Source organism: Melanaphis sacchari, unplaced genomic scaffold, assembly GCF_002803265.2.
Source record: "Melanaphis sacchari strain LSU unplaced genomic scaffold, SCAv2.0 Contig10_pilon_pilon, whole genome shotgun sequence".
NCBI lineage: Eukaryota > Metazoa > Arthropoda > Insecta > Hemiptera > Aphididae > Melanaphis > Melanaphis sacchari.
In genome coordinates, this window is record NW_020270420.1 from 5,361,793 (window position 1) to 5,505,971 (window position 144,179).

The 144,179-nt window shown below is 24.5% G+C and overlaps 7 protein-coding genes across 12 annotated transcripts; 4 read left to right on the forward strand and 3 right to left on the reverse strand.

Annotated features, from left to right (window-relative positions):
• Positions 1-16,082: 16,082 nt before the first annotated feature.
• Positions 16,083-28,888, forward strand: LOC112603709 (ras-related protein Rab-38-like). 2 transcript variants are annotated; one of them, XM_025352413.1, is made up of 5 exons: positions 16,083-16,528; positions 21,563-21,770; positions 22,842-23,023; positions 25,710-25,853; positions 28,332-28,888. In XM_025352413.1, exons 1-5 carry the CDS (start codon positions 16,526-16,528, stop codon positions 28,434-28,436), a joined length of 642 nt encoding a protein of 213 aa, XP_025208198.1. In that variant the 5' UTR covers positions 16,083-16,525; the 3' UTR covers positions 28,437-28,888. The 2 variants fall into 2 exon arrangements, with proteins under 2 accessions (XP_025208198.1, XP_025208197.1); XM_025352412.1 differs by lacking the exon at positions 16,083-16,528 and adding an exon at positions 17,527-17,850 and having other exon boundaries at positions 28,332-28,887.
• A 1,800-nt stretch (positions 28,889-30,688) lies between these two features.
• LOC112603708 (DNA fragmentation factor subunit beta) lies at positions 30,689-37,528 on the reverse strand. Of its 3 annotated transcripts, XM_025352408.1 has the most exons (8): positions 37,446-37,528; positions 37,255-37,378; positions 37,022-37,153; positions 36,370-36,496; positions 34,016-34,213; positions 32,252-32,624; positions 31,908-32,112; positions 30,689-30,910 (listed from the first exon to the last, which is right to left on the reverse strand). In XM_025352408.1, the coding sequence occupies exons 3-8, from the start codon at positions 37,121-37,123 to the stop codon at positions 30,839-30,841; spliced, it is 1,077 nt and encodes a 358-aa protein (XP_025208193.1). In that variant the 5' UTR covers positions 37,124-37,153; positions 37,255-37,378; positions 37,446-37,528; the 3' UTR covers positions 30,689-30,838. The 3 variants fall into 3 exon arrangements, with proteins under 3 accessions (XP_025208193.1, XP_025208194.1, XP_025208196.1); XM_025352409.1 differs by having other exon boundaries at positions 37,259-37,510; XM_025352411.1 differs by lacking the exons at positions 36,370-36,496; positions 37,255-37,378; positions 37,446-37,528 and having other exon boundaries at positions 37,022-37,125.
• LOC112603706 (protein yellow-like) lies at positions 35,005-36,361 on the forward strand. The gene is made up of 3 exons (XM_025352405.1): positions 35,005-35,257; positions 35,334-36,057; positions 36,126-36,361. The coding sequence occupies exons 1-3, from the start codon at positions 35,005-35,007 to the stop codon at positions 36,349-36,351; spliced, it is 1,203 nt and encodes a 400-aa protein (XP_025208190.1). The 3' UTR covers positions 36,352-36,361.
• Positions 37,529-37,767: 239 nt separating the features above from the next.
• LOC112603707 (WD repeat-containing protein 73-like) lies at positions 37,768-39,850 on the forward strand. Of its 2 annotated transcripts, XM_025352407.1 has the most exons (6): positions 37,768-37,801; positions 37,911-38,016; positions 38,099-38,330; positions 38,438-38,528; positions 38,632-38,925; positions 39,314-39,850. In XM_025352407.1, the coding sequence occupies exons 2-6, from the start codon at positions 37,964-37,966 to the stop codon at positions 39,751-39,753; spliced, it is 1,110 nt and encodes a 369-aa protein (XP_025208192.1). In that variant the 5' UTR covers positions 37,768-37,801; positions 37,911-37,963; the 3' UTR covers positions 39,754-39,850. The 2 variants fall into 2 exon arrangements, with proteins under 2 accessions (XP_025208192.1, XP_025208191.1); XM_025352406.1 differs by lacking the exon at positions 37,768-37,801 and having other exon boundaries at positions 37,834-38,016.
• On the reverse strand, positions 39,851-45,505 carry LOC112603681 (dynein assembly factor with WDR repeat domains 1). The gene is made up of 9 exons (XM_025352370.1): positions 45,466-45,505; positions 45,323-45,395; positions 44,970-45,188; positions 42,542-42,664; positions 41,955-42,136; positions 41,305-41,434; positions 40,351-40,513; positions 40,151-40,285; positions 39,851-40,080 (listed from the first exon to the last, which is right to left on the reverse strand). Exons 1-9 carry the CDS (start codon positions 45,503-45,505, stop codon positions 39,862-39,864), a joined length of 1,284 nt encoding a protein of 427 aa, XP_025208155.1. The 3' UTR covers positions 39,851-39,861.
• An 831-nt stretch (positions 45,506-46,336) lies between these two features.
• Positions 46,337-49,385, reverse strand: LOC112603570 (translocating chain-associated membrane protein 1). Its single transcript, XM_025352199.1, has 7 exons — positions 49,015-49,385; positions 48,763-48,936; positions 47,555-47,670; positions 47,206-47,421; positions 47,002-47,117; positions 46,631-46,936; positions 46,337-46,567 (listed from the first exon to the last, which is right to left on the reverse strand). Exons 1-7 carry the CDS (start codon positions 49,147-49,149, stop codon positions 46,464-46,466), a joined length of 1,167 nt encoding a protein of 388 aa, XP_025207984.1. The 5' UTR covers positions 49,150-49,385; the 3' UTR covers positions 46,337-46,463.
• Positions 49,386-59,660: 10,275 nt separating this feature from the next.
• LOC112603521 (potassium/sodium hyperpolarization-activated cyclic nucleotide-gated channel 1) lies at positions 59,661-95,674 on the forward strand. 2 transcript variants are annotated; one of them, XM_025352126.1, is made up of 10 exons: positions 59,661-59,920; positions 75,932-76,095; positions 78,878-79,014; positions 79,134-79,271; positions 82,581-82,649; positions 86,867-87,016; positions 88,988-89,206; positions 89,276-89,422; positions 89,496-89,613; positions 95,040-95,674. In XM_025352126.1, the coding sequence occupies exons 1-10, from the start codon at positions 59,811-59,813 to the stop codon at positions 95,378-95,380; spliced, it is 1,593 nt and encodes a 530-aa protein (XP_025207911.1). In that variant the 5' UTR covers positions 59,661-59,810; the 3' UTR covers positions 95,381-95,674. The 2 variants fall into 2 exon arrangements, with proteins under 2 accessions (XP_025207911.1, XP_025207912.1); XM_025352127.1 differs by lacking the exon at positions 82,581-82,649 and having other exon boundaries at positions 95,040-95,673.
• The last annotated feature ends 48,505 nt before the right edge of the window (positions 95,675-144,179 follow it).

A 144,179-nucleotide genomic window follows, 5' to 3' on the forward strand; every position in this document is an offset into this window, starting at 1 on the left:
TCGACGTACGGTTGTAGCAGCCATCGCGAAACCTGTGCAACATGTTTCCGACATGAGTTGTGTTCGTTTGTACCCCACGTATTAAGTACTTCCGTCACAGAACTTAACGTATTTTACAAACCAATAATGTCTATTTATTATGTCGATTATGACTATAAGACACAAGCTCTAACTTTGTTCCTCGAAAATTATAACATACCTAAATATTACCTGTACATTAAACATATATGTATATTGTATTTATATTATCACAGATGTTCAGGCAAAATTCTGACCTCAAATAGGATTTAGTTCTGGCGTGGGCTCAGATCGAACCCAACAACTTCATTCTTATTTATCCACCCATATAAGACAACATTGTAATATGTTCTCTGAGTTATCTTCGTCATAGCAATGTAAATACATTTATGTCTATTTTTGGTATAAAAATAATACGCAATAAGAAAAGTAATGTATCTCCATATATTTTCCTTGATGATGAATTAATCAGATATTTAGAAGTCTAATTTAGAGAGGTTCTGAACCAGAATATTTTTACAATTTTATTAATATACGAAAATATAAATTGTATCAATTATTTGGTTATATCTATTTATTTATTTATTTATTTATTTGAAATTTATACAATACATAGCTTATTACAATTTTCTTCTAACATTTTAGATAATATTAACCATAGAATAATGATAATTAACAATCCATTCTTATAGAACTATTGGCAAGCTTCTTCCATTACAGGACTTAAGCAACACGTAGATAAAAAATTGAATTATTATAATTTGTCAAATTGAAGCATTTGAATATTATTTTGAACTTGACAATATTTGCCTATAATTTAATATTAAATAAACTTTATTAAACATAATATAGAGTTACTTCACTAATATTGTTTGGTTAAATTATATTAAAATTGAATGATATCTAAAACCATGTATATAAATGCAAATAAAATTGTATTAAGCTTAGCACAACTATCAATTCAATAGCATTACCATTAAAATCTCTATAAAACAGCCATATTGTATAAAAAATTTCAGTGTCTAGATACTATAATATGTGTATCTAATAAAAAATTAATTTTTCCCAATGTATTATATATTATAAATAGAATAAAATGAGTTATATCGATATACCAACCATCTAAGAACTTATACCTAAGCTCTGCAATCATTGAGACAGGTTAAATTTATATACAAATAAATTCACATACCAAGACGTCTAACGGAATGTTATTTGAAAAGTGGCCAAAATGCAAATTATATGCAACATACTATATTGATGCCGAGGACGTATAATATTTCTAAAAAACTACTTTTATGCAAAATTTGGTTCATAGCTATTTTTGTAATAAAACACATATTTTTTAGTTATTATTATTTTATATCATGTATTAATTAAAACGATTCTAATTGGAAAGATCAAATAATTATATTATATATTTTTAACTGTAAAATAGTATGTTTCTTAATTTATGATATTTATTATCGATTTATTTCAGCAAAAGAATATAACCATGAGAGTTTTATTAAAATGCCACTTGATTAGATTTCTTCACTATACTTTATTGAATATAGTAATATGCAATTTTAACTTACAATTCAAAATTCAAAATCTAATTATCACCTTTTTAATGAACCATAATAGGCTAGAAAAATGTCAAACTATAAAGGTAAGCAAACTAACACATGATGCTTTTGTAAACTTTTAATTAAACAAAAATATTCATAGAAAAAAAAACTACACATCTCTTGTTTTGATTAAAATTTATGCAAATAAAACTATTAATGTATTTCAATTAAGCAATGCATCATTTTATAAACAAAACCTTGACTATTTTTTTTTAGTAAACCAAACCACGCTCTAAATCGTTTACGAATTATTTATTTATTAATTAATCGCGTTCAATCTTAAAATAAAAATACGCATCCTATCCTCCTTATCGTATATGCCATGTACGCTGCATATCATTTATATAATATTTACTTTTTTGAAAAACAAATGTATTCTTTTTGTATTATATAAACCTACATAATAATATTATAACCATTTACTATTGTATTATAATATATTTTATACTAATTCGTTACAGTAGAATCTCTTATGCTGTGTTTTAAATCAGATTTTGTAGCTGACTTATACTGATTTAAAACTTATGAAAATATGGTTACATAGAATGTGTTAAGCCTTCGATGTAACATATTATTTTTAAATGGTCAAAAATTTATAATCCATGACGGGTATAATATAAATTATAATATATGATCGGTTTTAAATTGCGTTTAATTATTTATTTCTACGAGGAGATAATGAATACCACTACAAAACGTGTGGGGGCCAAATAATGTTTAACAATTAGATATAGGTCGAGATTCAACTTACCGTAAATAGAATAATCAATTTTATAATTGCAGATATATTTATTGACAATTGATTTACTTAGTGTAATATAAAAGTTAAGTAATATAAAACAGCGAAAAAAGGTAAATAATTTAAAATTTTATGTTTTCTGAATAATTTATATATCTACTTAATAATATATTATTAACAAACAATTTTAAGCACTTACTTGAACAAATTACTAACGCGTTTACAAAACACACCTGTTTTGATGGTTATAAAAAAAATGTATTTATTTTATTTATTAAAAAACTTAAACTTTAAATTTTTTAGTTCGTCATTTTAATCAATTACTAAAGCTCAAATTTGGTAGTTATATTTAGTTTTTATTTACGAATTTTAATATTATATGATTTTTGGTTAATTTTTATCAAATTTTCCATTTTATACCTATATACATTTTTATAAATATAATATAAAGTATGCAAGTTTCTTTGAAATTAAAAAAAAAAATTAAATTAATATTTAAAATGTATTAAATTTAAATTTTGTTTACATTGTGAAAAATTTAAGTTACTTTCATATTTATGATTATTACTATTATTATAGAAAATAAACATTTAATTTATTTTATTCACAATATTTTATCTACATCATTTTTCCTCATAAAATTATTGAATATCAATTGTTTTAAATGCTGAAGTACCCATAGACATTTATTTTATCAAGTTTCAATTATGAATTTTTATAGATTTTAAGTTTATTTGGTTGATATTTTAGTTATACTATATTAAACTTGTTTTATGTACATTATTTTCATAAATCCAACTACTAAAACATAATTAAAAAAATAATATCATAATGTTCATTATTATAAATGAGCTTACATAATAATGATACACACCATTTTATTAAAATGATTAATGGTGTAATATGAGTGTAAATTTGTTTTATAATATCATAGAATAGTAACGGTGAAAAAAGTAATAAAATAAATTTCATATTATAAATATAAATACTTCGTATTAAAAAGGTAGGTACATTTCATAAAAAGTTAAAAAGTCATGTTCAGTAGTTCTCAATAATGTCTACAATAGTATACACGTGCTTATTATAATATTATATTAATTTATTATAATAATATATTACTATCATAAACGTGTTCTATGAAAAAAAAAATATATATATATACGATTTCACTATTGACTAGGAGCCACACCATTACTTGATTCCACTTTCACATTATTATATTACATTAAATTCAATGTACTTAAACGGATAACAATATATAATATATATAATATATACGCCTGTAGAGCGCCGATAATGTGTAATTTTGGAATACTTATTGGCTTGTAAAATTCTCCACGTTAGCAGATGTATTATATAAAAATACATCGGATCTGAACTATATAACACAAGAAATCACGACTGTTTGGCGATAATCAACTATAATATCTATTAATAATATTTACCTATAAATAATTATAATAACATATTATTATTTCGATCGTTCCCTGCTCACATCGAACCGGATATGTTGGAAACACGCAGGAAACAGGTGCCCTGGTTAAGTGCATCATATGTCTCTCTTTTTTTTCATTTTCAAAAGACACCAATATTAAATTTAATCATTATGTAGTTGAATATTAATTTCAAAAAATATTGTATAAAAACAATATACTTACATTATAATTTATAACCATACATTTAAACAAAAAGCAGCTGCGCAGAGCGCAAGTCAAATACAGATGTATGTACAAGTAATCGCACACTGTGCGGTGGCGCCACCACCTCCACTCGCCGCTTGCCACTTGTTATTGGTGTTTCTACGTAATGGTGTTTTGAACAACGGTATACTGTCAAAGCCAACACTAAACATTACATGCATGCGACACTTTTGTTAATTTGTTTATGTACGTTTATGAAATTCAAAAACAGTAATCGATATATTATGATATTGGCTTCCTACGGTTATTGACTTCAAAATCGATAGTTGCAGTGGATATAAATGATAATATTATACAAAATAAGATAACACAATTTTTAGTCAACGTCGAAATCAAAAATATTATATTAATTAAAAACTAAAATTTATGCCATATTAAATTCACTTTTTTAACACACTAGACTAAATTGTTATAGTTTTTAAAATATTGTTAAAATACATACTTTATAATAAAATAGCTATTTAATTTAAATTTAAGGTTCCCCTTTTAATTTAAACCATAATTCTTAAAATAAATTCACTTTTTAATTGAAAACCATATTAATACATTTTTATTCATCAAAAATTTAACAAAACAAGATTTTTTTAATGGACATGACCTTAAAGTAACTAGGAGATAAAAAGATTTGTTTATATATTAATATGTAATAAAAATTTTAAAAAAACCTATAGAATCTCTTTGCTGTACAGTAAGTGTTAAATGCACTTCATACTTGTGTAGGATAATATGTTGAATTTAGATTAATTGATAAAAAAGTATATACGGTGAAAAATAAATCTTAATGAAGAAGTTCCGCCATCTAAATTTCTAAAAATATTTTATTCTATATTTATATTTTTATAACGTATTGAATATTTATTTTTTAATAATGATACAATAGATTGAAGTATTTTTGCAAAAAATAAATGCACATATAGTAATTATTACGAGTATAATACTATTTAGTATAGTATTACTAACTTTTATTGACTAAATTGTTATGATATAAAAAGCTTAAAATAATTAATACAACATTTTTATGAATGCCATCATGTTTAGCTAATAATAATTAATGTTATTCAAAAAAAGTTTTAAAGCCCTAGTTATAACTTTTATTTAATCACAATTTACAACAAAATAACTTAAAATTACCTTTTTTTGTAAATACCAAATTCGAAAAAAATTTGAACATGAAAATGTTGTGCATATTTAATAAAAAATCTTTTAATTTTCTACAGAAAAAATTTTAAAATTTCATAATTCTCACGAATGTTATCAACATTTTATTTTCAGACACTTATTAAAAAAATTTGTGCTTTTGTGTTAAAGCTCTACTTTTTAAAAAACATTGCACACCATTTACAAGTTTTAGGTATTTAAGTTAAAATATTAACCTAAAAATATTCGTAGTTTTGAAGAATTCCTCTACATTTAATTACAAAATGCTTTTATAAATATTAATTTCATTGTGTAATTCAATATTTTTTAATTTCTATTAGAAGAATACATATATAGGAAAAAGTTATGTAAAATATTTAAAATGTGTTATTCATAAGCAAAAATCTTATTATACATAAATCAAGAAAAATCAAAAATAATTGTCTTTGTGTACCTCAAAAAATTTAATTAAAAATATTTGTTGACAATTTCAAGTTCAGTGACTTATGTACTAATATTTTTATGTTTTTAATATGTAAATATTAAAAATTAAGTTCCAAACATAATCAATACTACATCACAAAACACACTTTATAATAACTCACATTTAAACATAAAAGAGAATAATAATTTACATTTAGCTATATGAATTGATTCAAGTATATGATAAGAAACTGGGAGGAGTTATATAATATAATTAATATATTCGCTCTTATCATTATTTGATATTTTTTCGGATATATTCATCTATAAATATCGATACCTTAAATAACTTATTCTTTAATACTTAAGTTACAATTATTAAAAATAAAAATGAGTATTGAGCGAAATGATAAAATAAAAATAAATATTTTGGCTGTAAAATAATTAGTACAGATGTTATGTGATGCTCATAAAACTATACTCATATATGTTTTTTTTTTTTTTTAATCAAAAATATTACCTATGTTATAGTGTTATAGCTTAGTTAATTACATTTTTTTTATATATATAAATTAAATAATATAAGAACTGAATTATAAAATAAATTATTTTGTCAGTATTACATATTATTTATTACATTTATCTGCATTAACACATACTGTATAATTTGTTTTTAGTTTTTTTACATAGTTTATTAGAAAAATTAAATACAAATGCCATTTTAAAACTGTTAATTACATCAAGAAATAGTAAAATAATTTTTATGTTGTTTTTATATTTTCATATCATTATTATTTATTTATAAATAAACATAATATTATACTCCTAAATATATTTATTTTATTTTAATAAAAACTATCTTATTTTTTTTTTTTATTATTATCATAATATAGTATTTTGCGTAAATAATAATATGTATATGTAACAAAACATCATAAATCAAGATCGTTATATACCTACGTTTTGTATAAATTTATTACACTATAAAAATAAAAATACGTATAATATGTATTTTATGTATATTTCTCTAAAACCCCTCCCCTAAACTTTCAAAGTATTTCCGTTATTTTATGCAAATAATTAGTAAGTAATTGGCATATATTTGGATAGAGAGAGGGTTAGACTAACTTTTTTTTAACCCATTTAAATATAAATATGTTCATAGCAGATTTAATTCTTGTACTAATATTAAGCAGATATTTAGTATAAATTCGCAAGACCAAATCCGAAATTCGTACATTGCTCCTCTCCACCATAATCATATAAATACACATTTATTTTTTATTATTTTTTTTTTTTTTTTGTATTTCCTCAGTCCTTTCGAGAAAGTGAGATGCAAATATTAGATTTGATTGCACAAATTCGTGCTAAGCACTTGCTAAATATCGGCACTAGAATAAAATCTGATATAAACATATTATTTATGTTTAATGAGACTAAAAAAACTCTAGTCCAGCCCTCGCAGTATTTTTTTATTTTTCTGCAAAATTTAAAAATATGGAAATTACAAAAAATAGTTGCGCAAATTTGTTCTAATTATTCGTATAAAACAATTATAATATTTTTAAAACGTGAAGAGGTAAGAAAATGTACGTATTTATTTGCTTAATCATAAAAAACTTTTTTCGTAAATTTTACATTAAATGGAATAAATAAAATGTAATAAGTAAAATCGTATTTTATAGACATAATCAATCATCATTTACGAATAAATTATAATCAAACAATATCAACTGTTTAATTAATTTTATAAATATAAACCATGATTTTAAATCTATAATATTTCAATAAAATGTATAAAATATGATATTTTTCTAGTTGGAAATTTATTGATTTAAAATAAAACAAAATCATACGTTTTACCAAATTATTCAAGTTATAAGTAACCTCATATATAATAAATTATAATAAATATAAATACAAATATTAAGATCAGCAATAGGTTTTATGTCATTAAGATTAAATAAATTAAATAATAATACAGAATAACAAAAATGTAAGATAGAAATTTGTTTTCGACTGCCCACGTACAAATAATGCTAATATTTGTAGGCGTTTTGTGTAGGCAACGTATATAAACAATAGAAATATAATTTGTCGTTCTCCAAACTTAAAACGATTGATAATAAATTCATATTCATGTCGTAAAAGATTTTTTTTTTATTTTTTAAATGAATATTTAATTATTAACCAAAACTTAAGTAATAAACATATTCATCATTTTATTTAATGAATTAATAAACTAATAGGACACGGTATTTGTTCTATTAAACTATTAATCATAAAAAAGTTGCATTTAACCCTCATCAAAATATTACCACAAATAGTAGTTATTACGTATTATTTGTTTGATATGAAAGTTAATGTCTTTATTAATAATATTAATAAGTAATTAATTATTTTAAAGTTATAACCGAAAAAATGAAATTTAATTAAAGGAATATTACTAGATTTAATGATAAAACTATTTTACGAGCACTTTGAGGAAAAACGAAATAAATTATATGAACTTATTATTTTCAATACCATGTCATTTTTTGTTTCAAAATATATTTTTAATATAATCGTTAGTATAAAATCTAATAGTTAAAACATTTTTATACTTTAAAATCAAACAATTATCATTTTTTCGAAATAGGTTTAGACTTATAAATTATTAACACTTAAAGTATAAATTCACTTAATAACCATAAATTGGTTTAAAAACATTGTATTTGAATTACTCAATAGTAATAATTGAAAATATTAGTTAAATGCTCATTACTTTATGATTTTAATATTATATAGTACATTGCTTGACATTTACCTTGTTGTACCGATAACAGAGTATAAATGATAGTGTATAAATAAATAAGAAATAATAAGAAATAAACTATTAAAAAATCATTGCCATTATTTTTATGATACAATACAAAAAATCGTTAGAGTATATATTAAAAATTCAAATCAGTAGAAAATAAAAATGCACATTCACGTGACCACGAACTGACATTTCAAAATGATGTAGTATTTAATAATATTATAATGAATAAAAGGACGGCGCATTATTAACATCAATTTCTGTGGTCAAATTTTATTACAGCGTCACACAACATCAAAATCGCATTAATCATTTTATAGTGTATTTTCGTATTAAGTATTATTTTTATGATTCTTACAATTTTTTATATTCTTTCATAAACGGGATTCCAATAATAGCTTACAAAAATATTGTACTAATTAAAAAGCATATTCATCTATTATCATATTTTGTGAAAATATTATAATATGCTAAACTAATATCATTTATTTTTTTTCGTATTTTTTACTGCCAAAATGAAATAAAACAAGATGAAATATAAAAGAGAAATAGTACTTTAATACAATTAAAGTATTGATTTTATAGTATAAAATGCATTGGTATAGCCAGAAGCTCAAGGAGCTGTAGCTCCTCCTCCTCCCCCCCCCCAATAAAAAGATATTATTGGGCTAAGATTTTTTTATTTGATGACCTTTTTTTTAAAGTCAACCATCGATGTGTAAAAATTGTCCAGCCCCTCCCCCCCCCCCCCCCCCAAAAAAATCCTGGCTACGCCACTGATAAAATTATAAAATGATTTGATCAACGTACCATTTGTTAATACTAAAAAAATTTTAACGCGAAATGAATTTAAAGTTAAGAAAACAATTTTGGAGAATAAAGAGTATAATATCTTCGTGGTGTTCTTAGGGTAACGGCGTTACCGTAACGCTAAATGATACTCAAATATAATGTACAACAATACTTGACTGAACCATTGTCAACTTAATTTTAAATTGGTCTAAACGAGTTTGGTCGAATTTTGGGTACGGTCATTTTTGGGTGAAACGAGTCCAGCCCATAAAATGTATTTATTGTCAATGGCCAAATGCAATAACACAATCAACAAAAAATAAGACCTTATATTCTTATACTAGAAAAAATTTAAATTACAATGGCATTGACCAATTTACATTACAATTATATAGGTAAATTTAATAAAACTTATTTTATTTTATGATAGTAAAAATACATATATCATTTTTATGAGATACTTTTAGTAAATGATCTTTATTTTATTTGTTACGTGTACATTGTACTACATAATTATATCTCATTTTTTAGTGCTACTTATTGCTTATATTTTAAAAATTGTAATTTATTAGTATAAAAAATATGCATTTAATCTAATTATAATTGAGAATTATATTATAATTTATGTCTTATATATTCTAATAAAATTTTACACAAATTGGTTGACTATAACTAAAACTAACCTACAAATGGTTAAATACTTAAAAACTCTAAATTATATACGTATATATATACAACTTATGGTTAAAATCTCTGTAAAAATTATTTTAGTAAAAAAAAGTTCAATATACGAATGAATGTTTTTTTCATATGTAAATTTTACCATCCACGAAGAATTAAACATGGATATAATATGAAGAATTTATTTTTATTTTATTTTTATTGATACGATAAATGGTATGTTACAACATTTCTTAATTAGGTTCCCTTTATTTGAAGATTCGATGTTTGTAAACTTAATTAATTAATTTTCATTTAGTGATGTTCAAGTATTTTTAATTTTAGTTATAAAATATTTGATGATCACAGATTCTATTTCAATATTAGATCTATTTAGTAATATACTTTTGTCCTTTGTGATAACTATAGGTTTTACTAATCGGACCTTTTAACAGTTTTAACTTTCACATTAATATAATATTTATCTAATTTGTAATAATAAATGGGAACTAAATCGAAAACTACAGTAAAAAGATATTTATACAAGTGGTCGTGGGTAAGACAGGATACTTGCCCTCCCCCTAGAATTTTAAATTTGTAACCTAATTGTAATAGTTTAATATAATGATGACGAAACATAATAATGTACTACAAATAAAATGTATAAAAAAATCTTCATTTATCTATCAAATTAATTTTGCCCCCTCCTAGAAAAATTTCTGGAGACATTCATATAAGTGATTAATAATTACAAAAATACCCATGTTTTTTTGATAGATTAGATAACACCATATAATTAATACTATTAATTGAAGAAAACTTAAAAATAGGAAGTTATATGGAATCTTTTATACAATATAAAAACGAATAGACTGAACACAAAAATAATAACTTAAAGTGTTTTAATTGGTAATATAATGTTATACAAATGCTCAGTAAATAATTTAATATTTTCTTAATATTAAATTATTTTATTATTAGCATGGTTTTAAAATGAAAACCTCTATATTTAATAGTAATATATTATTTGTCTCAATTTTTATTAAAAATATGATGTTGTGTGTGCATTTAATCCTATAATAAGTATTGTATTTAGTATTTCTTAAAAATATTTTGAATTATTAAGTCTTGTAGATTTAACTTTATAGTACAGCTAACACTCTTAAAATTATGTATTATAATATTATAGAAATTGTAATTACTTAAAATCAATTAACACAATAGAATCACATTAAAAAATAATATTTGCACTCTTCCCTAACAAGAACTTGTAATGGGAAAGTAGCCAACATACATTATTACATCATAATGTATTCATTGAATTTCGATTTCACCACCTTAGAGTTTCCTTCTACATAAATACTATAAATTATATATGAGATTATAACATTATATTATTAGATTTAATGCTGTACTTACTGTTCTATTCATTATTCTTATTTTATTTTATGTAAAAACTTCTATTTTTAAAGTAGTTTCTTCTAACAATAAAAATTATAATATGACTTCATAATTTTCAATACATAAATAATTTTTAAAAAATTTAACTTAATTACTTAAAAATTGAGGACATGACTTGATTACATATAAATAAATATGTTATTTAAATCTCTTCAAAAACTATACATATATATCACCATAAAATTAATTAATGTATTTTACTCACTTACTATAATTTATTAATTACATATTATTAATTTTTTATTTACTAGATGCATACAATATAGAGTTAAATTCATAAAATTGGTTACGAGTACTAAATTACAAAGTATAACTTTAAAATTTTTCGTGAAATTATAAATGACATGATTTGAAATAGATAAGGTACTTAAGCAATTGTTCCCCTAAAAATGTATCGACAATATTTACAACACAGTAACCATCTTGTCTGGTATTTTAATGTTAAGTATATTGTATAATACGGCGTAACATATAGGCAATAGAGGTGCATTCCTGTATTGAAACACGACATATAAAAATACATTTTAAAGCATTCAATTTATTTATTAGTTATTAGTTATTACGATATTATTTGTACTCATTAACCATATATAATGAGCTATAGATTCCTCGTCTCAATATTCTACTTTGGAGTTAAATTAAATCTAATTTTGATAAGGAAAAGTATAATCTAAATAACCTAAACATTCAAATATTCAATAAGTACAACGTTAAATCCATTTGTTCAAAAAATTATAAACTAACAGTAATCTCAAAGAATGTCTAAACAATACTTCTGTATTATCATGTAGGTTTCAGTATTTTTTATAACTCAAAAAACAAATTCGTCCTATCGTGAATTTTGGTAAAGAGTTGAGTACAATTTTCAGTTAATTAGACAAAGGCAAACATTTATTAAGTTTTTATTTCTCTCGCATTAAACTTTTATGAGAGGAAAAATTTTCAGAAGCAAAACAATAAGCATCAAAATTACTGACTGATTTGTCAAAAACGATATACTCTTTACCAAGAAAGTTTAATGAAATTTGAGCCACATTATTAAAAATGTTTTAAAAAAATAATGATTTTATGTACAAGTACATCCTACTATAAGTAATTAATATTTTTTTTCAAATTTTGTGTACTTTTTATTTTTCCTGGCATAGGAAAATTTGTTTTTATGATATCGAATCACGGAAGGTATAAATAAATTTGCTAGACTTTTAATGATCAAAGTTGTTAAAATAATGAAACAAAAAATTGTACTACCTATTTGTTTTAACCACCAATAGTCTAAAAAAATTAATAGTATTTTTAATGGAATAGAAAAATTACAAAATTTAAATTACTCTTTAAACAATAAGCATTATATTATAATTCTCAAAAATAAACTTTAAATTAGGTTACCTTTCTTTATTTTATTGTCAATTTTATGTTGAAGCTTTAAAATTGGTAAATTACAATTCGTTTATAAATAGCTACAAAATGTAATATAAAAAAACAATACTTTATTATAAGTTTTAACATTAAACATATATATTAGTCATTTAGTATATGATAATATAACAATAAAATAATTTAAACTATGACTATACGTGATTAAAAATTGTGTTTATTCTACAAATATCAACTATGTAAAATAATACTATAATAGTTATGTAGCAAATAGAATTTTGTTTGTACGTCTATTTATTTTTGTATACACTATTAGATACTTATCTAATATGTTTAATTTATGTCACATTCGCTTTTATCCTCCTTATAATTTTTTTTTAATTAAATTAATATTTAAAATGTAGATTATTGGTTAAATTATAATTATGATTTTATAATATTATATAAAAAGTTTAATTTTAACCTCTATTAATCACACAGACAATAAATCATTAGCTTACCAAATTTTAAATTTATAAACATAACACCTATAAAATTATATGAAATTGTGTTATCGTACTTATTTTTGCAGTATTTATTTATTTTATGAACACAACAAGTGACGACAGCCAATATTATGATATAAAAGAACAGCCATCTATGAAACGCCCGTAATTTATTTTAATGCTACATTGCATATATAATATAACTACTGCATAATATATATATATATTAGGAAATAAGAATCTGTGCATATATTTTGATATAGGTACTTAATACGTATTGAGTATTGTAAATATAACATTCAGCAAAACATCGATACGGTAGACGGTAGTACATAAGACTTGAACTGTAATATTTTTTCTTTTCGACCAAAACAAAATATGATATTTGTTTTTAATGTATAATTTTTCAGCTGACCTATTACTATATTATCTATATATTATTAAATTATAAATTATACATAATTTATAGTTACAAATTTTAATAACGATTTAAAAATGAACGCAATATCTTGTAAACCGGATTAATAGTACGAGTATATCATATATGCATCGTTATAAAATATTTCATCTGAAATAATTTTTATATACCTACCTTTAATTTATTATTTTAACATTCGTATTGTAATTAAAAAACTCTCATTTTATATTAGTACTAAGAATTTTGTGATGGGATAATATACAATGTTTGAAAGAGCGACTCTTCGAGTTCATGCCCCGTGTTTATCCTTAAATATCAAGTTATTTATGAAAAGAGCTCCTATACAACACATCATTTATTAGTCGTTTTAGTTATAATAAAATAATGATTTTCGAAGATTAAATTATTTAACATTCATTACCTATACTAGTGTGTATTATAATTTAATAATTCAATGTTATTCTATCTAAATTCAACATAATCTATTTAACTTTTAGCATTACATGATTATAAGAAAAATATAAATATTTTTTAATCATTTGTAGAACACCTAAGTACATAATATACTGAAACATAATCTAATTCATTAAAATAAATTAAATCATTATAATCTAATAAATTCTAGTTATCTGGTACGGCTAGTAACAACCTTCTTGTTGGCTATTCCTGCAACTACAATTATGTACCTATGTGATAAATAATATTAAATCTTATTACTAATATTTTATATAAATTATCTGGTCACTAGCATGCATAACTATTATAAAACTCATTGGTAGGTATCTTGGTATCTTCCAAGATCACCCACTTATTTGCCTGCTTACAACTTACCCACTATATACTAGATTTACTGTTAAATTAAATTACTAAATTATTTGCTTGATTTTAAATAATATGAAAAGCTATACGATGACTTCATATAACTATATAAGTTACATAATATTATGTCATGTCCAATTTAATACTGTATTTTGTACATGATATGTATTATTATGTATAGAAATTATATCGCAGCGTAGAATATATTATATTGACCTCTACAAAAATGTTTGAAAACCAATAGATCAATATTATCAATATACTATAGCATAGCTTGAACTGGTGCGGTACAATAGTAGCAATTGACGATGACTTAACGCCGCCACCTTCTGAAGTCTAAAATCAATAATCTTATCTCCTTATCTCTGCAGACGGACGCGCATCTTATCGGTATAGTTCCGATGATATTATACAACATTAATCATACAACACACAACCTATAAAACTAATAGCAATATTAACACGAACAAAAACACCATAATTGGTGGACAAACAACCGATGAAACCCGTCGAGAACGAAAAGGTTATCACGTCCACCAACCGAAAACGAGATGACGGTCTGAGAGCCGGTTTTCATATAATTACGTTTTACCAAAATAACACGCCGCGGTTCTGATCCCACACAATATAAAATAATTGTATAATTCTGTCATGTTCAAACACGATATTCTTATTATAATAAAATCGAACTACTGCTGCAGGTATACGATTTTGACGGTTTTCACTTCGGTATCGTAATCCGAGATCGATAATAAATGTCTGATGGGCGATGTTTTTTATACGACGGGATATCGACGTTTGTTTGGGGAACAAACAAAATAACATTCAATCGCGTGAGTGTAGTACACTGGTACATATCAACTTTCCTGAAAAACTATTCTCCGTCGACTATACGACACTCTGTGCTCACGCCTAAATTCATTAGGCACAGTAATATTCTGGCGGTCCGGTAAAATATATTCATAAGTCATTGATTACTATAATAGTAATATTATACTTCACGGCTCACGCGTACATTTTATACGAGCTACACCGCTCGGGCATAATATTATAAATTTATAACTTGAGATATCTTGAAAAACTTCTCACCGGCGCCGGTTCACGGTAACGCAGCATAATATTGACATAACCGGTTTTCTGGTATGTCGTACATCGTCACCAACGTTTTGCAACGACTCGCAACGCGACTATAATACGACCACGGTCTTGTTTTTCCATTCGGTTTTTATCCTTCACCGACTTATGATAATGACGACGACAAGCATCACATCGCTTCATATCACATAATAATCATAATATATTGTATATAATATAATACTCAACGTATAGCCCACAACGGTCTGTACCGACTAAACCGAATTGACGGTTTGAATGGTTTGTTCGACTCGGACTTACACGACGTGCACCGGAAAGGCCCGTCCATCGCGACCGTCATCCCTACAGGACGTTTTTACGACGGCCCGCCGCGGCAGACAGCGTCGTCGGACCGAGTGGCACCGGCTGGCTGCGATGGCGGCTGCCTTACACCATGCGCCACCACCCGAGTGTAGCGCTGCCACCCGAACGTTACGCGACCGACGGGCCGAGAGCCCACGCCACCGCGCGGAAGTGAAGAGTGAAGGTCTGAGCGACCGAATTTCAATGTTAGCCAGCCGCACAGTGACCGCCGCCGACGTCGAACGGTCGACAGTCCGTTTTTCGTGCCGACGAGTGTTCGTGCTCCGCCGGACGCATTCGGAGCCCGAAGACGGTGTTTTGGAGTGAACGAAACGATCGACGACAGTCCGCCGACGATAATAATTACTCAAATATCGTTGCCGGTCTCACGCGTGGTATTATTATCATTCATTTAGTGTGTTGATGTTGAGGCGTTGAGCTCGTACCGTGTTATACCTGGTCACGACAGATAAAAAATAACCGGCGAAATTACAATTCGTACGATTCGCGTGAGCTAGCATTGTAGTAATTATTATTATTATCGGAAATAATAATAATAATAATAACATTAACAACAATAATAAAAACAATAACAATATTGTATGATATACTTACGTGAAAAAAATAAACCTACTACAACGACACAGTAATCATGGTAAATATTTTTAACTACCTATCTATACCTATCTTTATTTGTTTTTACGCTTTATCGTAACCATGCGTAATATTTATAGGTATCTATCTATTGTAGGTTATTACTTATTATATTATTATAGATTAACCGGGTTAAATCAATGCTATAATATTTTCGCGTTGTTATACCATTACTATTTCCCACGTTATTATGTTTTATTATGTTTATACAGTAAATCGTAATATTATAAACAACACGATAATAATACGTAATATCAACTTATGCCTATTTGTGGGTATTCTTAATGATTTACTATTAGTGTATTGTGTAAATACACTCAGTATACACTATTCGTATTATTTAATTATATGTAAGTCTAGTGTGTACGTATAATATTATATTATTAGTAACAGTTTTACTGAGAATAATTATATAGATCCTTTGAAAAAGCATTAAAAATACCTCTCGAATAAATATTAATAGCGTTCAAAAACATTTTTCAAAAAAAAAAAAAACCCCGTATTTATAATAGGTATTAAAATTGTATTATTTTATCTTTTTTTTTTTTAATTAAGTCATTACTATTTTTTAATGTTATTTATTCGTCGTGTGTTATGTAACATTGCCATTGTAAAAATTTCGGAAATTTAAATAACACATTGACACAATCGTGTTCAATAATTTTAAAGTATTAAAATACTTTTACTCAAATAAGTATTTGTAAAAAATAGTAATGAGCACGTGTGCGTGTGTGTGTATCTATAGTAAGTAATGTGTATACACACTTACTATTATTATTATTATTATTATTATTATTATTATTATTATTATTATTATTGCTATAAGTATATTAGTAATAAACTAGTAATAGTAGTATCATCGTATATTAAAGTGATGTAACTGCTGAACAGACGTAATCGAATGGAGAGGAAAAATATTAATAACTACAGAAGTGATATTATCATAAATGTTAAAAGTTGCGCAATAATTTTCAAGAGAATATTAAAGTAATCGTGTACTATGTAAATGTGCGATCAGTACATGTTGTGTTGGTGTTTCGTGTATAACGATGTCGTATATTATATTAATGTACCTTGCCAGTATATTAGTTTAGACTGTTTAGAGTTACTTTTTCATTTCATTTGTCGATTTTCAAGCGAACACTCAAGTGACCATTTTTTAGAATACCTACATACAATATACGTATTATATATTATTATATCGCAGCAGTCATTACTGCGTTTTCATTCATTTCTCCGATTCTGTGATTTATGGCATTTAAGTCGCGCACGTACAAGCACAGAGTGCTTTTGGAAAATTCGGCCGACGACATAGACTTTTCGGTGAGTACCCATTTCCTCTTAATAACGGACCTTCGTGTTATCTTTATAAATGCATATAGCTATACAATTGGTATTGTATAATGTATAATCGAGTGTATAATATGCTGTGTATTTCCGTTTAATACTTGTGGCCAGGCAAAAATTTTGATTTTATTATTTTAGTATGAAGTATAATAATTACTAAAATGTATATTACGTGCCCCGTGTACAATACATTCCAATTTATAAGGGGTAACAAACCCACATTTCCATAAATATACGCAATTCGTTACATAGATAATTATAATATTTACATATATCCATTTGTAAATATGCATAATATATTATATAATATTAAAATACTGTCTGACGGTTTTCATTAATTAATTATAATTTCTATAGTAAAACTTGTCCCCTCGCCCTTTATTTTATTAGCTCACAACAGTTTTTTACGGTGTTCATTACGAAAGATTATAGGTTAATATATTATGTTATATGTATTTTTTGTCTATATATTGATTGAAGCCTTATATTTCGATAGCTATGAACCGTAATACTATAAATGGTTATAATCTTAAGCTAAAGTTCCAAAACTTTCAAATTAATATCATTTTACTATCATAAATATAATTTATAATTACCAACTTCCCATGTTTAAAAATATTATACTCTTGTAGTTTTGTAAATATACATATTTTAATCATTACATTTTTACATTTATAATTTATTATATAATATTTTATTAATCAAAATCAATTAATGTTTATTTGTTACATTAGTCAAATATATAAAATAATATTTAGATGATTCATCTAAAATCTAAATCTTTTCAATCACTTCCTCTACACACCCTGATAACAAATTGTGTTAATATTATTATTTATTACATACCTATTAGTATTGTATATTCTAGCTATAAATTATAATTCATGTAAAATATTTATAATTTTAAATATAAAATATGTAAACAATTATTTAAGACCTAGTTATCAGAATAATAATTGCATAATGATAAATAATATTTATTGAAATTAAATAAGACATTTATAAATACGAAATGATATATTTTTATTATTATGGAAACGTATGATTAACTATACCATATAAATCAATTACCAATACTTTTTTTCTCGTATATTATTTGTATAATTGGTATACTTAATAGAAAAACAAATTGAAAATATACGCACTGGTACATTTATTAAATTATAAAAGGCACAGGAAGAAAAAAATCGATAGATATTTTACGAGATGTAATATAATAGACATAAAGCAGGAAAACTCATTTCTTAAGTGGTGAAGCTATATAAAATTAAAAACAAAATTTAATATTGTAATATAAATATATAAGAATTCAAATTCTGGTTTTGCAAATATTATATTACAGTATTATATAATAACCACCACTGTATGTTACACGTGTAAAGAATTATACCAACTATTTTACATAAAACATTCACTCAATATATATTCATAGAATATAAATATTTTATACTTTTGACATTTACTGTTAAAATTTCCAAATACTTATTTATATTTTTATATATATATTTATGAATAATATACATATTTTATGTATATTGAAGAACCATAATTTTATTAAAATAGGTAATTGAACAACTGCCAACTGCAAACATAATCGTATTACAATTTATTATTACTGGTACTATATTACTATAACTTGGATGTGCATAAATAAATAAGTTTCAATTGTTTTCTTATTTTACAAAACAAAATACTTAGTATGAATCTTAATAACAAATTAATGATTAAGTATCTAATGGAATCTATTTGTGAAATAATGAATTTCGTACATATTTTGTCTTAAGACACTTGGAGTTTTTACAGCCTTGGACATTTTTTATTCTTATGAAATTATTTCTCAATAACTATATATATTTCCGTGTTATTTTCCAACATGAATAAAATATAAATTCAGTTAATTTAATTTTTTAAATTATTAAATACATATATTAATATATACATACATAACAAATTCACACGTTGTATTTGTAAATGTTTAATGGCTTATGTGTATTATTATAAATTATAATTGTTAAGATTCATATATAATTGAAAAAAAGCACCATGATTCATTATTATTGGACTTTTTTACTGTTATACAGTTTCTTTGTATTATATTTTATAACATTTTTAGGTTATCATTTTTGCGGTCCCAGAATTAGATATGTAGGTATCTATACCGAAAGTAAACTACTTACCTATAAGTATGTTATTAATAATCGTTAGATAACAATGACATTATGATAAATGAAATTTATTTATATATATACATCAAGTGATCAAACACTATATCTTTCACTATCATAAATCATTGGGTATCAACGGTATCGCAATAATTTTAATTCTAATTCATAATCTATAAAATGCTGAAATGTTAAATAGCAATAATAATTTATTAATTTATCATAATATTCATATTCAAATTCAAAGCGATAAATGATGATCCCATATCAAGTTTAAATAATCATGATAAATAATTTTTAACGATTTACAATTTTATCATCTTTAAAATATTTGTAGAACAACCGCCCATCGTCATAAAGACCTATCTATATTTTAATAATATTAAAGGTTAATTGTTTTCATTTCAATATCGTAAAATATAAATTACAAGTGGGACCTTGATAAATAAAAATTTAAAGGAAATACAATTTTTTTGATTTATTAAGGTTTTCAACATACCGAGGTTTTCAAGTTATCAAAATTTCAGAAAAAAAAAATTGACTTAAACAATTTTAGTTTACAATGTAAATGTGGATACTCACATAAATAATATCTTTAAAAATGTAAAGAAGAAAATATATTAGATTTATAATATTTTGTATAAAAATAAAGATATTCAAAATTATTACTTACAAAATGATTTACTCCTATTTTCATATGCTCAACCCCATTTTTCCTTTAATAATCATTTTATTCAAATTTTTGTTTTTACATTTTTAAAATTACTAACCATATAAGTTTTTAATTTTTTTTTTTTTTTTTTATTACCTACTTAAGTATTATACTGTAGTGATGCCAACTTATGTTTTTCAAATGAAAGTCCCCTCCCCTTTTTAATGTAAATTATTTAGTTGATAACTTTGATGATCCTAATTCAAATTCGGTCAAGTAATTTCTCAGTTATTAAAATATTTATATGTAGCATAATATTCCTTAAAAATGGTTTTAAAAAAGTAAAAATTAAATGTTATATTGAATATAGTATATTTATTATACTTGTATCATTTTTACAAATTAGTGATTATTATTATTAATAAATTAATATTAACCATCACAATTTTTAAATCACCAATAGTGTCCATATCTTCCAAACCCATTATCGCGGGCCTATTACTCGTAACCTAACCTAGCAAAATTAAATTACTAATAAACTTACTACTTGTATGAATTTTAAATCTGGTACGTCAAAATTTTCACAATAATTATACGCTAAATTTACAGTAGAAAAGGATGGTTGTCAATTTAAAAACAGAAGTTTGTATATCTAAAAGACATTTTTTTAAGTAGTATAAAAAATCATAAAAATTTAAAAATATGTTCTTTAAGTACCTACTTTTAAAAATTTCAAAAATCAAATTTTAAATAATTGCAATATTGAAAAAGAAAGGGGATTAAGTATACTTAGTGAATCATTTTGTAAAGTAGATAATATGTTAAGCATAAACCATTTTTAATCAATTAAATTTTGTTATGTTTTGACGAGCAGTCAAGAAATTCATCAACTCCTACAGAATACTTGTTCAAGATTTTAGTCATCGGTGAGCTTGGTACCGGTAAAACTTCCATAATCAAACGTTACGTGCACAAGTTCTTCTCGCAACACTATCGTGCTACAATCGGTGTAGATTTCGCGTTGAAATCGCTTGAATGGGATTCCAATACCGTCGTCCGGCTACAACTATGGGATATAGCCGGTGAGCATATCTTTACATTATAAAAATGATTGTACTTTAATATTGTGTTGGGCAAACCACGATGTTTTCTATAAGATTAAAAAGTTGAAACGCGAAAACACGTGCAGTTGCCTCGTATTATATATTATTATACGCTTATTTGTTATATATTTAAAAAATTTACCTTATCATTCAAATTGAACTATTTAACTTATTCTTATGTTCTTCGTGCAACCACCAATTATTTATCTAATGAGCCAATCTAAAACGATTAATGTCAAACGCCAATATATGAAGACCTAAATTTTAAATTTATATTTTTAACCTAAATATTTATTTTTTTGTTTTTTCACCTTTCTCTTTATTTTAAATTTAAGTTATGATCGTTTAAATAAGTTCAGTTTTCACATAATATTTGTTATTTTTAGTTACAACATATTTATATTGTTAATTTAACTACATTAAATACCTAAGCATGGTCATATTTACACGAAATATGTAATTACAAATTATACATATCTATGTTAAAGAAGCTCCCAGTCTTTAAAAAATAAATAAATAAATATTAGGAAGACAACTGTCCTATACTCGACTGACTGTTGCCTGAATAGTGGAATAGTGAATTGGTAACAAACAAAATTTTAAATATTATATTTGTTGATGTTTTTATCTGTAACTAGCTATACATTCCTAGGAAATGTAATTTTGACAAGTTTAGCTAAGTTAATAGTAAACACCTATTATATTCCTAATATTCTTGCATTTTTTTAAAAATAATTGTCATAATGATGTTTAACTATAGCATTATAATTACTAAATTGAGTCAATAAGACAATAAAATATATTTAAATTTGTTGTGATATTTTGAAAATTAAATAATTTATAAATTTGACAACATTGAAGCCTATTAAGTACATAATTGTATCATGTTATTCCTTTGTTATTTAACAAATAGGTACCTACTTAAACGAAATTGTGTTCCTAAAAAAGAAAATAAAACGAAATTGAGTTACAAATTTTAAATTTATTTTTTAATCATTTATACCCAATCAATACCAATAATTAACCATGTGTTTAATGTACTTACTATAGGTCAGGAAAGATTCGGGAACATGACCCGAGTATATTATAAAGACGCACTTGGAGCATTCGTAGTTTTTGACGTCACGCGACCAGCCACATTTGACGCAGTCGCCAAGTGGAAACAAGACTTGGATGCAAAAGTTTCGTTGGAAGACGGAAGTCCAATACCATGCGTTTTACTTGCGAATAAAGTAAATACCTATATACAATTGGACAATAATAAAATAATTGATTCGTGTAAAAAACCGCTAGCTAATTTTTTGAAACAAGAAACGTAAAATAATGTAAAATATAAATAAGTATAATATTCAGAGTTTCAAATAAGTACCTACTTACTTTTAAAGTTTAAATATTTTACATTCTGAACTAAGCAATAAATTCATTGATTTTACAGCGTTGTGTGTTTTTTAGTTTATTTGTTGTGTCTAAAAACTCTTTTTATAGTAAAAAAAATGCTTTAATTTTCTTCAACTTCAATATCGTTATTGGCAGGAAAGAGAATATACTTGCTGCTTTACAATGTCAAAAGTAAAAAGTTTCCTGTTCTTTTCTAAATAATCGAGAAAATGAGCATTAGAATTAAAAACAAGATTTTGGCAAAGTAAATTTTTTATTTTATTATAATTTTATTCAAAAATAATCGTAGATACTTGACATTTTTTCCAAATATTTATATTAAAAAAATTTTGTACGTCATAGTAAAATTTATCAAAGATTTTGACTTTTTTAGCTACATAAATAGGTAGACATTCATTTTTAAATTTTCAATTTTTTAAGTTTTTTTCTATAAATATTGATACAAAAATCATTGATATTTTAAAATCTTGAAAATTTAATACAATGTTTCTCCTTAATTTTTAATACCGAAATAAATAAAAAAATTTAGCGTAACTGTAAAAATATTTTTTCATGGGCGTCTGAAATTAAAATTTTGACGACATCGGATATGCATGCGTAAAATAGCGATTTTTGATCAAACAGTTTTAGTTTATTTTATAACCAATAAATATCAATCATAGAAACATAAAACATTCTATAATTAGTATTCAAATTATTATTTTCTATACTCAATGAAATTACCAAAATATTTAGACTCAATTTAAATTATTTTTAGGCGTTTAATGGGTTTAAATTTGTTTAGTTTTTTTTATGGTATTAATAAAAATACTTAAGTTCGGTTAAAATACTTGATACGAAATTCCTCATAAATCGTTCATACTGAAACCAAAAAATCAAAAAAAAATATATAAATACAGTTTTTTTCATAGACATTTTAAGATTAAATTTTGTTGAAATGAAGAATAACAAAAATAATTTTAGTTTTTTCGTTGTAATTCAAAAATATTATGATTCGTAGGTACTTGAAATTCTTACGTTTATTATTATAATTTATATGCACTATAATATTTTCAGAATATTTAGATTAATTTTATGTTATTGTCTCTTTATACCACGTGCCTATTAACACCATTAACGATAAGTCGATATTGACTCAAAAATTAACAAGAATATATGTAGGTACATATATTATTTTTATCTTCAAAAAGATAATGGGTCCCATTGAATATATTTGTGTGAGAGTCCATAAGTTAACATTTTAAAATATAAATTCAAAAAATAGATAGTACAATGAATAATTAAAATACATTTGTCTTGTATAACTAAAGCATTAATATAACTAAATAAGTACATATTTATTAATCATACATAATGGAGTAACATAAATAGAATTTCACAGTTAAAAAATACAATATAAAACCTAACCTAACCTAAGCTATACAACTATTAATAATTACTGAAATCATAATTTGTCATAGTAATTCAGTAATGCTGTAAATTTATTGTATAACTTATTTTGTTTTAGTAATAACCAAAGTGTAATTTTTTTGAAAGAGAATTTTAAAATAATTGATATTTTTAACGTCTAATTAAAGTTTACTTAGGATATAAATATATATTCTGTTATAATTTCGATGTTTTCAACAAAAATCTCAATAGGTACCATATTACTGATAGTAAACTATATTACTGTACAGCAGAACGGTTACCTACTTCCCTCTTTTTTAAACTTGATTTACATTCCAATTATGACGTATAATGTGTAATTCAACAGTTTTTGTGTTAATGTTTTTAATTCTTTTAATTTTTTTTATCATTTTAGATAAGCATTTTGTGTCATGACCTGTAGGCTTATATGTTAGTTATATACTTGGTAGTTTATCTATACACTTATGATAAGTTGCATTAAAATATTGATTAATTTAATGTTACACTAAAATATAGTGGAACAGTCGTGGGCTATTAAATTATGTTTAACAGACCATTAGCTAACAACTTCTTAATTTTATTAATTTTAAACATCTATTTAATAATTGTCTGTTAGACCCGTCATTTAAGTTTTTTTTGTAAAAAAAAATATCATATGCTGGTATGCTTATATAATGTATTTTACCCTAAAGAGCTATGGAAGTTAGAAAAATATAGCAACCTTAATATTATTGACATACTCATTATATTTTTGTGACTTACATTATTTATTTTGATTTTTCACACAAGTATAATAATATACAATCAAATTAGGTGGGTACCTCTAATGAGTACCTAATGACTTAATATTTTAAAATGTATTTATTTTTAGTCTAAATAAGGATAAAAGTTAGAAACATATAGTAAACATGCAACTAATTATAACTAATGCAAATTACAGTAACACCAAACTTATATACTCCTTAGATTAGGAGGTATAAATTATGAAATATCGATAATTCGAAAGTATAAAGTGCTACTAAAGTGTTCACAATAAATTAAACTAGACGTGTTACCACACTATACCTATTTAATACTTAATTATTTTTAATTGATTTCATTGTTTTGTAGTGTGATGAAACTAAAGAAGGTATGGTGAATAGTGTGGCTAAGATGGACGAATTTTGCAAAGAAAATATGTTCACCGCATGGTACGAGACGTCAGCTAAAGAAAATGTTCACATTGATGACGCGGCCAAGACACTCGTGTCTCAGGTAAATATATTTATTAACTGTTCTAATACTTCTAAATGCTAGTATACAAAAATAGGTAGTAGATAAGTATATTATATTAAATTTGTTACATATGTACATATCACTGTTTCATAACAGCAATATGATATAATAACCTACCGATCTTTATAATATTTTGTTATTCATCAAAAACATATAAACATACAATTTAATAATTATTATTAATCTTTAATGGACTTATTAGTATTTATGTGTTTATTATTAATGTAATAACATCACTTTACCTATAGCCAAATGAATTCTAAAAAAATATATTTTTTCATGTATAAACCTACTTACTTTGTTAATTATCCTAATGACATTTTTTTTTTTTTTTTCAAGACATCGTAGAATATTTATTTTACTACCTCCTGGGGCATAACACAAGCTAACTTTAGTGCTTACTATAACAGAATAATCCTATGTTTAAATTATGTCTACCCGGCTATCCTTATTTGGTAGTTTCGTAAATTACAAAATTATTAAATATAATTTGACAAACAATGAACCATCAATATTCAGGATGAAATACTCTAATAATATACTTATATGCCTATGGTAAATTTATAATTACAAGTATTTTTAATGTTTTAACGGTATACTTGTATAAGATTAAGATGATATATATTATTCATACTTAGTATATTAAATTTATGATTTATATATAATTATATGTATACATATTACATACGTATTATGTATATTGTATATATACAATTAAGTAAATACTCATAACAATTCAATATTTGTTGTATTAATTGAATTTACATTAAACGTTTTCTGAGCGCGCTAGGTATGTGAATAATGAATTGATACCAACCGGCTATAGCCTTTAAATATTTTATTATCGTAGGTCGTTCTGTATAGTTTTACATTGTAATTGACAGATTTTTTTTTAACATATTTTTATCAATTATACATCAACCACAAATCACAATACAATCCATAATAATATTATATTCATATTGTGTACCATTACCTATGCTTTTAAACATCATAATAAATAACTTGTATCAATTACTTTAACAACTGGAAATGACTGTTATCGTTCACACATTTTTACTATTGTAGGTACCTATATCCTTACCAGCAATTCTCAAAGTGGGTGATCATAACCTCCTTGGAGATTGCCAACAATTTTTTTTAAGGTTACTAATATATGAAATAATTAATTGACTATTGAATTAAATTCTATAATTATTATTAAAAAAAAAAAAAAAAAAAAGAATTAAATACCTAACCACTGAAGTTTGGAACAGATTTTTTATAGTAACAAAAACATGTCAATTTTGGGTCAAAATTCAGAATGAGTATCCTGCATTAACTAATGAGGCTTTAAAAAAATTGATTCCTTTTTCAACTACATACTTTTGTGGAATTGGATTTTTTTGATGATAACTACAATTAAAAATAAACTAAGAAATCGACTTGATATATCATCAACCATAAAGATGAGTTAAATCAAATCTATAGAACCAAGGATGAAGGATTGATAAAATAGTTTCAAATCAATAACAGCAAATAAGTCATTAAATTTAAAAAATATTTACGTACTTACCTACATATAATGTTCACTTAAAAAAAAAAAAAATGTATTTCAACTAAAATTATTATTATTTGAAATGTCAGTTCCGTAAATAAACATATTAATTTATCGCTATTTTTAATGTTATCATAATAAAAGAGTGGCTCAAAATCTTGGTGACATTATAGGAGGTCGCGGCCTCAAAAATATAGAGAACCGCTATCCTTTATAGTTTATATACTATTAATTGATTAACCTGAACTTGCGCAAACATTATCAACAGGATAGTTTTAAATGAGTATTTACATTTCAATTTACGATAATTACGTTTTCTTTAACGTTAGATACGAGAGCTAAGGACTGAAGGGATAACATTTTTTTAACCACTAACGATAACATATTAATCATATTTGATAACCACATGATCACTGCCATACTCGTATGTTGTGATATGAAAATAAAATAAGTTTTAATATTATTTACAAATATACAATTAAAAGTAAATATAGAAAAAGAGACACCTATAATATGTCTATGCACATGTAACTAATGCTTACAATAATAATAGGCAAATCTACTATATTCAATGGTTTGTCTCCTATAACTAATATACACAATAGAAGATCATAATTATTTCTAATTTATTTCTTATACAACTTACCCATAATGCTTTAAATATTATTTTGCAAAAGTATTAACACCTTTTACTTTCCCATATATTATTGTCTATCAATAATCAACTATGTAACATAAAAAAAAAAAAAAAATGATAATAATGCAAAGTAAATAGTCAATAACTAACTCTGAATATTTCGTGCATGCCCACGTTTATGCCTATATATTACTGTATTGTTTTATTTATTGAGTAAATAAATTTATTATTTCTAATATTTTATGTTTAGTAATACATTTTTAAAATTATTTATTTATTTCAGATTTTGAAATACACTGCTCAAAATAAACCAACATACTTAAAAACAAAGGGTCAAATAATATTAAACAATGCCCAAAATGATACGCAAAAGAGTTGCTCCTGTTGATTGAAATTGGATGAACTTAGTTAATCATCGTTTATTTGTTTAAATTATTATACACTATAGTACAAATCGTTTTTTTCTCAGTGTATTATGTCAATTATTATGAATATTAGTGCCTCAATAATATATTAAACTAAAGGCACCTATTTTAATATTATTTTATAAGTAAGAAGCAAATGAAACACCATAGATATTAGTGCATTACATAATAGAACAAAATGCAATAATTGCTGATAAAGCCAACATTTTGTTTCTAACTAACAAAAACTATATCATAATCCACAAATGTTTACATAATATTTTGGCCTAATATATTTTGATGTAATATTAGGCATGTACTTATTTATAATGTATACATATACCTATTACTTGTAAATATGGTAAAGTTATCTCTAACTTTGCTGTTTTTGTTCAATATGTAAAATATGTGCCTTATTTAACCAAATTTATCATTTAAATGTGTAATCTTATGCATTTATAAAAGTATTCAATTTATTTTATGTTTGTTATTATATACTTTTATAGTTTTATGATCTAGGTATCTACCCTACATAATATATTATATTATATATATAAATTAGATGTACACTGTTATCTGTTGGATAACTAGATAATATTTATTATTCAATATTGTTGACGTATGAAAAAGATTTTTATAAAGTTTTCTTTAAACAATAGATTGTGTTTTGTATGTAGATACAATTATAATAAAAAATTTTAAACTTATTTTCAAATTGAATAAAGATAACATATACAATTTATATGAAATCCACGACATAGCTACTAAAAAGGAAACATAAAGGTAGAAATATGATCAGCCTTAATATTAGGGGTATATTTACATATTTACTGATGTAAGCTTATGGAAAATTGACGTTCAAAATAATTAAAGTATAATATACTGATTTATCACAAAAATTGTGTCTTTTAATTACTATAAAATATAAATTAATTATGTAGTTAAATTAGACTTTATTTAAATACCAAACATAATTCTTACTTAAATATATATATTAATAAGTAATAACAAAATGTTGATATATCTTTTTGAGCGTAATAATATTATTAATTAGGTAATTGGTTTATGTCAACGTTTGGTTTGTGCAAATGTATCATTTAAATCTTCGTAATTCAATTTATTTAACATTTCATTATCTATGGTAAACAATGCTAAATTGTTCAACTTTTCATCAGTTTGGGTAAATTTTAGATATTTTTTTTATATGTTTGAACTGTTTGAAGCATGAAAAATAAATCTCTACAGTATCACCGAATCAATAGTCAATACTACTATCAATAAAAAAAAGTTGCTACTGCAAACATCTGAGAGTTTACAAATAAATATAGGTACCATTATCAACAGTGAAATAATTTTTGTCACTTATCGATGTACAAAGAAATACAAATAAATATTGCATGAGTAAATAGGAAACAAAATTACTAAGATTTCAAAAATAACATTAAGAGAAATAAATAGTCCATTGAACCTTAAATTCAAATACATACATTTAAACAGAAAAAAAAAGAGGAAGTTCTCAAACAACTTAAAATTAGTTAGGTATACTAAATTTTCAGATGAACATTATAAAGAACAGACAAAACCACACTAATGCTCAACATACAATAAAAATAACTCTAGCAAGCACATTATTGTACACTGTCCAAATTTCACTAAAACCATAAATCAATTCATAATTCTGGACAACTTATATGAAGCAATCAGTTACTAAATACATCATTTTCTAATTAAAAAAAATCAAAATTTTAACTCAATATAATTGAAATATTAATCTTAAGCTAATAACCTTTGTAGTTAAGATATAAACAATGCATAAAAAAAAAAAATTAAAATTATTTTGTATATAAAAATATATAAATAATAACCGTACCATTTAATATTGAACTAAAATGTATCAAAACCCTAAATATTATATAATAATCAATTATAATGATTTATTCAAATAAATTATAAAGATAATCTTTGGGTTCATAGTAGGTAATTAATGAGTAATGACAAATGAACAATTTAAATTAATCATCTACAACTATTGAAAAATATACTATTTAGCGTTTTAGTGAGGATGTAACTTATGGAATATTATTGATGAAAGATTATAGAATTTAATAAGTTAACAAGTAAATTTAAAATATAATATATTAAGACTAAAGATAGTAAAAGATGGTATAAAAAAATAAATAAGAGAATATTATGTATTAACTATATATAACAAATTACATATTAAAAAATTAATACTATCATAGGATGAAAAAATTATAATTAATCATATCCTTCAGAAAAGCCAATTTGATTTTTCAATAGCTGAATTCCCAGATTAAAGTTTGATCTTAGATGTTTGCTGAAAATCCATTATTCTACATTTCGTACAACACATAATTATTAGTTATTAATGGATTTTTGAAATTTTTTTGTTTTGATAATCATTTTTTAAATGATTATTGACATAGTCATTAACAGTCTGTGAAAAAAAATCTTATATTAATATTATAATATTACATAAACATGATACAATATACAAAAATAATAAATTTGGAATATAGAGTACCTACATTTATAATATTATCCAATATCCATACTATCCATACACCAAAAACCTTAATAATATTGATTTCAAGAAATTAAATAATATAATGTAATTATTCTTTTATAGATAAACAAATTTTTAAAATGTATTTAAGTTTTTATACATATAATTTAAACATATAAGTGTTTGCCTATAAATAATAATATTGTATCTTCACTATAAATCATTGTTTTTAAAAAAAATAATACTTTCTGAAGTTGTTTAACATTTTAAATAAAAAACATACATATAACACATTTTTAACAATAAATTTTGAAACATAATATTTTTCTAAATAAAAACATGTTTTTAAACAAGAAGTGAATTATCAATGCTTGGTAATTTATGTATTTGCATAAACCTTAGAAAATATTCAAAATCTGATTCAACACAAATTTGTTTCAAAATACACATAACTCAAATCTAAAAATGGATGTTATTTATTTTTCCATACTTTACTAAAATTAATTTATTTTGCAAATCTAAAAGTTGCATAAATATACTGTGCTTACTCTGTTAGGTAATAAATCAATCAAAACATTAACAGTCATAAAAATATAATTTGAAAAAACAATAGCATTCACAAATCCGTGTGATCACCTATTTTTGAATACTTATTAGTGATAATAAAAGTTAAGGCAAGTTAAGAGGTAGTAGAAGATATCTAATATAAAAAGTAGAAAGTATCTGAAAGACTTAAATTTAATTTGTAATTCGAAATCCATAATATGCATTGTGGTAGTGGCACAAACTTTTTATTGTTATGTGCTTAGACTTAAAATAACATATTTAATAATTAATTTATAATAATTATTTTATGTAATATAATATTTAAATTTTTCATATAACTAAAATCTATATATTATTTTAAATATTTATTTAAAAATTTTACCTTTTGATCTTTTAAATACAAGCTTGGATCACATTTAGCGCCGTTGTGTTGACCTTTATCATGACATACAATATGTACGAGTTTAAGATTAACTGTTGTGAAAAGCAAATCATAGAAATAGTTCATATTAATTGAACAGCCAACTTTAGATGCCATTACACTAGCTTCAAACAGTGCTGGTATTACAGATCTAGATCTCTCCACCCTAATAATAAAAATAAAAATCAATAATAAACTATGAGTCTATAATTAAATATAAATTTAGTATTTTAAAGTATTAAAACTTATTTTCAAGAATTTTAACTTAGAATAAAATGTATTTTACATTAATGTATATACTCTACCAATGGTCTAAATTCCAAGTAGAAAATATAATTCTACTCTCTCTGTTTTGGTATGGATTGATTTTGTGACCAGTACCACGTTCATAAGAACAAACAGACTGATTCCATGCTCCCTCACAAATAAATGTCCCAGTCATGTCACATAAACAGTTTGAATTTGATCTATCAAAATAATATCCATGATATTTGTTTTTTGTTAAAAGTTCACTGAATTGTTTATATACTTCATCCAAATACTGCCTGCAATTTTTATGTTGCAAATAAAAATCTGACTTCATCATATCGGTTTTTGTTTTGTACATGTAACTCCGAATTCGTTCTTGGCAACGTTTGAACATGAATTCTTCTTTTGTTTTTGCCCTAGTGTCCAAATCTTAAAAATATGTATATACATTTATAAATAATATACTTAAAATTATATTATATAGTTGATCATTATTCATTAGTAACTTAAAGTTGAAAATTTATGAAAAAACAGTTAAATTATTAAGAGCTTTACCTTTCCTCCCTCCCCTCCAAAAAAAAAAAAGGCACCCATGAATATAATATTAATATGCTACTTGTTTAAATACAAAGATATATTCCATTTTAATATTTTAATTTTTTTCTAATAGAAATTTACCATTAAGTATATTGAAAAGAGACTGTTACTCTTTTAATACATGTATTTAAAATAATAAGTATAACTAATTTTTTAATGGTTTTGATGTATTTAAGATATATTTTATTTCATTGATTATTATTACATTTAATTAAATCATTGTATTAAAAAATTAAGGAATATTATAATTTCTATTTAATTTTTTTGTGTATAATTGTTTAATTAAATAAAATAAATTAATGGGTAGTACCACAGATTTAGCCAACAATAATACAGAAGTGCTTCTATTAAGTACCAACATAGATTAAATAATGCTATTGATATGCAATACCAATTAAATCATTCATCACTCATTATTTAAATTTGCATTTTACTCACAAATGGCACATATAGCCATTATGCGCCCACTAACTTAAATCCAAGTTAAAATAATGAACAATAAATGATTGTATTGGGGTTGCATATCTATAAATTATTATTTAATATATATTACCAATAATACTTGTTATCTATCTATCAGGACATAAGTGCCAAATAAACAATTAAAATTTTGAGACCAAAATATTCATTTTTCCTGATATAATACATTATTTATAATTTAAAATTTTTAGAAAGCATGATAATGATACTAGTAGGTTTTACTTTCTAATCCTTCACTCACCAACCACTCTGAGAGCTTTTCCCCCTGTACCATATGGTCCCCCTTTATCCCTTAAAATATCTGTCATTTAAAAAATTGGCAAAGCATAATTTATATTAAAAAAAATTATTTGTAAGAGGGGTTCATAAAAACGTAGACAAATTCGTAATGCTTTCCTTTATTAATTTTTATTGATAGAGAAACGGTCATCGCGACACGTATCTCAAGACTGACAAATAATAGCTGTACGCAGGTCGTCTGGCCGATCGGCATACACACACACACACAATACAATTAATTAATAAAAATAAATATCGCTCGACCGGTCTAGATACGGACGGTCGATTCACATTGATCGATAACGCCGATCACTAGAAAACCCGCAATTAACACACAGAAATATAGTAATAATAGATTAATATAAAATATAAATCCTACATATTATTATTTATAATATGTAGAAGACATAAATATATAAAACTTTTTTTATGTAATATAGAAACCTAATAACCATTATAATTACCTTGAAACCATTCTGGATCTTTTGATCTTAGACTGCATGATAATAAATTGTTTTGTTTATTATGATCTACATCCAGAACTGAAGATAATATTCTTATTTTTTCTTTAATGTTTTCATTCATAAATGATTTTATTTTAATGGAAGTTTTTAATGTGTCATTATTTATAGCTGCAAGCACATTATATACTAAATCTGCCCCTGAAAAAATTAAAATAATTAAATTAAATACATATAACTAAAGTAATGATTACATTACATATTCAATATTATGCCAATATTGTAACAGAGTAAAAAATTTCTTTTTTGATAATATGCAATAAAATTATTATTTTAGGAAAATAGAAAAAAACAATTTTTGGTGATGATGAAAAAATAATAAAGAATATTATATATTTATTGTTTATAATTTTATAAATGTTAAATCTTCACAATGGTATTACAATTTTAACAAAAATTACATTTAAAATAATATTTACTTTTATTTTATAATAATATATATATAATACACATAAGTATATTACATAGAAATTGAAATTAAAATGTTCTGAAAAAATATATGAATTATTTTCATGAACTTAGTGATCAAATAATTTTTTAAGATTTATATATATATATATATATATTTATTTATTGTAAATAGTCATGATTAAACAAGATAAAATATTGTAGTAACTTTAATAAATTCAGTCAACAAATAATTAAAAATAATAAGTAATTAAATAATAATCTGTTATGATTATTATAAAATATTACTACAATACAGGATGTTAGTATATCACCTTATTGTTTAGTACTAAAAACATTACTCTTCATTAGATATGGTTGACAGGTTAATTTAATTAAAACATTCAGTAATTATTTCTTGACGATTTACATTTTTTGTTCTATAATAATACATTTAAAGGAAATGATTGTGCAAAAATTATAGTTATATATTCACAAAAACATTATAAAACTAATATAACTTGGTTTGTAGATTTCTAGTCATAATGTGTAAATTTATTTTTATATTATTCGCTATTTACTTTTCGTCAACACAGAGTACCAGAATCAAAGAAATATTTAATTTAAAACAAATTTATTTTTCACCCACTGATGTGACAACACTTAAAAACAACACTAAACATGAACCAACTAATGTAATGCCACTAGCTTTGGAACGATGGCAGAATAAATTATTTTTAGTTACACCTAGATTCAAGCTTGATATACCAGTAACGCTGTCATACATCAATATAACAAGTAAGATTAATATATTCATACAATACCAAAAATATTAGGTATAAACATATAAAACAAATGTTTGATCATTATTTAGATCTGGATTATTATAAAAATAATACACCTATCTTAATTCCCTATCCTCATCTGAAAATGCATGAAATATCTGAACATAATTTTACATCAGTAGTCAAAGTAAGAGCTGACGTTTGTGATCGCTTATGGATATTAGACAATGGAAAAATAAACAACAAGCAAGAAAATAATCCTGTTTTACATGTATACGACTTAACAACTGATTTGCACCTGAGGACATTTGATCTTGGACATTTATCAATGATGAATTCAGACATCACTAATATAGAAGTAGATGTAACATCTACAACCTGTGAAGATGCATATGCATACATACCAGATAGTAAAACTTATCGATTATTGGTCTACAGTTGGAAGACTAATAACTCATATGCAATAACACACAATTTTTTTCATTTCGATCCTCTTTGTGGCGATATAAACTTAGGTGAAGTTCACTATCAGTCTCAAAAAGGTTTATATGGAATAGCTCTATCACCAACAGCAAGAGATGGTTTTAGAACCATTTTCTTTCATAGTGTTGCCAGTACAATGGGTTTTGCAGTTAATTCAAGAATAATACGCAGTGGGAATTATGATATCAATCAAAATGTATATGATTTTAAAGTGATGGGAAATAAAGGTACTAATAAACAAGCTACATCATCATCATTTGACATGGAAACTGGCGTTTTATTTTACGGGCTCCTTTTAAAAAATGTTCTTGGTTGTTGGAATGCTTATAGGTGATTTAATGAATATATTAATTATATGTATATTGTTTATAATTAAGTAATATTATAATTGATTACAGTGGAGAAGAATATACTGAATTAACTCAAGGTGTAATAAGCTTAGATAATAGTGTTGATATATATCCAGCTGATGTCAGAGTTGATCGAACAGGTAATCTTTGGGTGTTATCAAATTCATTTCAAATATACAATAAAAAGGATTATGATCAGAACCTTATAAATGTCAAAATATATATGACTCCAGTTCGACAAGTGATCAAAGGATCAATTTGTGACGAAATGTAATTAACTGTAAATAAATACCTGTTTCAAAAGTTTCCCCATCTAACCGAAATATTAATAATGTCTGTGCTGGTAACGATTGAAAATAGTCTTCATCGTCTATCACTGTACCGTCAAGTGTCATCATAGTCACATTTACACCATCTAACTATGAAATAATGAAATAAAATAAAACATAAATATTTGTATAATTGATTTTAAATTAATATAAAATTCATATATTAAACAAATTTCACAACTTAGTGAGTAATTTATAAAAATTTAAATTATACATTACTTTAAGAAAACATAATCCAAGTCTCGTGTATAATATTTTATAAGAAATTATTGATTTATCTGTATTTAACTGTCTTAAACAATCTACGTTATATACACTTTTAGAATGAAAAAAATTTAACTAAAAAAAAAAATACCTCACTAGAGATAAAACTATGTATTTTATTATGAATTGATCAATGTTTGATTATATATGAAAATATTAATATATCTATTATTTCATAAAACACTGAAGTGCCTACCTGAATATTATTATAATATTTTTTAAATAATAAAAGCGTCAATTGATATTTGATAGGTAAATCAAGTCAAGTAAAACATAATGATAAATGCACATACAATTTAAAAATACATAAATATTAATCTATAAATTAATATGTTTTAGTTATTAATTTACCTTTAATTTCTGACATCCTTTAGTAAAAACTTCTTTCAATGAATTACCAACAACACCAATTCTTTTATCTTGTGCACAATTAGTTATCTTATAGCCTTTCATATTTATATGTACTCAAAATTAAGTAATTACCTATTGAAAAAAAAAAAAACTATAGTTATTATAAGTTAGAAAAATGATATAAATATATAAATTATATTTAATAAGTATATTTATAACTGAACTGTTCTCACCTACATTTAAAACTCAAGTCAATTTTAATACTTGATAATATTTTACTATGAATTCATAAACATCAGAAAAACAACTTTATTTAAAGTGAACTGCCCGTCTACCAGGTTGCCTATATGACACAGTCTAAGAATCAAACATAAAACTGTTAATAATTATTAAATAAATTAAATGTTCTACTCTGTGTAATTACAATTTATTATTGTAATAAAAATTTTAAATTCATCAACCACCAGTAGAGTCAGCACCAGGCACTCATCACTCATCAGAATTCAAAATACCTTTGATACTAGAACAGTATTTCATCCGCGGTCTTAGAAGTCGGAATGTCTGATAAGTGATAACTATTAATTGATAAACTGATACTAAACTAATTACTTGAAAGATCTTCTAAGTTCTATGGTCGTGTAGGTTTTCGGTTATTTTAATTGAAATAACTATAATAATAAGATACCTAGGTTTAAGATAGTATATATCGACAATATATATTGTAAGAACTTTTTTACAGAAAATTGGATTTGAAAGTGTCGCATAATGTTTGTTAACTATGTAATAACTATAATTTATAAATTAAATTATTATCACGTATCGATTTATTAAATCTCCAAGATTATTGATAATTATTAATATTCTAAATACTATTATTATTTTTATTCAGTAAAACAAAGTTATTAATCATCTCACTTCTTCAATTATTTAAAAAAGTGTAAAATGTTGGAAACAGAAGACGTTTTTGATGAATGGTTTTTTAATTCTTTCAAGAGGTAAGAATATTCTTGATATACTTCATTTTCAGACAACTATAAATATTATATTTTAACTGATAAATATAACTTTTTAAATAAGGTATCATAAGTTGCAAATGTTTGGTGTGGATAAACCGGTATTTTCAATGGAACTGAGTTGCAATTCCTCAATATGTTTGGCATGTGAAAAGCCTGAAGAAAATGGTTTTGAAATATTAAACTTAGAACTTCCAACCAAGCTTTACCAAATTGAAAACGAACATGATTCAATAAGCACTAGTAGAGATTTGAAAATCAAATGTGGCACTTTAACTGATAATCGATTAATAGATGTAAACAAAAATTATAAGTATTATGGTATAGTACTTATAAGTTATATGATTATTGAAAGTAGATGTTAAAATAAAAATAATTATTTTTTATTTTTTTATTCGAATAGATGAAAACTCTCTTTGGAAAATCTAAAACTATTTTATCTGAAGAAGGAGTTGGTAAAGTTTCAATTTATGAAATGAATCCTCATAAATCAGGCAAGTAAATTAAATTAAAGTAATCTGTTATTACTTAAAAATATCAAGTCATTCAGTTGTCTAATATAGTAAGTATTATATGACAAATATTATATATTTTTAGATCAAATGATTCCATTGGTGAATATTGATAGCAAATTGGAGAATGGACAATTAGCCGTTGATTGTACAACGGATACCTTAATAATTTGGGGAAAAGAAAATACAGGTTGTGTTTTTAACATTGAAAACAATACAAAAACACTCATGATCAGAGATGTGCCCAACGACCCAGTATGCATTTATACACCACATTTCATGTCTAAAAACGAACTAGTTGTTCAAAATTCAGAAAATGGATCATTTGATCTGTATGATTTAACTAGTGGTCAGCATGTGAAAAACGTTAATTTACCTGGTAAGTATTTGGTTGTACTTAGATGACTGATTAGAATTTAAATCAAACTATTAGTAATTTAGGTACATTTATCTAAAAAATGTATATTATTTTTACTTTTAGGTATTTCTTATTCTAATATTTGTATTTGAGAATACTAAATTCTTTTTCTGAAATTTTGAGTCTTAAAGTATGTCATATGGAACCTGACTCACTTTTTAATCTTTTTTACTAGTATTAAATCAGTAGGTAAATAACTAATTTATATGATTAAAACCTATTAAATTATTTAAAACAAAAATAAAATTGTATACATTTTTGTAAAAAATTGTTAAAAAAAAATCTAACTAATGTGCTCTTCTATTTAAGCTACTTTAAATAAATTGTAATAAAAATATTTTTGTTTCAGAGGTTGATAGTTATGCAAAATGGTTTTTAAATACTGCATACACAAGTTCTAAAGAAATAACCACATTCAATTTAACATTAATTTCTAATTCTGGAACTGTACTTACATATGATTTAAGAAACTGTAAAACTCCATCAATTTATCAAAAAGAATTGTTTTTGAAGTGTAATAACAATATAAACATTAGTTTTGATCCTTGTAATTTACAAAATTATGCTGTTAGTGGATTTGACAGTAATGTGTATATAATAGGAGAATCAAATAGTAATAGAAACATTATGCACAAGTTTAAACACGAAGGACATATGTTCACTGAAGATGAAGATTTATGTCAAAATACAGTTACAAGTAGTGCATTATGGTTACCAATGTGTGGACATAATACACTATTATCAGCTGCAAATAATGGATCAATTCAAGGATGGCAATATATTTCGTGAAAAAAAAAATAATAATTACATTTTGATGTTATACAAAAAGTCTGGTATATTCAAGTATTTAATCAACAATTACTTAATTAAAAATGGTATTAAATTATATTATGTATTTTAATTATTCTTTGAATTAAATTGTTTCCAAACACAACAAGTATTATCCTTAGAAGCTGTCAATATTGTATCACCTAAGTAACTCATTACAACTGAGAATACGTGATCAGTATGCCCTTTTAATTCTTGTAAGCATTCTCCAGTTTCTGTGTCCCAAAACATAGAACTATGATCTTGTGATGCGGTGAGCAGATAATGCCCTGCTGGTTCCCAAAAAACCTAAAATCACAATAAAATAATTATTTTTTTTTTATTAAATTTATTTTTGACAGTTAAATTTAATAGATACTTTTGTAACTTCTCTTGTATGTTCAATCATTGCGGTAATCAAGTCACCACTGCTTACATCCCAGATGCAGGCACTACAGTCGCTGCTCGCTGTAGCCACTCGACGACCAACTGAATCAAAGCAAACGTCTAGTACCTAAACAACAATGAAACTCAAAGGTTATCTGAAACTAGCGAAAATAGTGTTGAATATCAAACTACCTCATCTGTATGGCCCGAAATTGTATGACGACAGCAGTCAGTCCTCCTCACATCCCACAACTTGGCTGTGCCATCCAATGAACTACTAGCAATCGCTATACAACCAAAGTCGTAGTGACAAGCTGTCAATTCAGCTGTGTGGCCGTATAACGTTGCAGTACATCTATGAGTAATTAGATAAAATGTTAACATTGCAAAGGCTTTGGATCCAAATAAACAAAAACCCATGAGATATAATTCGATTATAATTTATAGGAAAAAAAATTAATTGAAATTTATACCAACACAAATAAAAACAAAGCTTTTCAATCAACTTTGTTTCGTATAATCACGTCCGCTCTATGGAATGTCACTAACATCACCCTACACAAAAATTTAAATATTGAACCAGTTGGGTACTAATTTAGTTAAAACCCATCATAAAAAATTCTACTCCAAATCACTCCAACACCCAAACTCTCTAATAGAAAACCAGCACACTCTCAATTTCACGTAACCCTCCTTGTCGTCTCAAAAGACGTTGGTGTCGTGATTTGTTATACATCACTGTCTGTTCGCCTACCGAAACTCACCAAAAACGTTTTATCACTGGATAGCTTTCCTGGCTCAATATCCCAAAGTAAAATTTATCTATTTTTTTTTAACATTCTTTCGTATGTTAGACGACAAACAATTGTAAATCACGAAAATTAATAAACATTAGAAAAAACACTTTTAACTATACATTTAAACTGTAATAACTAAGTAGATATTATTACAGAAAGTCTTAAATCTATAAAAATGGGAAGGAAAATGTTATTTTTCTTGGGCCCAATTGGTACAATAAGCTTTTTAACGGGGAATCCAATTAAGACGGCAGGTTTTTTACAGGAGGGTAAGTGCTCAAATGGTATACCTACAATGAGAACCTGAGATCTAGCTAGTATACACCACATTAAAATTACGTTAACTTACTGGGCAGTACGGATGTCCCAAATCTTGATGGTGTTATCGAATGAGCCTGTCATCACCATCGACCCACCACTGTCAAATTGATTGACCACCACTTCGCCAGTGTGTCCTCTCAGCGTGACAACATTTTGGCCTATGAACAATGTAACTATGAGTCTATGAATATAGATACCCAAGTATAATTATTTGTAATTTGTAATAATATAATATGGATGCAATATGAACTTTGCTATTCAAAGCCGGATTTTAGATTATCTATAGTATAAGGAACTATATTATTAGTAGTATTGTAGTAATAAGTAATAACTATTAATTACTATAAGTCTATAACTATTGACTTAGATAATAATATAATTACTTAATTACTTTAGTAGTATAGTTTATGTGATAAAACGTAACAGTTAAAAATTATACGATATTATGATCGATATTATGATCGATATTATGATATTATGATATTATGAATGCTAGAAACATTTTGGCTATAGGTATGTAAACTGTAAACTACGTCTTTAAATACAACTCAGGCCACGTCGTGGCTTTTTCTCTCTTTTTATATATAGGTATATATATATATATATCATATATGTATGTATTTGTTTATAAATAGGTAATTTCTCAGTGAAAATTATAGATTCCACAACAACACCAACCTGTGACGGCGCTGAACAATTTGGTCGTTTGGTCCATCGACGAGGTGGCGACTGTCTGCGTAGGCTGGTTAAAGGCCACTGCAACTACCTCGGCCGAATGACCTTGCATGGTGCACAGGCATTCGCCACCATCGTCCAACGACCACATTCGCGCAGTTTTGTCAAACGATCCGGTCAGCACCCTGGAAAATTACGTTAGGTTCAAATTTTCACATATATACCTTCATGGGTGAGTGTGTGTGTGTGTCTGGGAGTGTTCGCGCCTGTACAGATGATTTTAAAAGTATAGTGTCCGGGATATCTCTGTACAAGGTGATTCTTTTACTACAGGCCACTGTAGGTCCCGAACTACAGTTATAATACACGAGTTAAACTTTGAGAGTATTTTGAGTATTCTGCAATAAAAGAACGACCCTGTATAAGGATAGATATAATGTAAATGTAAAATATGATAATATGGATGCAGATTTAATGGGTTTGGACTTAGTTTGGTCGTCGATTACCGCTCCCCTTCCTTGGTTTCGCTTGGGAATGGTGTCTAGATGAGCATCGATGCTCGCCACTTGCACATATTGTATGAAACTAACCTTCCTGTGATGACTAACGACACGACGTACACCGCGTTCTCATGTCCGACAAGTGTCGACGTCTCCATACCCGTTCGGGTATTCCAAATCTTGCACGTCCGGTCATAGCTTCCGGTGGCGCAACTGCAGTATTATATGCAATAATAATCCAGTTATTCATATCTATATTCCATATATTTAAGCTAAAGACCAAAATCTGTCATTGTGCAAGTAGGTAGGTATACTAAGAACTAAGGAGAAAGATTAATTTAACCCATAAATAGGTAGTCAATAATATTTTATGATTTGCTATGCGAGCCCAAATATTGATTAGGTATAGGAAATATTAGGTGCTTAAAAATATGTTAGCGCGCAAAGCAATACATTAGTTAGGTTTTTAAATAGGAAATTGTAGTAGTCTAGGTATAAATTTTAAATAACAGTTGTAAGACAAATCTTGTTGTACGGATGTTATCGGAATTTAGAATATTGGATAGTGGCCATTAAAAAAATTCAGAGAGTGAATGTATGATATGAGAATGCTAATTTGCTAAAAATTAATGTGTAGAATGACACTAGCGGGGATATAATAAAAAAATTCATTCATTAGGTTTTAGATGTAATATTGGAGTGGCGCCAACTATAGACAAAATGAGAGACAATAGGTTGAAGCGATACGGTTATGTTATAAGGAGAAATGACTCAGGAACAGCGACAGCGATGGCTATGGTAATAAATTTAAAAGAAAAGAGTGAGAAAGGAATACTAAAGGGCAAAGATAGACGGAATAAAATAAAGCATAATACGGAAATAGCTATTTGAATAAAGGTGTGGTAAAGGGCAGAGCCCTATTTATTTGTAGCGGAGAGTGCCCGACTCCATATCCTAGATGGGAATAAAAAATAATAAGTCTCTGTGTGTGTGATGATTTAATAATGTATTATGACAATAAATATCAATAAATTATACATTATTTAAGAAATAGAGTATGAAGCTTACATATTTTCATTCATTTTATTATTTTAGACTAAAATAATTTGAACCGTATTAAAATTGATTCCTGCAATAATTACATCTATATAATAGTTAAGTACTACTTACTACGACTTCATACTATTGAAATTTGACTTTATAAATAGCCATAGTACTATATTAATATTTTTTATCATAATTATTGCTTATTATGGCCTATATTTATTATAAGCTTGAGATTTTTTTTATGAATAAAATGTGCACGTGACTTTTTTACAGTTTATGTAATAGGTATTCATGTATTCTATACAAATTTGAAATTAATTAGGTAGGTACCTATTTAACATTACCATGTGGTAATACAAGGTAAAGTTTTTGATAATAAGTTATAAAGTGATTTTGTAAGATGGGTAAGTACCTACCTACTATTCTTAGGATATCTATAGTAGATAGGTACCTACATAGATACTACTTATTAGTTTGTAATTTAAATCAATTAACTAAATTTGAAATTGTATTACATTTATTTACAATTTATATTTATAAATAAGGTATATTTAAAGGTAAAATTATTAATAAGGTATATTTTAAAATTAATTAAATAAGGGATAGGTACTTAAATAAATTAAAAGGCCTAAATTAAAATTTATAAATGCGATAACCGTAAATACTAAATACCACATTTTGATTTGATAATAGTTGGTTGCTATAATAATTATTATACAAGAAATGTTTAGTTTTGACATGTAGAGAATAATTATTATGTAAAAAATGTATGAATATCAGAATATACTTAGACATAGATTATAGGTATTTCACTTATTATAGCACAAAAGAATATAGGCGCGTTTTGAAATAAAATAAGATAGGTAGGTACCAAAGCTGCAACATTGACAATATTGTTTGTGTAGGAAATAACACGTTTTGAAGGAAATTGGTAATGGAACAAATTGAAAAAGAATGAGGTTGTAAAATAATACATTTTGAAAAACATTAACAGTGCCAATCGATTTTTATTTATTTTTCAATGCGAATCGGTGCTTAACTCGATTTTATCAAAATAAGCAATGTCTCTAATTCAATTTGAAATTTGCATTAAACCACTTAAGTTCATTTTGACGGTGAATATGTTTTGATGTTTTGTTTCTGCAATATTTTAAAATGAAGAAACAGTAGGTACAATAGAATTTCATCTTTTTTGGAAATTTAAAATCATATTTTTGAACACATTTTTTATATAGGTAGTAATTTTTACTTACTTACCGAAATTATTACTGATTTTTATCGAATAAATATATAAATTAAGTCAATATAACCTACTCGTAGATATATAGTATAATTTTTTTTTAAAAATTCCTTCCCATAATTTTGCGCGCTCAAGCATTACCTATTAAGTAACCTGTACCTATCTATATCCTATTATTGTTATTGTTTTAGATATCTTATATCTACCTTGTCTTAAAATATGTATACTCACATATCTCCGAATTTGTCAATGGATACATTTGTTATTGGTAACAAATGACCACTTTTCAGAGTTTTGTCAACATGGAAAAAATTAAGGGCGCTGTCCCAGTTTTTGAAAAATGTTTTATCTTTAAGTTTTTGCAAAATCGTTTCAAGTTGAGGCAATATTTTAGGAGTAATTAATGGTTCGTCGCTCGCAATCCGAGCGGCTAGTGCTTTTACATTTGATCTATTTTAAAAATGTAATACTTAATAAATTTAAAAACACTCAATATAGATACCTATAATTAGAATATCCAGTAATGTTGTAATAATTTGTTTGTATTAAAATAATTAAATTTGATATATTAAATGTAAACTTACTCTTGTTCAATATCAAACAAATTCAAAATCTTTTGCTTTATTTTCCTTTGATTCTGGTATTCAAAAATAATACCTATTAATCACAGTTGACAAACATTGATAAATATATACTATTATTACTTGTATTAGTAAAATAATCTTACCTGGTGGATAATATCTTACATAAAATTTATTTAATTTCATATATGTTTCATTATAATAAGTACATTGCTTAAATTGTTCAATCGAACATGCTGCATAAAGCTTTTTCAATGTTGCCATAGTTACATAAGGTGTTGGATCTAAATATTATTGATCCTGAATATTTTTTCAAAAACATACCATTATAAGCAGTAACAATTGTTATAATTTAACATTTGTTAGTACTTGTTACATATTAATATAATGTTTATCAATAATCTCATAAAGCGATAAACTTATAATATTCATATTTATCACTATAATAATGAAAAACAAAGAATAATGATTATAAAATATATTACGCCGACAATAGACTATAATATATATAAATACTTTTTATTCAAAACAAAAATAAAATTTTACAATAATAATAAATGATCATAGTGATAAAATATATATACATTTAAATAATTAATTTAATTTACATACTTTAAATTTGTATAAGAATTTCTCATGGAAGGGGATAAATGGAGTTTTATTTAATTACAATATTATATTACTTAATGAGTTGATGTAACTTAATCATAAAATATATACAATTTTCTTTATAATAATAAAAAAAAAATGTACTACATTTTCATTAAAAAATTAAATTAAATGTAGCACTTTAATTGCTTTATATGATTGAAATAAAAATAACAATTACAGTATTAAACACTGAATATAAATATTGAATACAGAACAAAATATAATAATTCACAGGAATTAAAAATTAATAAGTTTATAATATAACATACATAACATAAAAATAGACATTAATTAGTAATTATCATAATAATATGCAATACAATTTTAAATACAAACTAATTTTACATAATATCTATAATATGTATAGGAAGAAAACATTATACAATTATCATTATATTTATGTAAAAATATCTTATACATAATTCCATCATAATGCAATGGATCATAAACAAAATATTGCACCTAAGTTAACAAGCAACATGTTGATCAAAAATTATTTAACACTCTTTACAATCTTGGCTGCTTTTTTTGCTTCATGTTTTAATGTTTTTTTAATGTTCTGATCAGCTTCTGTTAATTCATTGAACTTCCGGGTAGCTAAAAAGTATTAAATATAATAAAATGTTTTAATAATATTAGTTATTTTTTTAAATAAAATACCGGCATTCTTGCGTTTTTTATTGGCAACATCAGTACGTGTTGTTTTTGGTTTGGGTTTGATTAATTTAAATGAGGCAGATAAATTAAAACCATTGGAGTTCTGGTTGTTTAAAAATTCATGAACCATCCAAGCTTGTATAGCTATTGCACCAATTGAACATATTAATTTAAATGTAGGAGTATTGAAGTCACGCAATTCTCCACTGTACTGCACATTTTTAAGACCGATCCATAGCATTGTCTGAGAGAGAATAAATGTCAGTATTTGTACAGTATAGAAAAACCAGTTGTACACATTTTGGGCCACTAATAAAAACATATATTTTAATAAAACAATTGTTTGTTACTCATAGATCACTAAAATAACTCACATTGAACTTTTTTACTATCTTCTTCTTTTTCAGTGATGTCAATCAATTTAACAGCATGTTTAATAAATCCACAAATATAATGTAACAATAGTAATACAACACCAATACGATGGAAGCTGTAACATAAAACCCAAATGGAATTAATAATATATTTATTTATTTTGTTGTTTCGATTGTTTTCATAAGAATATTCTTTAAAATTACTTAGTTATATATATAGCAGATACAAATGTCAAGTACAATACTGAATATTTTACTCTGCTAAACATATCCTCTTTTTTAATTTTTTGGAAATACAGTTCCGGTATAATATGTGCCCAGTAAGCAAATTGGATTATATAAAAGAATTTTGTTGAAAATGATAGAGTGTTGAATGGATATCCAATCCATATTAATGAAAGATCGGCCAACCAATTTCCTCTGGAAAATATATAGAGTATAATTATAAAATATTTAAATAAGTTTAAATACTAAATAAAATTCTGTATTAAAAAAAAAATTATTATTGAACTTTCCATTTTATATTATATTATAATTTTTATAAAATGCTTACTTTACAACAATGTCTAATGCCCAGATCATAGAAATTGCATTAAATACAATTAGTTGTCCAGATTCATTAAATTGTGAATTCTTTGATTTTGATAAATGCAATTTACGGCAAATTTTCTATAAGTAAAATTGATTAGATAATTAATTATTCAGTAATTGTAAAAAACAGAGTTAATTATAGACAGTGGTGGATTTTAAAAAGGAAAGAGTTAGAAATCGTTCACATCCTAGGTTAATTTTTAAACTGTTACTTGAGCTAGATCAGAACATTGAATAATAATAACTTGATTTATTAAGTATAGTAGTTTGATAATTATTGTTTTTTTGTTGTAAAATGTTTAATGATTAAGAGTGCAGGCTAATGGGCAATTTCTTTAAACGGAAACTATTTTAAAAGCTAAACAAGAAAAAATTCACAAGTGCTGTACTACACAAAACTTATGAAATATGAATCCTATTAAAAATTGTTTTTTAGTTATTGTTTTGTAAGTATATATTATGATAGTAGTTTACAAGTTCTATAAATTAGTTTTATATCTACCACTGATTGTAAATATATATTTCTAAGTTTTATATGGAATCTTTAATGCAATGTTTCTCAATCTGGGGGGTCTCCATCTTATTATTTAAGGTCGCTAATGTAGGTTAGGCTATACTTATAATATTGATCATTAATAATAATCTATGCAAGTATAAAAATATATATATATGTATGGGGTCGCTAAAAAATTAAAATTCAAAAAGAAGGTCACAGTAAAAAAGAAGAAATGCTGTTTTAATGATTAGTAGATCAACACACTTAAAATTTAATTAATTAACTACTAAGAGCAATTAATAATTACATAAATACAATTTTAATTTTGAATATTACTTATTTCTCAATAATTAAACTTTAACAAATTAAATTCTAGTATTTTATATATAGGTATGAAATTATTTAGCAAATCAAATTGATGTACCTAATACGTTTAAAACATTTTAGTGTCATAGTTTATGATAAACTGTTAGCTCAAATGTTATTTTAGAAATAATATCAAACTATAGACGTATTATTTTACAAAAGATTGATGCTTATGAACGAACATTTAATGATGCTCATACTTTATTTCTTTTAGCAATGAATAAGATAAGCAGTTTTTATGTTTTAAAACTTTTACATATTATGTTTAATACTTTATAAATTACATTAACTATCTATCTTATACTTACATCCAAAACATATTCTTGAATGATGGCATGGAATATGATGCAAATGAGAAAATAGAAGAATATAGCAAACAAATCCTTTAGACCGGTACCATATGTTTGCACAGCGTTAGTATTTTCTCCAGAGGTCTGAACATATTGCAGGGCTACAAACAACGAAGACACTGGTGCGGTTACCTGCGATGTAAAATAAAAATAATATAACATAAGAAAAATAACAAAACATAAAAAATTAGCTGTGGAGTCTAGACTAACATGGACCATGAGACCGATTACAATAACCATGGCCACACAGGACATTATGTCTGCATGGTTTTGGATGATGAACTCGTGGCTGAGTATGGGTAGATTCTTGTTGGCGGCAGCCTTTCTGCCTTTGATAGGGGCCATTTTCGAAACGGCACAGTTCCTCAACAGCTGCACAAATATCGAGGTTTAGTCACGTATTAATACAAGACGTGACAATTGATGGAAACGGCACAGGCGGAAGAGACTTAAAGTACGACTGTTAGTGGGTTAAGAGTGACTGTGAAATACATTGAAGATCGGAAAGCGACTGTACTCGTTGGCACCCGGACCTGAGTGTGTGGCAGTTGCGTTGGCCGCTTACAGGTTGCTGATGTGTCAATATAATACACCTGTCGGCGTGTGTTTACATTTTCGGTTTATTTTTTTATTGATAATGTCGGCGGCTAGTGATAACCACATATCGGTCAAATACGTAATGCGTCGATCTGCCGCTAGATGTCACGCGCCGTTACCGTTGAACCGTCAACCGTTATTATTTAGTATTATTAGGTATTTATTTGTGAGTTGAGGATTTATGTGTTATAAAAAAGTCAAAATGTGTAAATATTTTTGTTGCAATTTTCATCTAAATATGTAATGAAATACATGAAACATTTATTTTAAAATTTTTAAAATTTGTTTAATCAAAAGTATAAAAGTACCAAGTTGAAACTGAAAAATATAAAAATATTATTAATATCAACTGATGTAGGTACCTCCAAGACATTACGACATGTCATATTGTCATGGATATTAAATTCAAGATGTGTTAAATAGTCTATACATGTAAACGACGTTTGTGGTTGTAGCTTTATAAGAAGTTGTAGGAACTCGATACTTTAATACCTATTCAAAAAATTGCATGAGCGTTAGGTAAACTAGATTTTTGTTATTATTTTTACAGTTAAATGTTACTATACTCAGTATCTACTGTCTAAGTTAAATATTCATTAGTTAAATAACTATTTTCCCACAGTAGGTTTTGATATTTTTTTGTAATTTAGAAATGAATAATACCGTAGATAATTGACATTTTCACTAAATATGATCATTTCTGTACATAATTTGAATTTAAAAATATTTTGATTATTTTCGAACTCTTTATAAACATTTGAAATTGTTCATTTGTTTTATTTTTTTTTTTTAAAATATCGTTAAAAATGTTTACTTTAAATTTAAAAAGTTTGAAAATTTAATTTAAGCAGGTTTCTCATAAGTAGGTAGTAGCTCATACAGCAACCAAAAAATCTAAATGAAGTATACAAACTTGATTTTTTTTTTATAGATATTTAAAATACGAAATTGAATAAAATTATATGTTTAAACGAAAAATAACGATTTTAGTAATTTTTTGTAATCCCAAAATACTTGACGTGGAGATTTGAAACTTGCGTATATTATTAACCATTTTATTTTATATAAACAATGTCATTTTCAAAATATTTGAATTAATATTTTATGCTATTTCTGATGGATTTTTATCAGACATGAAAGATATTTTTATGATATAAATTTTATAAACTACAATTTAACAATTTTTTTAATCGTAATATTAATGACTAGCTATAATAACTAAAAAGTTTTATAATCAAAATAGCAATATAGGTCAATAGCTATGTGTACATATGGATTAGTGCTTAGCCCTTAGCCTATTCATAGTTTATACCATATTATTATAAATAGTTAAATAAATTACCATAAATAATTAATAGTAATATAATTATATAATAATATTCTGATAAATCGTTTCTACTCAAAATCGTTTTTCGTTTGCAATAATTTATCATTGAATTCATATTTAACAAATCTATTAGGTACCATGACAAGGTACACTCGACTCATACTATACAACAGAGTGGTTTTCTATTTTCTTTTTTTTTATATTTAATTTTTTTTAATCAATTCTTATGGCTATTAAAATTTAACAGTTAAAACTACTTACAAAGTATTGAAGAGAGATTATTTTTAAAACTTATCATTTCTCGCCCGGCAATCGACATCCTTTAGCCTACAGCTATTTGTGTTCCTGATTTATGCTTTAAATTTTTAGTTTTTTTTTTCATTTTATTTTTGCATGGCCAATGACGCATGACGTATGTTTTTAGTTGTTTATATTTTTACAGTAAGAATGTACAGGGTTTAATATTTTACAATTTAAGAAATATAAGTAAATAGTTAACTCTAAAATATATTACATTTAACAATTTTCTGGAAACACTATTTTTTTTTTTTTTAATATTTTGATGTGAGAATAATAAATCTATACCTAGTTTAAAATGTAGGAATAGGTATTAATTAGTCACTTAAAACATTTAACACTAGATATGTAGGTATATTTTTAATAGACTAGATAGGTACCTACATGGTTTGTTCATAATTAATTGAATGAACAAATTACCTACTTTTCATTGGTATTTAATAAACTGAACATCATTATGTTCTGTATCAAACAAGGTATGTAAAAACATTTTGATGTCTTTTCATTTGCTTTATTCCAACTTCCTTTTATAGCTATATTAAATATACTCAAAGCTTTTCTTGTTTTTCTATCTATGTAAGAAACTAGAAATCTTTTATATTAGTTTATTATAAATAATATACATAGTAAAAACATTTGATAGTGGGAAAAACTGACAGATGTTTATTCATGTAGGTATTTATATTTGTGATCTTAAAATATAGGCACGCATCATTTCATCATATTTGAATATGTTCAACATTGTTGAATTACTATAAATATGCAAAATTAAAATAAACTGGAAGTTTTTTTGTTGTTGGTATAGTTACCTACCTCGTCATTGATTATTAATGCAAGTAGTTACTTCAGTAATATGTGTGTTAATTTATTTTTTTGAATAACTTTTGCTAGTTAAATGATAGGTATATAATATGTTATATTTTAAATAACTAACTTAATTAAAATATTTTAACTTATACTTAATGATTGATCCATTAAAAAAAATAAAAATAATTTTACTTCTATTATTGCTGGCAAAAGTTTCTTACACGCATACACTTTACAGAACTATAAGATTGAAAATTAAGTAAGTATAATAAGTTAGGAAATATTCGTTGGTTTATGGCAATATATATACTGTTAGGGTGCAATAAAGGTGTGGTGGACAACGCGTATTGCTATATTAATTATTAGGTATTATATTAGTTATAATTAGATTGAGATGCAAATTTTTTCTGTTTCATCCGAATACCTATTTACTTCTACTACTTTTTAATTCAAGTTAAACACTTGATATTCAAATTATCTCAATTATACATTTGTGGGTCAACAATTGGTATTTAAATAAAGTGATTTCTGTAATATTTGGTGAAGCGAATATTTGAATTATGTACTTGTCAATTTATCATTATGGGTTGTTAAGTGTTTAAAGTTTTGAACCCTACCGTGTATTTTTCGATTAGATAGGTATTATAAATAATATTTAATACAATTATATTCTGTTCAATTTTAACTATTAAACAAAAACCTACAAATTAAAGAATTAAAGATCATATTATAAGAGCCTTGAATTTAAATTTCATAGTTTATTATAATATAGAAGATTAACTGGATCAAATGTTCACTTTAATTTAAATATACATCTACCACCTTAAATATGCTGTAAACGCGATAATATACATAATATCATTAATTAATTATCATCTTTTGAGTCAAACGTTATTATTTTAAATCATAATTAAATTATATTTCTCTACACTGTTAGTTACTAATTATATAATGTTTAACCAACTTTATATTTAGGAATTATTACAATTATCGTTATTCTAAATTATTACATTATTATCATGTTGAATTTACTTATTCGTATTTATCCTTAACCTTTTATCTTATAACCTTTATAAGCTAGAAATGTTTTATTTTATTAAAAAAAAAAAAAAAAAAAAAAAAAAAAAAATGAATCTTTGTGAGACTTTAATATTGAGTCTCAAAAAATTTATTTCGCATTGTTACTGAACTTGATGTGGGCGGATAACAATAACGCTGTGATCTATTGACATAGACGGTTATTATTTATTTGTTCACCATTCAAAACAATTAAGCATTGATTTATTATAAAAAAATGTAAAGGTAATATAAACGATAACCTACTTACTAATCGCGTAGTTTTTATTTTGTAATATTTTATTTTACTTTTTGTATTTTTAACTTAACATTTTGTTTGTATTTCGCAATCTCTTGCTGTATTTATTTATTTATTTATTTTTTTTTTGACATTAATGGAAATGAAGCATTATATAATATAATGTTGAGAAAAACAGCACTGAAGATTCGTCTTATTGAATAAACTTGGAGATTATGAGTATGAATTCGATTTTGCTATTTGTATTAAGAGTAAAATTTTTGTATAATTTAATAAATGAATAAAATTATTAATTTAATAAGTTATAAATAATGTTTTTTTTTTTTCATGAATTCCGTCAAACAAATTTGTGTTTATATTTTTGTTTAAAATATAAAGTTATTATATTGTTTCCATTTTATTAAAACATTTCAACTTTTAAACGAAAATCAGTAAAAATATTTACTAGTTCGGATATTGAGTTAAGAATATAGTTTAATATTATGAATGGAGATTTCCATCCAAATATTCAATATTTTCTCTCTAATATAAAATTTATTACCTCGGACATACATAAAACCATAAAATTATGTATCTATCATCAATTCTACTGAAGCATTTGAAGCCTACAATGTCCGCTGCAGTAATGAAGTAGGTATTTTGTATACGATTAAATTGGAATAATGTTAAACATAAAATATAAGTGAATTATAGAACAATAATTAGTTTAAGAATTGTATTTATGATTATTGACAAGTTATCATGATATTCTAATTTATTATGGGTTTTCATTGAAAATCTGGGCCTAATTAATAATTATAAATATAATAATATAAAGTCAATGCTATTTTTTTTAAATAGAGGTTTTGAATTTAAAAAAATGTTTTACAAAACCGTCAATATATATTTTAATTATCAATGATAATACTACGTAAATGAGTGAATTTCCAGTTTATTATTAATTAAACTTTCTAGTCATGCAAAATATATAGGTATATGAAAATCAATAGAAGTTCCTATATTAAAGTTCTGGTTTTCAATAAACTTATAAGTAAGATTATTATTTTTTTGAACTATTCAATACTGGTATATTCCTCAGTACAGGTATTACACGATTTTACTTATTATTTTTTTTTTTGAAATACTAGCTAAGTTATTTTTTTATTAGAATATTTGTACTTTTTAAAGTTGAATATGATTTTCATATATTTATATAAGTTATAAATAGATTTACGATGAAAATATTTGTATACAATTATAAACATACTTTAAAAGTTTGATACTATAACAATAATTGGGTAACATCAAACCGACTTATTTAATCAACAAACTATTGGCTGAGATCCGTTAATCAATATATTTCAAGCCTTTCAAAATAATAATTTAAACAGTTGATATTTTTATTTTTATCATTCGTTTATGTATAAATATGTAAATATTGTATGAATATAGGATTATTTATAAATTTAATTATGGGAATGGTATGCATACATAGTACACACACATACATACATATATATATGTACAAAATGTATATAGCAGCTGCCCTTGATAAATGAAAAATCAGTGATCGGGATGCTAACATGTATTAACAGCAGCAGCAGAAAGTTTCAAGGTATAAAATTCTAAATTTGTGATAAATAGGATAAATAATATAAAACAAGCTCGAGAAAATATTCGTAAACGAACAACCGAAATTATTAAGACTAATTTCTTAAATCTCGACCTAAATTTTGCAGTTTTACACTGGGATTCTAAATTACTTCCTGATTTATTGATTAAAGAAAATGTGGACAGAATCCCTATAATTATTATGGCTCCCAACATAGAAAAACTTTTAAGAGTACCTGCATTGTCCTCAGGTACTAGAAAAGAAATTTGTTCTGCTGTGCACAACGCATTACAAGAATGGTGTCTATTAGATAAAGCCCAGGCTTTTGTATTTGATACCACTGCGTTTAACAGTGGTCGGGTAAATGGAGCATGTGTTCTTTTAGAACAATTATTAAATCGTAATATATTGTTTTTTGCATGTCGTTACCATATTTTCGAAATTATACTGCAAGAAATTTTCTTTCACACAAAAATTACCGTCATGTCTGGTCCAGATATACTTCTATTTAAGCGTTTAAAAATAATTGGAAAAATTTGGATCGAAATAATTTTAGCATATTTGTAACATTTCCTAGCTCGTACAAAAATTTAAAAGCCGTTGATGATGAAGTTAATTTATTTTGTGTAGACAAACTCAAAGTACAATATTCAAGAGACGATTACAAAAAATTCATAGAGCTAGTTTTGATATTTTTAGGTAGAATACGATTTCATCAACCACGTCCTTACTACTTATTGCGATGAATAGCGAAGCTATTTATTGTCTTAAAATACTCATGTTTTGTGATTAATTTATAATATCAGCAAAATAAATTAATTCACTTGAAGACATATGTTGTTTTGTAGTAGAATGTTATATTCAAGCATGGATTTTTGCTCCAAATATAATTACAGCTCCTGTAAACGATTTAATGTTTTAAAAAATTATTTAACTACAACAATAATAAGATAGGAGAAATGGTCTTAAAAATTTTTTTGTAAACTACTTTTGGTATTTAATCAAATAATGTAATGTGTTTTCATTATGTGATGATGAAGTTGACAACAGTACTAAATATTGAATAGCAATCAAAATTTTACAAGGATACAAACAAAATATAAACGAAGAACAAGAAGAAAATGAAGGATAAATTAAAAAATTGAACTTAAAATATGATGATATATAACATTTTCTCAAAAAAGATCTTTAATTTTTACTTCTTAATAGTAATTCTTGGAAAATATATCAACGATTTCGAATATCAATACATTTTTTACGAGAAGATCAAGCACATGGCAAGTTATAGATGATTACATTAATGCAAAAGAAATATTATCTTCGCTGAAAGTTGTAAATTATACAGCTGAACGTGGGGTAAAACTGATGGAAGAATACAACAAAATTTTTTTTTTAAATGAAGATCAAAAACAATTTACATTACAAGCATGAAATAATCAAATGATTCTGTGATATTTATCTGTTTAAATAATAGAATAAATAATAACTTTTTTAGGTTGTTCAAGAATATCGCCAACAGTATTCAGGGTTTACTCGAGAGATTTTAAAGAAAACTTATATCAATTTAACATTAATTACCTTACATTATAACGCTAAATTACCAAAATATTCTTTTTGAAATAACATTTTTCAAAAATGAATATTTTTCATGTGTATTTAAAGAATATATATTTTATAAAAAACTATATTACTATTTTTTTTCACAAATAGGTTAGTATAACTAATAAAACTTATAAAACCTTAATAATAGATAATTTTATGTTTTATAATAGTACTTTTATACAATTTTAATGCAACTTAAATATTTAAGATAATACAGTTAAAAAACTAAAAACCTAGTCATTTTCTTCTAACATTAACTTCGACCGTTTTTATTTTTTATTTTTTTCGAAAAACTATTAATTTTATAAACAAAACACAAGAAAACTTTTTTGTTTTAAATATTTATTAATATAATAATAGTCCTATACATTTTTTCCGTAACTATAAAATTAAAGAAATTACATGCAAAATAAGAAAATCTAACCATTTTTTATAGAACTTCTACCCCTTTGAGGCACGTGAATGTGTTGACTTTGTCACATTAAAATTTTACTGAAATTACTTTAATAGCATACTAAACAAAATTTCGAATCCCTGATTATAATTAAAAAAAAAAAATTTTTTACCTCTATAGCTAAGGATCACCCTAATATACATTCACAAATTGGTTATTTTATCATGAACCACTCATTATTTCAAATGCTATTAGAATTTTAGAAAATATTCCTTTATATAATTTGTAGTTGAAATAAAATAATTCATTTAAAAAAAAATGATATTTTTTATCGCTTTATTATTTTTAAGTATTTCATTTTTTTTAAGTATACCTACCATATATATTATATTAATTTTATGTATGCTAAATTTCATGATAAAAAAAAGCCACCATGTATAGTTTTTTCTGTTTGCAATTTCGTAGTTCAATGTAAATTTCCTAGAAGTATATTCAATATGCCAAATTGCCAAATAAATATAAATAAATAACGTAACATTTTTCTTTGTAGAACACTACATATATTTGATAAAAATTTTTATTCAAAATATTGGCTCCAAAATCCCAAGTATTATTCATATTTGTTAATTTTTTTTTTGTATTGTTGTATTTATTTGTTTGTACATTTACTATATTCCTACAATGTGTTGGTAGAAATATAAGATACATTAGCTAGGGTTAACATAATAAACATTTTAATCAGACCATTATTACCAGTGACTTCTGTTATTTAATTAATATTTAATTATTTATTTATCTATAGAAATTTCGTATATTATAATATTAATACAAAATATAATTTTTTATACTTTAATACATACATACGTTATAATACAGTATTTAATAACTATAATTCAATTAAAATTTGAGGTCTATATATTTTCCCTGTCTTACATATTTGTATACTATTTGTCTGGACACTAGCTGGTTCTTCTCGTCTCGCATTTATAAAAATATATGACTAAGATGTGCAGTAGGTAGATAACGCATTACATTATTAGGGGATTTGAGTAAATCTTGTAGGATATCAGTAATTAATACAACAAAATTCTTGAAAAATTATTTTAGATTAAGTAATTCAAATTGCGTATACTTGATTTATAAAAGTGATGGATAGATGTCGAACACTAGCATCGCACGGAAACAATACTTATGAAGTTATTACGTACGGTTCGTCGGATAAAGGTTATAGAGCAAATGACATACCTACCTACCTATAGTTGAAAACTCTTAATTATTCTTTGTCGCGCGTAAAGAAGTCATCCTTGTACTGCGACGGCAATCCAATCATACCAAATGTTAATAATAATATCTTTATTTATTATGCTTAAAGCGGGAACCGAAATTGTATAACATATTTTTATGGATTATTTTAATAATAATTGTTATTTGCTTAAGCTAAACATTTAAATCCGAGCCCATAATAATGATTTCACGGCAAAATGTTATTTTGCATTTTTTTAATTACTATTTGGATCATTTCTAATTATGATACCCACACATATTTAAACATTTTTCGATATCAAAAACACAGACATTAAAAATATTTATTTTCCTGAACACATAGATAATATACCTAGTGTCATTATGACTTGTTAATTTTTAAAATATGTATCGACGTATCGTCCGGTGAAACCCAAAAGCGCAAATTTTTTATTTTTTTTTAATAGATCATATAGTGGAATAAAAGCGCAAAAATAAATATTGTACTAATTACACTCATAAGTGGAATAAAAGCGCAAAAATAAATATTGTACTAATTACACTATAAGTTTAATTTTAAAATTATTTATTATTAAATTAAATTGTTCGTTTTAATTTAATTTAATTTATAGTATTTTTATAATTCAAAAATACATCAACAGTGATCGAGTTTAGTTGAAGTTTAGTATTATCGTATCGTAGTTTATCGTAACGAATTACGGCGAAGGTTGATAAACATTTTAGATAATATTTATTTAATACAATACACAGTAAACATTATTCCTGACTTAAAAAATACACTTTATTTTCATAAAATGTATTTACACTCATGGCTTGTTAAAAAGGTATATCATTTTTTTTTTTGTTGTCGCGCTTATGGGTTGCGTTTGGGTCATATTTTACGCTTATGGGCTACGGCCGTATCGTTACGCTCGCACGCGACTTGTGACCGGTCGATAATCACTTTTTAATAATCTCTATCATCTCCACACCGATACGGGTTCGCGTTAAAGGCAAACTCGTGCGGGCCACGAGTGACGGCTTAAACGCCTTTTTACGCAGCGGCGGCTCGCAAATTCGAGTTTAATTAATTAAATCGACTTTTTTTTTTTTTCTATTCAGCGCGTAACACACAATATAAACAATTCAATACTATTATCGTTTTAGTCACAACGATGAGCACTGTCCTGCGCCGTCGTCGAGCGTGGGCGACGGTTTTATCGCTGACGCGCTAATAAAAACAATATCGTTGTGACAATAAAATATTATTATGTCGTTACACAACACGCACGACAACAATTTATTATTATCGTAGAGCGTGTTAAGGGTCGGTGGGCGACAGCGGCGGCGGCAACCGGTTCGTCGTTGGTGGGGACGGCGGCGGCGCGCGGTCAACGCGATTCGGACGAACGGCCGAACCGGTGGTCGCGCCCGGACGGTCCGCAGTGCATCGCGAACGCGTGTCCCTGTAACGTGGTCCCGACTGTCTCGAGTCGCGCACGCTCGTCGTCGTAACCGTCGCGTGTCGTATTCGTGTAACGTGTTCTAACGCGCGCGCGGCCGGTCGTCGTTCGTAACGCGTCCACCGCCGCTCCGTCACCGTCACAGTGCAGGCCACCACCGCTCTCGCCGGCGGCATGGACGCGGACTATCCGGGCTTCTCGTAGCGCGGGTTCTACCGACGACGCGTTCGCGCGCCGCCGTCGCCGCCGCCGCCGCTGCCGATGAGTCGGTCGCGGCGGCGGACGGCGGTCTGGCCGACGATGGGAAACACTTGCGCCAGTGGCCCCGGACCACCGTCTTGGGCCGGCTGAGAACCGTCTTCGAACCGTCCATGAACCGGTTGTCCATGAAGATTTACGGCAGCGAAAAGGCCGTGCTCAAGGAACGGCTCAGGCAACGGTCCCTGGGCGCCTGGGTCATCCACCCTTGTTCCAAGTTCAGGTAACACGCGCGCGCGGCTGGCGCGTTAACCGCGAAACCCGTTACTACGGATTAGAATGACTAACGGTTGTCGCGCATTGTGAATGATCTACCGAAGTTTTATCAGGCCAACCGAATCGACGGGGTTGTTTAATGTTTACCGTGTCTCGTCGTCAGGGGTACTTGGACGCTGAACGAGACGTACTAGACTTTCACACATCGTACCAGGGATGTATTTAGAGGGGGGGGGGACAATCGCCCCAGATGCCGAATTGTAAAGGGAGTGTTGCGCTAGAAAAAATATTACTGAGAAAAAAAAATAAGATATTATTGGGCTAAGCTTTTTTTATCTGATGACATTTTTTTATTTTTTAGGTACCTAGTTAAAAATTGATCAGCCCCCTCCCTTCCGATGATATTTTTTTTTAAGGGAAAAAAAGGGTTCCAAAATCTTACGCCTCTGCCTTTTACACACATTTCGATCCGAATAACAAACATTATTATGTCCCATAGTATTATACTATTATGTATTATAATATAACTATATGAGATTCCTATCATTTAATAAAATGTGTACATAATTGGTTTCACACTAATCGTCGTCAAATAACTATTTTTTTGATTTGTATTACGGTGTTTGTTCCGTCATGTTTTTCCATGGTCAATAGTTGAGATACGTAACGTTGTAGAAAAAATGACTGCAGGTTTGCGCGCCCCTATTTCGAATTCTATAGGTATCGTTGATGGCAGACACTCTTGACAACGTTTTTCCAGTTATTTGACGACAACCTTTTTTTAAAAAATATCACTTGTTTCATTGTCTGGTAACCGGTTTTGATCTGTACATAAAAGGTTGTTTCAACAAAGTCAGTTGGCCACCTGCAGTTCGGTAGTCCTTAAATATGTAAGAAATTCGAAATCCGACTAGGTATACTTTAAAATGATAAATTGTTTTCTTTATATTTTATGGTTTTTACAAATACACTGACCACATAATTTCGTTTAAAATTTAATCTGTGTGTGATTTTTAATCTAGAAAGTTGCTTCTCGAAATTGAATTTTTTTATGACCTCATAAGTGTTATGTATAATAATATATTTTAACGTGAAAATCTCGAAAATAAATACACATTATTGAAGAACTAATCATCTTGCATGTCAGGTTAGAATTATAAAAAAAAAAACAGGAAAATGTAAACCAGTTATTTTTTTTTAAAAGGCGTAATGGAAAATAATGATGTCAGTTTGATAATTGTTCATAATTAGTCATTACTTAGTTTTTATAATACAGTTTATGTTTTGGAAAAATAAGTGTACCTTCTTATATTATGTCCATATTAATTTTGTTAAAATGTATATTATTATACAGATATTAATAATTAATATTATTATACCATTTATTGATATAGGTATGTACTTGTATACTTAATTTGTATTGATCAACTTAATAATAGCTTATTTTAGTAGTGAACAAAATATGTCAAATAAACTTAGCATAAAATATTATAAAAAATATTATGTATTTATTTTATTTTATATTTTCCTTAATTTATTCAGTAGCTTACCTGAGTACTCAGTATTACCTAATATGAATAATTTGGTATGAAATGCAATGTTATATTTTTCTATTTGGTAAATAACTCCATTGAATAAATAATTTAATATAAATAAGACATCTTCAAATAAAAAATCGTAAACATTTTAAGGAGGTGTACGGTCAGTCACTGATTAATATATTTAGTTATTAGTGGTTAAAATATTTAGTTAATAAAAAAAAAAAAAAAAATATCATCAAATAATATATTCTTGGTTTCGGAGCTAACATTTTTGAATAAATAATTTTTAAAACAAATGCATTTTATTGTAATATTATCTAGGTTCTCAGATATTTTCATAATACCAGTGTCAACCACTATTATGGTAGTCTACAGTAGCCAGTAGATATTGACTATTATGGACAGTTTGACAGTTAGGACACATTGGAATAGACATTTCGCTATGTGAAATGTATTTTTGAATTGAAACATCGAAATAGCATTAATAATATTTATCGATTTATACGTATTGTACTGCTAGACTTGCAGTGCACACTAAAATTTTCAATGATGTTACTACGAAATATTGATTTTGAAATATGCAGTTAAATGTATCATTAAGTTATATTATGATCAGAATGTTTTTATAACAATTGTAATCTGTAGTTATGGTTACAATTATAGTAATTAACGAAATATGAATACATAATTTATATTTATAATATACATATTTTATAGTGTCTTCCTAGTTATTTTTATTATCAATTAGGAGCGTCACGGTCCATTTCGTATAATATTGTTGTTAAGGCATACCCACCAAAGATGTGCATCCACATTTTTTTGTCGTTCGTCCAAGTGTTTTTATATTTTTATACTAGGCTGACAAAGAAATATTTGCTAATTTTAAATGCTTTTAATATATTGTACATAATAATTTTTTTATTGCATTATCTGTAATAATATAGCAAATTTAAACATGATTTATCTTTTGATAATTATTTTAATTATTAGTTAGGTCGTAGGTATACTATGTTATTAATTATTATAATTGTCTAGTATAGCTGTGGTAGCCATTTTGTACTGTGCAAACATTAAAATGTATACACTTTATGATTTAATATAAATTATAATAGATAACATAAACAACTTTTTTCTTCTAAATCTTAAAAAAATATCACAATATTAAAGTTGACGAAATGTTTAGGAAAAAGGTACAGATATATAAGGTAAAAGGCTTAAAAAATATGTTAGCGTTGTATACCAAAATAAATGTGGTTTTCAAGTCATCGATATGTTGTGTTTAAAAAACCAATTGTTCAGATACTAGTTCATTTCTGAACAACCGTTTTATTTATTTAAACTAGACTAAACAAAAATAAATTCTAAATTGTTTTCATCTAAATCTTTACACATATATTAATTATTATACCTATGATATTATGTTTTGTGTTATGTTAATTTTTTTCTGTGTACGATTGGGAAAAATATTACTCTTAGTTGTATTATAGTCCAAAAGTCTCTTATTATAAAGATTTATTACTTAAGATTTTTTATTTTGTTACTGGCTTTCTTGTTTTATTTAATGTTTTATATGTCTATGAAAGGGAGGGGATCGAGCAGTATACCGGTTCATTTAATGCGTAATTCACCCCCTCCCTCCATTGAAACCAACGCGCTTAATCTCGTTAAGTTAACTTCCAAATACATCTCACAATATACATTATTAATATATGTACGAGTACTACGCATTAGGTGTCGTCATTTTGTGAATTTGTTATAAACATTAAATTTATTCATCTGACTGCATAATATTTTATCACTGGAGAGGCGGTGTATAAATATGTGCGTGGTATTTTAGAATATATGTTGATCAGACGTATTATATGACTGCAATAGGACAATAATATACCTACATAATTATTCAATACAGGTACATATTACACATTTTAGAGTTCACCGATGCGGTGTTTCGTGGCAAATATCACGTTGGTGGATAATAATTCATAAGTCATAACCAAAGTTTAAAGGATCAAAAATTGTTTATTATATCTTTAAGTATTTTCCTCGTTGATATAAGTTTCCGGACTAAATTACATATTATGTTAGTACACTAGTTAGTTGTTCGAGATTCATAACTCATAAAGCACGTAAATAATTGTTTTAACTGTGTCGAATGTAATACGAGTATATAAACAGTTTTGTAGTTGAAAATTGAAATTGGTATAAAGAATAATACACATCATGCAGCTACAAGTATTAAATTTGCAACATCAGTTTTCAAATTCATTCATGAAAATATTTTTTTTTTAAAGGTGAGAGGGTGGAGCATAATGATAATAAATTGACAATTTAATTTAATATATTATTGTATTAATGTGAAAACAAATATTTTAGTGTTATTGATTATATTAAATGTTTAAATACATTGATATTTAAATATCTTAGTCGTAATTTTAAGTAGGTAATTTAATTTTGATATGTCTTTTATTTCAATTTATTGCAATAAATAAAATGTTTTTGTTTCTTATAAATAATTAATTTTATTCATAATAATTCTTTGCTACTAACTCGTCGTTGTACGTTTAGGTTTGCGAATAAGTAATATGCATTTGTTTTTTACGTGCTTTTTGCTCTTAAACAAATAAATACCATATTGTTCTTTTGTATATTTATGCTTGTAAACTATTTACATATTATATTTTTGTTCTTTTTACGTTTATCCCCACGAATGAATAATACATAAACGTATTAAACTTATTTGTTCAGTTCTTTAAAGTTCGGAAACAAAATGCAGTTTATGTTTAAAAAATAAGTTGTTGTTTTTCTCTCAACCCTCGTTTTACATAAAAGTGTCACAATGTGTAATTAGTATCGATTAGCTTTGAATTTTGATACCTACGGATTGATGTATTATTTAATTTCGTACCTGTTTTTTGACATAATACTAGTGCAATATTTGTTATACAGAATACGCATGGGGGACTTTGGGCGATTTTAAACACTTGTATGGCTTATTTATAATTAATATTTCACTTAAATATTTTTGATGCCATACGATTATCTAATTAAATGTAAACATAATGTTCTCTACACGTCACTGAGTCTTGTTTAATATACAATAACGCACACTTCCAGCCGATGCATATGACATTGCAAATTTAATATAATTACATTATGTAATATAGATAATTATAGCGATTATTGTATGGTGATACTTACACCTATTCTCCATCTACAATGTTAACGTTTTGATTTATAGAAATATCACGGTAATTGATCGTATAATTAAAAATTAATATAGAATGAAATCGAATGTTTAGTGAATATTAAATTTTGTTGAAAAACGATTTTATTATACACATTATTACATATACGTTATACACTTTATGGGTTAAGTGTATATAAATTCATGTTGAACCCATATCATATGAATATCATATATTTTAAATATTTTCTTTTTAACAATAATTGAATATTTTTAGTTTTTATGAATAGTTTAATAATATTGTGATGTTGACGTTTTTTCCATAGTACATAATTAAACGTTTGTTCAAATATTTCTTCCCTCTCAAGTATTAAGTTTCTGTTTTATAATAATAACGTTAATTATTGTTTTTAGGTAGGTCTAGATTTTTTGAATAAATACATTTTCTTTGAAGTACGGAAAAAATGGAGTCAACGGGTAATATTGATAATTCATATTTGTTATTAAATTTTTAGTTAATATTTGTTGAATTATACCGTAGTATACTTAATTGTTGTTATTTAGTTTCTCTCCCTTTATATATATATATATATATATATATATATTTATTGATCTATGTACACAATACAATATAATAAACTGAATTTTATTATTTTAGTGTACATAATTAATATTATAATTACTAATTAGTAATTAGGTACCTATTATAGATAATTCAAATTTGAGGTGGAGGAAACATTATTTTTATATTTGGTATTTATAACAATTTCATGATAAATGTTCAACCATAAACACCAAATAGATAATTTAACTTGATGTTTTCTTTTTGACATTAAGCTATTAATCGCACTAACTTAATATAGTATTATAATCCGTAAGTATTATACATTATACCATTTAGTTCAGTTGTATATTTTATATTACTTAATTATAATATATAAATAAAAATTATGTAAATTGTATCAATATTATTATAACATAGTAACTCAATATTAAAATTATTAAAGATATAGGTATATATATATAAAATTATAAATGGCGTTGAGAATGAGATTTTAGATTTATAAAAAGTTATCAAAGTGTTATTGAATAATACATTTCTTTTTTAAATTGTCCAGTTGCTTATGAAAACTATCCAGAAAGTTGAATAATATCTAATTCATTTTATTTGTAATGGATCAAATTTTGCATTAAATTTTTAAAAATTGTCACTAGAAAAATATAAAAATAACTTAGAAAATTTACATTTATAGTGTTAAAGTTTTAGAATTGTAACTACAAAATTCGATTTTAATATTAAAAGGAAGTTAGAAATATTATTTTTATTTATTTTTTTTCCAGTTCTCTGTAATATTTTATTACGCTTCGGAAAACTTCTAAGAAATTGAAATAAAGTACAAACTAAACTCTATTTCCAATCGATTGATACTTGAAATTTCGTTTTTTTTTTCTATGAAAGTGTTTGTAGTGAAAAAATACACATTTGTACAATTAACACATTTTTTATTTTGCTCAATATCTGTGTATTTTTGGTATTAGTCTATATTATATATTATGTATGTTTGTTTGTACTGAAAGCGTTTCTAGCTTTAAAGAATATTTTAACAAACACATGCGAATTCCAAATATAACAGAAAACTTAAAGAACATTTATGATCTAACTATAAAAAATAAGTTGAAATCAAAAATTTATATTTATATTATAAATTAGAAAATATAATTGATTAATTTTAATAATATTACATAAAATATAGATGGCTTTTGGCACCTCTGCGGTATTGCGCCCAGTCTACACGCATCTATCAAATCCATAAGTTTTGTAATATCTTATAAGTCTTGTGTTGTTTGTATCACTTGTATTAAAAACACATAAATCCAATGTTCATATAATATGGATACTTAACGAACATAAGAAATATATTTTATTTTTATACTTTTTAAAAAGTGGGCAGGGTAGGTTTTAAATTATTTCGAAATTATATGTTTAAAATCGTTCTAGTGATTGAATGAAACCAAAAAATTACTTTGTTTTTAGCATTGAATACGATCGCTAATATTCATTTGGATGGTTTTAATTATTTTAATGCGTGATCAATACTAATCTCAGATTAACTATTCATATTGAAAAATATTTTTAATGAATTATTTTTGGAAAGTACCGAAATAAATGAGTCATAAAAATGTCAATTTATGGGTTCATGCTGTATAAATTATGGATAAATTGATTTGTTCTATTTAAAAGTACTATTAAGTATTTATAAGTTTGTGTTATTTTTTCAAATTTTATTATAGAAATATTTTACTATTTTGAAAACTAACAACCGACAAATGTGTCACACTTCATTTATTAGCCCCTAAAGAATACCGGGTACATATTACGGTAATATGTTGTGTTAGGTCTTGTAATGGATTTTAGGGTTTATATCCCATTCGATTTGATATTCGGGGACATTAGAATACTGTATAATATATATGAATACGGTTAACCATAAAAAAGTATTCTCAAGGACAGCTACTATGTATATCATGATTTAAGTTGGATAATGGACATATAGCTAGTTAGACATGATACATGGAAATATAATATATTTTTAAGGATCTTATATTTTTTAAACTTCAGCGGATTTTCTAAAGTTAACGTTATTTGTTGTTTTTTTTTTTTACCATAAAATTGAAAATATTATTTATTTATGATTATCTTCAATGTAATCAACAAAATCCATCGGGTAAAAAGGTTTACATTAAACCGTGTCTAGTAATATAAAGAATAATTTGAAGTGTATATTATGTATATTATAGCATTACATACTATATAGTATTATAAAAGTTTGAAGAATTCGTAATATGATTTTGGTTCAATATTATTTATAAATAAAAAAAGCAATTTGTTCATAATATTGCTGTGCTATAAAATTACAAACAGAAAGAAGTATATAAATATAACTTGGATTAACTTCAGTCCTAAGTTTGAAATACAGTTAATTGCATTACGTCAGTTTTTTGTTGGCGAATGTCAAAAAACAAATTTTTTTTCTATATACAGGTTATAGGTATTAATAATAAAACAAAAATAATTTAACGATAACTCAACGAAAAATGAACAATTAAATTTATATATTGGTAATTCATATGTAAATGAAATAAATTGGTTTGAAATAAAAATGATGAAAATATCATTTATAAACTAAACGTAATATCTTTTTTAAGAGCAGTATTTTGTAATAACAATTTTATAAATTATTGGTGCTAAAGAAATGAGATGCATATTAAATGCATATATATTTGCATATAAATAATCGCTTAATATACATTTCATTGATGTAATATATAGTTAGTTATAATATTTTTTGACGAGAGAAGTAGACAATAATAATAATGGAAATACGTGTACCTCATTTGCGTTTAGTTTATTTTTAGGATTATGTGAATTCTTAAACATTTATTATAATTATATTACATAAAATAAACACATTGTGGTGTACCTTTTTTTTGTAAATGGATGTTCGTCGACCGTAAACCTATTGTTTTTTTTTTGTTTCTAAACTAATTATTGATACTTGTGCACCTATTAATTTTCTAGTTCCCGTGATTTGTGGAGCAATGTCCACGATTTACTTTGCTTTGATGTTTGTTATACTCAATAAACATTTATGACATTATCTCGCAATTGTAAAATATTTTTCTTTTTACTTGAAAAATTATATAGATTTATATGTATATATTTTTTTATATAATATTAAAATATATTTAATACAAGCGTTTTTTTTCTGTATACATGATTAACATTATTAATTATTACCATTATCGGCATTATCTATAAATAAAATCGTTAATATTATATTTATAATAAAAAAAATTAAAAAGTTGTATGGTTGAAAATTGCATGGTAGTTATTTTAAAATAGTTATTTGACCAATGTTAAAATTAGCTGATATATAACAATATAAAGTTTAATATTTAAAATAACTGTAAAATTTATATAATCTCTTTTTTGTACTGTACAATTGTATTTTTGATGTTATTGATAGAAATTAGATTAAAAATGTATTAGTACATCATCGTATTAAATTTTTTTTCAAAGCTCATATTTAAAATATAAATTAATTTATGTGGTACCTAGTATTTTTTTTCTTGTATAAAATAGAGGTTTTTTCTTCAATGTATAAAATAATGTTTTTCATAAAGCTTAATGAATAGGGATAAAAAAAAAATATGCTATACTCGATTAATTATTTTATCATGAGTGTAATTACTTTGTAACATTAAGTTTTTATAGAGATAATTTTGCTTAATTTTATTAGTAGACATGAACTAATGGAATTTTAATTTTTCAAAACTTTCAGGGCTTAGTCATCACTTAATATGTTATTAATAATAACTTATTACTTATTACATGTGAAATAATATAGTTAAAATTATATTTTTCAAAACTAATCAACAATTTTTACGTGCTTTAATTTATATTTAATACTTACTTTTATAATTATTAGTTTACCAATATTATCTAACCCTTATGGTATGGTTTATTTAAAATTTTAGTTTTAAGATGTTTTTATATAACCAAAAATACTAATTAAACTAGTGAGTTATTGAATTTATTAGACTAATATCAGTATTATTTATTTCATTTCTTCCAAGTAAAAATCTCCTTTTTGTTACGATATCAATAGTTTTAGCCGAGAAATTCAAGTATAAAAAAAAATAATTCAGAATAAATTACATTTTTAAATATTTTAAAAGTTAATAACCTGTTTTTCTGAAATTATAGACAAATATATTATCGTTTTCAGTTATTTACATATATCATTTAAATTTTAAATAGAATATATAAGGGGTTTTTTAAAAATCAAGAGTTGTGTTTAGTGGTTGAAGTGACTTTTATAAATGAAGATTCACCTTTAATATTTAAATACCATTATTAAATATATAAAACATAATTTTCAATACTTAAAATATAATGAAAAAGTCATGAAACAAAAGTTTAAGACACTTTTTTAAAAGTGATGATAATGTTTATGTAATTCATTATGTATATAATGTGATTTTTAAAGAAACTTAAATTCAGGGAAAAAATTGTGAGAAATGTCTTGTTTTTCCGTAATTTTAAATATAGCTGTATAATTGCATAACATAAAAAAAAGTGAGAAACGTGAAGAAATATAACATTTATAATAAGGGTGGATATAAAATTAATAGTTTTGAATAAAAAATAAATTGTCGTATCGAAATAATTATTATTTTGTATAAAATTCCATAACGTTCTATAATATTATTCATAGTTTAATCGTGTATTATTATTTTAAAGTTTTTAAGTACCTATATGAGTTGTTTTCTGTTTTAAAAGCGGAGATTTAGTATAATATCATGATAAAAATTTTTAGTGAATTAAATTATTTTTAAATTATTTCAATATAAATTAAATAAATTAACATTTTAATATATTTTTAAATTTTTAAAATTTATTTTTAACCAAGAATTTATGTAATGATTGAGTATACAATTATTAAAATTCACTTTTTATTCTTGAGTTGTCTATACATTTTAACAATGCAACTTTGAAAATTTCATAGGTTACAATTTGAATTTCAATTGAATTAATATTTTCTGAATAGGTACAAGTATTGATTAAATATGTTTTATTGAGTATATGGTTTTTTTTTCGATCCAATATGGCATTTTAAACTATTAAAAGAATTAATAATCTTTATCTGTACTGAAATCTGACATTTGTAGTGTGAATTCCAATGATATATTAGTTTGAATAAGATCACAATAATAGACTTATAGACATTTTTATTGTAAGCTGTCATAGTATGCTATGGTATTTATTGATTTTTGTAATTTGAAATTTCTATTATAATAACTATAATTTAATAGGTACTCGTTTATAAACATGTTTGGATAATTAAAAAAATTCGAAGGTATTTTAAATGTTAGTAGGTACAAAATGTTAATTTTCCTGTTTTGATTTATTGTATTATGTTCCGTGTATAATATTAGATATTTTGAATAAGATACATATATAATAGTATACGTTTTTATTTTTGAAAGTTGAAAGATATACTATGATTTTGTTATTTTAAAAAATTCGATTTTGGTTTTCATTGTTTTTTTGTTAGGATTAACGTTTTTAAATTAAGACGTCTGTGTTTGACAAAACTTTTGCATTTTTTTTTTATTAGTCTTGCATATATTTTAATTTATGAATCATTATACATGTTTTTGCTTATATTGTCATTATAATTAGGTGAATAATTTTAAATTATATTATATAATAGTTAATTTTACACGGAGTTGTCTGTGACAAATTATGTACCCGTAGATTTATACTTTATTTATAATTTCGTTAAATGTAAACTGCGCAGATTTTTATCACAGTTATTTAGGTTGTTTGTACCAAATATAAAATACAAGTCTAAAATTATACTCAAACATAATAGCTATTTTATTTTCCATAAACAATGGAAAAATATATAAAATTGATAGTTTTTTTGCTAGTAATTTTTTGCGTGGCTCTCCTTTAAAATGTAAAATAAAAAGAAATGGCTTTAAAGTGCATATATTCGAGTACAGGATAACCATGTACCAAATTTCAGACAAAAAACTGTAATTATCTTCACTATGATATAATAATGTGTTATCAATTACAATATGTAACTTAAAAACTAAAAAATACTTTAAAAATTTAGTATCAATTTTACAATAGTACAATAATTATTTAATTTATAATATGGTATTGAAAATATTTATTAATTATCTATGCATGACGAATGTGTTCTCTGTATAATTATTTTTCGATTTGAATTTTAAATGAAATTATAGGCAAATTAATTATTTCAGTAATCTTTTAGGCAATAGATTTATATTGAAAAACATGTATTCGTTGCAATGAAATTATTTTTAAAGCTGTTTTTTTTTTTTTTAATTTAAAAGTTAATAATATTTTAGTAATATAGTAATATTTATATTTAATATTATGATTATAAAATATTCGTTTTCTAATTTTGTTGTAGTTGAAAAAGAATTTATTACTAGATAAGTAGATTATTGAAATGTTATGTTAGGTGAACTTAACTGTTTCAAGTATAATGAATCATTTTAAAACTTTTATATTGGTAATATTATTATAAAAACAGTTGTGTTAATCGATATGATAATATAACAAAGTTTTCTCTTTAACTTATGTACTGATATAATATGTACTATTAATTATAATTTTCACAAAAACCATTCATTTCCTAACTAGTTTAAAATAAATAATTCATAAAAGAATATATATAACAATTAGTTAAATTCTTGAGTACAATTTTATGTACTCTCAGAGAATTAACCAGATAGTTAGTTCCTATTTAATTATAATTGTATTTCCACCATTAACTAAACTTTAAACCCCGTTTTATGTTTCTGTAAATCATAAAGTATTTATAAAGTTTGAACATTTTAAAATGTATATAAGCTACATAACTACAATATCAACTTATAGAAATAGGCCATTGTAAGAGTTATATATTTTATTAATTCATATACATAATACATATATGTTATGCATATCAACAATAAAAATATGTAATTATTGTCAGTTACGAAATAATTGGATTTGACTGCCAACCAGAAAACGTCATATAATTCATCTAGTGCACCGAAATAGATAAATAAATTTAATTCAAACAAATACAATGGTTTAGAATTTAAAAGTTTCCATTTTATAATTATTAGATTTGTTCGTAAAATTGTGTAAAATAAATTGTTATATAAAGCTAAAGGCCACTATTGTCAAAGCTTATGTTAAATAAATAATAAGTTAAAAAGTTTGTTGTTATGTCTATTTTGAGTTTAAGTATTAAATTTATAAAATTATTTGACAAAGAATCAAAGTTACATGTATATTTATATATATATATATATATATATGTGTGTAAAGTAAAGATCTGAAAAAATATATTTAGATACATTTATAATTTATAAAATCATTTTATTCGGTAAAGTATCAAAACTTTTAAGTAATTTTATACCTTAAAGATGGTATATAATTATTCAGTTTAATTAATTTTCAATAATTATTTAGAATCATTTTTATGAAACATATTGTACATAATGACTTATCTAATACATATTTATAAATGTATAGATAGTTAGCAATGTGAGTTTAAAAGAATTTGTAAATAAGTTATTATGATAGTAAGCTGACTATGTGAAACTAAAATGATAATTACGGACAAACGTTTTCAAAAGTTTTATGTAATTTGTGTTATAAATTGTAATAGCTGATCGAATTTCGGTGGCCATAATGTTTGGTTATTTTCATGGCTGTTCATAAGTAATTATTAGTCAATCGTCTGCATTTAAAACATTGTCGGTGAGTTACTTTATTCAACACCTTGAATTAGTTTTTCATTTTTTTTTTTCAAACAAAAACTACAAGGTCAGTATATGTTACATACTCTATAATAATGGGACTACTTAGTGGCTATACAATTATTATTAAAGCAACGGTAAATCTGAAGAAAAAAATATGTTTTAATAAATGAGTCATTAAAAAGAAGTGAATGTTTCCGTAGATTGTTGTAGCTATTCAAATAATTAGAAAAGTGCTTGTGTATATGATGTATTTGTCCCCTCACTTTGCACTTCAAAATAGCATTATTCTTTACCCTTATTTCCGAATGACCTTTGTTGTCAAGTATTCCAAATTGTAATAGTGTATTTTTTTCATTTTTACAACGTGAACACAGGAATCTGAGACGTCTTCTTCTTCTTAGGCGGCTAAATCGTGTTTGTCAATGTTCTTCTCTCCAACCAGCATACTCTGCCAAGAAAAAAAAAGAAAAAAAAAGAAACAAATAAATAACCATCTGTGCATGTTTCTCAATGGCACGTCCTTTTTATTGAAATGTATTCGCCAGCTTGCCTGAACAGTTCCTTTTAATCTAAACTCATTGAAAACAATATTTTTTCTTGACAACCGCTCAGCCCCGAATATCTTATTTCGTTTGGAAAATTTATATCATATTTGAACACATTTTTATTAACAAAAATTAAAAAAAAAACTTCATGCCTGAGAAATTTATTAAAGATTATTGTCGGAAGGAAGGGAATAATGTTTTGATCGGTAAAAATGTTTATGAAATAAAAATCATATTAAAAGTTGTTTTAGATATTTAAAATGTGTCATAAGACACCTATATAATTATATTTATATAGGTATATAAATATAATTTACTTTTAAAATCACATTCGATTTTAAGTCTATTTGTGTCTACTGTATATTTACGCACAATTTATCCAGATCTGTTTTATAAATATTTGGCCATAATGTGTAAATACAATTCTTTTAAAATTGAGTTTCATACGTTTAAGATTTAAATTATGTAACTTTAGAAAACCACAGACAACATGTGTGATAAATACATACATAACACTTCATTGATGTGAATTACCTACAATTTTTAACATCTTTTAAAATTTGTAAGACTAAAACAAATTGTTAAATTTTTATGTATTCATGCCCAGATTGTCAATTTGAATTAATTTTGAATTATTTAATTGTACTTTGTGTTTGTTTGAAAAAAAAAACGTAGTAGATATGCATACAATATATATATATATATATTAATTTTATACTGTTCATGTTAACGATTTAAAATACGTGTTCGTGTTTTTTTTTTTTAAGGAAGTCTGAAAATTTTTAAAATTAATGGTTAGTGAAGGTCTAATAAGTTCATGGACGTCATCCATTAGCTGAAAAATAGTATGTTAATATGACAACTGAAATAGATGTACCATTCCTATGTATTTGCCTAGTCTATGTTTTATAGTCTACAATAATACATTGATGAGACATTAAAAAAAAAAAAAATTCAAATATCGATATGTACAAGTGACTATAATATATTCTCCTAATAGAAAATAAATAACTTTATATATCTAATTATAATATGGTTTAATTATAAAGGTTATTAGTTATGTATTAAAAACAATGTGATCTATTAGTGTTCATAATTATAATTCCTAATGTAATATTGAATTATTATAAATTATTATAATAGTTAATAATCATCAGTTACACAGTTTAAACTATAAGTACCTACAATAATTGAATTGTTAACTGATAATCAATTTTCGCAATTAAGTATATTTTATATGTGAAGACCACGTGAACAAAATTAACGATCATTAAATTTGTGTTACTACGAGTACTATAAATTATGATTTAACATCAAAAAAATATTATTTATATTATGCAATAAAAAAAATATTTAAAAATAGATTTACATAGATTTTGATTTGATTCAAATCCAAATGAACAAACTCATCTTTTTTTTTTTGACTTCTTGACTTTTATATTTTAATTCCTATCTATTTGTTTTAAATTTTACCGACCATTAAACTTAATTATTATGTGATGAAGAGGTGACGCATGGAAATAGAATGAGACAAGTTGTTTAAGTACTAGTGAGTTGATGTATGCGACAGTACGACTTGTTTTAACAGCTATAATTAATTTTTCTGTATCCACGATTTCATGTAAAAATAAACGGATTTAAATTGTTCAATAATTAGTTTCTTAATTTAGTATACTCGAAATAATAATTTGTCTGTGGTTTCTAGTATGTTTAAATTAATAGCTGGAAATTACTGTTGATTTATTGTTGTTAACACTCATATAGTTATGTTTTGAGTAATTTATTAATTATGGCATAGGTATTGTATATTATTAATTTAATTTTTATAATACTGTAATGAATGATGATACACGATAATAATATGTACCATATATTAGATGCACATATTTATTTTAAAGTGTAATAAGCATTGAAATAGTTTTGTTTATTACAGATATTAAATTGTTTCACATGTACCTGTATACATCGCAGTTAAACGATTTTATTTATGAAATAATTAATTCAAAAAATCCATGTGCAAAATTTTTGTTATTTTATTTTCAGTATATATATTAATAATTAAAATATTTTTAGAATATTTCTATGTTTAGAATGCCGTGTAAAAATGTCTGCATAACATAAACAACGTTTTTTCATTTTATTTCTCTGTTTACTAGTGTAATCGAATGTCTAAAATTGAATTTTTATCTTGGTTATATGCAATAGAATAAATTACATTTTTCAAATGCAATAAACTTCTTTCTCATAATTGAAAATTACAGAATTTTATACACCAACTTTAATATTTACTTACTCCAGTTGTTTATGCAAAAGTAAATGTTAATTCATTAAATTTATGTAAATTATTTGTATAATACTATTCATTTAATAATTTTTTGTTTTTGTTGCAGGTTTTATTGGGATTTGTGTATGCTTTTGTTATTGGTTGCCAATTTGATTATACTTCCTGTTGGAATATCTTTTTTCAACGACGATTTTGATACAAGATGGATAATATTTAATTGTTTATCGGATACTATATTTCTTGTGGACATTATCGTAAACTTTAGAACGGGTAATAATACTTATTATATTTGTGATAAATTTAGATTATGGTCATAAAAAGTAAGATTGTTTTAATAAATGGTGATGAAAATGTGGAGCTTGTATTACTAGGATTCTTAATTTCTCAATTTAAATGATTTTAGTAAAAATTATGTTTAATAAAATATTATTGCTTTATTACTTTGTATGTTATAAAAATTTAATTGTTAGTTTGTTAATATGAATTAATAATAAAAATATGCTAAAAAATACATATTGAGTATCTAAAATCGTTCATATAATCATGTGTTGGGTTATTGGTACGGAAATTATAAAAACATGGCTTTGAGCCGAATTTAGAATGCATAAGTAATTTTCAAATTGTAAGTTTTTATTACTTAATAAATTAATTTTAAATATTAATAAAGATTTAGAAGATTTTCAAAATTGATTATCAACATAGAACAAATACTTATATTGTTATATTGAGGTACACCTACTAAAATAACAACATTTAATGAATGAAATCATTTTAAATATGAAAAAATAAAAATAATATTGTGTTTAAATAAAGAATACATTTGAGGTTTTAAGTATTATCCTATAATATCTTATAATTTATCAAAAGATAATATTGTCAATGATTTATATTTATATAGGTAAAGTAGAAAATTAAAAATGTGACCATGTCAATATTTTGCTATAGTGTAAACTTAGAATGTGGCTTATTTTTAGTAAATTTTTATTTAAAATTTAAATGATGATTTATTAAATGTAAATTATGTATTATTTTTATCTTCTCTTATTTTATAAATTTACGTAACACTATGTATTTTTTTAAATTGAAATTATAAAAATGTTATTAAATTAGTTTCTCCTATTCTCCATGGACCAGTTATATATTAAATTAGTAACCAGTTAAATGGTTACTATCAATATATCAAACTTAATTATTAAATTGAAATTATTTAAACTCGTTTTTTATTATAGGCATCAAAATTACTTTACTTACTTATTTAAAAACTATAAATATAAAATAATTTAAACAACTTAAATGGATTATAATTTTAATCAAAAAATTTACTTGTTAAGGAGTAGCTTACTCTTAAGTTTATAAAAAAGACGAACGATTTTTAGTATTTATGTATTATAATAAAAATATTGCACTAAAAATTAAAGTTGATCTATCATAAATCATAATACAAAGATGCACAGATTGTAATTCTTTTAGTTATGTCACTCAAGTATTATGCAATCATACTATTTAAAGGTTTTTATTTATTTGGGATATTTAATTTGTTTAATCTATTTTGGCCGGATTTACGCCTAGGACCGGGTATAGGCCAGATAATTTTGTAATAAATGGAAAAAAAATTATGTAAATATTTTATGCATTGATGTAACTGCGTTAATTAATAATTTAAAAAACATAGAAATAAATACTACATTTTGGGGTGATGGGGGGGGGGGTTAGGGAAGCATATTTAAAAGGGCCTAAGACGGCACCTGTTCTAAATCCTGTACTGGACGTAGGAATACTATATTTTATTAAAATATACTTTCTAATTTATATATATTTATTTTTAATCATATTCTGTTAACATAATATATTTCTGTGATGTATGTTAAATTAAACCATTTTGGAATAATTTTCTATAAAAAAACAATATTTTATACTGTAGAAAAAAAATGTTATTTAATTTATTAAGATTAGGATGTTAAGATGGTAAATAACTTGTCTGACTATTGATTAATTTTGTTATAGTATTTCGTTCCACATTATTAAGCAGTATTTATGTTCATTCAATTTACATTGAAAATGTGTACCATTCCTTTAATGGCAATGGTATAAGAAATTATTTAAAGTATTACATTTTTTCTGTGGTTAAAAATAGATTACTGACTGTCTAGTTAGTTTAACGTTATTAAGCATTTTTTTTTTTTTTTAATATTTAATACTTAAAATGTGTCCGTAATATTAAACAACTGAAGTATCACCATGTTATACATTTTATATCAGCATAATACGTAGAGTGGTGATCTAAAAAAAGTTATACAAATTTATAAACAAACTCAGTATAGGACACGTTTTTTCAAACATATTTTGTAACTTTGTTAGAAACAATTTCGTGATATGATTATTATTAGTATAAAATGGTTGATATTTTATGTCCAATAAACTATTTTAACGTTTTGAGATACGCACACGATTCTGAGTAGAGACAGTCAGTCAATCTATATTTTTAAAAGTATTTCATTAAATATTTATAATTATAATCTTAGACCTTAAAATTAATATAAGTTAAATACATTTTTGAAAAAAAAAATAAAAAAAATAAAATATACCATAATATGTATAAGTCATTATTGTGTATTGGATAACGGTATTTAGTGAACATTTTTAAATATCAATGACATATTTGGTTTTTAATTACAATAAAATATAAAAATGATTTTACTTAAATTGGTATTGCATAAATTTCTTATAGCTGTAGTTAATTGTCTTAATATTTTTTGTTTTGACTATGTAGTTTTTAATGTAAGTTTAATGACATGATATAAAAATATTTTCATTTATTTTTATGAAATTTATAAGTATAAAAATTTTAAATATTACCATTAATATATGATGTACATTTTTAAACCGAATAAGTGTACACAGCACGTTTGATTAAGTATTAATTTAATTTTTTAATTTTATTGTTACAAACACTTGGCAGAATTACATTACTTTTATTGGAAGTACCTACTTAAATATTTTTTGATGACATTTTTTTTAGAAATTTGTAAATTTGTATCATATTATTTTTCAGGTATCTTACAAACTGACAATTCTGAACAAGTGATATTAGAACCAAAATTAATAGCTGGAAATTATTTAAGATCCTGGTTCTTTTTGGATTTAATTAGTTCCCTTCCGTTGGATTATATATTTCTTATGTTTAATCAGGTACTCAACTATCAAATTGATAATAACGATTTTAACATTAGTCAAAGTTAGGTTATTAAATCAAATTAATCGATGTTTTATGTATGTGTATATATATATATATATATATATGTATACAGGATGTAGGTGAAGGTATACAGATTTTACACGCTGGTCGAGCTCTTCGCATACTTCGACTTGCGAAGCTACTTAGTTTAGTTAGATTACTCCGCTTATCAAGACTGGTGCGCTATGTGAATCAATGGGAAGAAGTATATGTAAGTGGTTTATGTAAAAATAACTTTTTTTAATTAAACATTAATTTGATAATATATACTTGCATATTTAATATATGTAGATGTATAACAATCATGGTTAATTAGTTTTAGATACTATTGGTAGTATAATAAAAAAAAAGTGTATACGTATTAAGATGTTATAAAAAAATCAGTAATCGTCCGTTGTATGTTGTTCATAATTTGTTTCTTTGTATTTTATATTATATCATGTTGTAATTTGATAAGAAAACATTATAATCTAGATTTTTTTTAGAGAATAATAATAAAAAAATAAAAATAAAAAAAAAATAATAACAATAAAGAAATTAGAATACGCTATTAATTGGTAAACAAGAAGCATGGATTAATTTTGAAATTACATAATTTAAATATTAAAAAAAACCTATATTTCTGTACGTTCTAGAATATGTTAAATTAGCTGTATAGAGTTTTATTATAATACATTATAAAATAAGATATTGTTCACCATAATATACTCATTTCAGATTGATTTGATATACAGTTTAAAATTTAAAATTATTTTGTTGTTAACATACAATTCCTAAACTGTTTTTATGTAACAATAAAAAGCAATCATAAAGTAAGCGATTTATTCTTAGGTAACTATTTAAATAATATTATAAAACGTAAAACTGAAATAATGAACATGCATGCTAAAAAAACATTATGCTAATTGCTTAAGTATAAAATATATTTATCTCTTAATATTAATTATGTATTTTAACCTATTTCAGAAATCATAATTTATAATTTAAAAATTTAATTAACAAATCATTTTCATATTCCTGTCATAAAATAATATGAACAGAAAAAAAAAAACGATTTAAAGTAACACGTTTTTGCTACTATCATTAAAGGTATTAAGTTTAATAGGTTATTCTTATGAAAAAAATATTTAAATTAATTTAATGTTGAATATCATGTTTTGGCACTAAATATTTTTTTTACACAAAATTGTAATAACAAAGCAATTAAAAAAATCAATTTTATACTAAAAAGTAATATTGCACGCAGTTAATCCCATTAAATAGAAAAAAAATGGTGTTCAGTCATTTCATCGTAAATAATTTATTATATGACAACTTTTCACGAGTAATTGATAAAAAAATAATTCTTTAAATTAGAACAGTAAAAATATTACAACGACTGAATTTGAGGATGGTTTTTGGTGGAAAATAAGATGTAGTTGGAATTTTGGGGAATAAAAAGTAAAAAGTTCTCAGTATTTTTATAAATAACCGGAAACACAGATTTTTTTTTTAAAATCTGTTTTCAAAAAAAAAAAAAAAATTAGGAATTCAAAAATAAAAATTGTTGAGATTTTAAATTTTCATTGAATAATTGTGCTATTATTTATTAAAAATAATAAAATTTAAAATATTTTGGCTCTTATTGATATTAATTAATAGGGATGTGAAACTTTTTATTAATTTCAATTTGTATCATGGAATATTTTTGGTTTTGAGTAAATAATATATATTTTATTTTTTATTTTTAAATGAAATTTACAAGCTGTATACAATGGCACCGTGAATAAATTCAATACGTATATAAGGCAATAAAACAGTAAAAAAAAAAACAAAAAGTTTTAATTACTTGTACATAATATATGAGTCATTTGTAGAAAGTAATCACCTATTAACGATACTTTCATAAAAGTACATATAATTTTTATTTTAGTATCTAAGATTAAACATTAAATTTAAGATTCTTTATAAGATTTTATTGCTGGAAATTGAAAAAAAAAATTCGCATAAAGCTTCACGTCTTATATATCTTTCCAGTGATCAAAGATTAAATTTTTATTTAATTAAATATTTAAACGTATTATATTAATTGATGCATAAACATTTTTGTTATTTTATAATGGTTGAAAAAAATATTAATCGTAAAAACTTAAAATATTCTACTATTACCCTAAAACATTCTGTTTAAGCATAATTCCGTATATTGATATCTAAATTTTAAATGTTGACATTAAAACCATAAATAACAATTTTAATTAGATATTTCATAATAATTCAAAAATATTATTTGTGGAGACTTAAAACTAGTACGTGTATCATTATATTTTACTACGTACAATGATATTTTTAAAATATTCAAATTAGTTTTAAGCAAGCCTATTGTTTATTTAAACGGTTATTTCTACGGTACGTGACGGTATTGACTCAAAACTGAAAAGCTAATAACAATAATATATTATGATATAAATATAAATTACTATAAATAATTGATAATATTTAAATATAATGTTTTCAAAAATAAATTTAACCTACCATACTATTACTATTTACTATGTATAATAGCTAAATAAATTAATAACACCAATATAAACATATAAAAGCTTACCAATAATTTAGTATATGGTTATGTAGGCTGACAAACTTACTCCGTTTAAAATCTTTTCTTGCAGTATGTAATGAGTTATCATTGAATTCAAATTAATTCATTCATTATATTAATCTTTTTTCTTGTTTAACCGCAGCAGAGAAGGCTCTGTATGAACAATACTACTCTTCTGCCATCGTTTATTCATGTATAGAATTATAGTGACTTTCTCAATGATGAGACACACTGGATAGTAGACACCTAATATTTGGATGATTGGGTTTTCCAGATTTTTTTGTTTGTTTTTATTTTATTACTACAATCAAAGATGTAGTTACGTTTTAGATTTACCTGAGTTAGGGGGGAATAATATCCTTTTTTTAAATTTCGAAAATCTGATAAATACTTACTTACTTGTAATTTTAAATAATATTTTTTTATATTATTTATTAATTTAGATATGTTTTATATTCCCGTTTATTTAGGAAGATTTTATAATAACTGTATGTCGTTGAAATCTTTAAGCCTATGCATGAGTGTATTTACTACATGTCTATATAGTAATAATGCGTACGTATAAGTTACAGTTGTGTAGGTTTATAAAATTTCGGTACTATAATAAAATATAAATACTGTGTACAATAATAGGATACTTTAACTAGTTGATATTGTATTAAATGAATTATATCGTTTGGAATAAAATTCAATATTTTCCAAGTTAGATATTTGGTAGGACAAGAAGTGCCAACTTGATATGTCTAATTCGTATCTGTTTAAAAAGTCCAAATCGGAATAAAATAATGTTTTTTTTTTTAAATAATTAGCATGAAGCTTATATGGTTACTAACTTTTAACTCGTGAGATTTACTTTTGTTTTTTTTTGATTGTCGCGTATGTTTTCGCAGCACGAACACTAACATGCCGGCTTGTTTCCGTTCATTATTTTTTTTTTTGTAGATGTTGAGAATACAATCAAATATGTCATCGGGTCAACAAGGTCAAATTGAAAGCCGATCCATGATCAAGGTAATAATCGTCTGTACTTGTTTCTCCTCTTCTTTTTATGTTGTTGTGATAATTCATATCTCTATTCAGTACTCATCTTTACATCATTTTATTTTTAACTTAAAAATCTGAACACGTTTTTATTATGCCGATGAAGAGGAATTTCTGTTCAGAGTTTGATACCCACCAAAGGAAAAATGTGATTTGTCGGCGATTTATTAAACACATTTTTCCTCCCACGTTCTATGTGGAAAATATGTGACGTGAATTATAAAAGCAGACGTGGATGGGTCATTTTTCCGTGCACACAAACACAAACCTTTCACATCCGGCTTCGACACATTCATTAAAATCTCAATTTAATTCATAGTGTGGTACACATCATATTACACTAAATATATTATACACAAATTGAAACGTAACAATCAATATAATAAAATATTGTAAGTGTAATTATCGTCATAATTAATGCACGGAGCAGCAGCCTTTGCGCCAAAAATAACAATTATTGTTTCATGCATTTTCATTGTTTGATCACCTGGTGAATATTTTGGCTGCATAATTCAAACTTTATTTAATCACTCATTCATGCTACTGAAATGCCTTTTTCTAACAAAATATCAAATCATCCAATTTAACATACTTTTGCATATATGATTCTTTAGTGGTTTTCATGCACTCTCGTTACTACTACTAATAATTTTTTTTTTGTTAATATTTGATTTTTCGATTTTCTTGTAAACTTTTGACTTTTTTTTTGACTTTATGCGAAATCATTGCGTGGCTTATATATTTTACTTTTGATAAATTATTTGTTTTAACCAAAAACAAAGCTAACATTTTATGTGCTATATTAAGTGTGTTTTATTATTTATTTATTTTTTGTGCACCCAATATAATGCATGCATTATAATAATTTTATTATATAAAATGAGAATAGAATTGTTTTCGAATAATATACGCGTGATATATATATACAATCACAAGATTGAAATAAGACAATGGAAAGTAGATAAATTGTGTTTAACATTTAGTTTACATTATAGGTAAAATATATATGATATAATGTAATATTTTTGTATTATCAGTTAGTATTTAATTATTAATAAAAACAAACTATTTTATTTTATTTTTTTAAAGAGATAAATAATCTGTATTCTGGGTACAATAAAAATATGTGCTATATTATAATGATATTGAAATACTTGTTAAAAGAAGTCACCTAGTAGTGACACTTCCTGTTTTTTTATTGCATATTACTTTTTAAGACATTTTTAAAGAACGGATAATTTATCATACCCATTACATCAGCATTTAAAGCTATACAAATAAAATACATAATATTATCATTTTCCATTTTCGTGGTAAAAAATGTGTATTGTTGATCATATATTTATTAATGACTGTTTCTTAATTTGAGATTTAGTAAACGAGATTATATTTCATAAACGAAATAATATTAGTCTTCACGTAAGCATCGTAGAGTTAATGGCCATAAAACTTTTAAAAGTAGAATAATTTAATAAACTTTAAGCCTCCAAATACATGACAATGACCTCTTGTATAAACTTTGCTCGTAATTATATTTTGTAAAAATATTGTTTATAATAACTTTTTATTTTTGTTTTTTTTTTTCACACAATTATTTTAACTTACTAATATTTACAAGTGTTGGAATTTAATTCAATATTAAATGAATTGTAAACAATTTAAGAGGTAAAAACCTATAGGAAGGTAAAAATTCAGTTGCACATTAGCTTTTTACAAGAAGACTATTTCGTATTGAACATTAATAACCAATTATGAAAATTAAACATCCAGTGGAATTGACGGAAATTGAATTTTACCTACGTTACTTTTCTTTGTACAAATATTTTATGATTTTTAATTTTTTTTTTTTTTTATCGAGAAATTGTGTAATTATATCTATTTACTCATATTTTTATCATGCTAAATTTTTTATTTATTAATATTTCCATTATTAGACAAACATTTTTACTTTAATTATTTACCACTGTACTCGTACACTGTAAATATTAAAAAAATATTATAATGTAAAGAATAAAATATGTTAGTAAAGTATTCATAATTCTCACATGGTAAATTAGTAAAAGAGAAACTGAACTAATAAAAATAACTGGTTCTAGAATCCAAATCCTTTACAAAACTAGAAACTGGAATCGGATTTGAATATTTTTATATAGCCGGAATCTTTTGAATTATTGGTTTTGATTATGATTATTATTAATGTTATTTTTATCTCTGAGATGATAATTTTTTACGAGTTCACGAAGTTCTTTAATAAATTTATATTATTTTTGTTTAGAATAATAGAAACGTTAATTTCTACAGAAATCGTAATATTTGAATAGTTATTTATATGTAGTATGTACATTATATTTTTATATATATGTATATGCGTGTATATGTATTTATTATTGTTTTTTTTTTTTATACAAAGACTATTGAATGGATAATTATGTTTAATATTTTTGTTTTTTTTTTTAAATTTATTATTTTATTACACAATCTATAAATATTTTTACAGTAAGAGTTTTGCGTATTTAGTAGCTTAAGTATATTCTTGAATGAAGAAATCTTTCAATGAAGGTGCTTCTGCGTGGTTGGACATGTATTAGTAATAAAAATATAATATATATATATATATATATATAAAGAAGTTGTTTAATATTGTTTATAATTAAAACTTTAATTTAAACCCTTAATTTATATATTATTTTAAACTTGAATCATTTAATGAATTAATTAAGCACCAAAACCATCAGAACTGGGACTAAAAAAAATACAAAAGGTACTAGTCTCTGATAAAATTTACTTAATACTCCTTTCTTAAATTATGTTAAACAATTGATCAAAAATATTTAACTATAATATTGTGCTTAGTTTTTAATTATTGAATATTATTTTAATGTATATTTCTACATAGTGAAGATTCTTCTAAAAATATTCTAAATATTCCTAACTTTTATCACCGAATACAAAATATTAAAAATATTTAAATATCTAATCAATTTATAGGCTTATAATTGTTACTGTTACAGTATACTTATATATATATATATATTTCAATATTTATGAGTATAATCATTTAAATGTAGCCTGGTGTGGTTTGGTGGTTGGCCTCGATCACTAATGTGTTCCCGGGGTCAAGCATTGGTCGGCATCGTTAGCTATCGGATGGGTGACCACCTGAGTTCTTAGTGACGAATCCATGGGCACACACACATACACCCACGTGTTCCAACCCTACTAACCAAACCTTACAAATAAACCATACACAAAATACCTACTGTTCCTATGCACAGTCGATAGTCTTAGTTGCCGGGCTTAAATAAGATCAATAATAAAAAAAAAAATCATTTAAATTAATTTAATAGACGTTCTTTTACATTTTTCATTTACACTTTTTCTTCTTCAAAATGTATTATTACAAATATGCTTCTGTTATGTAACAGTACTATTTTTAAGACTCGAGAGCAATTATTATGTTTTATTTTTTTTAGTATAAAGTTTTAAACTAAAATATTTTTATAGTTTTAAGATTTCAATATTTTTTGGTATTTTTTACTGAAAAATACAATATTAGCCTAAAAATCTAAAACATAAATAACACATTTTAATATTAAGTATCTTATATTATCAAACGCGTTGTGTTTGATATAAACATAATACATTTTATTATTGAAGCAAAACTGTTATAAATATTGAATTTATAGCAATTATTGTATAATACAATTTCAATTTTCTTAAATAGTAATATATTTGACATATTACCAGAACAATTTATCTACAATTTAAAATCAAAAACACGTGGCACGTAAAACTTTTAGAATACTTTCACTACTTAAGTATTTTTTATAAAATAAAAACAAAACGTTACGAAAATGTAAATAAATTATAAGAATTGCTTGAGAACACAATATAAGGAAATAGTTAATTGTGTTTATAACTATATATTTTGTACATTATTTAGCATAAAAATGTAAAGGTTTTTTTTTTAAATATTTTTAAAATGTGAAAATTGGTGCTAAAATAAATAATAAACCTTTAATTATCTAATGGCATAAAATAAAATTCAATTGCACCAATGCTTGTGTATAGTGTGTTTTAATCTCTATTAATAGAATACATATCGATTTACTAAGTGACATTTAACAAGAACGCAGGTATTATTAATCGTCTTCATTTACATAATAATAATATTATCATCATTATAGTTCCTGAACATGGCCAGTGTGTTTATGAGGATATTCAATTTAATATGCATGATGTTACTTATTGGACATTGGTCTGGATGTCTACAATTTCTTGTTCCTAGCTTACAAGGATTTCCGGCCAATTCGTGGGTTGCTATTAACGAGTTACAGGTAATTAACATTTTATTATTTTCACTAAAAATAATAAGGTTTTATTAAATTCAAATCGAATTTCGATTATGAATGATATATAATATCATAACAGTGTATATTGAATAAATAAATATTGGAAGTAAAATATATTTCTAACGGGTTTTAATGGTATGGAAGATATATTATGAATTAATAATACATATTATATTATACTAGGTGATATAAGTTATATGTAAAAGAATATGAAATATTTATTATTTTTATTTTTTGATTATGTTAATATGTTTTATTGTAAAAATTCCATTATTCATTTTTTTAAAAAAAAAAAAGATATATTATAATAATTGAAACAAAAAATATTATTGTACTTGACGAATACTTGCAATATAAGCACGGTTTATATTCATTTAAATAATATAGTAGTTGGAAAATTTGCTTTACAAAAATAAATAATTTTTTATTATTACCTACTGTTAAAAGTGACATTTGGACGGGTTGAATTTTGTAAATGAAATTTTTGATTGATATTTCGACTTTAATAACAAATTCAAACAATCTTATTAGACAGTAAAACTATTACTATAGGTTGAGTACTTATTTGAAGCTATATGAAAATGTTTTTGAAAGATGAAAATGTAATAAATAAAACACTTTTTATTTTGTGTTGCATCTTTATACAGTTATTAATTGTGCAAAGTCATAATACATACTTCTGAATTAGCTGTGTCAGTTCGGCAATGTCATATTTTTATAATTATTTTATTATATTTCCTGTATAAAATTAATTTTGATGAATACCAGACCTACTGTGAATCTATAAATCAATTAAAATTACATTTTAATTATACTATATAATTGAAATGTATTATGTCACTTTAACATGTCAAGAATTAACCAATATTTTTCATATTTGAATACCTATATTCTGTGTAATGATATACGTATATAATAGTATAGTACGTAAGTATATATTGTTTATTATTTGATTAGTATCTTCATAAAGTTTTAAACAAGTTTTATATATAATGTGCATTTAATAAATATCTATAAAATATGTTGAAAATCTAAATATTATTTTGTGTTGTAGAACTGTAAAATTTTATAAACATAGCTTAAGTTAAAACCAAAAATAATGTAGAAAAATAAATGTTTCACACTATAATAAAGTATGTAAATGTATACTATTTCATTAAATATAGTTCAAATTGTTTAAAAAAAAAAAAAAAATGTCATCGATTTTATATTACCTACTTATTAATAAGATAAATAAGATTAATCGATAAAAATTAATTCAATTTACCAAATAGCTAAAAAGCTAGAAATTATAATAAGCTTTATTTAAATATAAAGTTAATAATTCATATCATTAATAGCAATATTTTATTGAATCTTTTCAAAATATGTAAGAGGTAAGACGTTTTCAATGTTTACATTTTTACACAGTGTTATAATTTAAATTTTTTTTGGGAATCGAAAACTTCATGGTATACAAAATAAAATCTTATCATATTAGATTTGAACAATTTAATGTAAAACACGGAATTTATAGAAAAACCCATGAAGATTAGAATTTTATCGATTTAAAATGATGAAAATTAATCTAAAAATTATAATTTTATTTCAATGGAATATTTTGCGTAAACTATTAGTTGAACTTCTCTAAAAAATTAATTTTTAATATAAATCAATTTATTAAAGTAATTTTAGGCCCCAATATTTATATATTTTTTTTAAATTACTCGATTATCATTGTTTGTAGAAGATTCAATTGAAAAATGTTTATTACAATACTTTGAGTATGCCTATTGTACTTAGAAAAATATCATAAAATTATACTAATCGTTATATAGTTTGCGTTAAATACCAATTTTCTTTACAGTTTATTTAAATAATGCTCAACAACGTACTTTTAAAGGCGTATATATCATGATTTTTATTTTACAGAAGTATGAAATTAAAATTAATATTTACTGTTAATATATGTTATAGGACGCCGACTGGGCAGAACAATATTCGTGGTCCTTGTTTAAAGCCATGTCGCATATGTTGTGCATTGGTTATGGTCGGTTTCCTCCACAGTCGTTAACTGACATGTGGTTGACAATGTTGTCTATGATTAGTGGAGCCACATGTTATGCTTTATTTTTGGGACATGCTACTAATTTGATACAAAGCTTGGATTCATCCCGTAGACAGTATCGCGAAAAGGTTTGAGAATTCGTATAGTGCTAATTTACATAATTTTATATTTAACAAATTGTTTGATTATTAAAATAGGTTAAACAAGTAGAAGAATATATGTCATACAGACGGCTGCCGTTAGATATGCGTAAGAGAATTACAGAATACTTTGAGCACAGATATCAGGGAAAGTTTTTCGACGAAAAGTGGATATTAGACGAAATGTCCGACAAATTGCGTGAGGTAAGTGTGGTAGATTACTGATCAAAATGTATTTAAAATTTATCAAATTTAAATCTTGCATATTTAAATTTAGGATGTTCGAAATTACACTTGCCGGAAGTTAGTGACAAATTTGCCACTATTGCAGAAAGCTGACACCAACCTCCTTACCGAACTGACTGATTGTTTAGAGTTTGAAATGTTCCAGCCTGGTAAATTTTTTATGTATTTTTCACTCGTAATTTTTCTAGAAAAACAATAGGTAATTTTTTTTTTTATATTTTATTTTAAACACTGTGTTTTTTAACGAGAAGTGCAGTGATGGCTGGGTAGTTAAGTAAAGAAAAGGGTGAAAGAAACAACAGCGTACTGCAATAGTATGCAAGATTTAACGATTTTCAAATAAGAAATTCTGCTCGGGGCTGGGTGATAGATGGCCTAGCTGTTGTTGGGATGAAAGAAGAGTGGATAAGAAATAATAATAAAAAAAAGTACAAAAGTAAACACGCGAGAAAAAAATGCGTAACTATCTCTGTGAAGAGAATGCAAAATAATTCATTTTCGAAACAGTACGCGTGACATTTGAGTTGTGCTTTAAGCACATATTATAGCATTTTTGTAAGTAGCTGTATATTGCAAGGTAGTTTGCTCGTGGTTTACTGATTATGTAATTTAAAGATCTAAATATACAAGATAATAAAATTCATTGTTACGTATAGTAGCATCTAAGCAATTTCAAAAAATTATTGATTTGAAAACAAAATCTTAAGTTTAAATGAATGTAAAATAGCCTTTGATTTTTTCAAAATTCTAAACATACATTACCTAAAAATTAAAATAAATTAAAAATGTATTTAATTATTTCAATGACACTTATTTATATATTTTATGGTTTAAACTATAAGCTCTCAATTATAATAATATTTATGTTTTATTAAAAGTAAAATATTAATATTTAATACATAATTAAAAATTGAATAGTTCAACAATTTAGTTTTGTGAATAAGTAATCGACGTATGATTATAAAAAAATATTATATTTTTTTATTCCGATAATTATTAATCACTCAACGTTCGATTTTAGTAAATAATTATAATAAATTAATATTCTATGCCGTATGTATTTTGTGCATCTATCTCAAAAAATAAACTATGTACGTATCTGCCCACCCTATAACGTGTTTTATGTATCTAATAAACCCCTTTAATTCAACGTTATAAATGTTGACTAATTGTTAAATTAAACTGGATGTTAAATTATATAACAAAGACTTAGCATATTTTTATTAATTATATTTATGGTATAATCTATATGATCAAATTAATACTTGAAATTGTAAAAAATTGAAACACTAAAAATAGTGAAGTTTTATCCAATTAAAAATTTAATTACGCACTAGAACATTTCGATAGTTATAATTTTAACGTAAAAAAATTTTTTTTAATTAATTTCGATTAATAATGTAGTATTGATTTCTGAATTTTTTCCACCGGTTGATAAAATAGACTTTTTCGCTTTAAAAATAGTATTACAATATATCACGAGAAAAAGCCTAGAAATAAAGCCACCTTGGGATTCGATTTCTTTTCTTCTTTAAACGATAACGTTTATCGGTTTTACCATCAATATTATTCGCTGACATGTATAAAAAAAAACTAACAAAAAAATAAATTCATCTTAGATTTCGAAGTGAATGGTCTTAGTAAAATATATATGTGGCATCGTATTTAAAACTCTTAACCTTTTAAAGTTTTGTAAAAATAAAAAATAAAATATTCAAATAACTAAATATTGTGCAGATATCATATGGTTAAAATAATCTATAGAAAAATGTGTATGTTTAAAAATTTATATAGTAAATAATTTGTACATGGTAAATTACTATATGTTTAAAGAATGTCGTTACGAGAAGTCAGAAAATGTTTATCTGAGGAGGACGTGAATGTTGTCTGCGGTTTGTCAAATTTATATAAAAGCTCTATAATAACTTTACAACAGCAAACCCATCTGGCGGTAAATAGGTGAATTCTCCCAGAGAAAAACCCATGTAACCTAATCTCATGATGCATTCATTGTGACAGCGGTCAGTTAGGCTATATTTTCTTTCCTCATATTTCGATACCCTTGAGTTAAAAAGAATGTTACCTGAAGCTAAAATGCCAACATCGTAAAAGTTGTTTTTAAACCGTTTTTCTTATTATTTAAAACAAATATGCATCTTTCACACGCATAATAAGAAAAAAAGATAACATTAGAACGAAAATATCAGATAAAAGATAGGGAATTATTGAAACAGTTACTGTTGTTGTAAAGGTATCAGTAATGTCAATAATTCCTTTTAATTTTTATAACTTATATTTTTTCAAATGATGACTATTTTAGAAGCTTCATTATCGTATACAAATATTATTATAAAATATATATGCGATTGTGAACTATACATTATTTTAAACAAATCTTCTATTCAAAAAATTTAAGACACATGAATTTCTAACAATTTATATTAACCTTTTTTTTTAAGCAAAATTAGTATAAATTATATATTTTTAAATTTAAAATTTAGTAAATGCATATATTTATTTAATGTTAATAAATAAATATCAGTTATTAAAAGGTAATTTTTTTTGTAACTATTTAAATATTTAAAGTTATATTAAGAGAAATATTTGGTGTTAAAATATTAATTGGGATTATTTCATAAAATACATAAGTTTTTTACTAGTATGAAATAATCTTTATTTTAATCTATTCTATACTATAATTAAATCAAACCAATAAAACATATGATGAATAATTTAACTAGGTGTTTTATAAATTCTTGTCACTATTTAGTAGGTATATTTTGAAGATAAGTGTATTTAATGTATAAAATAAAATGAAATTTTATCAATTTCTATACCCTAAAATTCTTATAACCATATTATTATTATTATTTTTTTTATATAAATTTTACTTATATTTTACATTTTACTTTTTTTGTCTTATAACATTATTTTTGATACATATGCAGGTTTTTTTATTGTATATTATGCATTTTAACTGTATTTTTAATCGATATATACGCTGTAAAAATATAATCTTGAGCAATTAAAAATTCCATTAGAATCAATCTCATACTAATAAATATATAAATTATAATTTTAATTAATTTAATACTTTTTTTTTAAACTCAATTAGTAGTTGCGTAATAATAGTAATATATGGTAGAAGTAAATAATAGTATTAAGTAGTAATGGTATTATCACTAGTAATAAAGTAGTGTACACATTGCTATTCTACTACCATTATAAATTGTATCGATAGAGTAAATAGATTGTCGTAATTCAGCTAAAATGTTTGAGTCTTTTATGTTTATTGAAAATTAATCAAAGTTATTTAATTTTTAAAGGGTAATGAATCATTAAATATTTTTTTCGTCAGTAAATTTACTTCTCCAATAGTTAAATAGTAGAATTTTAAAAATTTAAGTTATAAAACAAAATATGATATATATATATATATATATATATATATATTTGATATAGATAACATATAACATTTATTATTATTACATTAAATATATAATTTTTTTAATTAGTATTGTATTTTACAGTTAATTTATTTATTTTTCAAAACAGTATTTCAGTTGGAAGAATAATATTATAATATTTATACGAACTTATTATTTTAACATGCACATAATTTATTGTTGACCACCGTGTGTTTTCTAAGTTGTTAGTTGAACCTGGTGTATAATTAAAATCTGAAACTGTGTAAACAATAGCTTTTCGTTTTGTTCGTTTTGGTTATATAAAATATGTGTAATGTGTAAATCATCAGCTAATTTTACAATATGTTACATTCAAAGCTTAATATATATTATTATGTTTATTTATGTGTGAATTAATTAATTATAATTTTCTACAAGTTATGACGTATAATGACGTATTCGTTTTTCCTATATTAAGCTATTTATAAATATTTTTATACTTTGACTTTAGTTTTTTATAAGATCTATAAAAGTTAAAAAAAGCTAAAATTTTTATTGTGTTATATGCATTGATAGTGGAGTATTAAAAAGTATTTAATTAAAATTTAAAATACATATTAATATCGTAATTTGCATGAACCATGGAAACTTCTAAAATTTAAGTTGTAGATATTAGAAAATCGAGAGTTTTTAATGCATTTTTACGAAATGTAGCATAGTTAATATATTTAACTAGTTGAACTAATTTCATGTTTGTCATAATAAATTATAATTTTTTTTTATAATGCTTAATTAAAAAAAAAAAAAAAAAAATATAGACTTTGCCCAATTAGGTTTATTAATATTATGTAAAAAGTCATAAACTACTCGTATATATCTACTATCGGTTTAGAAAAGTTTTTTAGTTTTTTAAACATATTCATATGTTTTTTATGTTCTAAAAATGTGTAAGTAAAATTACGAGTAAAATCAACTAAGTATATGTATAGCTGATCGATGAAAAATAATAATAATTATCTTTATTTTTAAACGTAGCATTTATTTTGAATTACCTTAACGACTGAATAAAACAATATCATTATACCACCACAGAACATACCATACATTTTAAATGAAGTTATTGAATATTAGATTTGTATAAAAATAATTAAAATCGTTGACATTAAATGTGGCATCATGAGCTTTATTTTTAAAACTTCAAAGAATAATATTGCATCAAAACACATCTGAGTTGTAAAACATTAGTTTGATTCACGATCTGTAACCTTAATCAAAAGTTTCTAAGTTGATAACATACAATTTATGAGAATTATTTTGGTGGGTAATACCAAAGGATTTGCATGTTGGAGACATATTTTATGTACCTTATGGAGTTTAATGACATAATGTATTAATTATACATTTGACAAATTACCGGGGTAGTTAGTTTTACGTGGTTTATTACTCGACTATTGCGAATACCTATTAAATGTCAATTATTAAGGTGCATATGATATTTTCGTGAGGTAGTTGAACAATTAAACAATACCATACTGCAGTTTTATGATTTATTGACGAGTATTAGAAACTTTAAAAGTTTTAAATACATTACTATTTATAGATAATAAATTTCTACGGCGATCGATGCGTTGTGAAATACGAGACTTGTCGACGCACATCTTGGCCATCAGATAGGATTTTTCGATTATCGTTCGACTTAAAAAAGACAAAGATTTACGACACAGTAATATGTACTTAGCACTATAGCCCCTCGATTCTCTATACTCATCTCTCACCACCGCTCCACGATTTTGGTCACTTGAATCCTAACCACTTATTATCATGATAAATCTACGTGCTCGACTACACGCATATTGGGTTCACGTGGGTTCACGTAGGTAAATTTAACCCGTTTATTTGGACACTAGGCGACCGCTACGGTTTTAAAACACAGTGGTCTAAAAATTATGTCGTATTAAAAAAAATATGGTTTTCGGTTCAGTATTTTTATTTATTTATTTGTTTAATTTTTCGGGGGGTTACGCCGGTGAACGCGTATTATCGCTTGAGGAGGTGTAGACAATTTGACATTTGAAATTTTTAACATATAACCTCCCTCCCTCCCTCCCACCGTCCCTCAGATACATTCATAAATGACGCGTCGGTGGTTTTTCTTTGTGCCGTTGCAGGTGATACGATCATGCGCGAAGGTACAGCAGCAACGAAGATGTACTTCGTTCACGAGGGCGTCGTCGAGGTGTTGGTGGCCAATGGCCAAGAGGTGGTGGCCACGCTGGGCGACGGCAGCTACTTCGGCGAGACCTGCCTGTGGTCGTCCGGTGCTCGGCGTCCCGTCAGCGTGCGGGCCGAAACGTACTGCAACCTGTTCTCGTTATCGGCGACCGCGTTCACACGGGTCATGGACAGGTACCCCAAGTTCAAGGATCACGTGGCCTCCGTGCTGGTCGACCGCGCCAACCGGATGGCCAACATCGGCCAACACGTGGCCGCCGGAGACACTAATCTGTGACACGGAGGAAATAATTATAACTCATGTGACACGGAAAAGCAAATTGTCACGTTGTACAGTGTTTCGGTTTTTTTACATTACATACACTGATATTGTTGTTTTATTCTTCTCGACTACCCATCACAAACTACCAATTATATATTTGTGTGTTTGTATGTATGTATGTATGTATGTATGTTTTGTTTTGTTTTGTTTTTTTTTTTTTTTTGCTAGAGATAAACTTTCATTATTGCCATACGATCATAATATTTATTTATAATCATTATAATATACCCTGTGTTTTACAAATTAATATTTTGATTTCGGAAAAATTAAAAAAAAAAAAAAATTAAACATAATTATTTATATAAACTGATTTTATTTTATTACTATTTAGAGTGCGTCCTCCGTAATCGTTATTCGATTATGGTTGTCCATGCAAATATCGACGATAAAAATGATTCTTGGTAAATAAAAGAAAAAAAAAGTTTAGCGATGGACCGCTGGATAACTTCGACACTGAACAATTGATTTGTTGTCCCCGAGGATTCGAGTGCCGGTTGACGTTGGATATTTTTATTGGGTTTGTGTATGTGTGTGTGTGTGTGTGTGGTATAGGGTTTAAGGGATCTAAACGTTAAGAAAAGTACAATATCATATAGGGTGCATATCGTTATATAAAGCTTTATCACTCGTTTATTTATAGAAAATTTTGAATAACTTATCTATCAGATCATATATTATACGGTGTTAAAAATTCCAAACTATGAACATTAGAATGTAGTTACGAACTTCATTATACAGACACTAATGCATTATGACTTTATTGGTTTGGCCAAATTAAAAATATATGCGTTTCTTTTTCGAATATTTACTTTCATATCGGATAAAAGTAAATTAATACAGAATTACAGAAACAACAAAAATACAAATTGAACCAATGGCAAAAGCTTTAATACTTTAATTTGACTTAACCGTTATTAGATTATTTTGTTACACAAATTATTTTTTTTCTGAGATGTGTATATTGTTTTATTTCTTGTGTTTATTTCACGTGAATTAATAATACTTATGCAGCTAGATTGTTTGTTAGAGAAGACCTTTGAGGAATATTCAATAATATGTAAAACAGGCGTGATCAAATAAACTTAAAAATTGAAATTAAAATTTATACTGACAAAGATCTTTTTTAAAGAAGGCTATAGACAATGACGATAAATTAATTTAATCCATAGATTTGTTGACTGCAGAACGTGAATAATTTATAGTTTATAATTTGTATTCGAGTATTACATTAACTATATAATAGGAAACTAATATGTATTCACAGTATATTATAATATGATTGATAATAAAATAATTAAACCTATTCAAGACTAAAAATAACCGATGTTTAGTATACTTGTATAATTTATTAATGGTTTTCATCAAAATGACAAGATCATATAAATTAAAAGTACTTCTGCTGCATGGTTGAAAAATTGACCTAAAAAGAAATTATTTTTAAACAGAATGCGGCGCACAAAATTGTTTAATTTAAATTTGTTCCTATATAGTTTATTGTACTCATCCAATCATTTATGAGCTGTATAATTGTTTATTTCAATGGAGAGAATAAATTAGTAACATAACAGTTCAATTAACTACTCTATTGACGTCTGAGATAGTATGCGATTTAGTATCTTATAAAATAAAAACGTTTGCTTTTCAATATTATTAAGAAATAATTAAATAATACATATGATTATTTATGACAAATTATATCTTCCTATATATATATATATATTTTTTTTTTAAGTAAATAAGTACATAACTTAAAGTTATACGGGTTTATGTTGTATAAAAGTCACTTAGAAACAAATTGCAAAAAAATACATTACTGTTTAGATGATATTTTTCAACCGATTGCATTGGATTTCATCCAAATAGCTTTTGCATGAAACTCTCGATCGAGGATCTTCTCAATATAAACATTTAAATATTATAGAGTAAATTGAATTTCATCTGTATCTAATTGTATGCATTGTATAATTTATTATATGGATAAGATCAAAGTTATAAACAAGATAATTAATCAGAAGTTTAATATTTTGGAGATAAATTAATGATATTTTAATGTTTTTAAGACTTTCATAAAAATATAGGTAAAGCTTTAATAATATGACTAACTTCCATAAGACTATAAGACGAGCTATATGAATGAAAAATTGATAATTCTTTTTGATTTGTGTATTAGTGGTTTAATAAAATAATCTTTTAATATACCTGTTTGTTTATTGAATTTGTAGAATATTTTCTACATTTATGTATACATGGTCTCAAAATAAGTCATCAGGTTTCACAATATAATATTATTTTTTTTCTAGAAAAATTAATATTGTTAAGACCTTATTAAGTACCAATAATTGTAAAAGAATCATATTCATATATTAACAATTAAATATATTGGTTTACAGGTAATATGTTATATAGATATACCTTTTATGCGTTTATAATTAACTTTAAATTATTCTATCGTAATATTTAAAAAGTAATTATGTTGATTAAATTATTTAATTTTATAAAATAGATACCAAACTATCTATTTTTAAATCTAAACCCATTCAAACTAAGAATGAGACATGTGAACTGTGCATGTGTAAAGTTTTGTAAAATATTAGTAGGTAATTAAAAAAAAAATAAAAAAAAAAAATTTATTATAATTTATTAATTTGTTTTAATATACACTGTCCGTAATGACTAAATAAACGCACAGTATAGATAAATAATTTTTGTTTGAACAGAGTATTTTCAACGTTCTCAATAGGATTTAGTATTTAATTTAAAATGAGATGCTTGTATTTAAATTTGAAACTTGACACAAGATGAAACCAAGTAAAGTGCACATCAAAGAAATAACCACAACGCTCCGCCAGTCATTATCTGGTATTATGTTAGGTGCTTTACATTTTACGTATCTATAGGAGATGTGATAATATAACTCCATTTACATATTTATCAGAATATGGAAAGCGGACAATGGCCGTTATAAACAAGCATTTTTTAAGTATTATTTTACGTTATACTTTTTTTACAATAGTAATTTTAGAGTGTTATAAGTAAATAATAATTTAACTATTTCCTAAATTAGTTTATATCTATAGATCTATAGACTAAATAATCAAATATAATTTGAATGTATATTTTGAACTTAAACATAAAAATATTTTGGTTAAATTTAAAGGAAAAATAATGTATCAGTGTCTAAAAATATTAAAAAAATGATGGAATATGACTAATATCTATATATAATATAATATTATCAATACGGTATACACAAAATAATAGTACATACAATATATAAGAATGAAAAGTAAATTTAGAAACTATAAATTATTTTAAATTGTATTATATAAGTAACATCATTACTACCTATAAATAACAATATAGACAATTTATTATGATTATCGATGAGTGTAGTTTTTGTTTTCAATTTTCGGTCCACCTATATGTATAAATATAAAAAAAAATCGGTTTTATAATGATGTGTATTTAAAACTTTTTTTTTTTATTTATCATCGTTCACCACGATTTGAAGCAACATAAAATGCTTCAATATTTAAGAAGCAAACTTGATTTAGTTTTTATTTATAAAAAGTTTAAGTTATTTATAAATACTAATTTTAGAGGCCTAAAGTTAAACCATAATATTAAAATATTTTTATGTATTATTATTTTTTTAAATACGCAATAATTTGTTCAAAATAATTAGACATTTCAAGCAATTTATATTACTGACCTATTTTCACTATTATACAGTTCACTGGTATTAGCATTTAATATATATATTTTGATATAGCATTCTAATAGATAAATAATGATATTATAAATACAATGTCTTTAAAAAAAAAAAAAAGAAACACTCAAATTTTAAGTATTTTTAATGGAAAAATAAAAGATTAATGATCACATAAATAAATTTAAAAATTTAATTTGAAATAGTTGTCGAAGGTTAGATCAATTTGAAAATACTTTTTTGTGTACTATGCTATATCATCTGTTGAAATGTTCTTGATATGAACCATATGCTATTTTATGTTTTAATACTGTAAAAACTATACATGTTTAGTTATTTATATAACGGGTGATTTACCAAGTATGTTCACCCCTATTTTTCATGTAATATTAATTTTTTCAATGTATGATTTTTTGAATGTTTAAATATACTTAAAAGAAATGTTTTTAGATGCTCGAGATTTTTTATACTACTAAAAGAGTGTCCTTTGGAGCTAAAAATTTCTGTTTTTCAAATGGAATCCCTTCTTTTTTAATATAAATTATTTAGCGAATAATTAAAAACAAAAAAAAAATCGATGTGCCCAATTTAAAATTTGGACGAGTAGTTTTTCAACAGTCAAAATATTTATACTAAGGAAAAAAAATGTGAAGTATATATAATATTTGATTTAGTATAATTATTATAGGCACTTGAACCATTTTTACAAATTAATAATTATAAATGGAGGTAGAATGTTATTATCTACCAACATATTCAAGTCACTATTCCCTTCACACATCGGAAACCCATTATCCATAGATTTATTATTTTTAGTATGAAAAAATGATTAAGTCAAAAACTAATTGTTCGAATTTTGTTTTTGATACGTTATTCACTTAATGACTTACTATAGAAAAATTATATTCTTGTTTAAAAATAAAAATTAGTATTTTAAATGGAAACCCTTTCAGACGTAAAAAAACTCCCAAGAATTTGATTAATTTTATCTTAAATAGTATATTTAAAAATACCGAAAATCGGATTTCAATAAATGCAATACTATAGAAAAAAAGAGACGAGTACTTAAGATGAGTAAACAAAATGTATGCTTAAATATTATATCTATTATATTATTAATACGTTTAGTATGTTGAGTAATCTTAAAACAACTGTTTTATTTCATATAAATGGTTGAGTTATTTATACAAGCTAAGATATGTTACTTAATTTATTTGTATTCAATATGTATAATACTATAATAAATACAGTTATTTTGATAATTTTAATATACTTGAAGAAATATATTACTTTATTCTATTTTATTTCTATGTTGGCATGTGAAATTTTGAATTATTCTCATTAGTTGAAATTTGATTTTTCGATTTAGATATTGTGCTTAAACAATAATTATCTTGTTATTAATATTTATATCATTCTATTATAATAGTATAAAACATTCATTTATTTTTCGTAAAAAAATAAAGCTATAATAATCTATAATTAGTAAATTGAAACAATATTCTATTAAATATTTTTTATAACTTTTAATGTACTTATGATTAACCTTTTAATTTAATTTTTATATTGAATTTAAAAAAAAAAAATAAATATTTGCTCTGCTGTACAATAAAGTCAAGTGTACCTTGTTATCGACTAAGATACTGTAATAGTTGTGTTAAGTTTAAATTTAATAATAAATCATTATACATAAAAAATAACCATGAGCAAGACGGTCTATCAGTTTATCATATAAATATATTGCATTAATGATCATAATAATTGTATCACAAATAATACGGAAAATACTTTAAATAGACAATATCATAAAATTAATCAAAATGTTTTGAATACTTCATTGTGTGTAAAATATATGTAAAAATTTCAAATTTTTACGAAAAATAATTTTGATTTATAACAAAATAACTAAAATCTTTATTATTTGTGTAACCATCGAATTTTGCTCTAATTTTAAGTTCAAATAGCTAAAAACAAATTAAATGTATATATGTATTTTTTAATTTTGGTTTAACTATGGACTACATATGAGTAACTTTAAATAAATATTAAATTTTCAAATATAACATGTAAATATTATTGTATTTATTTTATTTTAAATTTCTTACTACAAAATAATTTGTTAATTTTCAAGATTTTATGAATTTAATAAATAATTATAAAAAAAATATTATGAAAAGACAATTTAATTTTGATGATTATTACTGATAAATAAAAAAATTATGAAAAAACTTGTATTTTGAACAACTGATAATTATTTTTTTATTAATATTTATAAAAAAATAAATAACAGTTATTATTAAGTTAAACGCAAAACCAGTTATTAATGAAAAATTTTAAATGTTTCTTAATAACTTAAAATGAATCAAAATATTTGTACTATAAATATAAAATATTATTAAATCAAAATATTTTTTATAATGTCAAATATCTACGATTTTACATTTTTGAGTTGTACTAATACACTAGCATTTTTGTTAAAAACCGGTTTTGCGTAAAACTTAATAATTTATTTTCTGATTATTATTTTGAAATAATTATTACATTGAAATTTTTCTAATAAAAGTAATAACAATATCTAATTCATTCTTTTAATTTCAAATCAATAATCATCTTCAAAATTGATGTTTGAAGAATTTTTTTTACTATTTTTCATGTGTACAGATTATATATATACATACACAATACACATAAATAATTAATAATAATAATAATAAAAAAAATACATCATAATCAATACGTTTATTTCTCTATGCAGAATTTAACACGTTTTATGTGTTCAAATATACTTTATTTCCAAAGTTAAAGTTTTTTGCAAAAATAAATACATATCGTTTTTTTTTGGTATATTAATTGAAGGTATTATCTCTATAAACTAAATATTACATTCTATTATTACTATACTGTAATTTAACTTATAATTCGTTTTATGAACTATAGATATAAATCAATAGTATAATGTGTAATAGCAGTTATAATATGTAAGTAAAGTTATATTTTGGTATTTTAAATAACACTTTTGGAAGTGGGAATTACGTTTTCTAAAATAGTTCTAAATGCATTGGTAATTTTTGTATTGTTAAAATTTTGGATGTATAATGTTATGAATAGTCTTAAGCTCTTGAATTTAGACAACTGTTGTGTATGAATTTTTTTATTAAGTGTATTTAAGCCTTTAAAATATATTTTATTGAACAATCAGAATATATTTCCATCATAATTTCTCAGTACATATCAAATTTTTTAATTAAAATTATGATGAATAATTGATTAACAATAACATTTTATTTAAATAATATTACTTCACTGAATTTAGTGTTACGATAACTGATAAATTTCACAACGTCATAATGAAATTAAATTTATTAATAAAATCCCAACTTGTATATTGATGCCTGAATATTTATCATTTTATATTTTATTTGAGTTGTATTTGTAATAATATTATAGTTGACAATATTTATACTGATATAATATGAATATGTACATAGAAGCTCTTATAGTGTAAACATATTATTTTTATTTGACAGAATCTCACACTATACACAAATGCATCAATATTGCATATACATTTCGCCGTGTTAGATTTAACGTTAACATTGTAACTAATGACATTTGTAGATGTAAATAATACAAAGGTATTAATGGAATACCGTCAGTCTTTTTATGTGAAGCTATCAACCGAATAATTATTCCAAAACTATATATATAATTATGTAAAACCAAATTAATTGTTGAAAGAGTTTTCAATAAATAATATCAATATTTCATTTTCATAATAAAATCATTAAAATGTATTTAAATACCATTTTTAATGTTCGCATTGACAGCTGTAATATATATTATTATATCAAGATGCTTATATACTATATTTTAATGATTTCGTCCAGATTAATATACATTTTGAAAATAGGTAGAAGGCTAAAAATATTTATACCGTTAATTTTAAATTGAAATATTTAAGAACTCGAGTTAGGGGATCAGTTAAAAGATTGATTTTTATTAAATTTTCGTGTACATTATATGTTTATTAGTAATTAGACGTAAATAAATACATATAAATTATTTTTAAAGAAACTAATTGTTAGCTTCTTATATTTATTTTAACTTATTTGTCATAAATAAAATATAAAATAATTTGAGAGTTGAAGTGCTTATATATTATTAAACGTTTTTACTTTTGTTATAAACATTTAAGTTGATTGTTCGTGAATTTGAAATAAATTGGTTGTAATATTTTATAACTACCTATAAATAATATAACAGTTTAATCAACAAACCTTTAGTTGGCGTATTTCTTAATTTGGATTTCTTAAAAATGTTTTATTATCAACATTTAGTTTTAGTTGATATTAATGATGGTTTTATGTAGAATTTACATAATTGTGTATAGTGAAAACCACTGAAAAGAAAACTTTTATATTCAACACTTGATTAATTTTTATATTTTAGTTCAATGGTTTGTAAATAATGCTCTCAAATATGATGGTTCTATATAATTGTGCTAATACCCTTATAAATATATTATGTCATAATATGAAAGCTCGCAAGCTGATATAAATAGAAATTAATGAAAAAAACAGGTGAATTGTTTCTGTTGGAAAACACGTCATATCATAAACATTATGGAAGTGAAAAAAATATTAATTTTAAAATTATTTACCTATAGTTACAATACTAAAAATTAATAAATATTAAATAAAATAACAATAAAGTGGATTGGGAAATAATACTTTTCGTACTTTTATATTTATTATTTAATAATAAATTCGATTTGAAATATTAATTTGTAGGTTGTTAATTAATTAAAACGGTTATAAACATATTATTTTGAATAATAAAATGAGAAATACACACATATAATTATTAATTAAATTTAATACGTAGGTACTGATTGTTTACATGAATAATAAAAAATATTATTTGATCCAATTCGTTGATTATCAACAAAATATTATGTTTCACCAAACCTTGAAAACCATTTAGCATAATAGTTAAGTTAATGAAAATGTCAGTTCTCTGAAGGGGGCGTTCAGACGTCCGATGTTATATTATTTGAATCACTTCTCTTCTTTCCCTTACAAGATAATCCTGATCACGGCTACTAGAAAAAAAAAAACGATGACGAAGATTTATGAAGCAAGTAGACAATTTAAGCGAATAAATACGTACAAATGATAAATAGGCATGTCGTATTTTTTAGTACAAATATAATGTTTTATAAAAATGTAATTATTGATATATTGTATCTATACAATTTAAATAATTTTACTGATGTCAAGTATGAATCATTCTAAACTCATCAAAATAAATCTTGTACAATTTTATTCAATAGTTGGAGTTTGTATAAGTTTTTGAAAAACGGGAAATCATAATATTTCTTTGATATTTATTCTGAGAACATAATTTTATTTCTTTAAAAGTTTATAACTATAAACAACAACAAACTCATTAATAATTTAATCATATATTTTTTTGAAAAACTTTCAATTATTATTGTTTTTATAATTATTTTTTTTTTTTTTTATTATTCATTTATAAGTCTTCAAAAATTTAAATTATTACCCTAAATTGTAAAGCCACTAGATAAATATGCTAAGTTGTTTTGTTTATAAAAAGGTAACATAAGAATAAATATATTAATATTAATTATTTACAATTTTATGGGGACTCTATACAATTTTATTATTAGAATATTTGGTGAGAGATTGAGATTTGAGTGTATCGTTTCATGATTTGGACACTCCTTAAAAATTTAATTGATACTGAGTGGGGTTTTGCAAGTGTATAGCTTGAAGCAGGATATTTTCTGAAGAATTAGCTATTATTATTTTTAAGGTAACTACTTTAAAAATCACCTTATAAGAGGAAACTCTCAGAGTGAAATCGGTGATATCTAATGGTCAGTGATTTAAAATTCAATAACACATTTAAAAAACTTTCGTTTAGTTACTATCAAATATTTAATAGGCAGACATAATATTGAATGTAAAGGATAATGAGTTAGGGACTTTACAAAATGTGTTTTCGGGAGAGTAAATTTGTCGATAATTCAAAATTGTGTATAATGATTATGTAACAATTAAGCAATTTCTTAATTTTCATCGGAATAATAGTAAATATTTTCTGCGACCAACAGACTCTGATAACGTTGTTAGTGTTTAATGGATCATGGTGCAAACAAAGGATATATGGCCGACATTAATGCTTTTATTCATTAAAATAATGAAATCACTAATGTAATTAACCTGTACGTGACAAGAGCACAACTCTAGACTTTATGTTGTAACTTTGGTGTTTCACGTTGTATTGTAATACGCCTAGAGATTAAATGTGTATACTGTACAGCTACTTAAGCTTTCCCCCATATACTTAGTATAAATAAACCGTTCCGTTTAAACAACTTATCATACTGGTATTCATTATTTTTAAATTTTTATTTCTATTAAGTTAAAAAATTTAAAAAAAAATAAACAGTAACTAATGCCAAGTGCACCGAGAGGCATTAATATATTTTCAATGAAGGTATTCACATCGTCCCTATTAATAAGCCATTGTATTTATGAGTGTTATACTGGAAAACGATTTCATTAATCTCCTATAATACATAAATCAGTTAGTTCCATATTATTATTATACTATGATAATATGATAATGTAATCTTTTGCTATAAAAAAAAATACAATGTATATTGTAAATTCATAAATGCAATCTGGTTGTATTTTTTTTGAATATTAAATAAAATTTCGGTACGATATGAGCTAATAGTAATAAAAAAAAAATAGTCTAACGCTCAATAAGTTTGACTTATTGTACTTATATTTTCTAGTAAAATAAATTAAACTTTGGGCTCTGTTATTTTAAGTTATCTATGTCTTTGGAACATTGCCCGAAATACGTATTTGTTGGAAGGTCTAAATATGCATTTTACCACACACACACACACACACATACTTCGGATACGAAATGATGCCATGGTTATTATGCGGCATTCATGTTGTCTAAGTCCAATTTATCTTCTTCCACACTTCCTTGACTATAAACATCGTGTAAAATGACGTGATGAATGGGAAATAGTAAAATATGTATATTGCAGTAGTAAACTGGACGGTGCTATTTTGACTACATTGTTCTAATAATCCACGATTTTTTTTTTTAAAGTTACTGACGGTGTGTCATAAACATGTGTTTTTGGAATATTTTTTCGTGATATGTGCTGTATGCTTGTGAAGCAGAATTTTTTCTTCTGTCTCATATTTTACAACACTCCTGGAGCAATAAAGTATAGGCAGGTACTTATATACAGTAAGTGCAGGTATATCGTACATGTAGTAAATTGGCCAAGAAAAAAATAATAATGTTAATACTTATTTTACATAATTCTTGTACAAACCTTGAGACTGTGCTCACAATTTGCTGGTGAGTTTGTGCGATTATTTATCCTCACCGGGTTTTCCCACAAAGTCAGTTTATCGTAATAAAAACTAACGTTAATTTTTTGCAGTCGAGCTAATATTTATGCTAGTTTTAAATTAATTAGCTCGTACGACGCCGCGCAGACAATAATTTTAAATTAAAATATAACTTCTCTGGAGTCAGTTTTAATATATATTTTTTTTTAGTCTAACATATTTTATGTGTCTGTTATACAACACAAATCGAGGTTTAAATCAGTTTTTCAAGGAAAGAAAATGAGCAAAAAAATACTAAATCATAATTTTTTATCATAGTATACTATTGCAACATTTTGAACAGACACCCCGCAAAACAATGCCTTGAGAATAAATTGCCAAAACCATTAATACGCGCGTAAATCACACGTGCAAGTAAACTATAAAAAAGTATTTGATTTTTTTTTTGTTATATACATGTGTTTATTTTCGATATATAATAATATGTAGTATAGCAATATATTTTTACGAAGATACATAAAATAAAGTTTGATTTTGCCGATAGTTTTCACAGCGTGTCTGAACGCTAAAATCGTTTTTATCGTAATGCAAGTTTTTGAGTTCTTGCCATATGGCGTTGCCGTGTACAAGAGAAAATGTCGTCAAAATCCTACGGTAGTAAATAATATTGCGTGTATAAAAATAAAATATCTTAAACAAGTCTGACAAAAATAAAAAAGTATAAAACAAAAGCTATATAATAATAAGTTACGTATATATATTACGTATATTAGCTGGTCATATTATGCAAAGTCATGATTAAGTACTAAAATTATAAACGTTTTACTCATTGGATTTAATAATGTTATTTATGACGGGCCTGTAGATATTAAAGCTGCAATATTATTCGGTTTTAAATAGTCTAATAACACAGAAATATATTGTATTTATTCAACGATTAAACAACATTTTATTAAAAACATTTTACGATTCGTGGACATCGAGTTCGCCAAATAACTGCAGTTATAAACTTTCAGAAATCCTTGTAAAACGTTGTACCTATTTACTACAATACATTAGGTATTATAATTATTATTCAATTTTTATATAGTTAATATTAAATTTACTGGTTGGCATAATATTATCGTATTATACTACTATACCATAGTATCCAGTGATACAAAATATTTAACAAGCGATGATTTAATTAAAAATCAAATGGTTCAACCATTTTTTTTTTTTTTTTTTTTTTACTGAAATTCTTCATCGATTTGCATATTATAATGTTATAATTTGTGTTATGGTTTTGATCGTATGCACGTTATATGTCTGCAGTAAGGGTGTACATTCTAGTATTGATAAACCCTCTGAATAATTATGCATATTATAAACGAATATATGCCGTCCACGCGGGACTCTGTTTCGTTTGCAGGTCTTCATACAAGCAATGTGTAGTAGAAAGGTACGTAACTACCTACCGTGTAATACAAACCATGATATATTATTTCTGTGATATTATATATATAAATGCAAACTTCGTGTATCTCCCCTGTGTTAATATTTAATGCGAAACGTCATCTGTTAAAGTGACGCAAAAGGAATAGAATGGATAGTTAACCTTGGCGTTTAGATGTTGTTGTAAACGATTCCAATCGATATTCATTATAATAATATAGAGTCTAAAATGTACCATTGTTTGACACGATATGATCGATATTGAATTACGTATACACATTGTAAACGTTGTCTTGGTAGCGGTTTATTCGTGGTTATTGTCTATCGTGTACCAACTATTATGGTTAATAAATATATAATGGATATGAATTGTTTCACGGTTGTCTGGTACGTGATCACTGCTAATGCTGTATAAGATGCGTCCCCTAAAATATTACGCGTGTTCGTATAAATATAAGTTAGCTGATATATAAGATTAGGTAAATAAGAAGAGAAAAGAATATTAAAGCGTCACATTTTTTTGATTTAATTTTGAACATAATATTATCGATGTAATAAAATTATTTATTATTATTATTATTATTTTTTGATAAATAGTAACTATTCAAAAACAATTATGTATTTAATATTTTAATTACTACATTAAATTAAATCAGTTAAATAATAATATAATAATAATTTATATCAAAGCAAATTTCAGGGTTTATCATAGATTGTCTGATGGTTTGAAAATAGGTAACAGTAATAATAAATAATTATAATATATTCTTTATCGGAAAAGCTCTATAAATAATATTATTAGCAAGTCAATTCATAATATTAATATTTATGAATAACAAATAGTGATATTTCATATTATGATTGTCTATATATCTTTAATATATACACATCTATAGAATAATTTTTAAAGAAAAAGAAATACACTTTATTTAATATAACATTGACCTACTAACCATATCGTATAAAGTAATAACTTCTTTCCACGAGAATAATACAATCGATAAAATAAATGAAAAAAGTGAGTAGCATAGAATGTATCAAAAATATTCGAACAGATTCAAACAAAATTTATTTTGATATAGGTATTTATGTTTAATATTATCTTGTTTCTTTTTGGATGAGTAAAACCATTTCTAACGGATAAAATACTGCTGTCAGCAACTTATAAATAAAAAAATATTAAAATTAAACGAATCGATTGAAAACGGTGAATTCAGAAATTACTGTTACTCTATGGAGTTTGATGATACATAATCAGCCTTTAAAAGGTAATATTATTAAAGATTCTCATCATACTCATTATTGATAATTCATTATATTGTCATAACTTATTAGCCATATAAAAAAAAAAAAACAGTTTTTAAATGTAGCCCGGGCCGTTAAAATTATTTTTCAATTCAGTCTAGATTATAAGCGTGCATGCATAGTGATTTAGCTATTCTGTGTTCGAATTGTTAAAATTATCATTTTAATTTTCAGATGCTAGTACTCCTTGTCAATTACCATCACTTATCTCGAACATAATAATGTTAAAAATACGTGTATAAAAATATAACATGTACATGCAAGATATTTTCCACATCGGATTATGTACAGTATATTTTATTAACGAAAGGCGACACCAATAGAAACACTCTTTAAAGTATGGATATGTAGGTAATTTAGTGTATATCAGGTTAAACCCTCTACACAACAGCGATCTCTCAACGATCCAATTAAAAACATCGGATACCGTGTCGGTGGAAAAACGAACCTCTCGATTATCGTGCGTGCTAAGGACGTGATCGGCGTCAGTGGAAGTCAGCGTGTATACATATATAGTATATAAGTGTATAGTGTATACATATAATGTGTGTGTCGATAATCGTGTTTACTACCGTCGAAATCAATCCCGAGTAAATTAACGAAGCTATTAATAGGTGTTCGGCAGTGGTGGTGTTGTTCACACGATCAACAAGTCTTCTGGTCAGAAGAAACTCTTGTTAATAGTTTTATTCAAACCTAATAATGACATTAAACTCATATTCAAACACAAAAATGACGTATCACTTCATATTAAGTAAATTATGTAAATATATATTATTTTTATCATTCGAAAATTCACACACACACACATATATACAGCGGATTGTATTTAAACATGGCTGCATAGTCACTTTATATAACTTTTCAAATAAAGGAGGTTTATTAATCAGGTAGTGAATTAAAGTTTGTTATTGTATATTAACATAATATGAATATCAAAATTAAAAACCGATTATTGTGGATATCATTTTTAATTTAAAATTTTTAATTGTAATATAATACATTTTTATGAAAATTTAATTCAAATAATTATTTGTTTGTTGAAATCATTATTATATTTAAGTTTTGATGAAAAAAAAATAAAAATAGAATCAAGATTTTTAATTTGTAACTTGTACAAAAACTGAATATGTAATTTATAACTATGGTGACCGGTCAAAATATCTTCGAAATAATATCTTTGGTCAAAATATCTTTTGTGAAAATATCTTATGACAAAAATATCTTTGAACAAAATATCTTTTTTAGTGATTTTTATAAGTTTATTAGCCATCACATATCTTTATATCTACGATCGACATTTTATATTCTATAATAATATTATACAACATTTTTAAATAGTTGCTATTTTACTAGTCTACTAATAATTAGGTAGTAGGGCAATATCTGTATGTAATCTTTACGGCGGTTATAATTCCGTAAAGATATGTGATTGTGAGGGCCGTTGACCTACTAATCCGTTTTTTACAAGAGGTATTTATATTTTATCTTATTTAATTTATTTATTTATTTAATACAAATAGAATAATTACGTGATATCAGGTTCGATTGGAAAAACGATTATTGGGAGAATCAAGTCCACCACGCCGTAAAAAGTACAATGATCATGATATAAAAATAAAAAGAATTGTGAAAAATTGCTCAGAAATACCAACAGTTCAATATTTAAGAAGTTTATCTTACAGTATTCAGTATTAAGCACTAATTTTAATTTAATTAATTAAGTTTTTAATATTTATAATAATAATAATAACCTACAATACCTGTATTTTTGGCTTTTGAAGAGATATTACTTTTTACCTATTTTTTTTACTTATAATATTGTGTGTAAAAATTTATTAAATTAATTATATAAATAAACATTTAAAAAAAAAATCAGTTTAAAGATATAGTGATCAAAGATATTTTTGTCATAAGATATTTTCACAAAAGATATTTTGACCAAGATATTTTGACTAAAGATATTATTTCGAAGATATTATGACATGGAACCATAACTATTATATATGTACTAAAAATAAATAATCATGAATATTTTTAATAATATATTTTCTGTTAAAAATTTAAATTAAGTGATTATTTTTGTGTAATTTTTATTAAATTATAGTAGTATAAAAAATATACCATTCATTTTTTTTTCAGATTATCATGTCAGTAATTATCGATATTTATATTAATGATTAGGGATGCAAAATATAATAAGATTTTAAAAAAAGGATACGATAGGAAGAAAATCAGTAATTCACTTAATCGCTTTTATCAAATATAGTGGTAGTATACATATTAACTAACGTTCGTAAAGTTGCACTTCTTCTTAGTCATGACTAATTTATTTAAAATTATGTACTCATTTTGTAAATTATTAAATACGCAATTTTAATATAATAAGATTGATGGGCACCTGAGCTAACTTCATATAATATGTTATGCACTACGGTATTATAAACTTATAAATGTTTAAATTATTATAAGTAATCTGTGAATGTTTTTCTTGTTTACCACTCTTATCCATAGGTTATATTTAGATTTTAAGTATTGGATCGTCCAGAAAATCAGATTTTTGATTTTTCAATATTTTGTTTAATAAACTGTTGCATTTTAGAAATTCCACGTACTTATAAAATATAAAGGTTGACAATCATTGAAAATGTAAAATACTAAAAATTATTATTTTGCACGGGATTACAATAAAATGACAAAGATAATAGTGTTGTCAGAAACAAATGCGTTTTGTATATCAAAGAAGTCATCAAATTGAGGTACTGTTATCTGCGTTCAATTTCCAATCTATCGATAGGAAAAGTGGGTTATAAATATAGACATAAAAATGAAAATAGGAATGATAGCTTCAAGAAATGACTTTAGGTCTTTCTTCCTCACTATGCACTTGTGATCAAATATGATATTAACATAAAAATGATTAAATTATAAAATATAACATATTATGGGCAATAGAATATTAATAGTGAAATAATATGAAATCATAAAAATTATTTATAAAATATTCCGAGATATCACCATATACGTGACACATAATTATTTGCCATGATGAACGACGCTGAAGGATACATGACGATATCGAATAACGAATATCATTCATACGCGGTAAAAATATTGTTTTCCTCATCACTACCTCTTTACCAGCTTTCATTTCCTTGACGTTTATATTTTTTTTTTCGGTCTAATCTTCGATTATGTACCAAAATATTTCCAAACAAAAATATTATGTCAGGAATTTTACTATCATATACAGTTGGTATATAATTCAATCCTTGCTCATCAGCTAGAACTACCATGTGCATCCACTCATTTTACATCGCCAATGATTCCACCCTTGTAATCTATGTAGTCCGTATACATACCATATTTGTGCATCATCATCAATCATCTAACGTCCAAAATTGTATTTACACAGTTTTCACGCAGTCAACAGGTTGTATACGACGATCACGATGGCAGAAACAGTTTAGTAAGTGGGGACAACACCAAAGATATAACAGCAGCGAAATCCTCTGGCCGTTAATTGGGGTGAATAAAATACTAACCATGGTCAATTACAACTGTTAATCACTAAAATATATACTTACATGCTTTATATATATATTAGATACGTCGTAGATGGTATACAGAGTGATACTGTTAACATCGAAAGAGAACCGTGGCTGGAGTATACTGTATAACAGTAAATATTTATTTAAGTTATTATAGCTTTTATTTTGTATAATTTGTAATTAATTATTATTTCAAATAGGGATATTTTTAAGTTTAAAGATTTGAGCTCTTTAGTTCAAATCCGTCGTCAATAATTTTAATAATTCAAATTTTACACTAAAATTTGCTTTGGAAATAATGGTCATTAGGTTTAAGATTTTTCGTTACGGTAGGGTACGATACGGTAAGTATTTGAATATGCATTATCATATATAGGATATAGATTTGCCACTAAAAACCCTGATGGTCATTAATCTGAGAGTTAGTTACTTCAGGTGGTGCTTGACGTTGCATCATTTAATGACTGCATCTTAACACTATACAACATCATACCCCACACTGAGATTTATACTTATTTATTGGAACGAAACTTTATATCTAGATAAGTTTTATAACAATCTATTTAGCTTTTGAATTACTTATTTTAAAATACATAAAATTTATAACAATATTAATAATAATAAATTAAATTAGAAAACATCACAAATATAATATTTAGTATACTAATTTATCGATGTTTTGAAAATCAACATTAATTCTTGATTTTTTTTTTAGTGTTTCAATAATATTTTTACACGGTTTGGTTTTAATGGTTTTTTTAGGCATTTATTCATAAAATCTCGTATACAAAATTTAAATATTGATTTCGCAACGTACAATACATCACATCACTATCATCAAACGATAATACATAATTATTAAACAGGTTTTTTATTTTTCTTTCTATAGTATTATCTTTAGTATCCTTATAAGATTCCCAGTTATTTCAGAGTTCAAAAATCAACAGATTTGAGTGGTAAAGTGGTCAATTAATTTAAAAGTTTATTTATAATTAAGGACTTAGCTGAGAATGTTTTTATACATGTCAGTTGTATGTAGTTAGTCGTTTAACACATAAAATTAAGCTTTAGTAAATTTGCATAAAGTTATTAATTGAAATATTTACTTGTATTTTGTTAGTATCTTAAGTCTAAAGAGACATTAATAGGATTTTTTAAATAAACAATTTTGTATTAAAGTAAACTGCTAACCTAAAAATAAGGAGTAAATAAATTCTACCTGAAGTTAAAATTATCTCATTTCCATTAAAATAGTTAGATCAGGTCTGACGTTTAATGGTTTAAAAAAAAATATTTGTCACGTCTAAGTTAAAATATATACTGTTGTATAGATCACAATAGTAATTTATTTATTATATATACATTTTTAAATTGCATTAAAATATTTAAGGTCGAGTTAATATTATTTTTTTTTTTAGTTTTAACAATGATGAAATTGTATAAGTACATTTTATTACTTTAATTATAACAAATATTTAATAATTAGTTTGATAAAAATAACCAAAATAAATATATTATAAATGTAATAGCTTATCAGATATTTTAAATTATAATATAACATTTCAGTAATACAATCAAGTCAACTGAGTAAATATTTAATGTAGTATTTACCAAAGTATATTATTTTTTATAAGTTGCTACTAGAGCTCATAATTTATATGAGTTACATATTTTTTAATAATATTATGGTGTCGGTTTGTAGAAGACTAAGCTAGAAATCCATACTTTACTACTAAAAGTTTCAAAAAAGAAAATTTAAAATGCACATTTTGTTTTATTCTATAAGAAATTGCATGTTTCTTGATTGTTGTGTAAACAGTATGTGTTTTTATACATATTAATGATTGCTGTAAAAGTTTCTGTTTGTATTTTATTTCTTACGTAAAAGTAATAACTTATTGCACATAATATGAATACCTGAATACCGTTTTTATTTTTATACAACTTTATTTTATTTTATTATAATGTATTGTTGTGTATTAATTTACAATAGAAATGTTTCAAATATCATAAAAAAAAAACTTGTGAGAGTAATCGATTGTTATTTGTTAAATCAACACAAACATGGTGAAACTCATATTGATTTATTTATGACATTTATATATTCCAAAGTGTTTTAAAATCAATCCTTTAAGATACTTCTACGCCAAACTAAATCAACGGTGGTAAATAAAAGAACATAATAAAAACTATAAATGATGTAGTGTAGTCATAAGGAAATAAAGTTGTACATAAACAGTATAGATATTGTAGTTTGTATGTACATTAAACGCAGTAACAACTATACATACTATAATGACAACACATAAGAATTGTTACAACAATAAATTGATCGTTTTATGAAGATATAATAATAATATTTATATATGTCGGTGAACAAATACAAGGAATTTACTCCGTGAAACTTAAAATTCTACAGTACAAAAATGTATGATGATTTAATATACTAGGGGTGGCCTACATGAATTTTCGCAAACCACATAAATATATACGATAATACCAAGAACCAAAATGTTTTTAAATGTATTTTATATTTTATACTTTAATCAATTTAAACAAAAAAAATAAAATATTCTGTATAGTAAATAAATCTTTATTTCATTAACTAGTTATAAGTTGATCACCTCTATAATATACATTTATAAATAAAGTTATTTATGTATTAACAACAATTGTATTAAATCATAACCAAAATAAAAAAGAAAAGTAGATTGCTTTTATTTATATATTTTTTTCCATACATAACTTGAAATTAATTTCACAAAATTATATGCTCATTTTAAGTGTCCATATTTGTCTAACGGGTGTGAAATTGTGAGAAAACGTTTGAAAGCAAACTATAGTAAACACTGATGTTTGATTATACGAGTTTTTTCATTTGAGGAGCTTACAGAAAATAATAACGATAAAATAAGGAAATTTAATTTATATTTTTATGGACCATTAAGTTAGGATATTCATTTAAAATATATTTTTACATGGTTTTTAAATCGTTTCAAATCGTATACTAATAAAATGAAACTATTATAAATTAAATTTATTGTATATTTAATACATTATTTTATACAATAAAAATAAAAATAAATATTATAATATATATGATATGTTATTATTATTATTTATAACATAGAATATGCATAATTTAAACATATTATTTTAGTTCAAGATTAAAATATGTACGACAATAGTTTAAATGATAATTATGTGGTAATTTAAATTTTGAATAATATTTCTATTACAAATTGTATTGATAGATAGCAACTTTAATATGTATGTAAATATTGTGCATAACTTTAATTTAGATATAAAAATTTTACATAATAAAGATATGATTATATGAGGTATATTTTGGAAGCCTTACTGAATGTCTAAATATTTTGATGAATGGTTATTTTAAGTCAGTTATGTGTATAGTAAAATAATATCAATTATCTAGTAATAAATTATCATGTATTTATGGTAGTGGTCTCATTTTTTCAAATTTATACCAATCGATAATAGAGCTAGTTCTGCCTGATTATTGAAAAACTGGATTTGTTAAATCATTTTTTTTTTTTATAAAAATGCATTTAATGCACATTGATATTTAATTATCATTATATTTAAACAATATTAAATGTGAATGTATTTTTCAATTAGTAAGTAAATTTTTTACTATCACGTTTTAGAGAGCACTACATTTTTCGAATGTTTTACTTCGGAAGATATGTTATTATTCAGTTTTAAACAATGTTAAGTTACCTAATTAATTAGTAATAGACTTTCAAACATTACAGCAGAAACAATTATAAGTTATTTAGAAATAATTATATTATATTTAAATATTGATAATGACCATTATATACTTATTTATTAAATTCTACTATTTAAATTTTTTTAGACAATAACTACATGAGTTTTTCTTTTTATTAATAAACATTATTTTACACTTAATACATAAGATAATTTTTATCTGGATTTTTGATGAGACAAAATCATTTTTCTCATAAATTATGAAATAATATAATAGCATGATAAGCTATGTTTAACATATTATGTTAATTGTTACGATGGTATTTTAAATAAAAAAATTATGGGATTATGTGATTTAAGTTTATAGTTAAAATCATTACATTAACTTTTTAAAAATATTGTTATAGTGAAACAATACAAGATAATAATATAGTTGTTATACATTACAGTTGTAAATAATATACAAATGTGTGCAATTATATTAAGTTAAAATGGATAAAATGGATAACATTTTATTATTTTATAGAGTTCATTATGATTTAAAGGCAACCGATATACACTGAAAATTAAAAAACAAAAAGATTAAATATGAAATATTTAGCGTAAAATTATTTAAGTATATAAAAATAATAATGTGTTAGGAAACTAGATTGTTATTTTATTTTTATTGCATTGATAATTACGACTGCGTTAAATATTCAAAATTCCTAAACAAATATGTAGTATGATATTAACATACAACTTTAAAAATAAAATCAGAGAACAAATTCAAAAGTTTATTAAAAATGATATTTTGTAATAATTAATAAATACGTTTTAGTTCAGAAGTATTTGTATGGATATTTCTGACTGAAAATTACTAAATTATCAAATGCAATTTATTTAACCCGTCATCAGTGTCGGTGTTAACATTTCGCCAAAATTAAGCTTATATTAGGAATCACTTATTCAAATAAAAATAGATTGTTTTGAAACTTCATTTACCTCTTATAATAATATTTAACTAATATAACCAAAAACTCAGTACGAAAACATCTATTTGTAGTTATTATGATCCATTGAATTTCGAAATCCGCGATTATGTTAGTGTCCTGTTCGCATGATACTAACTGTGTTATTATTGTTTTTGTATCACTTTTATGCATGAAATTTGACAAAAATAATAAAAAAAATGTCTGCATGGTTAAGTGACACTGAGGATGATTACATATTTAATGATTTTGATTATATCGAGTCAAATTTTTATTTTTGTATTCCAAATAATGTAGAAAGTGGAAATAATGAAAATATATATATATTCATATCAAAAATTATTTGTCTTTAATTTTTCGTATGAAAAATTTGAATGAAAATTGTTATTAGCAATTAAATATTTGTAGGATATAACTAGATAAACATTTTTATCTTTGTTTTACTATTATAAGTTTGTAAAATAATTTACAGCATCAAAAAATGATTATGTTAGTGCAACGCTAACACGATACTTATTATGAAACAAAACATAATGAGACCGATGACGGGTTAAAATAATTTTGTTTTAAAGTTGTTAATTTTAGAAAAATGATTTATTTTATATTTTTTATTAAAAATAAATGACAGCTGTATAATGAATAAATATTGTATTTTCCATTTTTTTTCTCCATTTTTCAGTTTTACGGACTGAAACATTTTTTATTTTTTCAATAACAAATCATTGATTTAACTTTTATTTTTAAGTACATTTTATTTACGAATATTATTATATTTTATATTGTATAATTTTAATCAAAATATTAAATATTACAATTTTAATTAATTATAAATTAAGGATTTTATGGTTCAAATAGTTCGGCAATCAAATTCTTCCACAACTATATAATAGTTGAACAGATACTATACATTTACTTTATTAAATTAGCATTTGTTTTAAAGTGTATGATATTTTATTTTGATAGAAAAAAAATTGTACAGTAAATATATTTTATACAATATCACAGTTGTAGAGATTTATACTTTTATAAAAGAATGTCGTTATTATGAAAAACTCGCAGAGGTTTGTTTTTTAAGCGCATATTAAAGGACATTTCTTATCGTGGATACAGCAATAGGGTTTCTTTTTGTAATCCTGTGAATAGTCAGCATTTTTACTAATTTATGGATAGAAAATGTCTCTAACAGACCGTGTAGTTAGTACACTACCATATGTTTACAACAAAAGTCATTACGATTTTTCATCTGTTTAAGAATTGAGTGTATTTTAGTAAATTATTAATATACTTATTATTTTTTAATTTTTCAACTCATGGAGTTTGATTTATTTACATTATTTTTGCGATTTAATTTAAATTTAATTTTATTATTTTAGAACCAAATCTACAATAATAATCAATTAGTTTTATCGTGAGTATATTTTTTAATGTTGCTATTCCAAAGATACAAAATGCAAGTACCGTGAATGAAATATTACAATATTAATGTTGTGGAAACAAAGTACATTGTTATTGTTATCATACTGTTAATAACGGAAAGAAAATGCTGAATAATCAAAAAGAACCACGTACTATACAAATTGATAAAACAGTTACAAAATACTATACAGACGTAATAAAAATTTTGAATAAATTGTAAATTAAATAATGGTATCCAAAAGTTTTATACTAGGTTATAATAGGTGGTAATATTTACTAAAAAGTAAAAACAATCATATTTTATTTTTCAAAAATAGTGACATGAAATCAAAACAATTCTACATGCAAAAAAAAAATATTAATTAAAAAATATTTAAAAAACCATGTATATTATGGAAACTTATTATATTATGATAAAAAAAAAAAAATTAATTAAAAACCAATAATATAATTTAGAAAAATATCCATATTTTTATATTAATCAAAATATTGAACGAAGTGAAAAATATTTTTATAAAATTAGTTTTAAATATTTTTATAAACATAAAATTATTTTATTAATATTTATAATATTGATCATATTATGTGGTAATTAGATTTTTTTAATAATAAGTTTGTTATAAAACTTATGTTGTCTTATTAAAAATTATGAAAATATAAAATTTATCATGTTTTCATTTGAGTTAAATACATTTAAAATTTTGTATGAGCGGCTGAGCAAACTGTTTAATTATTTAAGTTTACTCTTAAATAAAATAATATTGTTGAACAGTGTAGTTTTAAATTGTAAACTATTGACATATGATATCATTGAATATTCAGTTTAAGTGTTTATTTAACTCGTTTTTATCTAAATAACAAAAATTAATAGTTTTAAATTAGATTATTTAAAACAATAAAAATTATTTTTGTGTTTAGAATATCATTATAAAAATATTTAAAATCACCATAAAATGGTATTAATAATTGTAACAGAAAATGTATAATAGTATAATGATATTCAATCATTCGTTTGTGGATATTTTAAGAGTATGTTTTTTAATAATTTTCATTAAATTTCTATCAATATTTATTTTGTTTTTTTGTAGTAGATGATTTTTTGACTAATTTTTTACATAATAAAACCAGCAGCCTATATTATAATAGGGATATTTTAAGTAAAGCATATATCGTACAAGTAAGGTAAAAATGTATATTATATATTCATTATATATATAATATACATACACACACACACACACATATATATATGTGTGTGTGTGCGTGTAATATATACATTATATAGATAATAGTATATAGAGTTGCAACCAGCAGAGGATTATATTAAAAGGTGCCGGTGGCGACAAGTGTGGGTTTGACCGACGTGAAGAGGGTAACGAGTAAAATCGATGGTCCGGCGGTGGCGGTGGCGGTGGTGGTTGAGCACACCCTCTTACGCTGCATACACCACGCTGATTCCAGTACTGCCGTATTCGAAAGAGTGCGAGGGATTGAGCGAGTGCGAGAGGGGAGGCAGTGAGAAAAGACAGAGAGATATGGTGAGAAGGAGGAAAAGGATGCGTCGCAGAGGGGCGAAAAACGGTGGGTAGATGACCGAGAAGGGACGACGACGTGGTTCGCAGCGGGGGGCATCGCGAGACCGCTCTAACAGCACGTCGCGTCGCTATGGTTACCAGGCGCGCAGATCAATGGTAGGTGGAACATTTTCGAAAACCCAACTCGTGTGCGCGCCCGTAGTACTATCGGCAGGACGATCCGGTGGTGGTATACCGCGGGTAGTACTATAATATATATCACACATACATGCACGTAAAAGTTAGGTATACACCACCGTTCGATGTGAAACGTAAACTGGAATTCTTAGAAAATACGTTGGAAATTTCGTATTAAAATCTATGTTATCTAAGTAATTTATATATATTTATATCAAAGAGATCAATTAAGTATGTTATAAATGTAAATTTTTTTAATTTTTAGATGAATATTTAATGTTGTTTTTTTTTTTTTCGTAAAATGAACCCCAAGTCGGAGAGTTTATTATTATATAATTATTTTAAACGGTTTTACATTGATACCTAATAACTATCTTTTTATGGATAATTAATAATTATAAATAAGACTGAAAGTTTTATTTCCTTCAAATTTTTTATTTTTTTAATACTTGTTTAATTGAAAAAAATATATATGATGAAAATAATTAAGTTAAAATAGCAGTAAATCAAAAATAATATCAACTAATTTAAATAAGTGATAAAATGTATACACATTTATTGAAATAGTGTACAATAGTATTCCAACGTTGACAAATATCGTTCTATTGGTTGTAGTTTCCTGCGATGAAATGTGGAAAGTCATAGTAATCGTCTGCGCAGGACAATTAAACTCTTGTTTCACGTAGCTTTTTATACTTTTATGCTGTCGGTAATATTAACGTGGACCAAAATATTCATTTAGAATTTTGATAATATGAGATTTACTACGTGTAGTAAATTTTAAAGTTAAAACCTTACTCGGATATTAATATAAATCGTAAAATAAATAATTATTCATGAGTTATAATTTTCAATATGGAACCGATTAACTGAATAGGCAAACTAACTTAAACGGTTATCTAACAGTCAGCCCAAAAACTAATAATACTATCACAATAATATTATATTGGAATTTTTTTTTTAAAGTTTTTACGAAAAATGACGGTAAAACATGATTCTTACTGTTATGTCACAAACTCTTTGTTGTTGATAAATCATTTGGCACCTATGGAATTATAAAATATTATCTACGAGTAGTCAACCGATTGTACGTATCGTTTTTGTAAATGACAATAATCAAATGTATTTTTTATCAACGGATCTTGCGCGCTGGGCGGTTGTGAAATGTCGCGAATAAACAGGTCGGTTTCCCGAAAAACTAGGTCAACTTTGCACATAATACGAATACTTTCTGCGGTTCGGTTAAATTAGATATACATCCTCACTCCTTTTCCCTCTCGTAGGTAGACACTACTATAATACTCATTCCTGTGCCCTCTAATACTCTTTCCACTGGTATAATAATGGTCTTGACAAATAATTAATCCTGTCCCCGGGGTGAGCAAATCCCATCCGCAGCTATTGTACACTGCCCACCACTACTACTAGTACTACTACTACTACTACTACTACTACTACTACTACTACTACTACTATTACTACTACTACCCCTCTAATATTACTATTACTACTGTAACTACTGTAACTACTACTACTACTACTACTACTATTGCTAATATCACAAAGTATAATATATCTATATTATAATATAATAATATACTCGCCAACGTCACCATTATTATCATTATAATCATTTTATATGCGCGTGGTAGTGGTTACTGGTAGAGTGGTAGTTGTATTGTGTGATGCCTATGAAGTTTTTGACTTTTCGTAATCTCATACTATTAGTTATCGCTATTAAAATAATACTGCGTATAGTGTTATCATAATTATTAGCACGATTCTTCTGAAACAAATAATAGTATGAACGTGGAATCAAAGGTTTTACCAGTGAACGACCAAGAACTTACGGTTAAAAATGAAAAAGAAGCTAATTTAAATGTATCCATTAATATAGAGATTTTCAAACGTTTTTGACTCACAGTTCCCTTTTTGAATTAAGATTTTTTCAGGGCGTTTTTCTCTAATTATCAGAAAAAAAAAATAATAAAAACCATCAAAAATTGTAATAGATAATATGAAAATATTTATTTAATTAAAATTATTCTTAATTTATACATATTTATTGAGTCTCTTAAGATTAAGGTCCCCATTTATTTATACATATTGCATTAATGAGATGGATGAACTTGCATATCGCTGCACAGTACGGCGCCCTTGTAAAGATACCACAGCGCACCAGGGTGCCGTGACGTACACTAGATATTTTATCATCGTATTCAATGTGACAGTTTTACTACTTGGTACTAATTTCTAATACAGTAATAACTATTAATACTTTTTGTGATTGTTGTTTATACTCGAATTTTACTAACTGACATTAATACCTATTCTAAATAGAAAATAGATTCTATAGACTTATTAGAAAACTTTTATTTTATATAAATATTCGGAAGTAAGATTTAATTAAATTATAAAACTACAATCCACATTCTACAGTAACTGAGTAAAAATTTCTATAGCAAAAATACGAAATGTATCCAAATTAGTAGAATAAGTACATATTTACATTGCATACAATAATTTGTGAAATAATAATAATAAAAATTATACGTAAATATTATTTATATTTTTAAATTTATAATTTTAATATTTTAAAAATGGTGAATAATTGTATATGGTTCAATTTTGATATGTCATAGACATTTGATTTATAAACTATTTTGTCTTTTTCCGTGTCTATCTATTATATTTATAGGATTTTACAGATTAATTTAAAATGAGTGTATACGGTTATCCAACGTAGTTCCGAATTCCGATCGGCTCTTTACCACGTTACTATTATTATATCAATGTTGAATTTATAGGTGTTAAATTTTTACACAAATCACTGTTTAAGTTTTCGGCGTTTGGCTATACTGTAACATGTTCGACTGATCAGAGAATAGTTGTTTTATCTAACTACTCTCCCCCTGAATCTACACTACGTTTTGCGTCATCGTTAATGTTTCTCTATCGTTATTTGAATTTAATTAGACAATTTTATTATAACTTATTTTTTATTTTTTTTTTTGCCACACACTGTGTGATTATACGTACACAGGAACTCAATACAAGCCGTATTACACATACACATAACATATGTATATATATTATATTCGATCCACATTCGGCATGCGAGCGGCGGTACAGCAGCTGTTACACGCGCGCGCGGGACGAGCGAGACGACCGTGCGAAATATTTAGCAGACACTCGAACACATTACTTATGTATTCAAGTGCAACGATGTTCATGTTAGATTCTATCGGAGTGTACGAGGGCGATATGGTAAAACTGAATTGTATTTACATAATATTATGCGAGTATGTTATTCTTGCGAACGCGATTTCACTGTTCTACAACTGCCGCCGCCACGACTGTCGTACGCCGTAATGGACACGGAATAATAACATATATAGCTCTACATAATATAATACACCGATAAGCCACTGCGGTACCATTGTGCATGGTCTCTTGTGTGTGTGTGTGTGTTTGTGTTAGGTATACGAAATGTACGAATATGGAGCTTAGTGGAATTTGATTGATTCGCGAATAAAATAATTACTCGTTACCTATAATGTATCACGATTCGCGGCGGAGATGTAGTAATAACGATTTTGTATTAAAACGATGCAATATAAAAATAATAACTAGTAAGTTATGATATACGAAAAAAAATAAATGAATAATGTAGAAATAAAAATATATGCATAATACTAATAATATGTATAGGTATAATAAATTATGTCTTTTATTGATTTTCTTTTTTTTTTACTGTACCTACCTATCTGTTAAATATTTCAAATTAAATTGAACTTTTCGAGATGAAATCTGGAAAGACATACTGAAAAATAAATACGAAATGTAGACAAGTATCTGTTTTGATAATACCTAATCTGAGTGTATCAAGATCTGCTCAGAATCGTTTTTAGAATACAATTAAAATATATGCAATTATAATTATTTTTAACTCGCGTAAAAAAATATTATAGTACACTTGTTTAATGCACCAATGTGATAATAAACAAATGTTTACTTACACCTATCTATACTGTACAGCGGTATATTTTGTTTATGACCAATATGACAGTATTATAGGTACATAGAAAAATTATAGATAAAAATCACTTAAAGACAAACGCATACTTTTTTTCATTTTAATTTTAGCTATATTGGGTATAAGTTCATTGCATAAGTTTATGTTTTGAAGTGTGATGTTACAAATAGTTTTATTACATTTTTGTCAATTAAAATTCGTTTTTAAAGTTGACTATATATGTTTAACTGTTTTTAGTTTACTCAGATTTGAAAATTCAAAATTCTTGCATTCTCAAAAAGATGGAGAAAAAAAATTCTCCATTTAACTGTCAAAATTCTTAAAGTTTTATTAACCATAGTTCACGTCAGACATTAAAAAAAGTCTTAATTCTTTTAACTTTTAAGCTTTAATAGTTTAATCTACATTTATGTAAGGTTAAGTATGCTATAATCAAACATGAAAAAATTGATTTTTAACATAATGACATTCATACATTTTATGTATGAAATGATTTTTAGAACAAATCGATGAGTTGGTTTTTATTTAATGGCCATGATAAATAAACATTAAAAAAAAGGTATAAATTAAGTTTTTATTGTTTTAAGATTTATATTAATATAGTTTCAACAAAGAAATCAATATTATGGTTGAATAGTTATGAGAATATAAGGTGATTCTTTCATCATGAACCACTTTACAGCAATTTAATTAAAACAATATTTTTTAAAACAAAAATATATTTTTTAATATTTGCATTGTTATAATATATTAAGGTTTTTACGTTTTTGAACGAGAACATAAATTTTTAATTTCATATTTAGAAATAGAATATTTTTGGGATACATAAAAATTGAAATTTGAACGAGTTGTTTTTATATTATAACTTTTAAAAAAAAGTTTAAATTAGATAAGTGAAATGCATACGGCAATATCTTATAAAGTTCTAGCATATTATTCCGATCGCATAAAAAAATACTTTGTTTTTAATATATAATTTTAGTTTGGATTTAAATTATGTAAGAAAAATATTTTTTTAAAGTCTATATATTTGTATAATTAGTGGTTCATGATTAAATAATTACCCAGTATAGTTAAGAAATAACTAACAAGTAACAACTAACCAGAACATTTTAATAATTAATGAATTCATTCTGTTATTTGAAATATGTATCAGTTCCTCAAAATTAAGAAGATAATGTTAGTTATAAACACATGTCATTAAATTATATTTTTTGAAATAGGTTATAAAAACATGATGTAATGAAGCAAAATAATGTACATTTAAAATTTAGTTTATTACATGTTTCATATAAGTGCTTAATATGAATATAATATTCTGCATAGTAAACACTCATACTTTTAAAGTTGATCAAACAAGTGTTTAAAGCTATATAATTTTTGGCGAAATGACTTGACACATATTATTCATTAATAACAAAAATGATTCATTATGAATTATCTTGAGTACTGTATCGTTTTTTGATTTTTTTTTTTTTTAAAGATGTTTTTTCATTAAATTACTCTTAAATATTTTTGGGAGATTGTCAAACACTATTTAAAAAAAAAACTTTTTTTAAACGAGTAAAACGAGTGTGAAATTCAAATTTAGGTTAACGTCGAGTTTTTAGTGATTTTTTGTAGCTAGTTATTTTACGATTTAGATTTTCTTAAAGGAGTATAATAAATATTGGAAATATTTATCATTTATCAATTATTATAAATATATAAATAAAACAATGAAATTCATAGAACTATTAAGCATTATATAATTTTAAATTCTTAATTACAGTTACATTTAACTGAGAAGATATAACAATTAATAATATAAGAAAAAAAATTATTAATCGATGTTTTTGTTTGTTTATTATTATTAACTTCTTGTTAAGATTTAGTAAATATATATATTGTCATACTGTAAAACAAATTTTTTTTATTTCACATCGTGTTTTTTTTTTTTTTTTTTTTTTGGAATCAACGCCATGTGTTGATTACGTCAGCGGCGTAGGTAGCAATTATATACTGGCGAGACAGAGAACAGTGAGAACTACTTAGTTCTTGTAGTGTAAACTATTGAACAGTTTATGATTAAAAGGCGTAGGTTCATGCACCAACAAATTTGAATATATGTTTTTTAAAATGTTATTAAGCTTGGTGAAAGCTTATTATATGCGTAAAAAAAATAAATATGTGTGAAAAAATCAAAATATAAAGTAATATTTATTAAAACTGATAAAAAATTAAAATATAAACAAAATGGATAATCAATAATAATTTAAATAAAAAATTATGTATTTTTATTAATAATTATACTCTTATAAATTAAAAAAAAAACTTGTTTTCTTATATTGTTAATTTAATCTGAAAAATTTAATTTTTTGTATTTTCTTGTTATTTAGCTATGTCATTTTATATAACTGTTGAACTGTAATAGTAAAACTAAAAGCTAATAAAAAAATAAAAATAAAAATCTGAAAAATTAAATTAATCGTTAAAACTTAAAATTGTTGTTTATATATATATATATATATTACTTATTTAAATATGCATACACTGAATAATCATTGTTTTAAATTTATTTTTGAAGTGCATAGAATGATGTGTATTACTCAAAAATGTTTATACTTGGAAAAATTGCTTAATATCTACAAATATGATAATTTCATAATTGAAATAAGTAAAATAATTAGGAGTTAAGTTTTTTCTGTCTTTGTTATGTTATTTTCACCGTTTAAAATCTTTCAAATCAAACACAGTATAAAAAAGTTTTTGTTAAACTGTATTATATTTTAAACACAGCTATTCTTTTATCGTTTTTAAAATCCTGTTCTACATTCTTATTGTATTTATTAATTACATAATATAAAGTACCCATTAGTCATTCCTTACTTCTAATAGATAAAATTTAATGATAAAGATAATATTTCTAAAATAGAAATTGAAATAGATAACGATTCAATGTTAGATGTCATATCAAATCTGAAGATACCAAGCATGTACTTATATACGTTAATGAAATAAAAATACGCTTTGAAATAAAAGTAGATCTAAATATGTAAATATATGCAACAAAAAAATTTTAATTTCATATTCTGTAGGTCAAAAACGAATTTTTATCCTACTTGGCAATATTTATTACTAAAGAAAAAAAACATGCAAACGCGTGAACATTCATCCTTTAATTTATGATTTATGGTAATTGTATATGTATAGTATTATAGATATGCATGTAAATATTATGACCTGCAAATATTGACTAATATATTGTCTTCAATAATCGACACAATGTTATTTCGTGCGTCGTTTGTAATGTACTATTATTATTGTAATATCTCTTGTATTGGCATTTAATACCCAATGGTCGTTTTACCGGCAATGATCTAGTTCAGACTTAAAAAGTTTTGAGTTTTTTCTAAACCGATAATGCTGGTTATTCTATTTACATAATTTGACAGGACAATAAATTATCATATTATCCTAACTCATATCACGCGAGGTTATAAAGGTTATAATATGGTGGCCTAATTTTGTGTGATTTGCATCTTTCACAATCAAACATATACGACTCGTATTTTTTCTGCATGACTTTATACAAACTTTAAACATTTTGTAATGTATTAATTTTATCACTAGTTAATTTAGTTATTTGGTATTTAAAATGTGTTTTTATCATTGATTGTTTCCATAGTTTTGATCTTAATAAATATCAAATATATACGGCTAAGAAATTATTAAAATATGATTGAAAAAAAAATATTTACTTTGTAGAGTGTACAGGGTTTTTATTTACATATACGTATTTACCATTGTTTTGTTTGAAAAATAGAAAGACATTATAATATAAAACTCCTGTTATAGAAATATTACTTCATAAAAAATATATGTTTAGATGTTTTATAGTATTTTATTATTGTAATTTTTTTTGTTATGTTATATTATTAGTGTATGATTTGATTTGATTTTGATTTTTCATTTACATTAAAGAGCCAATCTAAAGGATTTAAAGTACAACAAACATAATAGACATTTAGAAAATTATTAAATCACTGAAAAGTGTAAAATTATTTTCAATAATCTAAATATCTGAAATCACTAACAAGATAATAGTCATAAAAACAATATAAAGTTTCCAAATAAGTTATTAAATGTTTATTCAATTTATAATGATGGTATTGGGCAGGTTAGGTTAATTTAAACGAATATTGTTGTATGCATTCATAAAATAAATTATGTTTACGAGTATAATATATTGAACTATGAAGGAATTTCACAATTTAAATAATGATAAAGTAAAAGATAGTGCATAAAAGTATTATTATTAGTAGTAGTATTAGGTAAAGTATAACTTATTATGAAAATATCAATTTAATTTTTTATAATAATCGTGTTCTCATTCAACACTTAAGTTTGTAAAATAAGTATTATACTTATGAAAGTGTTTTCTATCCTTATTTTGAGTCATCTATTTAAAGTTCTCATTATAATGATAATAATAATAACAACAGCAAAGTCTTGTTATTATTTTTTGTTTGTTTCATTTTTATTTTATAATGGGAAGATCATTATTTGAATAAAGGCTCTAGGTTGTTTCTCTTACGAGTAATGCTTTCAAATGCATCCATTGTAATTGAAGTTGAACATAAGATATATGTGCGCACTATAGTATTACTTAATGGATTGAAATCAAAAGAAAAGTATTAATATTATGTTCAAAGATTAAAGCTTATTTATTTTTCAACAAAAAATATTTATGTAATATGCATAACAAATAAAAAAAATATATATATTATTAGATATTATATTGGTTTTATTAGATAAACTTAGTTGATACAAAAAATAAAAATAATTATCAATATCTTAATTTGAATTGGTAGTCAATTTATATGATAAATATCTCAAAACATATTTGTAAATTTAATAATAATTATCGGTAACATTTTTGTAATTCTAATTTTAAATTCTATGTCCTCTACAAGTATCATAGTATTATTTTAATACTTATTTTCAATAAATGAATAAATAATTTTAATAGCTAAAAATTAATTATATCATTTTAATTATCACTATTGTCAACTATTATTAATTTACCAATAGTCTTTTAATATTATTATAATCAAGTTAACTCTAATAAAAGTGTATTAAGTAACCAAAAAATTATCCTTATTTTTTATTTTTATAAATAATATAATTGTATAAACTGACTTGTGTAATATGCACGATTTAATGTTTTATTGGCAGTAGTAATTTAATTATTTTTTAGTTAACTAAGTTGAAAAATACAAAAACTAGTTTTATTTTAATATCACATTCATAAACAAGAAAATATAAAAATTAAGTAGATCTATTTTTATACAAATATGATACTAACCTTACTATTGTATATAACTAAAGATGTATTTTATTTAGTTTAAGATTAACTCTATATTTTCAAAATAATATGCATATTATTATGTAATTTTAAATTTGTCAAAATTTAAAGCTACCTGTAAATACAGTTAGTAGGCAGTTTTAATTTAAAATTGATCTAGACAGCTCTAAAGTGCACAGGTTTATAAAAAAATAAAACACCATAGTTTAAGATTCTAGTCAATTCACAGTTTTTTTGACGTTTCAAAAGCTTCAAATTCAATTTTTAAAAATTTATATGCTCAAAATTATTATGGTCGAGAAGTTTTTCAGATAATTGATAGGTTGCGTATGAAAAGAAAAAAAAGATTATAAAGAAAATAGGGAAGTTTTTATCGTTAGAGATGGATAAAAAAGAATTGTTGAAATAAAATAAAATTAAAAACAATAATACAGACTAAGCATTTATGATATGATAAAAGATAAAATAGTTTTAACTTAGTATTTTCCAACAAAATTTGCAATACAATACATGGTTAAAACTAAATCAAATATTTAAATTTATTATGATCAGATATTTTTTAATTTTAAAAAGTATTCATGTTTTTCTATACTATAAAAAACGGAATTCCTTTTCGATGACTTATACTAAACACATTTCTAAAATATAATTTGATATGTTTTTCATTATATTTTTCAATAATTATTATAACATCATAATTATTCCAAAGTACTTGCATTACAAAACTTATAAACGAGTAGTATAGTAAAGATAAACTTTAATACCTTAGTATTTTGACAGTTGATTTGAATCATATAAAATTTAGCTTTATAATAATTTAATGATATTTATTTTTAGTCTAATGTCTTTAGAATGTTAAATATATTTTTATAATGAATTACGTAATTATTTTTAATGAAAAATTATAAAATAGCATATGTTTTTTATTTAAATTTAACTAATTATATAATATTCATAACTTTTGTAATAATAATTTTTAATTTATACAAAAATCTTTATAACATGATCACTCAAATGATAATATATAACTTAATATTAGTAAAAACCACTTACATAGTATATAAGTTATTGATTTTAGTTATTTATAAATGTGTTTTATATTTTATCAACTACAACACAAGAAAATAAATAAATATTAATAAAAAATAACTATATAAAGACAAAAATATTTATTTATGTTTCTAAAGTATCCAGGCCAATTTGTAGCTTAATAATCAATATTTTAGATATTTAAAAATACATATTATGTTCCTGTATAACGACAATAACCTATGCAAATTATAATTGTTTGTTTATAGAATATTTATTTATCATTCAATCTTAGATAGTAAATACAAATTATTTTATGAAATAAAAGTATTTTCAAACTGATAAAACATGAATTTATAATGCATTTTAATACAACTCAATGAATTATTTTTAATAGCATCAATCATTAGTTATTACGAGTACTATATAATTGTTTGTATTAAGTTTATCAAAAATAACCAATATATCATTTCAATCGATTGTTCGTTTTGTGTTTTCAACCTTCCGTGTTTTTCAAAAAATCAAAAAAATAATTTACTTACACATTATGGATGATGTTTAATATATTAAGATAAAGGTAGTACATGCAATTTTTTTAAATACAAAAATAACAATCAATGTACAAAGTAATTATTCCCGAACGTCGTAGTATCAATTCAATACATTTTCTCGTATAAGCTCTTTTATATAGTCGAGAAAAGTGTAGTAAATTTTCGTGCTGAAAGATAGGAACTAAAATCGAAACAACGAATTCCCATTGTCAAAAGTCATCATTATTACAATAAACACATTGGGTGTATTTTATTATTTAACTTAATTAGTGTTCACCGTGTGAAAAAAATAAAAACAAAAATATTACATCTACAAGGCAGCAATCCAACCGAACCAAAATGTCAAACAGCTATTATTGTAATATTATAATTGGGCTTAACGATGGGGGCCCACAGGGAGACCTGTCAAATTTCTATGTGAAATTATACAGGCGTCACGGGTGAAAAAGCTTCGAAATATATTTTGTGAATAATAATTATAATAATATTATTAACTATCTACCCATGTACATTATAAATTCGGCCATCGGCCGGTTCCAATGCAAGTTTTTTTTATGATTATTATTTTTTATACAATATGCATATCTGTTTTGCGGTCATTACGCGTTTTAACCGTGATCCCTCACCGTGCCATCTCCAAGCACCATATCATCCACCCACGCCATCGTTCCACTTTCCCTAGGCTTTCCCTCTACACCAATAACACTTCCATGTACACGCACCTCATACACACGCGGTGCATGGTATACATGGCCACCGGGTGACACGGGTAGTAGTGTATGTAGTCGATTGGAGTGTGTCCAAAGTGCCTTCTCCTCTCTCTCTACACACACACACACACACACACACACACGCATACATACATATATATATATATATATATACATTGAGACACTGTATATACTGATCCACTTCGCCACCCTCTGATCATGTCTCCACGGTATGTCTTTTTCCTGAACCACCCGTATACACCCGCTGACTCCCCGCTGTTGTTGTATAACATGCGTGTTACTGCAGTCATGTTACCGCTGCGTTTATACTAAACATACATATATATGTGTGTTTGTGTACTGAAATATATATATATTTATATTTATATTTATATCCACATGACAACCGCCAAACGACTGCTGCTCACTCTCTCGTCTTTTACCCCTTTTTATAACATTTGTCCATTTGTGTGAGTGTCAGACGACTGGAGCCTAGTATAAGTACATACATAGAGAAGAGTGTAAAAATCGAGGTGAAATAAGTAACACTCGCGCACGTTACTGTCGGTCCTATGTACTTAAAGCAAATATGCATATATTATGTAGTACGTGTATAATAATATACATAACCATCGCGTAGTTGAGCTTATTATACAATGCTATTATACGTAGGTTTACCGTAAGTGGTGGTATTCGGCAAGAACCATTGCGTGTTTAAATACATTTTAAATTATCGGTTATTTCAAAAATGATCATATGTACAGGGCACACTGATAAATGAAAAAATAAGATAAGCGTCGGCACGCGGCGCCTTTTTCGCTTGGACAAGAATTGAGATGTCTGCAAGTTAAAGGCAAAGACCGCACATTTTTTTTTTTAACCCATATAACGGATAGCGGTTAGCGTATATTATATGGACATGGCGAGCTCAGAACAAGGGTTAAATCAAATTCCAGCTCGTATTATATTGATATACCACAAGGTATTAACTTTTGTATAAAAATATCGTGTACCATTATGTGTTTGACGCAAGCACACGTGATCGCATTTATCAGGACTCTCCGACACTTTATATTCTTTTGTTTCGGGCTCCCGTCACTCGATAATAATTAGCCACGTACAGTATTATAAACCTGTATAATATACCGTTTTTCCCATATTGTCATTACATAGAGTAACTTTTTGAGCACTCTGTACATTACATTGTATACTATGTTGTGTGAATTTTCCCTCCATCACATTAACGCATGTCGTTCACGTAATATTGTTGCGTTAGGTTACGATAATAATGAGATTTTAGATTCTGAACATATTATATCGAGAAAGCTGTTGGCTTTTCAATGATGTAAGGGGTTTTGTTTCTTAATATACGCTGTTTAAGATTTTCAGTGAAAGTGCTCTGTAAACCTCTAATAAGTCCTAATATCGGATGGAAAGTGAACACTAGAGATACTTCAAACAGGTAAATTTTAAAAAATGCCAAACATGTCTATTTGTTCAAAATATTTTTTGTATTGATTGCGTTATGTAGATCTCACTAAATTACATTACCGCGATTTTGATTTTTTGTGATACCACACAGTTAATTATAGATGAACATTTTCATTTTTATTACTTATTTATGTAAATAGGCTAATAAGTTGTCTCTTAGTAAGTCTTATAATTAATTTTAGTTGCGTGTATCGCGCACTCAATGTAAAATGTTGTTGAATACTCGTATTATTTGAATTACCGTATTCAATAAATTGTCCTACCTACGATGTAAATCGTTGATGGTATTGATATTGATACCGTATTCCAATTTTATTCAGTATAATTTATATAACGTACTCATATTTTTTTGCAATTTATATTTATATTATAAAAGTGCAAATTAAAATTGTATACAATATAATTGTTGTTAAATTACAGAAACAATAATAATAATAATAATAATAATAATAATATGTATATATTTCAGTATAAAACTATACCAATAATTTCACCATTTAACACGACAATTTCATACACAATCATAGCGATGTATTATTAGCTTGACTCATCAAAATTACTTGTTAGTAAACTATATGGATTAGACTTTTTTTTTTAATATAGTTCATAAATTATGCCGTAATACTATACATTTTATTTAATTGTCATATTAAGTGTAAAAAGGTATACATACTGATTTTTTATCTTTTTCTACTTATAATATGGCAAATAACAAAGCATATTGGTCTAACTAAATTCTAGTAAACTGTGATTTAATCTATAAGGATTTATTATTTTTCTAAATAGTAATGTTTGTAATAAATTGCATTATATACCCACACATTATCATCAAACCGATAAAATTATAACTAGGGTCAGATACGGACATTTAAATCTCACTAACATTCAAAAACAAAGAAAACCCTCCTTCTGCCATGAACCAATCACCATCAAGTATAATATTGTCTTACACTACCAAAAGTAGACAGACATATCTCATTGAACCACCCATTTACAGAGTAAAAAGCACTCAGGGAGGATAACACCGCCCAAATTTACAACTTTCACTGTCTTTGACATACAAATTTAATTTTAATTATAATTATATGTAAATAATTTAATATTTGTAAATGTTTATTGTGCATGCTAATAGCCTTGGAATTGGATGTCTTTTTCTTATAACAAAAAAAAAAAAAAGTTATGTGTGTAACTCATTTCAATAACTAAAACTTTATATTTTTTTGCGATTGTTAATAATTTAAATTTAAAATAGAGTTAACTGTAAAAAGCTTGATAATATAATATTATTTCTTTGAGAAAATAAATTCTATACATTATTTGATTTTAAAACGCGAACATGAAAATTAATCGTTAATACAATTTTTAATGTATTTTTAAGTTTTAAATTAAAATAAAATATATATTTAAAATAAATTACATAAAATAAAATGTTATTTCATAAGGAAATATCTTAAGCAAAAAAACTTGATATACGTAAAGTATATAAATGAACGTTGAATGATAAAAATAATTAAAACTACATTAAATCGTTGTAGTTTTTAAACAATTAATTAGTCTTTTTTAAAAATGTTTTAAAAAAAATAGGAAATAAGAACAACCAGATGGTTAAACTACTGTTTCAACACAAACTATTTCATTAGTTGAAAGGGTTTGTTGATGATGATTGCATTTATTAATTCAGTGTAAACTGAAAATAATAATTAATTGCAATTTAAGAATGATTTTTGTTATATTTCACAAATTTGGCTTAAAATAATTAAATGAAATATGAGCATAAAATATGAAAATATATTGGAGGATTCTTTTATTAAAAAAAAAAAATATCTAAATTTTAGAAAATATTAATTTTTTATAATTTTCTGTTGAAATGAAAAAATAAAAAATATATTTTTTAATATTTTTATGGTTATAATTTTTATGTTTTTCACTTTTTGAATGACATTTTATACTTTTAATTTCATATTTTGAAGCAAATTATTTTTCGAATATTGCTATAAAAAAAAATTAAAATTCGGACAAGTAGTTTTTGAGTTATAAGTATTTAAAATGAATGTGAAGATAGTAGTAGACCTATCGTAGATCATACTAATCACACCATATAATCTGAATCTATTTCCAATTTTCTCAATACATAGATATTCTTAAAATCAGATAATAAGAATATTATATTCTAGTCTTATACAGTTAATAGTATTACAAAAACTTTAATAAAGTTAAATTTTTTAAATTCACTCTTATTTTAAAAACTATTACAAATCTGTTCCTACTATTTCATTAGGTATACACTTTTCATATTTTCACATATAAAACAATAAGTATATCTGCTATGAGTATATTAAAATATAATGCCGTTTGTGTTAATCCAAATTGTTATCCATTTACTGTATTATAGTGATAATGAATACATAATTTTATATTTAGAAGTCTTTAAAGTATTATTCAAAAATTGTTTGTAAATATGATGATAGTTTATTAGATTATTAAAATATAATTATAAATTTTAATAAATACTAATGATGCATAACATGTGTCATTAATTTTAAAAAATACGGGCCGCAGCCCAATTACAAAGTTAGGAACCTTATAGATAGTATATTACATGATAAACAACTTAAAGAATAATTTATTAGAATTACAATTCTTAAGGTTATATCAATATAGAAGTAATGAAGGGCTCTCATTACTGTTTGCATCGTTCTAATTTATTATAGGCTGATTCATTGCTTGATTAGTGGATATTAATACTTATAATGGGTACTTCAGATGAAGAACATCATAAGCATTAAATGTTATAAGTGTTCAAAAATCAAACTAAAGTATAATTAAATTATAAACTATATATTTTAAATATTTTAAAGTTTTAAAAATATAATTTTTATATAACATTATTAAGATATCTAAAATATAAAACTTTTATTTTTTTATTTTTTTTTTTAAATGTCCATACTAGTCGAGTCCTGAGTTATTTTCAATACTTATTAGTTTCTAAACTATTTGGGTCCAGGAATAGTTTTTATAATATATTATTTGAGTTCAATATGGCTAGATTCTTATATGTCATTTCGACACATTGCGTCAAATATCATGTTCGCGAAATATATTTAATGATACAAAAAGCAATAAACTTAAGCGTGATAAAATCAGTTTTTTCCAAATGTTACATTTTTATATTGTTAATAATAATAATCTCCTCAAGATTTTAAATGCACCCAATCATTGTGCATTGAATCGATTATGGTTATTTGACGTATGACCAGTTTACTGTGTCTAAATTATGGAAGATGATATTTACGCTAATTGTATTACTTTTAATTTACGCTACGAATAGGTAAATTTAAGTATGCAATAATATATAAAAATATAACAGTATTTTGCGCTACATAAACAAATTAATTTTGGTATTTTGCGTCACAACAGTAATGAAACGGAATATGTAATTTTCGTCACACTTCCAACTTAAATTGCATTTGGAATTTATCATCAGATGAATTTAATGGTATCGCATAGGATATACAATAATACGTACCGACGTGTGACCAATATAATTTTTATATTGATTTTTATTTGATTTTTATATATTTTATTACTATTTGAAAATTTACTTATTTAATTAGAGTTTGTTTTACTTACATAAGGCACTATTGCACTCATCGATTTCATAACTAACTTAATGTATCTATAATAATCTGGTACTCATTCTTAATACTTATATGTACTACGTATAAGTATTCTTTATTCCTATAATGTTTGAGATCCTACTTATCGTATGTGCCGAAAATTGTATACGTTGCTTTGATAATTTATATTGTATGTGTACTATTCTAATATATACATACAATTAAAATATAAAAACTGAATCGTATAAATCATAAATGAACATCTAATATATTTTTATTGCGAAAAATTCCTTTCGTTGTAAAACTAAAATATCTATACATTTTTTATTATTAGAACACATTAAAAAATGCTTTCCCTGTTATTTTAGTTCTAAAATACGATAAATTAAAATTAAACAAAGTAGTCGTTGTTATAACTATTTAATTATATTTTAAGTAGGTTTAAAATATAACAAACATTAATTCAAAGCTCTTTCACACGTGTTTGTTATAGGTACAAAAAAAAAAAAAAAGAAAAAATTATTATTTAAGTCACAAGAAACCAATTAGTTCTTCTTCTATTGCTCTTCTCTACTTATAAATGTTAATATCTTTCTCAATATTCTATAGCTATTTTGTACTAGAATCGAATTTCACGTCGGCAAACTTATATATATATATATATTTCCACACTGGTTTTGGTGGGACCTACGCGTTCCAGATGACGTATGTGGACTAAGGAAGAGTTAGTTTGGTTTGTGTGCTTTGGAAAGTATACGAAGTTAGGAAGATAGATAGTAAGAGGGACGTACATACATTCATACAGACAGAGATATTTAAACGGCGAAACTCTAGTCGTGGCTGCCGTCGAGATATTCCCTTTTCATCGCTTCATCAATCAATGTGACGCGTGAGATGTTTGCCGTCGTTGACATGCTTCTCTATTCGCAAGCAGCCAATGTGCAACAGCTTAGCATGTTAGATGTTGTACAGTGTTTATGAAAACGAAATGAGACACTGACATACATGACACATGCATACATGGCGTATATAATACAGTATAAAGATGGAGATACTATGGGTAGCATGTAGTGGAAAGAAGAAAAACTGATTTTCAGCCATGGTTTTTTATTGCCAAACTTGATTTGTATTACTTGCTACCATAATAGTCTGGTTATGGAATACAAAAAGAAAAAATTAGAGTATACAATATTTCAAAAAAAAAAAAAAAAAAATGAAATATGTATTAAATCTAACTACAGTTCAGGTAACCATTGTATTTTTTATTTTACCTAAAACTCTGTATTTTCAAACTTACCAATTTTACTAGTTAATTGATATTTTAACATTCTATTTTAGTAAGTGATTTATTTATTATAACTTAGTTATAAACTTTATTTTGCTTATAAAATAACTAACTTCAATAGTTTGTTAAATTGATTATTGATTGAACAATAATTCTATCATAACACATTTTCTTTTATATATTTATTAATTTTTTGCGTTTTTTCAATAAAAATACAAAAGTACATCTTGTGTTTGAATTGATATATATATAAATATATTGTGTCTATGTTAGTGCTTTAAATAATACCTGTTAGTATGTACACTAAAGTGTAATTTAATAATATTTGAGCAATGTATTTAGTAGGTATTTACCTACTATAACTAAACGTATTTTTAAGTAAATTTTAATAAATTTTAATTACGAAACGTAATGATTTACACAATATAATATTATAATCGTACAAATTGTAATTTTCAAAAGTATCAAAATTAGAAAATTCATTCAATATAATTTTAAATATTTAATCATTTTAAATTAAAACCTTCCAAATATTATAACATATTTTATTAAATTATTAATTGCCTTAAATATTTTTCTGTGAAGTTAAATCCTAATACATTACAAAGTTTTAAGTTTTATTGTAATACAATTATGAAGTTAAATATACATAGTATAATCAGATGATGAATAATTTATCTTTGAAGTTGAGCTACTAAATAATGTACTAACTTACTTCATAGTATTATTAACTTTAACTAACAAAATAATGAAATATCTTACATTTTGTATGCATACGTTGATACAAGTTTCAAAAATATAATTATTAACATTTCTATTAATTTACTATATATAATATTGATGTAAGCAATTATAGTTATAATCTATAAATAATATAAAATTATACGTTTATACAATTTAGCAGTATATAGTTTTTATTTATTAATTTTTTTTTTGTTATTATTGATGATATATACTCATATTATATTAGATTCTGAGCAAAGCGATAAAAGTTTGATTTTAGAATAATGTGTATTATTCATTTTTAAAGACTTTACATAATAAGCAGAAAAAATAAAAAACAAGAACCTTTACGTAAAACCAGTATTTGAAAAAATCAAATTTTTTGGTATAACTCAATCACAATTTATTTTTATAAGCATTTAAAATTTAAATGTTGCAAAAATGTGTTAAAATCATCAACATTTAATTATTTTATTGCGATTAAATATTTATAAAATGTGCAATTTTTATAGATTTTAAGAGACTTTACTGTATTAAAAATTTAATACAATTATGTTTCTTATAAGTCTATACTAATACCAAAATATTAAAAAAATATTTTTTTTTTCTATATAGATATTTGAAATTCAAATTTAGACTAAATGGCATACTTAAACTATGAATAAAAATTACCATTATTCTCTTTGTTTTTTAAAAATATTATTCGCATGAATATAGATTATAAAACTTTACTTTTATTATTATATTTATATAATTATAAAATTATATTTTAAAATATAAATGAAAAAATTAATTTGACTACTTTATATATTAGTATATTACTTATATTTAATTAAATTAATTTCCCTAATAATAATACCAAAAAATATAACATGCAACTTATAATTCGATAGACCGTCTCTGCTGAGAATTTTTTTTGTACACAATGATATACCATTGAAATTGAATTTAACATATCTGTAATATCTGTATTAGTTACCCACTTTAAATCTACTGTACCTGCTGTACAGTACCCACTTGGCCAACTTTTTACTTAATAATTATAAATTAATCAAATACCTATTCAATACAAAGTCGTTCATTTTATGTTAATATTTTATTTTTTTATTTTTTTTTGGTGTATCATATTATATACCTATGTTTAATACATACAGCATGCTTACGATTGTATGAAAAATATGCATATTTATATATATTTGTAATATTTTTTTTAAGGATATTGACTTTTTATTATGGAATTTAATTCTTGTGATAATGTTATGACATTTAAATATAATATTTGCTGTTGATGTGAACGTTAATCATTGTTTTCTATTTTTTATTATGATTTGAATTTTACAAATTCCATATGGGCTAACAACTCAAATATATTATTATGTCATAGTATATATATACTTTTTTCAATTAAATAGGTAGCCCAAAACAAATAAATCATATAATATAATAATATAATTTACAATTGTTACGATTGAAAAATAAAAAACAATGGTATGAATAACTGTATTGTATTAAAAAATTAAGTGTTCAGACAACTGTTATTTTTATTTTTTCTTCTTAAATGGCTGCTAAATGCCCATATAAACTCAACCGGTTATATTATATCTCACTTAATCTGCAGCATAAATAATAATTGATTGAATGAAATTTATTTGAAATGTAAAAAAGCTCACCAAATTAAAATTGCATGGCATGGACAATATAATTTATGTGAAACTATTGGTTTTAAAATAACAATAAAAATGTAAATAATAACAGAATTTAAAAAAAAAAGAAGTGAAAAATAGAGTTTTATCACTTATCACTAATACTTATAAGAAAATATAAGTTTATTTTTAATTCGGATATTTAAATATACTTCTTAATACATGAGGAAGAATAAAGTTTATGAATTAAGATTATTATTTATTAAACATTTTGTTCAAGATAATATTGAAATATTTCTTATCATGTAATATTTATTTAATTTACCATAACCAAATAAATATTAATAAATATTAAATGAAAACATTTAATATAAAATAATATTATGTAAGGTGTTATTTAAAGATGAATTTTACGTTAAAGAAACTTTAGTGCTCATTTTATAATCGTATTACGAGTATACCTATAGATAACACTACTCTTGATACTCTTGATTCGTTTTCATTATTCATAAGAAATGTATACATATATATATATATTTCTTTTAATTGTTAATAAAACGTATTTAAATTGTATTTTTCGTAAACTTACAACTATTATTAATGTAATTCTTTCAGAATAAAGTAATTAATTGTTATAATATTTTTATGTATACTTTTTTTCTAATTTAAGAAAATGATAAATATATTGATGTATCTTTGTGGAAAACCGATCAAAACCACTAATTAACTTAAATAATAAAAATTTAATTATAGTTTATATATGTACATTTATTAATATATTATACAGTTTATATGTTAAAAACATATTTTATGTATAGTTATTGTTTTAAATAATTTATAGTTTAAAATATGTTAATTTATTATCATAAACTGATGAATTACTCTTTATTCTATGATAAGATATAATGCTTAATGTTCAATAAATAATAATCATCATAAGATTAAAAAAAAAAATCTAAATAATAAATATTATGTATTATCATTTAATTGAATTAATTTTTAAATCATAAAAGTACAACACTTATAAAATTGATATCAAGATTATAATACCTATGGTTTTTATTAAAAAACTAGTATTTTTTTTTAATTATTTAAATATTTACATAGAACGTGAAATCCGTTTATTGGAATATTGTTTCTTTTTCAAAGATTAAATTTTTGAATGAGAAGTTTTTTATTATTATAATTTTAAAATTATATATAAATTAGTATAAAACAATCTCATTAGATATTTTATAATTTGAATAAATATTGTATAAGTAAAAATATATATAGTATTTTTAAACATAGTCAGTAGAGTCTATTATTTTCTTGGTCATCATTGTATATGTTAAGGTGTATAAATAGATGTATGCATTATAAATAATTTTTTACTATAAACTAAATAACAAAATATTCAGTGAAATAGTGAAGTTTTTAAATCGATAGACAGTAAATTATTTTATTTATTTTATATTCGAAGTGGTTAAATTACGGCTATATGACTAAAACTTTGGCACTAAAAATATAAACGTTATTGTATTTATACACATTAATGGTGAAATATTTATAATAAATTAATTTTTTAATTCTTAATTTTTATTTTTATTTAATACAAGGGTTATGTTAAATACGTCAATGTCTTATCGTTCTAACTGCAAAATAAACCCCTTTCTTAAATTATTATTTTAATTGTGTATATATGTATTAATATTGAAGTAATTAGAATTAAATTTACCTGAAAATTTCTTGCATTCGTATTTTCACCTTCTTTAATTTTTAAGTAATATTATTTGAAATAGATGGCATACATTTTCATTATTGTATTGTTATTCAAATATTAATCTCTTAAGATTAACTCATAATATACAAAATTAGCTGTCTCGGCAAGCATTATTTTGCTCATTAAGAATTTTCATATTTTATAACTGAAAATATTAACAGACATACTATTGAGTCAGGTTATATTATGTCAAATATCAGCAAAAATACTCACATGATCGAAATTTCGTACAAAAATCCCACCGAAAAAAGCATTTCAATTTTTCACGAATTTTTCAATTTTTTGGATGACTTTTCTTATTTTTTTTTCCATAAAAACCTTCCTAGTTTTATTAAAAATATAATCCTTGTGGCTTGGCGTGGTGCGTTGACTAATACCAGTCGCGGAATGCAACTGAGAGTAAGTAACAACCACAGCTACTAACTCCCGGATGGGTGACCACTCGAGATCATAGTGGTTAAAAACCTTGCCACACATACACGTGTTTGCTATCAACCGTAACAATCGTAAAATACAACCTACCGTATCAACTTTACCCCTTACCATAGTTCATAACCCCTACAAATCTAATGGCTCTAGTTGCCGGGTTTAAATTCAATAAAAAAAAAATAAAATTAAAAAAAAATATTTTTCTAAACAAACATTTCTTCAATTGGTCCATCAGCTTTCAAATTATGTGATTACAGTAAACAGTATTTGCTTTATAGATATATATTTATATATATTATATAGATTAACCTATTAAGGAATAGTTTTTTTCATAGATAGATAATTAATTTAATTTTTTTAATTTCAAAATTTGAACATTTTTAAAGTTTTTTGCTACAAATAAAATTATTTAAAAACGTTTTCATATATTCTATAAACAATGTAATATATAATCTATAATTACCTATATCTTAATCAGAATGGCTTTAATTTATAAATTTTCTCGAAGTTATAACCTATTTAATACAGTTCATATCTAATTTATATGATATTGACTGACTAATATCAGAAAAATAGATTATTATATAAATTATCGGACAATTAATAAATTTAAAAATATATAATTAATTTGGATCATTGTAACCCAACATATTTCCTTTTTCGATTTAATTTCAGACAAAAATGCGATTTTTAGTGAAATATTTCATGTTCTTACCATAAATATTTATTGAAAAATAACAAAATACAAAAAAATCGCTATTTTACATCTATATACATAGTTAGTTTTATTAATATGTAATTTTGTACAAAATAACTTTAAATGGACGCTAAAATTGTTTCTTATTTTTTATTATAGTATAAACAATTGAAATTTTATATTAATTTTTCAAGT

Bases quoted from the DNA above. Each gene is read 5' to 3' on its own strand.
- LOC112603570 (XM_025352199.1), bottom strand. From the start codon at position 49,149: ATGGCCCCTATCAAAGGCAGAAAGGCTGCCGCCAACAAGAATCTACCC. The intron at 48,937-49,014 runs GTTAGTCTAGAC...TTTACATCGCAG, and splicing joins TAATCGGTCTCATGGTCCAT to GTAACCGCACCAGTGTCTTC. The intron at 46,937-47,001 runs GTGAGTTATTTT...TGTTTTTATTAG, and splicing joins AGATAGTAAAAAAGTTCAAT to TGGCCCAAAATGTGTACAAC.
- LOC112603681 (XM_025352370.1), bottom strand. From the start codon at position 45,505: ATGAAATTAAATAAATTTTATGTAAGATATTATCCACCAG. The intron at 45,396-45,465 runs GTAAGATTATTT...TGTGATTAATAG, and splicing joins TGTAAGATATTATCCACCAG to GTATTATTTTTGAATACCAG. The intron at 40,081-40,150 runs GTATCTATTAAA...TTGTGATTTTAG, and splicing joins ATACAAGAGAAGTTACAAAA to GTTTTTTGGGAACCAGCAGG.
- LOC112603706 (XM_025352405.1), top strand. From the start codon at position 35,005: ATGTGTAAATTTATTTTTATATTATTCGCTATTTACTTTTCGTCAACA. The intron at 35,258-35,333 runs GTAAGATTAATA...ATCATTATTTAG, and splicing joins GTCATACATCAATATAACAA to ATCTGGATTATTATAAAAAT. The intron at 36,058-36,125 runs GTGATTTAATGA...AATTGATTACAG, and splicing joins GGTTGTTGGAATGCTTATAG to TGGAGAAGAATATACTGAAT.
- LOC112603521 (XM_025352126.1), top strand. From the start codon at position 59,811: ATGAACCGGTTGTCCATGAAGATTTACGGCAGCGAAAAGGCCGTGCTC. The intron at 76,096-78,877 runs GTAATAATACTT...ATTATTTTTCAG, and splicing joins TATCGTAAACTTTAGAACGG to GTATCTTACAAACTGACAAT. The intron at 89,614-95,039 runs GTAAATTTTTTA...GTGCCGTTGCAG, and splicing joins GTTTGAAATGTTCCAGCCTG to GTGATACGATCATGCGCGAA.
- LOC112603708 (XM_025352408.1), bottom strand. From the start codon at position 37,123: ATGAAAGGCTATAAGATAACTAATTGTGCACAAGATAAAAGAATTGGT. The intron at 36,497-37,021 runs GTAAATTAATAA...ATTATTTCATAG, and splicing joins AAGGATGTCAGAAATTAAAG to TTAGATGGTGTAAATGTGAC. The intron at 34,214-36,369 runs GTATTTATTTAC...TAATTTTTTCAG, and splicing joins TGGGGAAACTTTTGAAACAG to GGGCAGATTTAGTATATAAT.
- LOC112603707 (XM_025352407.1), top strand. From the start codon at position 37,964: ATGTTGGAAACAGAAGACGTTTTTGATGAATGGTTTTTTAATTCTTTC. The intron at 38,529-38,631 runs GCAAGTAAATTA...ATATATTTTTAG, and splicing joins AATGAATCCTCATAAATCAG to ATCAAATGATTCCATTGGTG. The intron at 38,926-39,313 runs GTAAGTATTTGG...TTTTTGTTTCAG, and splicing joins GAAAAACGTTAATTTACCTG to AGGTTGATAGTTATGCAAAA.
- LOC112603709 (XM_025352412.1), top strand. From the start codon at position 17,779: ATGGCATTTAAGTCGCGCACGTACAAGCACAGAGTGCTTTTGGAAAAT. The intron at 21,771-22,841 runs GTGAGCATATCT...TACTTACTATAG, and splicing joins ACAACTATGGGATATAGCCG to GTCAGGAAAGATTCGGGAAC. The intron at 25,854-28,331 runs GTAAATATATTT...TATTTATTTCAG, and splicing joins CCAAGACACTCGTGTCTCAG to ATTTTGAAATACACTGCTCA.